This window comes from Labeo rohita, chromosome 9 (genome assembly GCF_022985175.1).
Source record: "Labeo rohita strain BAU-BD-2019 chromosome 9, IGBB_LRoh.1.0, whole genome shotgun sequence".
NCBI classification, from domain to species: domain Eukaryota; kingdom Metazoa; phylum Chordata; class Actinopteri; order Cypriniformes; family Cyprinidae; genus Labeo; species Labeo rohita.
This window is the reverse complement of record NC_066877.1, coordinates 31,150,431-31,276,619: the sequence shown is the minus strand read 5'-3', so window position 1 is coordinate 31,276,619 and position 126,189 is coordinate 31,150,431. Positions and strand designations below refer to the sequence as shown.

General features: G+C 34.4%; 1 protein-coding gene across 5 annotated transcripts; it reads right to left on the bottom strand.

The window, feature by feature from the left end:
- Positions 1 to 19,261: 19,261 nt before the first annotated feature.
- slc4a3 (solute carrier family 4 member 3) lies at positions 19,262 to 117,236 on the bottom strand. Of its 5 annotated transcripts, none has more exons than XR_007828405.1 (23): positions 117,119 to 117,236; positions 96,371 to 96,524; positions 75,910 to 76,066; positions 72,132 to 72,379; positions 71,348 to 71,523; positions 69,438 to 69,658; positions 52,472 to 52,614; positions 49,617 to 49,797; positions 46,721 to 46,856; positions 42,831 to 42,996; positions 40,852 to 40,954; positions 40,481 to 40,665; positions 37,101 to 37,623; positions 35,573 to 35,721; positions 35,229 to 35,423; positions 32,843 to 33,055; positions 31,538 to 31,627; positions 31,174 to 31,340; positions 30,816 to 31,069; positions 27,494 to 27,663; positions 26,821 to 26,994; positions 24,212 to 26,702; positions 19,262 to 20,805 (listed from the first exon to the last, which is right to left on the bottom strand). XR_007828405.1 is itself a non-coding variant. In XM_051119032.1 (23 exons), the coding sequence occupies exons 2-23, from the start codon at positions 96,422 to 96,424 to the stop codon at positions 26,625 to 26,627; spliced, it is 3,702 nt and encodes a 1,233-aa protein (XP_050974989.1). In that variant the 5' UTR covers positions 96,425 to 96,524; positions 117,119 to 117,236; the 3' UTR covers positions 19,262 to 26,624. The 5 variants fall into 5 exon arrangements, 4 of the variants coding, with proteins under 4 accessions (XP_050974989.1, XP_050974988.1, XP_050974991.1 ...); XM_051119032.1 differs by having other exon boundaries at positions 19,262 to 26,702; positions 37,101 to 37,319; positions 37,401 to 37,623; XM_051119033.1 differs by lacking the exons at positions 19,262 to 20,805; positions 24,212 to 26,702 and adding an exon at positions 27,327 to 27,391 and having other exon boundaries at positions 26,884 to 26,994; positions 37,101 to 37,319; positions 37,401 to 37,623.
- Positions 117,237 to 126,189: the final 8,953 nt, after the last annotated feature.

The window sequence follows — 126,189 nt, the reverse complement described above, 5'->3', positions numbered from 1 at the left end:
ACGACTTTAAATTTTGGTCTGTTTCTCAAACAAAACTACTGTATAACTTCAGAACGCTCAGAATGTAGTGCACATTTTTTTATTTGAAGTTTGTATGGGAAAAAGCTATTCAAAAATTCTCCTTGGAAAATAAAATGGTTTTGAAAGGACGTGAAAGTAAATAAATAATGAGTTAATTTTCATTTCTGGCACAAGTATTTCTCTAGGAGAAGATGGAGAGATTGAAATGGAGGGAGGGAAGGGTCTCTTATTTTGGAAAAACAAATAAATGGCATGAACCTGAGCAGCTGCCGTATTACACAATGTCTTTCCAAGGTCATCAGCCGGAATATTGTAGAATTCCCACTGCACAGCCAAATAGCCTAGTCTATGTATAAACATCTTCAGAGTTGGTGTTTTTGTGCCACACTAAATATGACATTTATTCTCACTAAAAATAAATCAGTGTGTGTGGGAAACAGTCTCTTTTTCGTCTTAAGTGAAGTTTTCCGTAATTAGCAATTTCATCATCCAAACATCAGGCAAAGAGATTCTGGAAGACAGCTAAGGGTTGAGAAAACTGGCATCCAGGTGAAGGTACACCTGCTTCATGTTACCAATACACGAGGCAAGAGAGCATCAGGAAAAAATGCCTTTTACACTTTTCCACTGTTAACAAGCTTCCTGCATTTGACCCATGGGTAAATTCTGGGATTTCCAGGCGGAGGTTGTACAACTTAGCAAAGGATGAAGTTTGAGCCACCTTGGATTGGTCTGTGAGGTAACGTCTGACAAGTTGGTACCTCAACACCATCTCTGAACTTCCTTTCTCTTAACACACGAGAATCTGGCAGGGCTTTTTCCACAAGGAAGTGTATATACGGAATCTATGGTGAATAAGCATTACGGATTTTATTTCTCACCACCATTAGCGCCAGCTCTTCAAGTCATGTTTTACTACAGCTCGGGTTAGTTATTATTAGGCCCAGACGACTTCTATTCGGATTTTCGGTGTTGATTTTGAAGGAACATCAACGTAATTCCCAAAAATGGTTTTAACAACACGAAATGTGTTAAGCGGATCTTAAAGTAGCACTCGCTTATTGAATTTCTTCAGGCGTGCTGTAGATTCAGTAGTCGTCCGACTATATACAGCATATTCCATGAGTCAAACAATAAATAATAGTGTCTGTGTCCTCATTTTTATTCTATTTTGGGAGATCTCTACAACCAACTTGCAGATTTAATTTTACACTTCATTTGTCCTCTGAAACGTTCCTCCCAGATCATGATATGTGGACATCATTCTCTCTCCGCATTCTCCATGTTTCATTAATTATCCGGCCCCCACCACACAGTAATTTGTTTGGCACTTGTGAACTGCGGCCAGTCAACTGAAAGGGTTGAACCCTGGGCTTTGCCAAGATACACAGTCTCCTCTTTGTGTCCAGATATAAATAATTGCATTGAGTGTGGAGAACTGCCTGGACATCTTCCCTTTGGGGTTCTAGGAAGAGTGGCAGCAAAAACCAGAGAGATTTATCAGGCTCACCAAAACACTGGAGTCTGAGTGCCACCTGGAGGTTTAAGCACAGAAAGGTCTGATCCAGGTCTTGAAGGTTTTGGGTTTAAGGTCATCTTATGTAGCCTTCTGTAGACTTTTGACTTTAAGTATAAAGTCTGATCCGCAGCTTACACTGGCCAAAAATTGCCCACTTAGATGGAAATGTACAAAAGTGTGAACTTTATATTTGCACATTTGCCCATCCAAAGTACAGTGTACTTCTCAGTCGCAACTAATACAAACCAAACTTAGTGTCTTTCTGATTATCTTTTAACGATTTGGTGTCACTGACCTGACGAAATTTGGCAAATTGCTCTTCAGAGCCACTCACTATATCAACCAAGATTTATTTGATACAGAAATCCTTTATATAAATGTCTTTACTGTCACTTTTGGTCAATTTAATGCGTCCTTGCTGAATAAAAGTATTAATTTTTTTCAAAATCTCCCTGACCCCAAACATTTCAACAGTAATATTGCGCTCACCAGGATCTCTAAAGCAAAATTTCTCTTGCTTCTGACAGCTATAATGTTTAATAAATCTACAAAATCTCTGGGTTAGTATTCATCCCAGTCTGGAATAGCTGTAGCTTCCTGTTGTGTCGCCTACTCTTCTGACTTGGGGAATTTAGATTCACAATTTTATCAGATTTGGACCTGTTCACTTTAAACCATGAAACCGTCATCTGCTGTTTTCTTATCTTTGTACTTTGCACGCATGACTACAGTACGATCAGTTTTAGTTGAGTTTAGTTGGTTCTTTTTGAGTAGAAGTCAATAGGATGCATTCCCACAATCCTTGTCTCTGGAGGCCGTTCATGTCAAGCCGTCATTAAAACTCAGGCAACTGGTTCTTGTTTTCACTTGAGTCAGATTGATAGCTGGTCTATGACTCCTATTATTATGTACGAGTATTTCCTCTCTTAAGGTTTCCTGTACAGTAGATGTGTTTTCAATCGGAGACATATGGCGCTTAATGATCTGGGCTGGGTTCAAAATCCGGAAGGGAGGAATGACTCTTGAACTGGGCAGCCTTTTTAGCTTCTTATCACCACTGTACATTTGAGAAAGGAAAAAGGCTGTCTGTCTAGTTGTCAAAAAGAGAAGACAGCCAGTTGGCGTCTTGTTTCTGTCAAATGCAACATTCAAGCACTATCTTTTGTTTTCTGCTGTCCTTTTTTCTTTGCTTTATTGGTTTAGTTATTTATTGATTTGAGTACTCTGGTCTACCATACTGTACGATTCAGATGCGACTTCTGTGGTGCTTTTGTAAATAATAAATTCTTTTAATTTTTGTAGATGATAAACTACCATGAATACGTTTGGGGTTGAGTTTTAAATGTCTCCTATGTTCACAAAGGCTGCACGTATTTGGTAAAAATACAGTAAAAACAGTAATATTGTGAAATATTATCATTTCAAATAATGAATTTAAATTGTAATATATGTATATATATATATATATGTAATGTAATATGTGATCCTGGACCACAAAACCTTAAGTCTTAAGTCTTAAGTAGCACAGGTAAATTTAGACAACTTTAAAGGCAATTTTCTCAATATTTAGATTTTTTTTGCACCCTCAGATTTCAGATTTTCAAATGGTTGTATCTCGGCCAAATATTGTCCTATCCTAACTAACCAAATTCCAAAAAGCTTACACTTATGACTGGTTTTGTGGTCCAGGGTCACATATATTTTTGTGTTGTCAAAGCTGAATTTTCAACGTCATTACTCCAGTCTTCAATGTCACATGATCCTTCTAATATGCTGATTTGCTGGTTAAGAAACATTTCTTATTATTATCAATCCTAAAAACAGTTTTGCGGCTTAACATTTTTGTGTAAACCATGATGCATTTTTTTCAGGTTTCTTTGATAAACAGGATCTCAAAAGTGCATTTTTGGTCAATTTAAAGCAAACTTGCTGAATAAAAGTTTTTTTTTTTTTTTATTGCTTGTGTATCTTCTTGAAAAGTTGAAAAATATTGTCTTAAAGAAATATTGAAATAACATAATTTGTATTTCTTCATTTTGCTTCTGTGATGCTGCTCATATTGGCCAGGACTCCCAAGAAGAGATATTGTATCTCAACTGGACCTTTCTGATTAAATAAAGGAATTCAAAGTGGTTATATGAAGTGTGAAGCACTTAACACTAAGTTGTCACTTGATTGCACTTTAAACTTTAAGGCAGCAATTAAACTTGAAGAGGGTTGACATGTTTTACAATGTGTTTAATATAAAATAATCTTTGCTTCTGAGTCTTCATAGCAAAATGTTTAATTTTTGCCCTAGGGCCAGTAAAAATGGAAACTACTTGCCTGACTGAGTCAGCAGAAAAAAATAAATGCTTATTGTTGAGACCTGCAAACAAGGTCCTAATGCGGATCCAGTCTGTGTGTTTGTTCAAAGGCTAACGGGATTATGTCTGCATCTCACTAAAATGGAAATGTTTTCACATAACCACTCCTGGAAATTTTTCCCATCGCAAATGCCTTGTGATTGTAACATGTGTATGTTGCCTAGCAACTCCAAATGGATGTGCATTAGGTAAATCATTTTACGCTGTGTCAAAATCTAGAATGCCGCTGAAAGGTATTTTCACAGCATTTATAGGTGTCCATCTCTCAAGCGGTTGTCTCATCGAAACAAATTTAACAGTGGAGCAGGAGAATGTTTCCATTGCTCAAGCTGGACTGTAATTGAAAGGAACAGAGAAAAGGATCATCTGGACTTGCTAACACCCAGGACGAGAACTTGGATTGATGAGATGAAAGAGGTGAGCAATGTTTTCCAGTTCCACTTTAATTGCTGTTTGAAATTAAAAGAAACAATAAGGCCCCACTCTGTTCTGCGCTCCAAGGAAAGCACCGAACGTGGGGTAAATATGGTCACTTCGGAGCAGAAATGGACCGGGTTTCACCACAGCTGGTTGCACATCACAACAGCAGTTTGGCAGAAATGACAAGGCTGGTGTCAGTCTTCAACCCTGGAGAATCCAGAATATGTTCCAGTGCCTCAGCAACCCAAGTGAGTCAATTCTGGATTAAGCAAAGACGAATGTTTACAATGTTTTTACTGAGTTGTTAAGCTACTAGAATATAGTCTTTCAGTGAGATCATTACTTCTTCGAAAACCTTTAACTTCAAGGAGGGATAATTAAACAAACTAACAAGGAAATGACTTAAAGTGTTACGCAAAACACTTTCCTAAAAATCTCCTAAATCATTATGAACCTTTCATGTTTAGCTCTCATTAGTTTGTCTCCGAAATCTGGAGACAAAGTCTGAGACCAGTCTCCAAAAACATGCTGGAAAGCAAGAAAATGATGAGCTCCAGTTAGATTCCTCGACAGCAACAACCTTTGGAAGTTTCTTTCCACACACACACAAAATTGCATTAAAAAGGTATAAGGCTGATACAAGGAATGCTTGTAAAGAAAAAAACAATCACTAGATTGGAAGTTTTGTGCAAAATAATTAATACTTCTTACCTTTGGGGTGCACTGCAGTGAAAACATATTTTTGTAGGGGAACCCATAACAAAAACCCCATTGGATTTTGGATTATTGCAGAAGAGAAACTCTAACAAAAGATTGTGATTCTTACACACTTTGTTCATCATAAATATCTTCACAAATGAACAACTTCTATGAATTTTGAAGCCTAAATACAATCAGAAGAAGCAAATATACCTGCAAGCAGCAATTACTGGGGTTCAAGCACTTTAAGGCATTTATGCAAATATGAAAAAAGGTGTCCTTGTGTACATGTACTTACTATTATAATTACAATTAATTATGCATAATTACATGCAAGTAACCTTAAACCAAAACCTAATCCTAGCCCTAACTATATAGCAAGTAGATGTAGTTAATTAATATTACTCAATACTTAAATGGACAAGGACACCTTAAAATAAAGTGTAACCAAAAAAACAATGTAGCAAGCCTGTAACCACCTAAATCAATGACTTAAAAAGCATTTTTGGCAATTCCAGGTAATTTACCACAAAAATATTATGTTTTTTTTAACGTTTATGACTGTTATAGCACCAGCTGTGGTCCGATCTCCTTTAGACTTTGTAGGATTTGGGGTAAATTTGGACAGGCCCCTTTTATAAACGACCCCAGAGGCATTCCCAAAGGGTAAGTTTCAACATTTATTTATTTATTTATTGATAATTATTGCCCTAGAGAGTCCAGAGAATTGTACTGCAGTGTTTTTAAAGGCATTTTACGAAAAGTGGCCCTACCCTTTTTGAACGTTTTAGTGTCCATTTGTGACAGTGAAAGTTCAGCTTTTTTTTTAATAATTATGGATATTCACTCTCCAGAGAATCTTTCTGCAGTGGTTTGGTTCCGATTGGGCAAAAAAACCTAAGACTAGTTCTCAAAAGGATTTTTCTTTTCAAAACATCCAAAATCCTGATAAAATCCTGGTTTAGGAGTTAAGAGATTTGGTACTTTTGTTCGCTGTAGCGCCCCCGTCAGGCCGGTTGGGTTGAGCCTTGGTGGCATTGTCGGTGGAGTGAGTACTACCATCCCTCCAAGTTTCAAGTCTCAAGACTTAGAGTTTGGTCTACACGATCAGTTTTATGTGGAGATTGCTGATTTTTGGACAGTCTAACAATTACAACAGGATTTCAGCATTACGCGCTTGAGCCCCTAATAAGTTAAACATACATAGGCTGTAAATGAATTACACCACAGTCACATGACTTGTTTAATGTCACCATCTTTCAGCTTCCAACAACTCTTTCAGCCTTTATTTTAAAAGCATGTCTCTGAAAGTTTCAGTTAGAAGAGTTTGTAAAAGCTTGAGTATAAATACAACTAGGATAAAAAAAAGTGGATACAACCACCCTACAATGATAAAAATCCACCCACTCCTTATTTTTTAATCCCCATTAAACTAAATCCATCTCAGTAGGCATGCCATTTTGATTCTCTGAGCAATGTGACATCACATTGTTTAGGCCCCGCCCAATGCCGCTGAATGACAGTCCTGCATTGCCATAGTTTCCACCCTCAGCGAGTTGTCTTCGGTTGTACACTATCTCTTATTTTCTCCATGCTCGAGCAGCTGTAATGTCAATAATGTTTCGTAAGCAGTCTCGGTGTTCTGTGTCTGGATATAAGAGTCTTTCCATTTCCGTTTCTCCCAACATCTGAGCCACTGAGAATGCAGTGAATTATTTATTTATTTATTTATTTTTTCAGGATAATGCACCTTAAAAACTACCTAAATACTTTTATGTCTGCACAAATCATTTCACTTCAGACTGCTTTGTGAATATCATGTAAAAGCTGCTTTGACACAATCTGTATTGTTAAAAGTGCTATATAAATAAAGGTGACTTTACTTGACACCATTATATATGCTTAGCTAATGTTTTAACTGTATTTGTGTGTGTACATTATTAAAGTGTTTTAGCACCATGCTGGTGAGATCAATTCATGCTGGCGCTAGCAAACATGTCCTTTCTCCGCTGTCAAGTCGGTTGGACCAAAATGCTGCACATTTCTTTGTGAAACTGAAATGTATCTATTAACAAAACTAAATGAAAAAAATCTGAATCAAATAAATAAATATTACAAATTAAAGAAATCTGTTTATGTGTGCTGTCTATCGTAACGAAATAAAAACAGCAGATGGGCTGAATGAAAATGCTAATTCACTGTCTGACAGCAGATGGCGCTTATGGAACAGCGGCAGTATAGCATTTCCTTGCTTACTGCTGTAAACAAAGCAGCAATAAGTTACATCCTTATTAGCAACCATTTTTCAAGACAAGTAAAAGAGATTGTGTTAACCACAGAACTTATTTCAGGCATTTATTCAAAAGGACGACGGGACCGGAAGTGTTTTAATCCTTTTCTGGGTTTTGGCCTACACAAATGCATCTTCCTTGCATATCTTCATTCTGTACACATATGCAGTCATTTATTTTGTTTTCTGTACTAACATATGCAGAGATCGCTGAGCCTGTGATAAAGGTATAAGCTATTGCAGATTCTCCCACCCATAAACGACATGTAAAAACAAAACAAATCACATGTTTCACAATCACAATAATATGCAAAGTAGATCAGACTTGCCACAAGTCAAAACTCTGGCTACATGACAGTGGCGTGCCCTAAATGAGGTCATATCAAATATGAAATAAAGTCATATCATGACATATTTCCAACTCCAGCAGTCTTGTTGTTTCAATTGTGCATGTAAGTCATGGCTATGGCACTTCTGCACAATGGGAGGCCTTGAATAGTTTCCAATGTTGACATAGCAGTATGTGGGAAATCTGCTGATGGTGTTAACATTGATCAGGTGTTCCTGGGAGCCATACATATGCATACAGTGTGGTCCAAAAGTCTGAGACCTCTACTGAAATTCTTCAGGTTTGCATTTACATCATTTTTCATTGCAAATTATAGTATGAGCATAACAAGTTGAAAAGTCTACACTAGTTTGCACTAGACAAAACCTGATGATCATATTCTCCAGCATGATCTGAGATGATCCAAAAAGCATCTTAAACTTCAATGGAAGTAACAACATCTTCTGTACAATTTAAATTAATTTTATTTTATTTTATTCTATTTAATTTCCCCCCTGGAATGCTTTAATAGTAGGTGCTACCAAAATACCAAAACTACTTTAATAATCATTTAATTTAATTTAATTTAATTTTCCCTCTGGAATGCTTTAATATAGGTGCTAAAGTATAGCATGCAGAAATGCAGTTTGATATTGGCTAAAGTGATTTATTCACAGAGTTTGAGAGTTTTTATTCTTAAAATAAATATATAAATAAATAAATAAATAATAAATAAAAAATATTTATAACATTATTTAAACGGTTTAAAAAATACCACAACTAATTTAATAATTATTTAATTTAATTTAATTATTTAATTTAATTTAATTAATTTCATTTCATTTTTCCCCTGCAATGCTTTAACAGTAGGTGCTAGGGTATATCATACAAAAATGCAGTTTGATATCAGCTAAAGAGCTTTATCCAGTTTGAGAGTTTTTTATTCTTAAAAAAAATAAAAAATAAATAAGTAATAAGTAAAAATAATTTCTAACATTATTTAAACTGTTTAAACAAATACCAAAAACTAATTTAATAATTATTTAATTTCATTTCATTTCATTTATGCCTTTTGATATTGGCTTTATAGTAATTTATCCATAGAGTTTATTATTTTATTATTTCTTTTTTTTTTCAATAATAAATGTTTATTTATTTATTTATTTTTTAACTTTCATAACGTCTTTGTTTAAAATTGTTTAAATCCAAAAACTTTCAACTGGGCTCAGACATTTGGACCCCCTGCATAGTATGTATTTCTTGGAACAACAGTGGTGTGAAACTGTTGTCACTGGCCAAGATAAATGTATGCATCAAAATATTGCACTGAATATAAAATGTCCATTTTAGCCAGTGAGCATTGTAGTTCTTAACGGAACAATGAAAGATAAATTTTTGTAACCAAGCATGTAAAATAAGCTCTTTGAATGATTAAATTCTGCTCTCTTTGAAAATATGTGCAATTTATTTTGTTTATTAAATGCGACGGGGTGCCAAAGTCGACTCACGTTCTGTTGTACAAACTTAAACCTCGACTTTGGAGAAGCATTAAAACTCAAACAAAACACAGGAGTTATTAATGCTTTTTGGCTGGGCTTCAGACAGCCGTCATGTTTTATGGTTAGAATTCGGGGAAATGATTTAATGGAAAAGGTTCAAGGCACTAGTTCGGCTGATTCAGCTTTCCTTTTTCCTCTGCAGTTTCACTTGCATACCTAATTCATGTTTACAAATGTTTCCCCTCCGCAAGCGCACACACGCAAATAGATTCCCACTTTCCTTGCAGAGGTCACGGAAAGGTCTGCCCTGCAGGAACTGATTTATGAAATGCTAATATGCTATGAAATGGCATGGATGGGAAATGTGCTGTTATGATCTTTTTTTGTGCCTGGCACCATTTTATCTTCATCTCTAGGATTATGAAGACTAACATTCACCAGACAGCACTCATAAATTTGAGTTAAACATCTGCACAATTATTCATAAAGATCTTACATCATGGCATGGACATGTGGTCAGGAGGAATAGAAATTACATGTGCATGACACAGCATGGAGTTTTTTTATTTTCCAAATTACTTTCCTGGTCTATTTTGAACGATATAACGCATGTTTTAAAAAAGGCTTCGTAATAATAATTTTGTCCCAGACCCTGAATTTTAGCAGATAAAATCAAGTCTCATGCTATAAATATCCTGTTTCACTTGGGATAACATCACATAGTGGAAGAAAAATGGGTTGCAAACATGTTTCAAGTTTAGGTTAAAGTGGTTTATCCATTAAAGGAGGAGGTTCACTTCCAGAATAAAAATATACAGATAATGTACTCACCCCCTTGTCATCCAAGAAAGATGTTCATTATATTTCTTAGGGAAAACATTTCAGGAATGTTCTCCATATAGTGGACTTCAATGGTGCCCCCAAGTTTGAACTTCCAAAATGCAGTTTAAATGCAGCTTCAAAGGGCTCTAAACGATCCCAGCCAAGGAAAAATGGTCTTATCTAGCGAAACGTTATTTTCAAAACAAATTGACAATTTCTATACTTTTTAACCTCAAATGCTTGTCTTGTCTTGTCCCTGCAAAGTGCATGTGTAGTCCGTGTAATCTGGGTCAATACAGTTAGGGTATGTCATATTATTTTATTTTATTTTATTTTATTTTATTTTATTTTATTTTATTTTATTTTATTTTATTTTATACCAATGCACTACTTTAGCAATATGTACTAAAGTGTCATGCCAAAATGCCATTTCATATTTTATTTTATTTTATTTTATTTTATTAAATAAAATAAAATAAAAAAATAAAATAAAATACAATTTTATACCCCTGCAATGCTTTAGCAATATGTATTAGTTTGTCATGCCAAAAAATGCTATTTTGCATTTTATTTTATTTTATTTTATTATTTTTATACCCCTGCGATGCTTTAGCAATATGTACTGAAGTGTCACGCCAAAAATGCCATTTTTATTTTATTTTATACCCCTGCAATACTTCAGCAATATGTACTAAAGTGTCACGCCAAAAATGCCATTTTTATTTTATTTTATTTTTTATACCAATGCAATACTTTAGCAATACGTACTAAAGTGTCGTGCCAAAAATGCCATTTCATATTTTATTTTATTTTATTTTATTTTATTTTATTTTATTTTATTTTATTTTATTTTATTTTATTATTTTTATACCCCTGCAATACTTCAGCATATGTACTAAAGTGTCATGCCAAAAATGCCTTTTTTTATTTTAAAAATGCCATCTCGTATTTTATTTTCATTTATTTTAATACCCGTGCAATACTTTAGTAACATGAATTTGAAACAAATAGCCAAACTTATTGTGAATGTTTATTTTGATCAGGCAATGAGTTTGCCCTTGTCCCCTGTGACAAATTGGAACATGGATCACATGCCTGAGAACAAAAGGGAAGGACACACAGCAGCCTGGGAAAGGAAACAGACGTCCAGAGGCTCAGTGGCTGTCATTGCGAAAGCAAATTCCCACTCTAATTAACAACAAGGCTTTCGGTGACTGTGTGCATCTCTCTCTCTCACAACACAGGCTCTCAAGACAGCTGAATTGATCCTCCAGCATAAGCAGGTGATGTAACCTAAGGGGCCGCTCCAAAGGCAAGGTAAGCACAGATTATAATTTAGATCATAAAGTGGGGTTTTATTGAAAAACAAATGTACTCAAAATAACTGGTGGCGCTAAAGGTCATAGTAAATGTTGATCTATCAGTGAAGAGGGGATGACAAATGGCTGGACAACATTTTGAATTTATCTCAACCATTTAGCGGTGAGATTACATAGAATTACACAGATGTTTCTCAAAAAAAAAAAAAAAAAAAAAAAAAAAAAGTCTCCAAAAGGGACTCTCATACCAAATTCTCATACCAAATTATTTGAATTGCACTATCCCATATTTTATAGCTCTTTACTATTTGTTTCTCAAGAATTTTCTCCTTTTTGTAGGAGAAACATCTAAGACAAAATTGATACTTGAAACAACTGAGAGCTCCATTAACTTTCTGTTTTCTCCCAAAATTTTCCTCTTTGAAACCTGTTAAGTCTCATGAGAAGGTGAAATCTCTGAGCAATATTTTCCTTTGGGTCGGGACTGACTTTCCAAGAGCCATTTGATAAATCTGACTGTAATCTGAACCGTTGTTTTTGTAAATAAAAAGTCTTTCGCACATGTTTCATAATGAAAGATGGTTGGTGTAAAAAAAAAAAAAAAAACATACGAAAGCTTACAAGTGCTTGCGGGAATAATGAGCCTTTTTGGAATATTTTGACACTGTTTGAGCCCAGCTGAGACACATGCTGGTGGAAAGATTGTTCCATTAAATCAGAGCCAAGAGAAAATGTGCATCTTGCCCATGTCAGTAAAAGTCAAGCGTACTTAGAAGATATAAATCACCAAATGTGGGAGACTCATCAGAGGGGAACTCTAAACAAGAGCTCTGGAAACATGATAAAGTGAGCAAATGGACCGCAGCCATAAGCATGTCAGCCGAACAAAGAGACCACTTAAATATTGTGCTTTATGAGACCACCTCCTCCACCTCCTCAGCCCACCGTGGCTTATATTTCTCATCAAGATAAAGAATATCCTTCGGCCTGCTTTCCCCAATCTGTTTGAAAGGCATTGCGCCATTAATACAGGCATTGTTTGGACTCCTTAACCAAAACTCACAGGTTCTCTGCTTTTCTCAGAACTCTGCAGGGATGGAGAGAAGCGAGCCCTCTGTGATTTTAGCCCGTGTCATTGTGTGTTTAACGTTCGCAGGTAATCACAACCTCAATGTATGTCTGTGTGAGAGATGCAACAGACTCTCCGTCTTCTGTGTGTAGCAAACTAATGCAATTAGTTTAGAGGAAATGGCCATTTACAGACGTGAAATCATCCGTTTTGTAAATTATACATCTTTTAGTGGCTGTCGAAATGGCTAATGCCCCTTTTCTAATGCTTCTTCTGTTACTTCGTCCCAGGCATGGTGGAAGCGGGAAAGGTTTGTGACAAAGTCACCTATGATGCCGCCGTTTATGAATATTGTGTTGAGCCGTTCTCTCAGGCCATGGCAAACACTGACTACCAACACAACTGTCCCTGGCCAAGTACTAGAAGGTGAGATACTAGACTGTTATATCCACCTTTTTTTTTGATGTAAGAGTTCGGGTGGTCATTTGTACATTTTATGGGTCTGGCTTCCAGTCTCATCCGCGTCCAGCTATTTTTAGCTGTACAAAACAGCTTGTTTAGCTGCTTGATATTGCAAACTGTTGTGTCTTAACATGTTTTAATGTATTATCTTAATTGTGAACACACTTGTTTGTAGTGCAAACAGTTTTACCGTTTACTGCACGTTGTTATTCTTATCGTTATTTCCCTATAGCGGCTAATAAACAGGAAGTCTCACCCGTAAGCTTCCGCGTTAAAGAAAAATGTGGATTGGCTTGACAAAGCCAAAATATTGTTATTATATGAAACTGAGGTGCTGCAAAATCCCCAAATCCTTTCTTTCCTGGTGCCTTCAAATGGGATTATCGTTAACTAAAACTAAAGTTATTGTTAAATTAAATATAGTGTTGAAATAAAACAAAATATAAATATTGAACTGAAATAAGACAGAAGCACTATAAAAAATAAAAATATAAACCTAAATGGCAATATTAAAACATAAATGAATGAATAAATAAAAATGATTACAGCACATTAAAATGTTCTTAAAAATTAAAATGAAAATAAACATAAAAAGCTAATTCAAAATATTATTAAAAGTATAACAGTATATAAACAATATGAAAATAACACTGCTTTTATACAGTTCACCAAATGCAGCACTGACCTTCAGACTGTTTAACGAAAGCCGATTTTTTAAAATCTTATTTAAGATGTTTATTTTTATTAGTTTATTGTATTTTTGTATTTTACAGCAACTGTATTATATCATCACATTTTATTTATTAATTTCATCATATTTAAAGTTTATTATAATGTTATATTTTATTATAATTTATTATTAAATGCTATTTCATTACTTTATATTTAGATTCAAGAATTGTTTTTGTCACATACACTTATATGCTATGGAAGCCCATTTCCGCCACAGAATAAAAACGTAATAAAGGTAATTTTATTTTAAAGGATTTTTAATCGCACAATTTTGACTTTTTTCTCAAAGTTGCGTGATACAAACTCGCAGTTCTGACTTTTTCTCAGAATTGTGAGATATAGACTCACAACTGTGAGTTATAAAGTCAGAATTGCGTGATATAAATTTGAAATTTTAAGTTATAACATCAGAATTCCGAGATATAAACTTACAATTCTGACTTTTTTTTTCTTAGAATTAAGAGTTTATGTTTCAGGCTTATCAGTTTCTGAAAGGGTGGAGAAAACATTTCTCATATCTTTTGCTGTAGACATTATAATAATTTACATTGTTGAGTCCATGTACTTTTAATACATTGAACTATTAATACATTTGTTAAATTAACATTAAATAATAGTTTTGGGGGCATTTTTTATGGAAGAAAACGGAGTGGAATTGCAAGTTTATATCTCGCAATTCTGACTTGATACACAATTGCAAGTTATGTCAGAAGTGTGAGATATACAGTAAACTTGCAATGCTGATAACACATTAGTTTTTTCGCCTCAAAATTGAATCAAGAGTTTATTAAGCGACTGCAGAGGACACGACAAAAATACCACTTTTCCCCCAGTCAAGATCTGAATGGCTTCTCTCCACACAGAGAGTCTGTAGTCTTTAGTCATGGGAAAATCAAGTTGTTCTGCTTCCCCAGGGTCTTTGTAACATCAGATTTTTATGAACAGTCACGCCAAACCCAGAGCATGACTCTACACTCTTCAATCTTCACGACAGCTCATCCATGTGGGTTGTCTTAAACCAAAATATTTAGTCCAAGTAATTGCGTATCCCGATGAGCCAACAAATTACAGCCTACCTTCAACTTTACTTCTCTGTAGTGCCAGGACCGTCGCTACAATTCAGGGGGCCCAGGACAACATTTTTCATGGTTTGGCCCCTACTTTCTACTAATGAGTAGGTTATACAAGTGGTTCTCAAATGGTGGGTCATGACCCAAAAAATGGGTCACAGTGCTATACTGAGAAAGCAGGCGAAAACAATACTAAAAGCGAGCAATAAAATGCAACTAGCTATATAATGATGTATCGACTGTACTATCTGTACGTTATCGTTGGGTTAATTGCATTTTAAAGGGGTGCTATTATGCTTTTTCACTTTTTGAATTTTAGTCAGCGTGTGGTATGTATTTTTGGGCATAAAAAAGATCTACAAAGTTACAAATCTTAAAGTCCACTCCAAAGGGAGATATTTCGTTTAAAAAATAGATATATTTTCAAGAACTACAACGAACGGCTCCTTTGGACTACAGTGTTTGTTTTCCGCATGCAATGATGTCACAATGCGGTCTATTAGAATATCATTAAATTAAATCCCTCCTACGGAAATTCGAATTGTTGGGGTGGTGCCATGACGAGGTGGGGAATTAGCCTAACTTCAGCGATGCAGCGCGGAGAGCCGCTTCAACGAGCCACAGCGCGGCAGGTATAAACACAAGTATTGACTAGAGTGGTCGCTTCAGAGCAGTAACGCGCCGCAGATGCGTGCAGTACAGGGAGTCAAAACACATGCCGAATCTGCAATCTACTCCGGTTGCTGCATCGGAGCCGTAACGCACCACAGACATTTGGAGTGTGTGGTAAGAGATTTATTCATCATACAGTGTAGATAGCTTCACTTATAACGCGAGTGTTTTTCAAAATGCATAAACTTGCACTAGACTAGGCTAGGCTGATCAGTGATGATGTTCTTTGATAATGTTAGGCTGCTTTTAGCCTTATGCCGGAGCTGGTTTCGGGCAATTAAACTAAGTATGTAAATAATTAAATAAATTAGCACTGGCGATCTCGCAGGCTGACGATAGGACCCAACACTACTGTAGCATACTATTTACTCACCCTCCATGCATCCTAGGTATATATGACTTCCTTCTTTCAGATTAATGCAATCGGAGTTATATTGAAATTTATCCTGACACTCCAAGCTTTAGAACGGCATAGATGGGTGTTTCTCCTCATCAGTCCAAAACAAGTCCAATAATGTGCATCCATCCATAATAAAAAGTGCGAATCTATGCGTTTTTGTAAGAAAAATATCCATATTTAAAACGTAAAAATCACTTTAATCTAGCTTGCGCTAACAGTTGCACAATGAACTTCTTTGGCAAGGGGCGTGGCAGTACTGAAACACCGTCTAAGCTGTTCACCAATCGCAATGCTGTGGGACAGCTAACCAATCACAACACATTTCTTTTTTCGGAAGGTGGGCCTTCATTAAACCCGAAACTAATCGAGACATTTGTGCCAGGCTGGGAGAAATGTATTGTAATAATGTAAATTATGTTAAAAATAATGCGTTTTTCGAACCAACAAGCATAAAAGCATGTTCTAGTACACCCCCAAAACAAAATCAAGACTTTGTAAAAGAGCATAATAGGACCCCTTTAATTATAAACAGGCTTAGCAGTTTGTGAGTAGGGTGGAGAAAACATTTCCCATATCTTTTGCTGTAGGCATTAAATTAATTAACATTTTTGAGTACATGCACTTCATGGAACTATTAATACATTTGTTAAATAAACATTAAATAATGTATTTATGTAAGCAAATGGAGTGTGTGTGTGTGGGGGTTTGTAATGAAGTTTAAAGGGATAATTCATCCAAAAATGACAGTTTGCTTAAAATGTATTCTCCCTCAGGGCGTCCAAAATGTAGAGGAGTTTGGAGAAATTTTGAATTGCATCACTTGTTCACTAATGGATCCTCTGCAGTGAATGTGTGCCGTCAGAGTCCAAACAGCTGATAAAAACATTAAAACAATCAACAATAATCCACACGACTCCAGTCCATCAATTAATGTCTTTTGAAGTGAAAAGCTGCATGTTTGTAAAAAACAAATCCATCATTAAGATGTTTTAACTTTCACTTCTAGCCAAAATATGACTCCATAATTCATAATAATGCTTCCTTCAGTAAAAAAAAAAAGTCCATCTCCTGCTGTCCTCGCACATCAAAACATTCACCAAAATATTTCTTTTTTTGCTTGTAAACTGAGCTTGATCTATGCATATTTCTCTCCTGATTCAGACAAGAAAAATTTTTCACTATAGAAATCAGTATTATTGATAGAGGACTTGTGTTTACCCAGAAGCAGCAGTTAGAAGTTAAAAAGACTTTAATTGATGGACTGGGGTGGTATCAATTACTTGTGGATTATTGTGATGCTTTTACCAGCTGTTTGGACGGCACCCATTCACTGCAGAGGATCTATTGGTGAGCAAGTGATGTAATGCTAAATTTCTCCAAATCTGTTCTGATTAAAACAAACTCATTTACATCTTGGGTGGCCTAAGGGCGAGTACATTTGTACACATTTTCTACTCCTTTAAAAAAAATAAATTCACCTGCTCTTTCCTTTGGTCTCTCAGGCAATACGACAACCTGATGCTGTGCCTGGAGAATGTGGCTAACTTCACATGCTGTACACACACTTCCTACAGACACCACACAATGCTGGACATCCATAAGGTTTATTTCTCCATGTGCTCATATATAAAGGACCCAGGATTTCCCATCCTGTTGCTACTCATCATGCCCTGCGTCATCGTCCCATTAATGATACCGTTCCTCTGGGAGCACTTCAACCTGCATGAGTACAGATTGCCAAACAACGATTAATGATTGACACTGTGTTGCATTTCAGAATAGACAATGATAGACCTCACAATTTATCTGCAATGATTTTAAAGGGGCAGTTCACCCAAAAATGAAAATTCTGTCATTAATTACTCACCCGTAAGACCTTCGTTCATCTTCAGAATACAAATTAAGATATTTCTGATGAAATCCGAGAGCTTTGTGGTGCTCTCAAAAATGGCGGCAGATTGGAGACGCAGAGGAGGAGAATTGTTGAGTAAAGCCATTATATTTTTCTTTGTGCACAAAAAGTATTCTCGTAGCTTCATTGCATGTTGAACCACTGATGATACATGGACTATTTTATCTATGTCCTTGCTACCTTTCTGGGCCATGAACATGTCAGTTGCATTGCTGTCTATGCAGCGTCAGAAAGCTCTAAGATTTTAGCAAAAATAATTTGTGTTATGAAAATCAGTTTTACAGTTTGGAACGACATGAGGGTTAGTAATTCATGACAGAATTTTTTTTTTATTTATTGGGTGAACTATCCGTTTTAATGCACTATTTAATTTTTAAAGTGTCCTAAAGACTATATTATTAGATTACATTTACATTAATGCAATTAATGCATTTGAGAGACACTTTGCATTCAAGGCACCAAATATTGTGTAAGTGCTCAATGTAAATTCATTTTGTGTATATCTTATTTTGTGTCATCCTAATATGCTGATCAAGAAATACTTCTTATAGTAAATTGTTGTGCTGTTTAATATTCTTGTGAAAAAAAAAATTGTGTAAGATTCTTTGAATTGCAAATGAACATTAATTTTATGAAATGTATTTTACTTTGTAAATGTCTTAACTGTAACTTTTTTTTAAAAAAAAAACAATTTTACTGTGTCCTTGCTAAATTAAAACAGCTGACTGAACCCAGACTTTTGAGCAATAGTGTATATATAAGCTGGATGGTAGCCAGTAGACAGTAGTACAAATTACATTTGTTTTCCCACCTACATGTGAAAATACTAAATATTATATTAAATTATAATGTCATATATAGGCTATAAAATCAGTAGTACATATGTACATACAATGAATAAATACCTGACATTTGTTTAATTTAGTTAACTGATAAACAAGGGGGGGGAAAACACTTAACGTAGCATACATTTGCCGAGTTTCAGTTCAATTTTGTGACAGAAAGGAAACTCAAATGGCAGAAAGCGACATCCTGTTTGTTTTTTGTTTAAGTTGATTTTGCTGGTATGAGGAAAGTTAATCACGTTAATCACGACTAATCACGTGGATTGAGGGTGAATTGCCTGTATTCGTTGTAAGGCCTCATGCACCGAACTAAGATGCCCATACCGTGACGGTTTGGTACGAATACATGTATCGTTACACCCCTAATATATATACTGCTACTGACCGGCCCTACATATTCACTAATTCATAGCGGTGACTAGACAGTAATTTACACAGTCAATGCACAGACATTTGAAACACATAATAAATATTTATTTTGAGACAAAAAAATAACAATTTGTTTTACAGTGCTCTGAAAACAGTTTTTTTTTTTTCTTTTTACAGAATAGCAATCGGTACTGCTATTAAATATCCACATAACATCATAGTATTTTCAGTATTGCTAATGCTAAAGTAATACATCATTTTTACCATATGAACTTAAAATGTTTGTCTTATTTTCTGACAGACAAACTACACGTCTTTATGACCAGGCAACACTTTTTGAGATCTACTAGAGGTCTTTCTGACACAGTCTAAAATGATGCAAACTCAAAAACACTACATGAAATAAAGGACCTGTTTTCTGTTTGTTTTTTTAAGGTGTTAACTAGGGGTCATTTTATGTGGATCTAAAATACAAAGTAAATTAGTATTATTTGTAATAGCATGTAACAGAGGTAAGTGTTTTTTCTTTGTACAATGAGTCTCAGTAGTCTGAACTGATGCACTGTTTACAACTGAGTAAAATGCTTTGTTAGAACCAAAACACTGGCTTTAGGGTTGTTTGTGTCTGTGTGCACTTCTGAATGGAAAATATGTTGGGTGTGAATGAGATTAATATAATCTGACTGCAAATATTTCTGATTGTCATCCACTTCATCACAACGGGAAGAAGAATGGCGTACATTTAACACTCACGACATGAAAGCAAGTGTAAGTTCAGACATGAAGTTAAACACTAACACATCTTTCACAGCATCGGGTGGGTGGTCTGGACGATCAGGGTGGCACCATCCACCAAAACCCGACTCATTCAGACGCTCATTTTGCTGTTGCTCCATTCATACTACTTCCTTTTCATCCTAAAAACCACACGCAGGAAACAGCAGTCTAGAAGTGCTTTTTATTCTCTCACATAACCAAGTTCACACAGAGTGTTTTCTTTTTCTCATACGACCCTAAAATAAGAGAGGTACCTACGGCCTTCGACTATAGAGAGCTCTTGGACTTTCACCGCAGGTGAAAGTCTACCAGATGGTTGGACGAGTAACCCGTCTGTAACCATGAAAATTGTCACTGTGGTTGCAGACACAATGAACAAGAAATCTACATCACTCCATGTACATTCACTGTGTCACATGTCTGTGGCTCATGTAGGGATTCAATATTAAAACGTTTTTTTGTGCTTAAAGGACCTAAGCTGCAGGGAAATTCAATGGCAAACATGTTGGTTGCTAATAAACAAAAGCAGACAAAACTGGTTCAAATAATAACAATAAATAATAAATAACAATGCTGAAAGCAGCAATTACGAGGTCAAGCGCTGAAGGAATTTGATTTACATTTGCAAAACTGGGCTAGTAAATAAATTTAGGACTGGACCAACCACCTTCCGATCTCTTAATCAACAGACAGTCACAGAAAAAAGGTTTTGAACACAAAACTTTCATGGAATAGCTTTTATCCAACATGTTCTGAAATAATCAGAGACAAATATGGAGGGAATTTTAATAAATTCATAGGAACAGAAGCAAACTTAGTAGATTTTGGCCCAGAACTACTCAAGTAGCTTAAAGACATGGTATCAGTAATTATTACCATAGTTTGGTGTTTTCATTCTTTCATTTTTGAGCTTAAGGTAACAAGTTTTCTTTTGGTACCCCATAGTGTTGAAAAATTTACATGAAAATTAAGAATGGTAGAATGACTCAAGGTATCAAGAGGCCAAATACTTTAACTTCTGGCCAAATTGTTTAAAAGTTATAAGCAAATACTCTTGGCCAGTAGGTTGTACTGTCACCAAATCATTCAGTCAGTTTTTCTTGAATGCAATGCATGGTCCACCCAAAAAAAAAAAAAAAAAAAAAAACAATAAAAATAAATAAATGATAAAATGATTTACTCACCCTCGCGTGGTTCCAAATCTGTCTGTTTTTCTGTGGATCACAAAAGAAGATATTCTGAAGAACGTTGGGAACCAAACAACATCGGAACCCACTGACTGTCTCAAAATGTCCCACAAAAGAAAGTCAAATTGGTTTGGAATGACATGAGGGTGAGTAAATGATCACAATATTAGTTTTTAGGTGAACTATCCCTTTACCTGATCTAAAGATTTGTAAGCGGCATGATTATTCATCACAAATCCAAGATGGCGATCAATCTACTATTTGCTAAAGTGTCCAAAAAAATTGGTTTAAGGCTTCCATAGACAGAAAAATAAAAGTATGAAAACCAACAAATACAAAAAGGTGCATCCAAAAGTTCACTTTTCGGGCTCTCAAATGTGACAACACAACACAGTTGGGCCAGTATGGTCACAATCCATGGATTAAACCAATTATGTAAATAGTGCAATAGACCAGTGGTTCCCAGCCATGTTCTTGGAGTTCCCCCAACACTGCACATTTTGCATGTCTCCTTTGTCTGACACACCCGTTTCAGGTCTTGCAGTCTCTAATGAGCTGGTGATCTGAATCAGGTGTGTTTGATTAAGGAGACACGGAAAACATGCAGTGTTGGTGGGGCTCCAGGGATGTGGTTGAGAACCCCTGCAATAGACAGATCTGTGCAACTTAGCATTTACTGCTAATTCACAGTGGAAGATGAAGATTGACACATTCAAAACCCAAAAGCCCCTGAAAACAAGTCTCTCTGTTTCCTCTCTCACGTTCCTTTCTGTTGCATGGATTGTATTTATTGAGCAAAACCAAAGCAAGCCTGCAGAGATTGAGTGTGACGGCAGTGTGAGCAGCAGTGGCAGTGCAATAAACTTCACACCATTCAGAATCTTCAAGATAAACAAGAAACTAATAACCCCAGGCAGACAACAGCTATGAGAGTCAACGAGGAGCTTCATTTCAACGCAGTTGGAAAGAAAAATCAAAGAGAATATCTCTTGAATATTTCCATATTATTATTTCCCAAGCATGACTGACAAGATTAAATGCATTGAAAATGGAGCAAATGCTCTAAAAATGCTCCACGTTATATAGTTGCTTTTCAAGGTCAAAAATCTGAGCTGCTATCCACATTCATTTTATACCAACAACTTTATATTGCAACAACTGTCTTGTTTGTGTTTTTTCTTTCTACAACTGACCTTTCGCAAACAGCTTGATTGACAGGCGATCTGACCAATCACAGAATCCACCATTTTGTCTGACAAACAAATCAGACAGGAGAGTGTATTAACATTGGTGGATCTAAACTTGAAAAGTTGTATTGACATCGTTCCACAGTTTTTGTGGTTGCCAGAATTTTACCGTAAAAAATATGGTAGCAACATTTTAGATTTTACAGATTTATTTAAATTTACATTTAAATACCGGAATTGTATTTATTGATATAATGTTAAAGGGGTCACATGATGCGATTTTGTGTTTTCCTTTGTCTTTGGAGTATTACAAAGTCTCAAACCAAAAGAGATATTCTTTATAAAAGTTAAGACTCAGCCCCACCTTCCTAAAATGGCTCATTCAAACACACCCCCACATGTCCACGTCATGGTGTGGGAAGATTTGCATAATACCACCCAAATGTATACGTAAACAAAGAAGGCGTAACTTTTATTCTTACTGCAGTATTGTTGCAGCTATGAATTCTAAATGTGTTTCGTTGCAAAAGTGAAAGTACTTTGTTTGGCCTTCCAAATGAGTACACAACTAGAAGTCAGTGGTTAAGTTATATTTACAACATGAACAGAACAATACAACGCATGTGCAGTGCATTTTACGGAGGACTGTCTCCTGAACCTGGGAGAGAAGCGTACAATATGCCAGCTGTACACACTATAAAGTAGGGAAATTCTAACTTTGCAAGGACAGTCTGGCGCTTCTGACTCACAGCCTGTAAGTACATTTTCATATTTAAAGAATTTGCTAGTGGCTATTCAAACGTGAGTTTTGAGCAGTGTAGAGCAGTGCTTGTTTGTTGTTTCTACAATCACAGATGCAAACATGGTGTTTTGTTTATGCGGCACGATGCAATGCAACGCATAAAAAGACAGTATGAGTCATTATAATCAGTAATTATGTCCTCACTGGGTGCAACAAATACCTAATTAATAATGGATTTTATTGTTTTTGTCTTGTCATGCCCGGACATGGCATCACAACAAGGTTAAGCGGCGTAACATTTCTGTCACACGGTTGAGGTATTCGGCCAGTCACAACACACTGAATAGATGGCTAATCCGAGTACACTGTGCTTTTCAGAATGATGAGCTTTGTAAAAATCAACGTGTTTTTGAACCTCACACTGCGTAAACACATTTCATTACACCAAATATATAAAATAATGTTCTTTTTAGCAACATCATACGACCCCTTTAATATACCAACCTATGGAAGTACGGAAATCTGTTTTGCGACTTTGTAATGTACTGATACACACTAAGAGCAGGTGGCGATGAAAATAAATATATAAATAAAAAAAAGTCACATGATGAACTAAAGCCCATCACAAGCAACTTTTAAATACTAACATATATAGAAGGTGCACAGTATCATTCACACAAACACTACACACCATTGTGGTAACACTAGAAAAACTAAGAAGAGACATAGTTGTTTCAACGAAAAAACATCAAATGTGAAATAATGCAGGGAATTCTGGGAACGTCAAGTTATGGTTATTCACTGTAAATTATGCATTCTTTTTCCACTTCTAAAAACGGTATACTACAGCAAAATTACATGTAGTGTCCAATACAGTTTTTCCACCGTATATAGTAGGGGAACTTACCATTAACTATTTGATAGGTTTTTACTGTAGCATTTTACAGTGTTTTACCAGTAAAATCATGGTCATTTTTTTACAGTGCACCATTTTTCAAGTTCAAGGAAACCAATGTCAATCTACTCCAGTCTGGTTTGTTTACCAGACAAAAATACCAGTTTGAGTGTTATGATTGGTCAGATCGCCTGTCAGTCAAACTCCCTGTCTAGGGTCAATTTCATGAAGTCAAAATTTATCCTATTACTTCATTAATGCATAGTCCTGGCCTCTGTGCACATTTTACTCCAACAAAACAAAACATAAAAAAGTGTAACAACCAACTCTGCCTCTGAAACAGCTTTCCATTTGGCTGACATCACTATCACTCATATATATTAGCCCCGCCCCTTTCCCAGCTGTCACCAATTTGCCATTTAACGCTCACTTTTCCCAATCCTGTTTAATCAGTCAAATCCAAAGGACATTTTTTTCCATTTACATTATGTGAAACCTTACTGAGAACTCCAACAAATATCCTGAGTTGTGAAAGTAGCCACATCTGAGCAATAACATTTGCCTTTGGAAAGCTAAGATTTGTTGCTAAAGCTAAGATCTGTTGCTTACCGTTCGATGAGCCTGCCAAAGGCTTCACACAGTGGGAATCCGATTCTACAGCTTACAGCCAGCTTGTCCTCATCCAATTTCATCTCTCAGCTACATCCCTATTGATAAATGCTGAGGGAAAAAAAAAAAAAAACCAACGTTCTACCCTTTTGGCGTTCGTACAGAGCTATCCGATGGCTCAACTAAGGTTACGTGGTAAAACACGTCTTGATGTGTGGCTTCACATTAAGTGCTTCAAAGACCTGCCATTCACAACCACAGATCTCCACTTACTGCTCTCAGGCTTGAGAGCAGCACTTAGGCTTGTGCTTTCCAAGAAACTAAACATCTATTCAGAGTAGCACAGCACTGCATGACAGATATTTCTTTATTGCACAATTTCCTCTTGTTTTCACACTAAAAACTGGGGAAACGACGAGCAAAAAGAAACACATGTTGAATATGTGTTTGTGATGAAATGAGCTAGTCTAGCGTGACTAGGCCTAGAAGTCTGTATTACGCACAAACAAATTCAATACACGCATGGAGGCACGATATTTACAGTCCAAAGGGCAGCTTTCTCTAAAGGCAATTGTCCGAACTCAAAACATGAGTGTAATGGAACAATTCTGCCTGTTTTCAGGTTTGTATGAGGCTTTTCTGTTCAGAGGAAATTTCACGAAGGGATAAAGATGAAGATGTTGAAGGTGAAGTGTGTTATTTCTTTTTTTTTCACCAAATGGAATTGCAAACAGGTTACTTGAAAATTCCTCCCCAAACTAGTCCCGCCCCAAACTCAGCTCATTGGCTGATCGTGTCGGGGTTGATTATGGTGCTCAAACAAATAGAGCAATGTTTTAATGTTGTTGCATATGGAAAAAAGTATTTTAACAGAGAAAATACACACATCACCTTTAAAGTCTTTAAAGGCAAGGGAAATGTGGATCTGTTGGCTTAGTGAATGTGCTTCCTTTCAAAATATTTAAAGTTTGTCGCTACCCTCCATGAACCTGGCTAACAATTTGGCAGCATGTTTCATCGAAGCCAAAAACTGTCTAAACTGTAGCGATAAATGCATCCATACACACTGGCAGTCTGACAGCCTTTGGAATAGCATTGATTCAAAAAAGTTAGCATTTACTGTATGCAATCAACGAAATTCAATTTTTTATGGCTTTAACCTATTCCAGTGAAACTGTTCCCGAATACACTGCAGTATAACAGCATAAGGAATGGAATTAGTGCTTTGAAAAGGGTAATATTGAAAACGCGCACACAAACGCACTAATATTTATAACAACAACATGGGCAATAAATCCTATGTTAATACTAAATGCTAAATTTATATGTAGCAAGAACAACTGAGCTGCTCAAAGAAAATAAAAAGGATTTTTTTTGGGAACCTTCAAGACAAACCAAAACAATAGATGAAAATTAATGAATACAAATTACTTGATTTAAAAAATCGAAATAAAATATGAACCCGTTTGGAAAGAAAATCATGTTTCTGAGAGCTAAATAACTTCTGATGAAAATAAAATAAAATAAAATAAAATAAAATAAAATAAAATAAAATAAAATAAAATTAAAATTAAATTAAATTAAATTAAATTAAATTAAATTAAATTAAATTTTAGCAGTGAATCTGTTTGGAAGGGAAATCATATTCGGAGAGCTAAATAACTTTTTTCTCCATTAAAGGTGCTGTAAGCAATGTTAGCCGTTTTGCTAACTCCCACAAGTCACTGAATTCAAAATGACTGACAGGCTGAGAGTGATATCTGTCAGGAAGTGTCATTTTCTCCATGCTATTCCATTAAAAAAATTACTTAAAGCACCCTTAAATGTATTGTAACTACTGCATAACATCGATCAAAGTAATCACTACTGCATAAAGTACGTCTAAAGGGACTGCACTACAGTTTTCAAGCAACAGGACTGCACAGCAAAGGAACTGACCACTCTAAGGGCACTGAGAGGTCGTGCTACTATAATATTCAAACCCTGTGGTCAACGCCTACAGTACAGTACAAGGCAACTAAGATCTACAGGCAGTAGGTCTGGTCCGCATGGGTGCAGTGCATTCGGATGGGGTGAACTGGGATTGGGGTGTAAGAACCAATCTATTGGATTAGTCTCACCATCATTGCACTTTGGGAGGTCTAAGGTGCACGGGTCATATCTAATCATATATTCAAAGGTCACTGGGCAGCAGCAGACAAACATGTAGGCCACTTTTTCGGAGGAAAAAAAAGGAAAAATAATAATAATATCCAAAACATGATCTGTGATTCTTTTTATAATTCAAAGTACACGTGAAATAATTCTGAAAGAGGGCAGTGCATCAGAGTTCATCCGATTCCGTACATCTTTCCCGTTATCCAGAGACCTGTATTGGATTGGTCAGTGAAGAGATGAGCCATGTGACCTGCGTCTAGACAAGCATGTGGATCTCGTTGTATTCATCCCGTCCGTCTTCATCAAAATTGGGCGAATCCTCATCAGCATCCAACTGCAAGAACAAAAACTATGTTTTAAAATGAAATCAACACCAGGTGGATTTTCTCAGCTGACTGCTTGTGTTTGGATCAATGAATATGAATACAAACATGAAGACCACATGAACTCACCGCTGCAAGCTCTCTCTCCTCAAAGATCCTGGTCAGGATGAGTCTACGCAGAGGTACGGTCATAATTAGGATGAAGGGAAAGGCCAGCGAGGCTACGGTCGACTTGACCACCCACAGCAGGGCAATACACAACAACTGAATGATGGTGAACATGTTCATACGCCATGTCTTCACCTGTGAAACAAATGACAAAAATACATCTATTTTGCAGATCTTTAATTTAATACATATTATTTTTCATAGTCAGGCACAACTTATTTCATAGGTCACCTAGAAATAATGTCAATAGTTTTTATTTATTTTACCTTCTAAGATTTCCTTGTTTGAAATTTTTCAAAACCGTTGTTTACTTCTAAATTCTAAATTAGATTTTCAATCCAAGATTTTCAATGTAGTCTCAGGCTTTTAAACAATACACAGTGTTCAAATTTGTCAAATATGGTTTGTAGTTTTCATTTTAGGGTTGTGTTAAAACGTGCGAAATGAAATGGTGATTTGTGCGCCACCTTGTGGGTGCTTCGAAAGCCTTCAAACAGAATCCAGATGTCAATTAAGTGTAAACTTGTAGCATCTACCATGTGCAAATCAAACACAAACATGGATAATAAGCTGTCATCATTGCATTTGTAAATAAGATCTCTACTGCTTCAGACTTTTGGGAAGACGTGGTTACCTTGGTAACGTAGATGTGGTCAGGGTGATGTTTAGCAGGTGTGACCATGAGTGTGATTCGCTCATAAAGCTGGATACCAGTAAGAGACGTGATGCCCATGTACAGAAATATTCCAAACAGCACAGCCAGAGGAATATGACGCAGAACATCTGTCATCACTATAGACAACCCTGCACAGAGGTGATGGGATTGACAGAATAAGGAAAGATTTTTTTTTAACCCCTAAGTTAATCGAATAGTATTCTCTGAAAAAATTTAATGTCAACTAGGAAACTTGAGTGGTCTGAAATATAAAACAGATGTTGTTAATACAGCAATAAGCCACGTGAAACCATCCATTACAGTAAGTTTACCATGGTTTTACTATCACGCTCTTACGCACAACCTGAGTCTGAGTACTGAACCCTGTCCCCTTTAAAGGGATAGTTCACCCAAAAGTCTTTTACTCACCCTCAAGTTGTTCCAAACCTGTCTAAGTTTCATTCTTCTGTTGAACAGAAGAATTTTATTCTATTAGTATTAGTCTAATAGTATGGAAAATAAATACTGTTGTTTGGTTAACCACATTGTTAAAAATATCTTTCTTTGGGTTGAGCAGAAGAAAAAATGTGTAAATGATTACTGAATATTCATTTTTAGGTTGACTGTCCATTTAACCATGGTAAAATCATTGTACGGCAATAGTAATATGATAAAGAACACCAATGTTTGATGATTATATGCTGAATGATTATATACTGATTAAACCCTTCTTCCACCTATTAACAGTTAAAGGGATAGTTGACCCAAAAATTAAAAAAAAATTGTCATGAATTACTCACCCTTGTGTCCTTCTAAACCCATAAAACCTTCGTTCATCTTTGGAACACAAATTAAGATATTTTTGATGAAATCTGAGAGCTTTCTGACCCTGCATAGACAGCAATGCAACTACCACGTTCAAGGCCCAGAAAGGTAGTAAGGACATTGTTAAAATAGTCCATGTGACCCCTAGTAAAAAAGTAATATATATAAAATACATTTATTTCATACTAACTATAGTTCAAATCTATTAACATATTTAGCTACATATTGCTCAAGACTTGCTGACATAAAAAGACTTGCTGACAAAAAAATCTGGAGTACTATTTGTGCACAATGCATATTTTTTATTTTAAAAGGAGAAGTCCACTTCCAGAACTGAAAATTTACGGATATTTTACTCACCCCCTTGTCATCCAAGACGTTCGTGTCTTTCTTTCTTCAGTCGTAAAGAAATTATGCTTTTTGAGGAAAACATTTCAGGATTTTTCTCCATATAATGGACTGCTATGATGCCCCGAGTTTGAACTTCCAAAATGCAGTTTAAATGGGGCTTTAAACGATTCCAAATGCAGTTGTAAACAATCCCAGCCGTGGAAGAATTGGTTATTTTCATTATAAAAAAAATACAATTTAAATACTTTTTAATCTAAAACATTCGTCTTGTCTTGTGCTGCCTGAACTCTGTGTATTCTGGTTCAAGACAGCTAGGGTATGTCTTCAATCGTATTTTCTCCCTCAACTTCAAAAACCATTTCAAAAATCATCCTACATCCCTGCAGAAGTCTTTGCAAAATGAACATGCAAAGATCATCAAACACCCTTAACAAAAAAGGTAAAACAGTGATTTCTTTACGACTGAAGAAAGGAGGACATAAACATCTTGAATGACAGGGGGTGAGTACATTATCTGTAAATTTTTGTTCTGGAAGTGGACTTCTCCTTTAAGCCTAAATTGTGTTTTAATGTCACTATTGATGAGGATTGTATGATCTTTGAATAATATCAGTCTTTAAAGGCAAGATATTTAAAGTATACCTAAGTGTACTTGCAGTAGTTCTATTTGAGCACAATCAAATAAGAAAGCTCTCATATTTTTTTTTAAAATATCTTAATTTATGCTCCAAAGATGAATGAAGGTCTTACGAGTTTGGAACGACATGAGGGTGAGAAATTAATGTCAGAATTTTCATTTTTGGGTGAACTATCCCTTTAAGTACATTATTTAAAATGTAGGATGTTCACGATTACCCAGCAACGCAGCAAATTTCTGGTGTGTTCATTGTAATTGCAGGTTTTGGAGTAGTAAAAACTTCTGCCAAATTTATAATTGCAACTACAAGCTCTGAGATCTCCATTTTTACAGTTTTGACATCATATAAATACAAATAAAATATCAGCAGCCTTAACAGCTAAAGGTAGTTAATTACTTCTAAATGATTGCCATTTGATGTTATTTTATGACAGCTGATGCTACCAAGTTAATGTGATTTAAATTAAAGGAATAGTTCTAAATGTGATTACAGCACTAGTACACTAGTTTTGGCTTAGTAAGATTTTTTAAATTAAATTAATACTTTTATTCAGCATTAAATTAATTAAAAGAGACAGTAAAAAGTTACAAAAAATGCTGTTATTTTGAATTTTTTTTTAAATCAAACTATCCTAAAAAAATCTATTTTTTCCCACAAAAATATTTAGCAGAACAACTGTTTTCAGCATTGACAAAAAATGTTTCTTGGGCAGCAAATCAGCATATTAGATTGATTTCTGAAAAAAAAAAAAAGTGATGCTAAAGACTTAAGTAATGATGCTGAAAATGTTTTTGCATCACAGGAATAAATTACATTTTAAAATATATTACAATAGAAAGTAGCTATTTCAAACTGCAAAAAATTCACAATATTATTGTTTTTACTGTGTTTTTACTTTTTTTAAGTAACTAGTAAAGTAATGCATTACTTTTTAATTTACTTTTTCAAATAAGTAACGCCAGTTACTTTTTTCCCCCCCCATTTATGGATTGAAAGCTCTCCTGTCTCCATGTTGAGTGAATCAGGAGTAAGATGTCACTTTAGTTTTTAGATGTAGTATTCCTCAAAATGAATAAAAACAGTTAAATTTAACTCAGAATATGATGCAAACCTGCAATAAATAAGTATAACACAAATAGCCTTTATGTATTTAATCTCATTTGATTAACCAATGTCTTACGATGATCCAATTCAACCATACTAATAGGCAAAAATTACTCAAGACAAACTAGTTCTTTTTTTTTACTTTCTTCTTCTGCTTTTTACTGTACGCCTGTAAGCCTGAGGTTACTTTTTTTAGAGAGTAACGCCATATTGTAATGCATTACTTTTAAAAGTACCTTTTTTACAAAACTGTCGGTGAGCATAAGAGGCTTCTTTCAAAACCATTTAAAAAATCTTTCAGACAAACTTTTGAACATGGTGCATCCAGTTAGTTTTCAATATCTGCGTTATAAATGTTTTGTGTGTGTATGCGTGTTTCTTACCCACTAGGATAGCCACACACATCCCTGTGACCCTCTGCTCTTTAACTTCTTGGATCATGGGCTTCTCTCCAGGGGCAGTGGCTTTGCTCATGACTGTCAGTGCATTCACGTGAGTCACCGATCGCACAGTGGCGGCAGTCAGCCAGGGCAGACCGAAGAGCGGGCAGATAGCTCCTAAAATCACTATCAGAAGCAGGTCGAGATGAAAGCCAGAACCCTTGACCAAACGCCGCTCCTTCTTGCTCACTATCAAGCTGCAGACGGGACAAAATGATGCAATGAGCCAATACAGAAGCATTTGAATTGTATTGCATTTCCATCTGAGCTTACACAGAACAAGATCTGTTAGCTTACTCACGTGGTGATTTGAGTCTCCATGAATATGAGGATAAAAACCAGCAGGGCCGGGACCACTGAGGCTCCCATCATCCAAATAGGGAAAGGCTGTTTATCTCCAAAGGGGCTGATAAACCAGTTCCGTTTGTCTGGAGATGTGACTGAGAAACCAGAGGGGACGTTCAGCTTCTGCAACCACAAAAAACACAAGCGCTCATAACACAAGGATTCACTGGCTACAGCGCTCTGCCAAACCAACCACACTGTAATACAGATTCGGAAGAAACCTGGCTTTAATTACAGGCAAGTATTAATAAGAAGAGTATGCTGGGAGAGGATTTTTTTTGTGGTAATATACATAGTCCACATGAGAGTTTAACAGTTACCTGTGTGTATGTATCAGGGATGGTGCAGTCCACCAGCACTGAGATGAGTATAGAGATAGGAATCCCAAAATCACCAATGATTCGTCTGGCCTTTGATGGTAACAGATGATACACACACGAACAGAGAAAGCCAAACTTTTTAGTCTGCTCAAAGTTTGTTCACAAGGAATCCTAACTACAAAAATCATGTTTGTAATCAGTAATTTTGTTAATTTCCAATAAAAATACCATTAAAATGAAACAAATTACAAATTTATTTAAGAAACAAAATTGGTTCTCAAAAAAAATAATAAAATAAAATAAAAAAAAACCATAAAATAAGGAGAAATTTTGATTAATAATAAATAAAAAATAAATACATTTTTATTACTAATTTGGGCTTTTAAGTTTTTTATAACAATCATATGGCACTGAAAATATTTACAAATTTTAATATTAGGTGCAATTAATTGTGATTATTTACTAAAAAATATGTATGATGAAATAATTGTTTTTTCAATCATTTGACTGTAGTAACATATTTACCATTGTAATGGACCAATATAATATGAAATGAAAAAAGCAATTACTCCATTGCACATTATTCAGTAAATAATCAATTAATCCCACATAACATAAAAATTTGCAAAAATATCTTTACATTAAATCTCTAAATTATTGTACACACAACATAAAGATGGTATATTTTACTTGTGTTTAATGACAACTTTTTTAGTATGTTAAGTAAGTTAAAAAGTATGTTAAGTAATGTTTAGTACAGTCTTTTAGTACAACTTTTTTTAGTAAGTCAAAAAAGTTAAGTACTTACAAAAAGTACACTTTAAAAGGCAAGTATTATAGATACCAATACTGATACTGATGCTTTTATTAAATGGCTTTTTGTAATCAGTGCTCTAAATAAAAATAAACCATTTAACTTTACAGTAAAATGTGTGTCTTTGTTTTTAACATGTAATAGGCTTAAACTGTTACAGAGCAATAAAAATATTTTTAAGCAGACTTAAAGCAGTCTTTAAAGCCAGCTTTGTGAAAGAAACAGACTCAAATTTAAGATGTAATTCACAGAAAATCTGGTCACATTTTACAAGTGTATTAACAAACCATTAACTATGACTTTTGCCTCAATAAACTCCTAATTTGCTGCTTATTAATAATTAGTAAGGTAATTGTTAAGTTTAGGTGTTGGGTAGGATTAGGGATGTCATGCAGAATATGTGCATTATATTTGACTGGAAATCAAGGCAAAAATGCTGATTAAGCAAAGGATATTTCAGTGTGCTGACAAAATAACACCACACCACATACCTTTCCACCAAGGAATCTGCTGTTACGAAATTTTCGCAGAAAGAAGGCCACAAAGAAGGTTCCCATCATGAGCACTAAGGACAATAGGGCTGTGTTGGGCTGGTTGAGTATTGGTTCCCCAATCACACTATGCCCTGGAGGGTCTATGGGTTGGAAGGCAGGCAGTACAGGAGCTGTAGGGTAGCTCTTCATCAGAGGGTGCTCTTGAAACACCTGAGAAAAAAATACTACAATTATTTTTTTAACCCTCAATCGGATTCAGGCATGAATACAGCCAAGAGGGAAAGGCCATGTGTGACAAAGTTAGTCACCCTTTGAGTCAATTGCCTGTAGATCCACTTTTAGCAGCAATAACATGCAGCATTCATTTTCTGTGTGACTTTATCAGTCTCTCACATCGTTCTGGAGGAATCTGGACCACTCTTCTTTTCAACGTTGCTCCAGTTTATCGAGGTTTGTGGGCATTTGCTTATGCACAGCTCTCACCATAGCATTTGAGTCAGGATGAGCTCTGGACTTGGACTGGACTATTGCAACACCTTGATTCTTTTCTTTTCAGCCATTCTGTTGTAGATTTGCTGGTGTGCTTGGGATCATTGTCCTGTTGCATGACCCAATTTTGGCCTAACATTAGATGTCAGACAGATGCTTTCGTATTTGACTCTAGAATACTAGATATACAGAGGAGTTCATGGCCAACTCAATGACAGTGAGGTGCCCAGGTCCTGTGGCTACAAAACAAGCCCAAAAGTATCAGCCCTCCTCCAGCATGCTTGTCTTTTGGTATGAGGTGTTTGTGCTGATATGCTCTTTGGGTTTTCACCAAACTTGGCGCTGTGCATTATGGCCAAACATCTCCACTTCGGTCTCATCTGTTCAAAGGACATTATTCTACTGGGGGGCAGTCGTGACCTAATGGTTAGGGAACCCGCAACCGAAAGGTTGCGGGTTCGAGTCCCAAGTCCGGCAGGGATTGAAGGTGGGGGGAGTGAATAACCAGCGCTCTCTCCACAACTGAGGGGAGTCCCTTGAGCAAGGCACCGAACCCCCAACTGCTCCCTGGGCGCCGCAGCGATAGCAATATGCCCACTGCACTGGGTGTGTGTTCACTTCTGTGTGTGTGCACTTGGATGGGTTAAATGCAGAGCACAAATTCCGAGTATTAGTCACCATACTTGGCTTCACGTCATGTCCTTTCATTTCCTAGAAGACTTGTGTTTTGTTCAGATGCAACTTGTAGACCTAAACTGCTGCAATGTTTTTTTTGTTTTTTTTTTTAGATAGAAGAGGCTTTCTTCTGCCAAGCCTTCCAAACATGCCATTTTTTCCCCATATTTTTGTAATGGTATTGTCATGAACATTATCATTTAACATGTTAACTGAGGCCTGTAGAGTCTGAGGTGTAGTTCTTGGGTTGTCTGCCATTTCTCTGAGCTTTACACGGTCTGATCTTGGGGTGAATTTTCTGGGATGTCCACTACTGGAAGAAGAGATGTCTGTTTTAAACGTCTTCCACTTGTGAATGAACTTCAAATTGTTTGGACATGGCTGTATTACTCTTCTCAGATTGATGGCAGCAATAATTGCTTCTCTAAGACGATTGCTGATGTCTTACCTCCTTGGCATTGTGTTAACACACACCTGAAGTCTCCAGACCAGCAAACTGCCAAATCTTATACTTTTATAGACATGCTCAGATGTGCTGATGATCAGTTAATCAAAGGTATCTGATTAGCAGTGCTTGACTGTTATTTACTCTCTTAATTCCAATGTTAAAAGTAAGGGTGTCCTAACTTTGTCACACATGCCTTTTCCATTTTGGCTTTGTTTTTGCTCATGTGTTGTTGTTGTTAATCTGAGGTTTTATTTGCGAAATTTTAAGACCAGCCAAGGACCTTTTTTTAATGATGTCCTGATACAGAAAACCATGGAATTTAATAGGGTGTCCTAACTTTTTCACGTGACTGTATGTACATTTTTAAAAAAAAATATTTGTATGTATATATATTTATATTTGTATATAATGTATATTATATATAAATATAAATATTATATATATTTTAATGGTGATTAAGCGCTTTGTAGCCCTAATTTAACTATTTTTTAACCATTAACTATTTTTGTCAAAATACATTAATATTTTTATTGCCATTTTTCAGAAGCAACACATTCTCTCATTTTAGAAGTAGTTTTGTCACAGTGCATTATAGGATTGCCTTCTCAGAATATGCAATGCTGCCTTTAAATTTGGCAAAAAGAAGATTTTGTCTTTATCCTTCATTTCAAAACAGCCTATGCATCTGAACCACACTTTAAAATGCTGTCTAGGTAGGCAGCTCACTAGGTTTTAGAGCAGAACTTGCACCTGCTGGTATTGGTGACATACCTTAATTAGCTTAGAGAAGGTCTCACAGATGAAGATGAGAGAGATGAGAAATGCAAAGATTTCCTGCGTAAATGGGGAGATGTAGCGCACAAGGAAGCTTCCCTCAGCTGCCACTATCACTAGGACAATGAAGATGAGCCAGAACCCGATCCACACTCGGCCTGTGAGATATTCGAAGCCCTGCGCCTGGCAGAACTAATAATGAGGAAGAACAAAGAAGGAGCGGCAGGGAAGATAGCAGATGAAAAGGAGAGGAACAGGAAGATAGAAAGGTAGACAAATGTTAATGTAATGAGACTACCTCCTTTTCTTCGTAATGGTTGAAACATAAAGACAAAAAATACCTTATAAAAAGCCTCCTCAAAGACCAAAAGTGGTCCAGAGAAGCCAATTATGAGCAAAGGCTGTCCTGCTAGCAGGGAGAACAGCACTCCCACTGTCGCTGTGGAGATGATGAGCTCAGAGACTCCCATCATGCCTTGTGTCTTCTCGCCTAAAAAAATGGACACAAAGTATGAAAATATTTTATGGAAGCCCATTTCCGTCGCCTAAGAAAAAAGAAATCATGCTTTGGTAAATCATAATTATGACATAAATAGTAGAGATAGTCATAATTAGGAGAACTAAAATCAATTATGACATACTAAGTCATAATTATGAGAATAAAAAGTCATTATTATGACTTATGTCATGAAAAAACGATTAAAAAAACAAAATTATAATAAATTAAAATTCAAAATAATTCTGTAAATTATAACAAAGTTCTAAATGTTGACTTACAAGCTCATCAAGACTTTTTATCTCATAATTATGACATAAAATACCATTTGAAGTTGTTTAGCTTTCAAAATGATAAAACAAAAATCATAATTCTGAAATAAAAGGTAACAACTGATACGCCAACTCATATTTATAACATAAAAAGTCAAAATTATGACATACTATGTTATAATGGTAACACTTTACAATAAGGTTCATTAGTTGACTGCTTTAGTTAACATGAGCTAACAATGAACAGTACTTCAACAGCATTTATTAATCTTAGTTAATGTTAATTTCAGCATTTACTAATGCATTATTAAAATCAAAAGTTGTTTGTTAACATTAGTTAATGCACTGTGAATTAACATGAACTAACAATGAATAATGTATTTTCATAATTAACATTAACAAAGATTAATAAATACTGTGATGTATTATTCATTGTTTGTTCATGTTAGTTAATACATTAACAAACATTAACTAATAGAACCTTATTTTTCAGTGTTACTGTTAGAATTATGACTCTTTATCTCAAAATTTCTTTTAATATCAATTTCGACTTTTCATTTCATAAATAATACTTAGTAAGTTATAATTTCAACTGTTTATGTCATAATTCTGACTTTATAATTGTGACCATGGACCACAAAACAATCAATTTTTTTGAAAATGAGATTTATACATCATCTGAAAGCTGAATAAATAGGTTTTCCATTAATGTATGGTTTGTTAGGATGGGATAATATTTGGCCGATACACAACTATTTGAAAATCAAAATATTGAGAAAATCGCCTTTAAAGTCATCCAAATTAATTCTTAGCAATGCATATCAAAAATTAAGTTTTGTTATATTTAAAATAGGAAATTTACAAAATATCTTCATGGGACATGATCTTTACTTAATATCCTAATGATTTTTGGCATAAAACAAAAATCGACAATTTTGACCCATACAATGTATTTTTGGCTATTGCTACAAATATACCCGTGCTACTTAAGAGTGGTTTTGTGGTCCAGGGTCACAATTATGATTTATCAAAGCATGTCGTGGAATGGGCTTCTATATCAAAAAGACTCCACTATCAAAAATAACTCATTGTCTCACTTGCCTAATAAACCTCCAAAGGTGATAGTGGGCGAAAGAGCAGCAAAATAAATGAAAATGACAGCAGCAATACATTGTGTGTCCATGGCGTCCTTCAGGTCGCTTATATAGCGTGGATAACGGCGACGAATATCGTGGATCAGACCTCCAAAGGGAATGCCAGAGCGTTTGAGAGGATCGACATCAAACTGATCCTCCTCCTCCTGTTCATCCGTACTCACATCTACAACACAAACAAAACAGGTCAGCATGAACAGAACGGACAAACTTGAAAATGTCATTACAAATGCAGCAAGTATTCCACCTTTGGTCTCCTGCTCAGCTCCCGTCACAATACTGCCACATTTTTTGAGCTCCCTCTCCTTGCGCTTGCGTAGCATCTGTTTCTGGAAGGAGGCTACGGTCTTCAGCAGGTCTTTTCCCTCAACGTCTGATGGTGGGATTACAATACTGCAGTCTAAGAACTCATTGATGCCGTTAAGCAGGTCCTGTCGATCATCAGCAAAGTACGCTACCTCATGGAAGTTCTGTGAAAGGTAGATTGATTAAAAATCACAAATTGATTAATCGTGGGTTGCATTCCTGAAACTGCTCATCAGGCCATGGTCTGAATGCAAAGTTTTATTTCAATATTTAAAAGCAGGGATGTAACGACATTATCAATATCGTGGTATCGCGACAGCAAAGCGGTCTCGATATTATCATGGTCACATGGCGATATGAAACAATAAGTCTTCCGGGCAAAAATTATAGTTTTTAAAATATATTTAAACTTCTTATTTCAACATAAAAGGTCTTTAAAGTTGTGTTTTTTTTTGGCCATTATGCTTTGGCACAGTATCAGTCAAACAAACTAAAACCAAAAGCACAATATTGCTTAATCCACTCATCAAGTCTGTTTTCGCTGCGCGTTTCAAAGCGAAACGTGAATTCAAGCGATCAGCTCGTGGTCCGGTGTTTTCCATGACTCAGAATGGCTCAGTTCACAGTAAATGTAGTGAACTCGTTTGGGAACACAACTTATGCTTTATTTTCGAGGCAGATGATTACAGGATTACACTAGATTTGTAGTGAGATGCAATTTTCTAAGACTGTTTTCACTTAAGCTGGAGTTTTCCATCAAAAACTCATTTCCGTCAAAATAAAAGTTTAAAAGTGCAGTATGAATTGCAGACAGTTCACGGTTTAAATGGTTAACGTTACTGCAGTCCAAATTCAAAGTATCTCTTTCAAGTGTAGAAATTAGGAAAGAAGACTGTAACTTCCCTACTGTAGTGTAAAGCAAAAACAATATACCTATCAGGGCTCAACAATAAGGAGTGCATGATGGCCCGGGGCCAGCGTGACAGACGCTTGGGACAGTTGACGAATATGTCACTGACCCGATCGGGCCACTGCCGCAATGTCACAAAAGTTTTTCAATTGCACGTGTTTTTTAACCTTGATCATTTAACATTTTAAGCGATCACAGAGAGAAGCGTCTCTGACGGACAAATAGCCTACAAAAGTATTAGGCTATTAGGTTTAGGTGTGGTATCGAAATTGGAATCGAGAACTGTACAATTTTATTTTCATATAAGCTTATTTACTAATTTGGTGTCATATAAGCTTATTTATTAAAATAAAAGATAACATGAGTCAAAAACAATAATAACAGCAGCTATTTAATTTTTTTTGTGGTAGGGCCAGTGAAAATTTTGAAGTAGAAAGTAGAAAAAATCCTTAGCATTGAGCCCTGCCTATGAAATATTCATTTTCATTTATTTTACACTGCAATTGTTTTACAATATATCACTATTACTGTCATAGGAAGAACAATAATATACAGTTGTTGTTATTATTATTATATTCTAATTTGTTTGGCTTCCTAAAACGCCAGTGTGAATGTAATTTAGACCAAGAGAGTGTACTATAAATAAAAAGAGGGCTGAGTCACCTCTAAAGTTCAGGACAAAAGTCAATTCACTGACTTTTTTTTTTTTTTAATTGTTGAATGGGGTTGAAAATCATACATATCTTTGGTCATTTTTGTGGGGTTTGGTTCAAAGACCATTTAATAATTTTGTCCAATCTTCTCAAAAATATACAGCCAAAAAAAAAAAAAAAAAAAAAAAAGGTTTTCAGTAAAAGTCTATATGATGGACAGATCGTAAGTTAAAACTAGACAAACAGGTTCTCATTTAACAGAATGGAGGAATATGAGTAAATAATTTTGGACCAAGGCATTTTGAAGTTACAATTACATTTTTTTATCATAAAACTGATTAAAATCACTTTTCGGATATAATGCCACTATAAGTTTTGTTTCAGTTTGTCAAAGCATTGGTGAAATACATGTACATTTTTCTTTGCAGCTTTGCTGTAAAATTCATTACAGATTTATTGGAGAATGGAAATGAAGATCAAAAAATCCATTCAGTGACCTGTGTGGTTTAGTCTTAATATCATCTGACCCAGCTTTACAGAAGATTAGCCAAAATTTTCATTAAACTTCAAAATGGCAGACAGGTAATAAGGCAAAATTTGCCTTGAGGACTGACTGACTTAAGGAATCTGAGTAAACCAGAAGTGCAATTTTAGGCCAAGGCATTTGGATTTAATGTTTATGTCATGAAACATGAACTAAGCACTTTTAGGTCACGATGACAATGAAATTCTAGTTTTTCCCCCAATTTGCCTAAGCCCAGGATGCTCATTTCTGTTCCTGGAGAACTTAATTGGCTAGTTTAGGTGTGTTTGATAAACTTCACAGTAAAGTAGATCTACGGCAACAGGAATGAGCAACTCTGGCCTAAGCACTGCAGAGATATATCCTCCATTCATGTTTGCCAGTCTCACCACAAAATTCATTACATGCATACAGAACAATGAGGGGAAAGAAATCCAGTCTGAGATTGTGGGGCTTGGTGTCAAGTTCATCTGACACTATTCTGGAGAAGATTGGATAAAATTTATAGGTGGTAGTGTAAAAAAAAAAAAAAATGGCAAAAGATCTAGCTATGAATTTATCTGAACTGAACACCATGACCCAATGAATCAAGAAAAAGCAAAAACAAAAATACAACTTTGAGACATTTTTGGCACTATAACAGTGGTTCGCAACCAGGGGGCCAAGATATTTTTCATATGACAAAGCAAGCATAAAACTAAAAAAACTAAAAATCAAGATATTTCTTATTCACATTCATCGCCTCGACAACTTCTGCATTTACTATATCAAATAAATAATGAATAAATAGAAAAGTCAAGGGGTTTTGAATATTGTGGTAAGATTTTAGATACTGACACCGAAATTTCCAGAAAAAGACTAAACAGCAGAAAATGATCAGATACAGTGGTGTTTGGCTCTAGCAGCTTGCAATATTGCATGTAATGAAGATGAACCTTATCAGACATGAGGGTGGAGAAGGAGCGTCCAATCTCATGATAGTCCATGTTGGTCTGCGTGGGGCCCAGCAGCACAAAGATGAATCGAACCGGGACGGGGACTTCCAGAACGGACTCCAGCAGCACAGCCTCGTTCAGGCGGACAAAGGCCATCGCGGGCTTCTCTAGGAACTCCACGCACCCTATAAACACATTTATTGCGGTAAAAAAATCAAACCACACAAACAGGGATCCAGTGACAGAAATCAAACACAACCAAAAGCATTAATCTTCGCTTAGGCATTATTGGAAAACTCTGGTGCGATGACTCAACATCATCTCTGGACCTGAAAACAACAAACGTTGGAACGAAATGCTGCTTTGCTTACCCACTAAGACCACAGTGGCCTCGGCATCCTTGGGAATCTTTGCCAGGAGTTTCATAGATCTGGCGGCAGCGTGTCCCTCAGCTGGGACAGGGTGGAGGTTTTTCTTTTGTTGACAGAAGAAAATAGTTAGTGCCATTTGAACGTCACACATCAGCCTCAAGCTGTGGCAGAAAAGCTTTGGCAGATAGTGCATGCATAGCTGCCCTCGCTCCGATTGTTTATTGTTCCATACGACCATTTCGTTCATGTGTTGGGGTGACGGGGTGCAATTTTGTGAATTTTAACGAACCATTGTGCCTGTTTTGTATCACCGAGTGCAAATCTAAACCTACGGATCCAGGTGACAAAGTGGAAAGGCAAATGGTAAATCACTTTAAATCAATTTAACACAATACGTCTTCACTTTTTATACAGGCTGTTTCGAATGTGCCAACATTTTTAACCATAGGGAACATTCATAGTTTCACAGCTAATGTATCAAAAGTTTAACTAGAAGCACCTGTAACCTCACTTTGACACTTAATCCTGCACATGTGGAAGAGCAGCTTACATGATCCAAGCATTAGCGGTGCTGCTAAACAGGCCCAGACCGAATGTGCGGATGTATTTTCAAAGCAAAAAATTATCTCGCTTAGTATTCTGTCTTGTTTTCCAGTACAAACATCTAAATCAACACACATTTGAGCTTAATGATTGATGTTTTTTTGTAAGATATATCTTGACAAGTCTTGTTTTCTAAAAGAAATACCAAAATTGAGTTTAAAACAGGAAAAAATATCTGCCAATGCGGTAAGAAAAATAAACTTAATTCAAAAAGAAATATGTGTTTATTTTTCTTACCCAACTGGCCACTTTTTTCATGTTGTAAGCAAAACCACTCTTCTTTGATATTTATTTATTTTTTCAAGAAAACAAGACTTAATACCCTATGTCACTTTGATTCGCAAATAAATGTATTTTCAATATTTAAAACAGAAAAGACAAAATACTGAGTAAGAAAATCATTTCGCTGATTTTACCTGACAACCTATGGGTTTCTGTAGAATGTGAAAAATAAATACTAAACTGTTATATTTAAAGTACTTAATGAACTTCATTGTACATAAGTAGTGCAGAAGTTCAACTAAAGATACACTTAAGTATATCTAATTGTGCTAAAGTGGAACTATTGCACATACACCTTAGGTACACTTTAAATATTTTGTATTTAAAGACAGATATTATTTAAAGATCAATAGTGACATTAAAACATATTTTAAGCTTAATATTAAGAAATGTGCATTGTGCACAAGTGGCACTCCAAATGAAGTTTAATTACAATTTTTATTTCAGTAATTCTCAAGTGAGTAGTAAATATGTTAATAGACTTGAACTATACTTAGTATAAAATAAATGCATTTTAAATCTATTACTTTTTTACTAGGGGTATGTGTTGCAGTGGTACACTCCTATTAAAGCATAATGAAATTCAACAAAATAAAAAAAAAAAACACAATCTAACAGAATTTTGAGAATGACGAACGTTCCTTTATTAGTCAGAGTTCTAATTCTGTGTGGGCCTGAAAGTGGTTGAATCTTAGGTTGGTTAAAACTGGTTAAGCTGGTTTTCCAAGCTGATTGAGCTTGGTTTCAGTTGGTTTTGTCAGTCAACCCAGCTGACAAGTATCCAAACCCCTCTAAAACGATCAAAACAAACCAGCCTGACCAGATTTGTGGTCAACTAAGACCAGCAAACCACCCTAGGCTAGTCTAAGCTAGTCTAAGTTTTTTTCTTCCCCAGTAGGGCTGGTTGTAACCCACCAAACACTTCTAGGGTGCAGGCCTCCAGAGCAATGCACCCTGAAGGGACCGTACCACAAAGGTCAAAGATGGTGTCCACCTCTGGCCCAATAAACTCGGCGGCAATTATCTAGAAGACTGCGTCCTTTCTACAGCGTGCACACAAGAAGCAAGCAACTCGCAAATAATGTCACAAACACCTCTTTGTCATGTTCTGCCACTTTGCTGTCGTGCATCTCCTCGTGGTCCTGGGACACCAGGGGCAGGCTGGTGTCGTGAACATGATTGTGGTTGTGACGGAAGCCACCCAGACTGGTGACAGAGTGGTTCCGATGGAAAAGGCCTTCTTTCTCATCATTGGGGTGACTGGACAAAAGAAAGTATTTATAAATTTAGTGAGCAATCATGTAAGAATGCATGAAAACAAAAATTGATCAGTACTTTTTTTCCGAAAATAAGATGTTTTCTGAAAATACGATGTTTGAAAATACTTGTATTTTTTAATTATAATGGGTATACACATTGCCGTTCAAAAGTTTGGGATCAGTACGTTTTCAAGAAGTCCTTTCTTCTCATCAAGGCTGCATTTGATTAAAAATACAGAAAAAACAGTAATATTTTTAAATATATTTTCAATTTAAAATAGTGGTTTTCTATTTGAATATACTTTCAAATAGAATTTATTCCTGTGATGCAAAGCTGAATTTTCAGCTTCATTACTCCAGTTATCAGTGTCACATGATCCTTCAGAAATCATTCTAATACTGTATGCTGATTTATTATTAATGTTTGAAACAGTTGTCAGCAAGGATGTGTTAAACTGATAAAAAGTGATAGTAAAGACTTACATTAATAGAAAAGAATTGAATAAATGCTGTTCTTTTTAACTTTTTTTTTTCCCATCAAAGAATCCTGAAGTATCACAGGCTCCAAAAAAAATTTAAGCAACACAACTGTTTCCAACATAATAAATCAGCACATCAGAATGATTTCTGAAGGTTCGTGTGACACTGAAGGCTTGAGTAATGGCTGATGAAAATTAAAGCAAAGCATCCAACAAAATATTGTGAGGTTTATGCATGAAAGACAAATAATATTTGCCAATGGGTATTGGGCTAAGAAAATTCGGGGGCAAAATTGTGTGTGCAGTAAATGCAGAGCACAAATTCCCAGTATGGGTCACCATACTTGGCCACACGTCATGTCCTTTCCTTTCCTTTAGAAAAAATTCACAATTTTTTTTAGCCCTCTATTCTATAAACATTAAAGGGATAGTTTAGGCAAAAAAATAAATTCTCATTCTTCTTATTTGTTCATCCTAACACTTTTATGGTTTATTTGTCACAATGTTGTCATTCACCTTTATTAAACTAACAGTAGTCAGGACATTCTTTAAGATCATTTACTTTTTATTTTCATCAGAAGAATGTAAGATAATATGGGTCATATGACAAGAGGGTAAATAAATGATGGCATTTTCATTTTCTTTTTGAGTGAACTATGCCTTTAATAGTGAAAATGTTATGACTACTTTAATCTGTCAAGCTATTCGAGTCCATTTGTTCTCCTCCGTGAGACAAATATCCCTGCTCTTGTGTTTATTTAGCTCCACGGGTACAGCAATTTCCTTGCTTATCAATGTCCAAAAAGGCAATTTTCCATCTTTGCTTGCAATATTTGCAAAGCAAACACAAAATCCAACATGTCAGGATATCAGAATCCAACTGCAAAACCAAACCGCACTCCCTGTTCACTCGAAGGAACACGTGCCAAAGCAATCAGTAAAAAATGCTAAAGACAACACAAAAGCAACATGTGGCTAGATAACATCAGGGAATATTTAAACAGAATACGAACTCTCAAAATCAACCGCAGAGGCAGTCCAATAAATTAATAAATGCCTTTATTGTTTTTCACAAAAGACTAATCTTGGTTTGCTTTGGGTGCTTCTATGCGTCCTGAAAAAAGTGAAGAATAATGAGTGGCTGCCCAGCTTTGTTACACACGTCACCGCAATCGTGTCCAGCGGTCGACATCGGCACACTCATTAGGCCTTGTTTGAGATGTCGTTACGCTCCAGCCAAAGTGGTTACTGAAAGGTTTGCAAACGCACAAAGAAAACAAAGAGACAAGGTGTGACATTGAATTGTGTTTCCATTGAAAAGCATTTCCAAAAACTTGAGTAACTAATGATCTAACCTATACCTTGAAGTTTTTTTTTTTCCACATTACAAAGAAGTCTTTGCGACTTATTTGACAGGTTTCCCATTCAAAACTCCATCTGAGATGATGGGAAATTCTGTAGAGCGATTTAATCTAGTTTTTGACTTCATCACGTTTAACTGTGTATGTTTTATAGCCTGGCACAGTGAATCCCTCTTGCTAACCACAAATACGCATCTCTAAGCAGTTCCAACGTCCTTTAAATTATATAAAGCACAACTGTTTTTTTTTATCTTTTGTACTCAGTGAAGAAAAGAGATGCCTAAATAAATTGTGCTTAATATTTAGGTGTTTGTTAGTTTTAACCTATGAACAAGACTGAATGATTAATCACAAAAACATATTAATTTTGAATCAAACATATACAGCGGCCCCAAGAATTACTTGAACATTCAAGCCAGACCTAAAAAAAACGAAATGAGAAATCTTTCGAATATGCTGATTTGCTGCTCAAGAAACAATTGTTGAACACAGATGTGGTGCTTAATATGCTTATGGAATATTTGATGCATTTTTTTTAGGAAAATTTCAAAAGAACAGTATTTTTATTTATATAAATTTTCGCAACATTATAAACATCTTTACTGTCACTTTTGATCAATTTAATGCATCCTTAAGGAATAAATTTTTCTTATTAAAAAAACAAAACAACTTACTGACCCCAAACTTTTGAATGGTAGCATATGACAAAAAACTAACCTAAATAGCACGCACTTTAAAAAATATAGCGTAAGCATCAAGCTAAATATTTCACAAAATAAGTTTCAACCACTACAAATCACTAGCAAATCAGTTAATTAAAAGCAGCTCTGAAAACTAAAACATAGTTTGGAGAAAAGCATTATTTGATTGTTGATTCCACTTACTTTGATAGTATGTATCTTATGCAATCACACATTTTTAAGTGTGGCTTTTTAGAGCCACCGTATAAATATCTTTTGTGATATTAATAGAAAAGTGGTTATAAAAGGTACAGCTTCAAACCATTAATGCAGTCCACATTTCTGTAGTGGAGGTCATGCGATATTATTTCTGTTAGCATTCGGTTACAGTACCGTTCTGACCTCAGAGCGTGATCCAGCGGCTGAGCTGAGCTTAACAAAGAAAACACATGGTACTTCACAATCCTGGCCTGGTATGAACTTAAAATAAGAGAACAATTTACCTAAATTTGAAAACTTGTCATTCTGGCCCAGCATTGTATTATTTTTTTACGCGATAAATAAAATCAAATGTTTAATGCATGGTGAAATGGCCAATCCAAAGAAAAAAGCAATTTAACAGCATCACAAAAATAGTCTATGTCACTTGCAAGCTATCCTCCAAGTCTGAAATAATATAATAGCTCTGTATGAGGTACAAACCATAATAACACTGTTTTTCACTCATAATACTCCTGTCAAATCTCTTTCGCATTCATCTTTGATGCCAAATGCTACTGGTTCTTGTGTGCCATGTGAGCAGTCAGTGTGCAGCAAGTCTGAAAAACTGTCAATTACATCTGAGAGCTATGGAAATTCTGCCTAACATCTCCTTTTGTGTTTAATTAAAGAAAGAAAATATTTCAAGGTTGAAACAACACTGGAATGAGTAAACAAAGCTCTGGTGAGCTATTGCTTTAAACACCCTTTGATGTAAGCAGTATCTGATGTCTCTGCAGCTGCAATAGCAACATGTCATTAAAAACTCCAGCGGACATCGGCCTGGCGAGCTGTCATATGAAGTCTATTTGTTATGTAATCACACCACTTCATTTAGCAGGAAACCAATACAGGCAGCTGTGACAAATGACATTGGCGTCAAGGCCCGCAGCAGAGAAGATCAATATGAGCTTTGTTTGGAGTATTGATTTCTGACCTCCACTAACCTGTGTTTGAGCAGCAGGGCTCGCAGCACGTTGGCTCGGTCTTCGGCTCTGATCTGGTCCGAGATTATCATGGTTTCCACCAGCAAGTGGGCGATGCCAGGCAGTGTGGTTTGATCCAGATCTAGCATTATGGCACCTGGGTAACAGAAATATATAGTAATATATAGTAACATTGCATCCATGTCAGTTTACATACCAAAATAATGTAAAAGAAGCCAAACTCTAGGATTATATTCTCACTTCTAATGCCACAATTCAAATAATCTCTAATGTGGCAAAATGTTGGTCTGACAGAATACCACTATTTTTTAATAAAATAGCAATAATAGCATGCTTTTTACTATGGTATTATAAATCAATGTATATATATATATATATATATATATATATATATACAGTATACAGTATATACACAGTACACACACACACACACACATGCGTGTGCGTATGTATGTGCGTATGAAGAGTTAATTTGCAAAAACATAACTCAGTTTTTAACAGTTTTTATTTTTTAAAATCATGTTGTTGTTTTTTTTTCATTGTGCATTCCAATCTCAATCAAACTGCAGTTGGGTTATTTTGATTAAGTAAAAATAACAACAACAAAAAAAAAAATACAGCTAATTAACACAATAAAACCATGATAACATGATAAAAAACATGATTTTTTTGAAAATCTAAAAGAGTTACCTGTTTTTGCAAATAAACTCTTCATATATATATATATATATATATATATGTGTGTGTGTGTGTGTGTGTGTGTACTTGTTTTTGCTACATTGTGGGGACCAAATGTCCCCACAAGGATAGTAAAACCTGAAATTTTTGACATTGTGGGGACTGGCCTGCAGTCAATTATTAAAAATAGTAAATGATGTTTATCTGAAAATGTAACGATGCAAACATGTTTTCTGTAAGGGGTAGGTTTAGGGTTGGGTTAGGGGATAGACAATATCATTTGGTCAGTATAAAAACTATAGAAGTCTATGGAAAGTCCCCACAATTCACAAAAACAAACATGCCTGTGTGTGTATGAAATACATAATATGAAAGTTTTAATATAAATACATATCTGTGTGTGTGATACACACACACACACACACACACAGATATGTATTTATATTAAAACTTTCATATTTCAAATAATCATTTTAATTGAAATAAATAAATGAAAAAAATAAATCAAACTTAAATAACTACTAAAATTTAGGGGAGAGAGAGAGAGAGAGAGAGAGAGAGAGAGAGATACCATGGATCACAAAACCAGTCAAAAACAATCACTGATGTATGGTTGGTTAGGATTGGACAATATTTGGTCGAGATATAACTATTCGAAAATCTGGAATCTGAGGGTGCAAAACAATATTGAGTAAATTGCCTTTAAAGTTGTCCAAATGAAGTTCTTAGCAATGCATATTACTAATCAAAAAATAAGCTTTGATATATTTACGATAGGAAATTTACAAAAAAAATCTTCATGGAACATGATCTTTACCTAACATCCTAATGATTTTTGGCATATTAGAAAAATTAAGAATTTTGACCCATCCAATGTATTTTTGGCTATATACCCATGCTACTTACCACTGGTTTTGTGGTCCAGGGTCACAAATAGATCAAATAGAATTAGAACAGAGAGTGCTAGAGTTAGAGGGTATATACAGAACAATATATATGGTCACACTTTATATTAGGTGACCTTATGACTTATGACTACTATGTACTTACATCAAAAAATAAGTACAATGTACTTATTGTGGTCATATTGTATTGCAAAACACTTTTACTGCTATTGAGGTGAGATATGGGTAAGGTTAGGGACAGGTTTGGTGGTATGGGTAGGTTAAAGGGTAGGTTAAGGTGTAAGGGATGGGTCAACAGTGTAACTATAACTGTAAGGTATTTTTAAAAATATAAGCACAATGTAAAGACATGTATGCACACAATAAGTGCATTGTACCAAATGATTCATTTAAATGTAAGTATATAGTAGTTAAGGCCACCTAATATAAAGTGGGACTCATAGGAAATACTGTATTCTTTATCTGGAGGTACTACTGTAATATCAAGGTTGCTATATGTTACTCAAAGTACTATAGTATTATGATGTAGTATTATGTCGCATCTGTAGAATTATGATGGTACAACAGAACATAATTTAGCGCCAGAAGCATCTATTATACAATATTAGCTTTACTGTTTTGATTCTTTTGTTTTTAACTCAAGTGTTACATAATGTGAAGCTGTTTTTGCACTGATGCCAGATTTATGTGTTCATTTGTTATGAATAATCTTCTGGTTATATAAATAAATGTTTGGTCCTTTGCGAATAAAAGGAGAAAATAATCAATGTAGCTTGCATTGTAAAGCATTTAATTCACTGGATTATTAGATAAGCATTACACCACATGGTTGTATAATAGCATATTCAAACAAATGACGTATACTGTTCCCATCATATCAAAATATTCATATTCTGATGATAACGCCTGCATCTACATGACCACAGTACTTTTTTCTTGTTTCTGCAAAACCTCATCTCAGTCTGTCACTGTCGTTCATGAAATATGCTTTTTGTCAGGGTTGTCAAGTTAGTTCCACAACCACAGGAACTGAAACTTACCAAAACCTTCTCACTGATGTGTTTTGACTGAATATTTCTGTCATGCTTTTTCAAAACTAATGCACTGTTTACCTTGTCATCCTCGCACTGAAAATCCTCCATTTTTCATGGTCAAAAAGTGGATATGCCCAAGAGGGTGTAATCTATTTGTCTAATTTAAGTGTCCAGTTGAATTCCGTCAGTCATACGGCACTGGTTTGTCAAGCGTGTGGATGTTAGGATTGGACCGGGATTGCAGGATCTGAGTGGGCTGGCAGGGCAGCCGATTTTTACCATGTGTGATGGTCCTGCGGAGCTCCAGCAGGCTACGGAAGGACAGCGAGGCCACATGCGGTTTACCCCAGCGATCCGTCTCCTCCTCCACATCTTCCTCAAACTTGATCCAACGTGCCGTCTCTTTCCAGCGCATCTCCTGGTTTTTATCCACTATCAGCTCATTGAGCTCCACAAACACCTACGGAGAGCACAGTGTCAAACGCACATCATAAAGCACTTTAAATGAATCATAACCAAAGTTGCTTCAAGGCAATTTAGTTCACTTGGCCGCCATCTTGGAAATGCTCCCCAGGCGGCTAATTTCTAAGAAACAGGCAAACAGGTCCAGCTCTGGTTGGAAGGGGAGCAAGACTGAAATATGTTACAGACAAAGTATGAAAGCAATATGATAGATATTCTTTGGCTTTAGTATTATTCATTCTTAAGTAAAAACACAGGTGATGTATCTATCGAAATGACTGAAAACCTTTCAAGACAGACCTACCGTGAGCTCTGAGGTTGTTATGTGATGATTTACGCTTCTATCGAAGCCAGTGAGATTTCAACCAACATCAGTTTCATAAAACAAAAGTTTTATGAAAGTCTCATTACCGAATTCTCAGTACTAAGAGCTACGCTATTTACAATCCTAAAAAGATGACAACCAATCAGAGAAGTTATTGTTACCGTGGAATCGAATCAGACTCCCTTTACTCTTCAGCTACTTATATCTCTGTATATGCTTAGACATTTAGCGATAAACGTTATATATTCAGAAATATTTGGTATTTTCCACTTATGACTAAGTGAATCAGTCTTGTTATTGCACATCTAGTTTTACTATTTTAGAAATCTTTTTCATTAATTGAAATATATAAGCTGAAACCAAAATACAAATGTTAGATTAAAAACTAAAACTTTACAACAAAATTAGAAATGTTACCTTAGCAACTAACAAAAAAGAAAATAAAAATGAAATAAATGAAACAAAAAAAATTAAATAATATAAGTTTAAGACATAGTATAATTAATAAACTATATATTTAAAAACACAAAATTAAATTCAACTACTAAAACAAGTAACAAGTAAAAATTAAAACTGAAAATAAAAAATCAATAGGGCCCTATGAAAACCATTTAATTTTTTTTTCCTTCCAAATTTCAGTTTTATATTCCGCTTATATTTTTTAAGACTCTCTTTTAATGGTTTAATTAAAAATATTAATCAAAAAACATTACTGAAATCATGAAACTTGCAGCAATTTATTAAAAGTTTACATTTACAACACAAATTACATTTTAAGGCTCTATGAAATACGTTTTAGTTTTTTTTTCCCTCAAATTCAGTTTTATTTTTACTAAATTCTGTGCTTTTTTTTTTCATAAATTTTCTGCAATCCACTTTAATGGTTTAATTAAATTTGAATAAGCAAAACATCTCTAATTAATTGATTTTATTAAATATACATATATATATATATATATATATATATATATTATTATTATTATTATTTTTTTTTTATTTTTTTTTTTTTTCAGAAATACTATGTTATGTATTTACATTTTTCTGGTAAATAAATTCTGCTAAATATTTTTTCTGGTAAATACTCCTTTAAAAAAATAATGTTTTAATAATAATTTTAGCAGTAGTACTATTATCACATTAAGTAATATATTTCTGTCACAGATTCTTTAAGTTAAACCGAACTTTTATTTTGATGGTTGCAAGACCTTTAAGTTTCTGTTTGTATATAATATGACGATAGTTTTTCCCAAAAGAAAGTGTAAAATGCTCTTTAAGTGGCTCTCAGAGCGGTTCTAGAGATTATGTTTATGTGTTCATGTACTTATATATTGAGGAGGCAGAGGCTGAAATCACCATGAGCATCACGTGCACTTCAAAGCGAAACTGTGCCATTCACACACTAGTCCATATCACATTTTGATTTAAGTGTACTGACCTACTTTTGATTTATTCACTCCAAATTTGGCAAATTCCGTGACATTCCACGTTATACAGTAAATTCCATTTTTATAACTGGATTCTGCGATTCCGTCCGCATTTTCATCATAGGGCCCTAAATTAAAAGCTAATTCAAAATAAAAAGAGAAACTATAATACTATATACTGAAGTAGTCCCAAATCGCATGTTGATTCATCTCTGCTGATCTTTAGTTGAAGAATAATTTACTGAAGAAACCAAAGTGCTTAAAACTGTGCTTTTACTGTTGTGCTCTATGGAGGAACTCTTTTGAGATGTGTTTTATGCATCTAGATGAGCTTGAACTTCAATGAGACAACTGATTCTTAGATTAGCAGATAAAGCCACATCAATAGCAAAGACTCCAGCGTTGACTGACTAAGAGCCTTATGTAATTAATCCAGCTGATTTAGGCACACGGCTTTCACCCGTTTACTAAAGCCCATCGGATGAAACGGATCAATAGATATCAGTGGAGGAAAGATCTGAATCAAGGGTCTCTCCTGCTCCTCCACAATGATTATCTCTATTAACACCACCTCATTATCAGTATCAATGTCAGTCTGGGGAAACGGAGGCTTTGCTTTGAGCTTCCTCTTGAGGAAATCTCAAAATCAATTCACATTTTTTATTGTTTACTATGTAATTGTGAGAGTCTGCCATGCTATTACGTGAATCATTTTTCAACGCTTTTCTATTATTGTTATATCTGCTCATAAATGACACGTAAAACAAAACAAACTGTGTTTGGTCAGTTCACATTTCAGTCAGACAGTCTCATGTCGAAGCGAGCGAGAATAAGTTATAATGTGGAGCAAACTGTACGTCCGGCTCTGTGAAACTAGGTCTCATTTTTCTTTTCTCTGTGTGGTTAGGAAGCTCAGCTTTCACCTCATGAGTTTTCTTGTCTGTCCTCTTCCTCCTCTTCAGGCTGGACAGAGGAGGTGAGCTATTGCTGGTTCGTGGTACTTGACAGCGTGATGATTTTTTGACCAGGTGACGTCTAACCCCAGGATTGTCCTCAAAACGATGACCTTACAGTGAAAGTAAAGAGAAAAACATTAGGTAGATACAATAAACCCTTGAATTTGTCATGGATTTGTGCAAAAACTGGTTTACAAACAGTCAGCTTTCAAAAATAACACACAAAAATACATTTTATGCCTTTATTGAACACAGCAGGGTTATTACCATTAACCAGAACTTGATCTAAAACACTTTAGTATAGGGAGCAGTTCTCACTAATAACTAGTTGCTTATTAGCATGCCTATTTTTAACATATTGGCTATTTATTAGTACTTATAAAGCACATATTCTACATGACCTAAACTTAACAACTTACTAACTATAAATAAGCAGCAAATTAGAAGTTTACTAAAGCAAAAGTCATAGTTAATAGTTAAAGTCGAGAATTAGACCTTAAAATAAAGTGTGACCACAACTACTGTGAACTTTAAAATGATTATTAAAATGCTAATTAGAAGTAAATAAAAATAATATAAAATACAAAATCAGATAAAATTACTATAAGTTAAACTAAAATTTAAATGAAAACTGAAAATCATATGCATTTAATTAAATTAATTAGATACTATATATAATTTGTAGGGCTGTCAGTCGATTCAAATTTTTAATCAAATTAATTACATGATGTTTCGATTAATTTATCGAATTAATCGCAAATTAATCGCACATTAAATCTGGCTGAGAAATTATTTTACAAAAGATAATTTAAAGTCATTGTTGTGTAAAGCATCAAACAGATGTTACAAAAAGAAGCTTCAGCAAGAAATTATTTGTTTAATAAAATGTATTTTATTCAAAATAGAATTTTTTACACATAAACATTTAGGCTGCAATTGCCTAACGTAAAACTATGGAAAAGAAGATAATTTGAGAAACATCTCAGTAAAAACATCATCTTCACCAAAACATCTTTTTTGGTGAACTTTCCCTTTAATGTTTATACTTTTCTTCTTCTTGTTATTATTACTTATTATATTTATTTTTTTTATTTTATTATATTAAAAAGAAAAAAAAAAGATACTCTAAATAAGAAATAAATTCTTCTTATTTACTAAACTGTTGTATAAAATCACATTTAAGCTTGTGATAGATCAGGACAAAATCAGCACTAGTGTCATATTGCTCTTGCTGCCCGTGTGATATCCTGTGATATGTGATATATATTAATATGAGACAAAACACATATAGGGGCATTTTTGGAACCAATATCTTGAATTTTAGGGCATAACTGCATTTTTGAAATTGTTGCCCTACATGATATGTTAACAGTCAAACATATAAAATATAGTGCAATAATAAGATGACGTACAGGTCTGGGGACGGGGCCAGTGCGTTAACTGCGTTAAAATATCGTAATCACCTTACTTTTCATAACTAATTAATTAAGTTAACGCGTTAAACTGACAGCCCTAATAATTTGGTAACAAATGCAAAGTGTTGCACATTTTATTGGTGCAGAGATGACTATTGATTGAGTTTATTCAGTAAAACGTTGACAGCTGCTTTTTTAATCATTTAATTAGAAGCATCAGATGCATCATTGCTAAATTGTGCTGTCTGTTTAATAAGTACTAAGAACAGACATTTAAAAATGTAGACATAGTTCACCCAAAAATGACCTAAACAAACAAACAATACAATACAATTTCAATTTCCATACTATGGAAGTCAGTGGCATCAACTGTTTGGTTACCAACATTGGTCAGAGCTGTACTGAAATATGTCAAACTCATGAATTTGGATATGATTCTATTCGCAAAAAGCATTGCCTGATCCATGCCTGGAAAAAGTGATTTTAGAAGACATAATATTAAGAATTGTTAAACATTACAGAACATTAAGAACTTGCATAAAGATGAAGTGAGTTCATAAACAAGCCCACAAGCCTTGATGTTCATCAGTCGACAGAGAAACAAATGGTCTACATGACCAATTTATACAGAAGTACATGGTAAATCCAAGGGTTCACATAGCTTTTACTCAACTGTAGCAATGAAATTGCATACATTTGTGTGACTGAGAATAAAAGCGGGCCTAGAAAAACAAGAGAATCAGAGGCCTTCTCAGCTGAGCGCAACTAAGAGGCGTATTTTGGATGCTGGGCCTTTCCAAAAAAATTGCTGTGATTTAATATTGTATCATTTTAGCCCACAAACCGAGGTTTTTATTGAATTTGGGATAATTGAAGGGGTGTATTGTGAGAAACCCTCTCTCTCCAGCTGTTCCGAGTGCCAAGTAAAAGGCAGGGGCTCTCCAAGGGTTGAGGCCTGCCAGGACGCCCAAGGCCTCAGCTGGTTTGTGTTGTCCCAGTAGCCCGGGGTTGTTCGGCAAACAAACTTAATTTTGTACTCTTTCTCTCCTAGCGTCGCCCATGCCTCTAACCCCCCCTCATAAAAAAACCAAGGCTCTGCATAATTTTGACATCCACGCGCTGGTGCTGGGCCTTTTCCCAAGGGTAGAGCGCTAACAATATGGTGGCCATGCCTTTTGGCTGTACTCTGGTTGTGCTTTTCATGGCAAGAGAGCAAAAATCCTAGAGGAGACGGAAACAGCCAAGCTTTCATCAAAACACCGCAGGATGAAACCAGCTCAAGCCGCAAACGTGTTTGACGCACAAAAGTGCTGATTTTAAATCTCAGTTCAAGCATTCGATCGGTCCCCCCTTATTTTGTTAGCCTTACCTTTTGAACATTAGGACACCTCCAAACATACACTCAAAATGGTTCAATGACAGGGAATACAGCAAACAATTGTTTAAAATTAATAAAATTATATTTGTATTCATTTTAATATTATTATACAAAATATATATGTATATAATTAAAAAATACAGAAGCACTACAAATACTATATTACTTAATCAGATTTTATGAGAATAAACATGCATTTAAAACATGCATTTCTCATTTGCCACTGACCCAATACAAAGAAATACCAGTTTAAATAAAAGTTTGGCACAATGTGTGTGTGTAGCTGAAAAGAAACTGCGAGACTGAGAGATAAGATGGAAATTGATCTCTGCTAGACTGTCTGTCTGCTCTTCACACAGACCATTCCTCGAGGGACTGCAGAGAGAATCACAGACAGACAAAGACCTCAAGGGAAACTCACTAGTAAACAGTCTACACAAAGCATCAGGCCCGAGGGTTTTACTGTTTATCAAAATACAAGTATGCTTTTTAGTGAAAAGCAGTGTTTAAACAACGCTAACTGGAATAGCTCAGGCCCATCATGTTTTATATAAGCAACAGTTTCTTCAAAAAAAGCAACATTTGGTTGTTATTTTCTCTAGTAAAAAACTGTATGACTTTCATTCTTCTGTAAAACACAGAAAGAGAATGGATAATGGACTGGTTGCTTTTTCATGCAATTACAAAGGATGGTGCGCATTCAAGCTTGAAAAAACAAACATGAAACCATGATCTTAATTTTAATTCTTTTGAAACTATTTTATCTAGTCATACTGCTTCTAAAATATGTGACCCTGGACCACAAAAGCAGTCTTAAGTAGCAGAGGTATATTTGAAGAGTTATATAAATCCATTTTGATTCATTTGAGTAAAAATGTGCTTTCTTTACCAAAAAAGTGGCAAGATGAAAACCACTATTTTCTGTTTCAAACTTTCACCTAGCATCTTTAGGTTATAATAACATTAAAAATTCAAATCCAGATTTTAATTTTCAAACATTTGGTATAAAAACTGATTATTTTTTCCCCCAAAATGCAATAAATCTGACGCTCTTTTTTTTTTTTTTTTTTTCAAAATGCAATAAATCATGCATATGCAATAAAGTGCCTCATCTTCTTAATCTCCCCACGTAAATGATTAGATTTCAGTGGCTTACGTTTCATCACGTTATGTTTTTGTTTGTTTGTTGATCACAAAGTACAAAGTAGATGAGGAAAACTAGGATGTCGGGCGTATTCAAAGTGGCACCTTTACTGTCTACAATGCGTGGAATGGTGCGCTGTGATTGGTTCAGCAGATGTATCGCATTCTGCAGAGAATTTTGCGTAAAATTAAACATGGACTTTTTAATACCGACCGATACAATACTGATTTTGGCAGGAACTCAGTTGTTTTAAAACCATTTATTACAATTTGGAACCAAACTCATTTGTAGCAATAGCCAAAAATACATTGTATGGGTCAAAATTATTGATTCTTTTATGCCTAAAATCTCATTAGGATATTAAGTAAAGATCATGTTGCATGAAGATATTTTGTAAATTTCCTACCAAAAATATATCAAAACTTTATTTTTAATTAGTATTAGTAATATGCATTGCTACAAACTTCATTTAAACAACTTTCAAGGTGATTTTCTATTTTTTTTTTTTTTTACCCTCAGATTCCAGATATTCAAATAGTTGCATCTCAGCCAATTATTGTCCTATCCTAACAAACCATACATCAATGGAAAGCTTACTTATTCAGCTTATGAGTGCTTTTGTGGTTCACATATGGAAGTTAGTCAATATTACGTTTTTTGATGATTGATTCTGTCTGCAAATATTACAATGACATTATCTTCTTATGGCAGCACATTACATTCAACAAATCGAGGCGTGAGAACCAGAAGGCCGTAAGTGACATTTTGGGTGAAATGGAGATATATATCAACTGAAAGCACTTGAGCTCTTTCTACTGACAAAAGTATATTGTCAATAATGAGTGTACAAATGTTTATTATAAACGATTGAAATCAGTACACAAAGTCAGATCAAACTTTGGTAAATTTGTTGTTTTGGCCCTCCTGTAAAGTTGGTGAAATTTCTGGTTCTCACCCCTCAAATTACTGTGCATTGCAATGACAAGCCTATTTATAATTCAGTATGCAAATAGATGTAAGAAAGAAGACCTTTCAACATGAAGTATGCTAATATTGCAGTGATGCCACAGTTGTCTATCAGTGTGCATTACCATTCAAAAGTTTGCACCCAGTGAGATTTTGTAATATTTCTGAAAGAAGTCTGTTCTGCTCACCAAGGTTGAATTTATTTCAATACATCTGAATTTTCAGCATCATTATTCCAGTGTTCAGTGTCACATGTTGCTTCAGATATCATTCTAATACCCTTACGAAAAAGAAGTGTATTCAAGTGTCCTATTAGTATACTTCTTTTAAACTAAAAATAGGAAAGTATACTTTCAGTCTGCTTTTCAAGTACTTCTCAGCAATGTGCTTATTGTACCTCTCAGAGATATACTTAAAATGCCATTTAAGTATACTTGACTTGTACTTAGAAAAAGTCTAAATATATTTATTTATAAGTCTAAATATGTCTTCTGCACAGAATTTCCAAAACACAAGGGAAGAAGAAGAAACCGAAAACAACAGATGCTTCCACATGTAATCTAACACGATCATCAGACATTAAAAAAATCATCAAAACTGTGCAGCGTTATAAAATGTCGAACCATGAAGAGGTAATACTGACTGTCAAGCTTTGGGGTGTTGATCGATTCCATCTATGTTTTGATTATCATTCTAAATCCAGTTCAGTCACTTTTCTGCGTTTTTTTTTATTTATTTTTTTTTTATAATGTATGCATGAGACTAGAATAAAAATATTTTTTTGTTTACAAGCAGATACCCTGTTCTTTCTTTTGATGTTTTGTAAGTTCAGATATTTATATAACAAAATATATGAAGAGTTCAGATGCAAAACCAGCTAAAATCCATCTTGGTCAAAAATGAGATGATGCTGAGTGAATGCTCTCGACACATATTATACATCCATCAAATACTTTTTCTTCAAACTTGCTAAAATAGCAGCCTCAGCCCAATCAGAAGTACCAGTACTTACATAGAAACCTATACATCTGAGCCTGATGAAAATGCATTTTTTAAAGAAAGACGTCAGATGAATTTAGCTGGTTTTGCATCTGAACTCTTCATATATGAAAATAATACCTAAACAAGGACATAATAGTATACTTAAAAGTATGATGTAACGTTCACTTAAAGAAAACTTAAGAGTATACTTGCAGTATGAAACTACTAAACTAGTAGTTTACTAAGACTATACTTCAAAGTGTACTAAAAATGTACTTACTTGGTAAACTATCAGTATACCTATAAGTTTACTTTTAGTATAGCTGCAGTACAAACTAAAAACTTAGATGTAAACTAGTTGTGTACTTTTATATAGTAGAAAGTGGGCCAATTTAGTCTCAAGGAGTATTAAAATAATACACTTACAAGCATACTACTAGTGCACTGATAATTGTATACTTACTACATAAAGTATACTTAAAAATATACTTGAACTTTACTTAAGTATACTTAATAAAATGAACTTGAAGTATACTACTTTTTGGTAAGGGATATGATGATTTGCCGCTCAAGAAACATTATCAATGTTGAAAACAGTTGTGCTGGTTTATATTTTTGTAAAAACCTACACATTATTTTCAGAATTCTTTGATGAACAGAAAGTTCAAAAGAACATTTTTTTTTTTAAGTAGAAGAAAAGCTGCATTTTAAATCTGACCCCAACGGTAGTATAAGTCAAAGGAAGTTTTCAAACATTCAAAATAAAAAAATCGCTTTGCCACAAGTGTTTGAGGTTCAATTAATTGCAGATTTAAAAAAAAAACCTAACCATAATAGAAATCGTTGTATTTTACGTCTGAATCAAGTTACTGCATAATATGACTCTGGCCTGAGATGCATGAGTGCGTGTGGAGGTTTGGCAGCACACGTATGTGTCAACAGGAGGGGAAGTGGAACTTCATAATCCATTCCCTCAGACATGCCACATCACTGGAGGCCATGATATGTTTCATATCAGCAATCTGTTTGCAAGGGCTCGGCTTGACATTAATTAGCTTGTATTTCCCAACAGGATCAATAAAACAAATTCCCAGCAATCAATTTCCAATGCGAGCAAGATCTATAGAGGGTGGAGTGCATTTTTACAATGTCACAACCGCAGTCATGTGAACGGAAAATCCTATTGGATTTCATCAAAAGTCGCCTGTTAGACATTTCAGCACAGAGCTGAACCTAAACTATTGTCAAAGACAGACAATGGCAAAATCCGTCGAAAAATGATGTAAGTGTGAGGCCGCTGTGACATTTGCTAAAAACTAAGGTGGCTGGAAAGTATTACGCTTCATTACTCTGCCAGCTTTTTAACAGTAAGCACACTTACGGATCGGTTCGACTGGGGAGCCAAGGTGCGAGTGGATAGACTCCAGAAGGTCATAATCATCAAAATCCAGCACAAACTCCTCAAAGTCCTCGAAGCCGTCCACTGCGAAGCTCCCCAGAGGGTTTTCCTGATCCCCATAATGCCCTTTTTCAGCGTCGCCGCTCATGTCCTTCTCCTTCCCCACGTCTGTCATCTCCACACCTGGTACCTCCGGATCATCCAGGATGCAACCCTCTTTCGCGCCGCTATTTTGTACCTTCTCCTGTCAATAACATAGAACTGATGCGAAATTAGTTTTTACGGCATCCCAGTCCAATCTTCAGGGTTTTGGTAATGGATCCTGGAAGCAAGAACTATGGAATGACCATGAATCAAATTTTGTCCAAGAATAGGATGTTAAAAGATAATCTCTCAGCTGAGGCCCTCAATCCGTAGTGTTTGTAAGATCCACCTGGCTGCCTAATGAGAAAATGGTTTCTGGCCTCAGGCTTCCCAAGCAGATGAGCAGCAGATCTGTGAGACGCGTCCGTTTGTACACAAGCAAACAGCAGGGAACACTGGAATTGGCTGACGGTCCAGAGGAAATGTTGATACAACTGAACTACTTTTGAGGTCTCGCACTAATCTATTGGCTGCCTCTGTCATTTCCATGACGTTGTCGATTGATCCCGCGGCTGCGTGATGGACAGCAGTCGAGTCTTCCCTCATCTGAAACTGGTTGCACCACCCTATCAGACAGCACAGGTGAAAACCTCCATCCGAAACAACAGCAGTGCCGACGAAGTGCACAACATGGTGCCACACATTACACAGCGCTGTCTCCACATGACTGATCTCCATGGAAACCACGGCTGCTCCTAGAACTCGACCCTGTCTTGTTTTCAAGCGGTTACCTGCCCGGTGATGAGCCAATCGCCGGCCAGATGCGTCCAATAGCCTACATAGCCAGACATTTACATGGTTTATTTACATATCATGCATATTAGAAGAACATTGTTTGCTCAGAGGTTGCTCTTTATAAGATAAAGAGCACCTGTTTAATTTAGATATGAACTTTATCTTAGATGTTTCTCTTAAAATTCATTAGCAGAAGCAAATATAGACTCAAATGGGCTTATTATGTAGATAGGATAAAAAAGAAGAGCTCATATAATTTAATTTTGGGAGAATTTAATAGGAAACATTGAGCTTATATTTAAATCTCTCACTTTTGATTACAAATTTTGGTAAAAGATGGGACCTTTTTCAGGAGTATAAAAGAGAAAAAATGGAAATAACGCCAAACTTATTTACAAAATACTTCATATTATTGAGTTTCAGCCACTGTAACTGCATTGTAGTCACATTCCTGTCTAGACAAACAAATGAGACTGAAAAAGACCTTATTTTTGGTAAAAAAAAAAAAAAAAAAAAAGTTTGCAAAAGATTCTATTTTATCTGCCCATTAATGGCACTGTAATCACATTCCTGCCTAGACAAACAACTGAGGCTTTTTTAACAATAAAAAACTCATAAATTATTTTAAAAAATATTTATAATAATAATAAAATAATTAAAAAAAATGCAAACAAATGTTTTTCAATATGCATCTATGTTCAATAAACATCAAAATATTTTATTATTTTATTTTATTTTTTGTTTTGTTTTATTTTTTGTTATTGTTTTATCTGCCCATTAATGGCACTGTGATCACAATCCTGCGTAGTCACACAACTGAGGCTCAAAAAGACCTTGTTTGTGGTTTTTAACAATAAAAAAAAACTTATTTAAAATTAATAATTTATTTTAATTATTTAGAAAATAATAATAATTAAAATAAAAAAATGCAAACAAATGTATTTTTTATTGAATGTACATCTATGTTCAATAAACATCAAAATATTTATTTTATTTTATTTTATTTTATTTATTTTATGCACATTAATGGTACTGTAATCACATTGCTGTATTGTGATTTTGAGAGTTAACTCAAACATCTTAAAATTCATACATTTTTGTATATTTGGAAAAAGACATGGCCTTTCTCAGAAGAATAAAAGAGAAAAAATGAGAAAAGGCCTCCATTTTCTCTCCATTTAAATGTGGCAATAACACCAAACTTATTTACAAAATACATCATATTTTTGAGTTTCATCCACTGTAACAAATAACAAACTGATACATTATTTTAAAAAGAAAGATGCAAACAAATGTATTTTTTAATGAATACATCTATGTTAAATAAACATAACAATATTTATTGTTGTTATTTTTATTTTTTTTATTTGCCCTGTAATGGTACTATAATCACATTGCTGTCTATGAGAAACTATTGTGATTTTGAGATTCATACATTTTGGTATCTTTGAAAAAAACATTTTGGTATCTTTGAAAAAAGACGAGGCCTTTCTCAGGAGAATGCTTTCTTTTATTCTCCTGAGAAAGACCTTGTCTTTTTCCAAAGATACCAAAATGTTTTTTTTTTTCCCCCCCATTTAAATATAGAAATAATACTGGACTTATTTACAAAATACATCATATTATTGCGTTTCATTCACTGTAATTGAATGGTAATCACATTTCTGCCTAGATAAACAAATGAAACTGTAAAATACCTTATTTTGGGTTATTTACCAATTAACAAAAAAAGTGCAAACAAATGTATTTTTATAGAATATACATCTATGTTCAATAAACATATTTTATTTTTTATTTTTTTATTTATTATTCGTTGCATATCATCAGCCCTGTAAAGGCATTATAATCACATTGCTGTATAGGAGAAACTAATGTGATTTTGAGATAATCAGTTAACTCATACATTTTAAAATTCATATATTTTGGTATCTTTGGAAAATGTATTTGTTTATTTAATATACATCTATGTTCAGTAAACATCACATTATTTTATTTTATTTATTTTATTTTAAAGTTATGTCATACATCTTACAATTCATACATTTTGGTATACATTTTGGTATCTTGACTAAAGGAATCACATTCCTTTAGTTATTTAACAAAAAACAAACTTTAAAAAAAAAAAAAAAAAAAAAAATGCTAACAAATGCATTTATATTTAATATAAATATCTGTTTAATAAATATCAACATATTTTATTTTATTTTATTTTATATATTATTTAATGCATTTTATCTTCCTATAATAGCACTGTAATCACGTTGCTGTCTAGGAGAAACTATTGTGATTTTGAGATAATCAGTTATCTCATACATTTTAAAATTAGATACATTTATTGAATACATATTCCATAAAAATGAATAAAATAAAATAAAATAAAATAAAATAAAATACCCCTGTAATCGCATTGGAATCACATTACTGTCTAGGAGAAACAACTGAGATTGGACTGAAAAAGACCTCACTTGTAGTTATTCACCAATCAATGAACAAACTCGTTCTAAAAAAAGATGCAAACAAAGAGGTTGTTTAAAAAATAAGTGAGAAAATCAATTATGTGGATTACACATGTGAGTATTCTAGCTGTATGTCATCCAAGTGCTCTATAAAGGTGTCACACATATGAATCACTGGCATGGAGCAGGGCAGACTCAGATATGAGAGGTTTATAGCAAGCTAGTGTGATGCAGGGCTTAAATTCAATGGCCTGTTCCACTGTGGCGGCCTCATTTGTAATTTGCTGCGGTACAGCAGTCAATGCTTCCTCTTTTCTAAAAGCAGGAAGGGCTGCGGGCGGGTCTTTGGGAAGGATAATCAATTGCAACAGTGAAGTTAATTATAGCCAGAGGGATCTCATCCACAGAGCCGCTGCAGCCCTCACCTAAAAACACTCTGCTGGACTCTGCTAGCCTTCATTCATAGCCAGAGTATGGACTATTTAGCCATATTAGCTGCGCTGTACGTCATGTAGAGTAAACATCAGGATCATTCATGAAATTAGCCTGTATCGGTGTGCCAGATGGAAATATCTATGCTGCTTCCAAACTCCAACCAGATGGAGGCATGTTAGTATTACTAAGATTAAATATACAGTATACTATAATGACATTAAAGACCAAAATCACAAAAATATTTAATTCTTCATGCAACATAAAGCAAACATATAAGGAAAAATAGATTTTGAATGTCTAGATGTCATCTAATAGTTAAAAAGAACATTGCACTAAACTTAAACTCTGTGAGGATCATCTGGCTCAATAAATGAGAGTGTGTCCAGCCATTCCCATGGCTTGAAAAATCACCACGACCCACAGAGGAACATCTGGGAGGGCAACTGGAGCATGGGAGCACATTTCAACCAAACCACTCACGTCAGGAAGAGCTTTACAATCTGTGCATAGTCATGTGCAGCACATCTTTAGGGATCCACTTTTTGGATGAGTGGGGGGAAACAGTTATGATAACAGTTATTTTTTTTAAAAGATCCATTTAAAAATGTCATTTGTCTTTTAGCAAAGGTCAACGATACGAAGTGACAACCATGCGTATTTCAACATGTCTAAATACAGTATAAATTCTCAGATTTGAGAAATTTAATATTCATTAAATTAATTGTTTTGTTTGTATACACTACCATTCAAAAGTTTTTGAACAGTAAGAGTTTAATGTTTTTTAAAGAAGTCTCTTCTGCTCACCAAGCCTGCATTTATTTGTTGCTAAGTACGGCAGAAACTGTAAAATTTCTAAATATTTTTACTATTTAAAACAACTTTTATATTTTAATATATTTTAAAATCTAATTTATTCCTGCAATTTCAATGCTGAATTTTTAGCACCATTATTTCAGTCACATGATCCTTCAGAAATCATTCTAATGTTCTGATTTGCTCAAAAACATTTATTATCGGGAATGCACATACGTTTTTTTAGCCTGGTTCTCATTAGAGTACCTGGAAATTTGGTTTGGTCCTCACACTGCACATAGGTTGACCCATTAAATGTAACTTTTAAAATGAATTACTAATAATGATAATAATATCTTCGGACTTTATTTATTTAGGGATTTTTTTTACATAAAATAAAAATAATAATATTATATTTTAAAATAAAAAGGCAGTATTAAATAAAAATACAATAATTGTATAGTAAACCTAAAAATACAATGATAATATTTGCTTTTAATATGATTTTTCATCATTTTCAAACCTAAAATTAGCAAGCTTTTATTTTGGCGGGTTGCCGACAAGTAAGTATATGCGGTTTTAGTGCTTTCAATGAAGCGTGTCACTGAATGAATTGTCATATTTTTGCATTGTTCTTCGAAAACAGCAGTGAATATAGACCAATTTAACGTTTTCAGTTTAAATAGAAATCGTATACAGTATTACATTTTGTCTAAAATCTAATATGGTAATTGTGCATTAACAACTGTCAACCATGTCAGTACGCAAATTAATTATAATTATATATGTTTCTTGCACAACAAAGCATGTTAGAATGATTCCGAAGGTTCACGTGACACTCAGTGTTTTAGTTAAAGTTTTAGTAATTTTTTTGTGTAGGTTTGTCCATTTTTTTTTAATATCTATACAGTTTTTATCATAAATGATGGAAATAAAAATGTTGTTTCAGTTTTAGACCACATTTACACTGCAATTCTTGATACTCAATTCCAATTTGTGGACTATATCTGATTGTTTGTGATGAGCAGCTTACATCTTTTTAAAGTGACCTATATCAGATATCTGCATTTCTATCATGACAACAATTTGGTATTGTATTTGGTCTTGGCAGAATAGATCTGCTACGCTGCTGCTGTTATAGATTATTTCTGCTGGTGCTGCTGCAAAGCAAGTACAGGAACTTACTACTCCCAATACATACTCCGATATGATGCTGTTAAGACATACTGCTGCTGCACAAGTAGTATATATATTGACCTGTAACAGATCTATGCAGGTGGAGCTGGGGAGGTGGAGGGTTTCAGAAGAACTCTGAAAGCGTGTTGTGAACTGCTGTAGTGAATGCTAACCAGCCATTTAAATGAAACGCAGCAAGCTCATTGGCTGTGTATGCAAGATGAACCAATCAGCTTGTGCCAAGTAGTTTCATAACAGAACTTGGCATTTACACTATACACTTGGTGAAACAACCCAGGGCAGCCCTCTGTCGAAATAGCAGGGGGAGAGAGATCGCTTTAAACCGCGGACTAAAAAACAACTTGGCAACAGCATACAGGTAGCCCAATTCCAATGGAAAACTGTGGACTTGGCAACGCTTCCTGGAAAAGCGTCCACCTTAATCAACGTCAATCGCCACCATTGCTTTTTCAATGATGTATGACAGGAGAATATCCAATCCATCCGCTTACATGGCAGATACAAATGCACATATCCGATTCATATCAGATTTATTTCCACACATGAATGAGGTCTGTAACTGATCTGACAATATCAGAATCCATGTGCTTTTTTCCTGCTTGCATGTTCATGGGTCATATCCGATCTGGAAAAAATCAGAATTGGGTCACTTGAACCATGTAATGTAAATGCAGCCTTAGTTGGGTCATTCTATAATTAGGGGTACAATTAGAATTTGACAATGTGAAGAAAACAGTTTTCCTGTTTCCCTAAATCCCAAACATGACCTTACATAACTGCTTTGAAACAATCTATATTGTATAAAGTGCTATATAAATAAAGGTGATCTGTAGGAATATGTGCATAAAATACCATCTATGCTTGCTACTGTCCACCATGTTACCATTACTGGGTAGCACAGTTGACAGGTAACTTAGTTGACATTTTCAGTGTTTTGGGCTTATACTCAACATGGAAGCCTAGAACTACTGGGCATGTGGTATGTTTAGAAATATATTTCTATAAACAAAACATACAGTTAAGTTAAATTGTCTTGTTAAAATTTGCAGCAATAATACTTGTGTAACACTGTTAACAGTCAATTAATCCACTCTTGACAGGTTTGCTAGTTTAACCAATATTACGGGAAAGAGAGAGAACATAACTTCTAGTGTTTCATCCATGTGCATCTAGAGGAAATATCATCATACTGTGCAAATTATGTGAGAATGGGAGAAACCATTCCTTTTTGAGGGGGGTGTTAGTTGATAATGGTTTTTCGGACACAATTAGAACAAGTTATATCACAATAAACGCTTATTATTTCTGAATTTTTTATCTAACTGAAGGCAAAACTCTGAAATTAATTTATATTTGAGGTAATTTTCAAGCTTTAATGCAGATTAGAATGAGCAACTTCACAAAATCTGACAGCTGAATACCAGGGTTGTAGGTGATATGAACATCATTTTTTAACAAAAGATATGGCTTTTTCAACATATAGCAGTGTGATTGGGAAAAATATAATTGTGTACTAGAAAATTAAGCATCGGGGCTTTATATTGATGAAAATATATTAAAAATATACTTCACAGACATGAGATGTTCCCACAATTATAGAATGACCCAGTAATCTATAACAAGGGTGTCCAATCCTGTTCCTGGAGGACCAGCGTCCTGCAGAGTTTAGCTCCAACCAGTTCCAACACACTTGAAGCTTCTAGTGAGTCTTAAAAACCTTGATTTTAAGACAGGACACAGAGTTTGGGCACCCCTGTCCTAAAGTAAGGAATGATCAGTATTTTTTTATTACAACTTTTTGTAAATGGGTTGAAAAGTTAAGCTTAACAATTGCGGTTACCACTTCTGTCAACAGACGTTTGATATTGCCTACCTATTTTTCATGTTCTGTTAATTTTATCTTAAATAACAGTTTATTTAACATTCCTCTCAACCAAAAAAACATGAGATTTGCGTTTATAATACTTAAAAACAAAGTAATGGGACACTGGAGTGTACTCTATTCATGGAAAGGTCCAATTACACTCTTGCAAGGGTTTTTAATGGCGTACTAGTATTCTTGGGCTGTCATACCCTGTAATCAGTTGAACTTACTTTATTAAGGATAATCATTAATGTAAAAACAACGGGAAGCACGCTGGTGCATGGCTTAGATCCAGTGATCCTGACCACATCTGAACTTCTTGAAGACTTGTTTACAACCGCAGAAAAGGGAGGAGAGGGCAGGCCAAGTGCTGACCACGGCCAGCCAATGATCCTCCTGCTCCTCTTTCCACCAAAGCACATTTATGAGTAAGGACACGAATACCTCAGCGCCCCCAAAACTTACTAGTGAGCTTGCCAATGCAGACCTCTAAGTCCACTAAACAAACACTCCCTGTCATCACTTCCCTCCTCCGGAGCGAGAGTTTAATGAGCTTTTGGAGGGGCCGTGAGCTTTGGCTTGTCAAGATCAAGTTAAACCATCAGCCTGAGACTCGGCCGTTGGTGTGGCTCCAATGATACATGAAATCAAGCACGCCTATCTAATTTTGTTTGAGTTACTACACTGATTTCAATTAAGATCGAATGGCCGCAACAACATGCAAGTTGTCTGCTTTAATCCTTGTTTTGATCATCATGGCTACACACACTGAAAACTCAAATCAGTAAGTGATTCTTTAGATGTAGGACAAAGGCCACAGGGCCGGGAAAAAAAGAAAGTTTACCAGAATCCAAAAAAGAAAATAAAAATAGATAGAATGTTAAATAAGAACATAAAAGTGATGTGCTTTCTTAATTAAGTACTGGCCTAAAGGAGATGCATGATTATCATAAAAAAAAACGGTCAGGAACCTGAAACAAAGCTTTCTTGCTTTCACTAGCCATTGTTGAAAGGTTTATGCTCACCACACTACGCAAAAAACAAAACAAAAAATATGACTGTGTATAGTTTACCAGTAAAAATATCTAAAAATCCTAAAAACGTAATACATTTACTTGAGAAACAGAACTGAACAAGATATTAAGACCTGTTTTCAATGACTAGATAGATGTTGTTTGTCTTACTAAGATACTTTTTTCCCATTTGTTTTAAATATATCACTTATTAGGAATTTTAGATATTTTTGCTGTTTAAAAAAAAAAGTAAAAAAGACTAAATACATAAGATAAACAACATGCAATTTTGATGAATCCTATTTTATGATTTCAAGAATTAATAGCATTCTTCAAATTCAAATTTTTTTTTTTTTAGTATTGAGACTGAGGACTATGGAAGCCCGTTTCTGCCACTGACTAAAAAATAAAAAAGGTAATTGCAACTTTTTATCTCACAATTCTCACTTTTTTTCTTGCAATTTCGAGTGTACATCTCGCAATTCTTATTTTTTTCTCCAAACTGTGAGATATGAACTCACAATTGTGAGTTATAAAGTCATATTTGCAGGATATAAACTCACAATTTTGACTTTTTTCTCGCAAATGCAACTTTGTATCTCGCAATTCAGACTTTTTTTCTCACAATTGCGACTTTGTATCTCGCAATTCTTACCTTTTTTTAAGAATTGTGGAGATATAAACTTGCAATTGTGAGTTATAAAGTCCAGTTCTGAGGAGAAAAAAAAAGACTGATATGTTCACAGAATTGCGAGTTTATATCACAGTATTTAAAAAAAGTCATAATTGTAAGATAACAAGTCGCAATAACCTTTTTATTTTTTATTCAGTGGTGGAAATGGCTTTCAATAGAGGACAGATACCTTTAAAAGAAAAATTTAATTGTGCATAGGAATATTCCAGTGATCATATCTGATAACTGTAAGAATGTCAAAACCAGTGGCAGGTAAAACAAATGTGCAAATATCAGTGTCTTGTTATTTTCACGTCTCTTCCAAAATTTACTTTGCTTACTTTTCATGTCATCCAGGTCAGCACTGGCGAGCATCTGAGCCTCCGCCTCATCTGTAGGTACTTTCTGGTACACCGCTGTCTCTATGGCTGTCATGCTGCCTATACAGATGCGTTCTCGTAGGTCATAGCTGGTCCGCTGGGCTCCAGCCAGCCGGTGGACGGGCTTCCTGCGAAACCAGCCTCGTGTTGTCAAACTGGCAGGTTCTGGAGATAGGCTAAACCTACAAAAAGAGACCTACAATTGAGCATTGCAAACTATGTTTTTAACCCATTTTATGTTTATTGTTATTATAGAATTAATGTAACTGCATTGCTAATAAAGTGAAAAATGCGCATGATTCTAGGTGGCTGGGTTGACCACTTCTCAGAAATGCTGAAAAAAAACTACAGAAATGTTGTGTTTGTGTTTGTCATTCCATAAAACTAATTTATGACTTGGAAAAAATACACTGAAAACAACTTGGTGATAAAACAATTTTCAATCAGAAATTGCTATTAAATTCCACAAATAATTCCAAAGATATGGAAGTAACACATTTAATTAAACATTTAAATATTATTTTAAGTAAAAGGACTGAAAAAGTGTTTTCTTGTAAAACATACTCCAATAATCTTTATTTACAACTTTGAAAAATCATTTCTTACAGAGTACACTCATTACAAAGTTTAAAAAGAGCAAATTAATAAACTAGTTGCATTATCTCAAAGTTGAGAACTGAGAAAAAAATGCAACACAATTAGCATGCAAATTTAACAAATAACACACCACTGGATAATACATTAAGCCTAATGTGCACCATAGACCCAATTACTATGTTTTTATTTTATTTAATAGTGTATTTACAACTATTTATAGCTAAATTTCATCTGTAGCCCCTGGGCAAGAAACAAATATTTGTTATTCATCTCATATAAAGTTAAGAGAAATGATAAAAAAATTGTTTTTTTAAAAAAATGAAGTTAGATTAAACTTACTAAACCACTGCATATCATGTTGGTGTATTTGCATTCATTTAATTTATGTCAGAAGCCCAGACAAATATACACACAGGGGGCCCATAATTCAAAGCAACGGCCCTGCAAAAAATAATCAACAGTTAAATAAGGCAGGCCATGCTATAAATACACATTTGAAGATAATTTATTTGTATATTTACTTTAACCAAATGTGCATATATATGTTGCAAGAAACCGGTTAGCCAGCAGAGGGCAATAAAATACAACTTTTCCAGTTCAATCTCAAGCAAAGTCTTTTTTCACAGTATCACATTGCATTTTAAAAAATAGGAAGTTGCATGTACTTCCCATTAAAAGCACTTTTTTTCAATGTCACGGATGAATATTTACATATAGTAGTGCACATTTGTAGAGGGGGGTCAAACTGACAATTTTTTACCTGACTTGGAGCCAAGTTACAGGAGAAGGAATTGGTAGATCAATTAGTAAAATTAGTACTTTAGCTATGTTTGTTGCATTAAATGCCAATGGTGACAGTTTACAAATGGGAAAAAAATGCACTCTTTATGTTTTTGTTGTTGTTTGCATGCCTGATTTCTTCTTTATTTCTGCATTTATTCTTTCATGTGTTTCTTTCATGTGTATTCATCAAGTTGCTACTGAATGACCAAATGAAACTAAATCAAAAATCAATCAACATTCTGCTAACAAATACTGGAAGCTCTGTGTATGATCTAAAAAACAAACAAACAAACAAACAAAAAAACATTAGCTTTCTTATATTATTTTATCTTTTACGAAATAAATCTTCACAAAATATCATTGTTTGGAATGACATGATGGTGAGTAAATGACACTGGAATTATAATTTCTTCTTTAATCAATCTATTTAACATGTGTAAGTGTTTTTAGGTCTTTAAGGAGTAGATCTATCTCACTTATTAGTCAAATACCTGTTAGAAACCTCTTTCTCCTCTTCTCCATGTGGTCGTTCTTGTGTTTCCTCCTGCTCCTCCATTCCGACTGGGCTGGGTGGGGTCTCTTCACTGCTCGGGGGTCTCTCACTCTCCATATGGAAGCTGGTGAGAGGGAGATCGGCCGCCAGATCCTCCTCACTTCCCAAACTGAGCTGTGAGATCACAACACCTGTCAGCATCTCCCCATTTTTCCATCCCATCTCTCACACAGTTATCCAAACATATCAAGTAGTGCAGAAAGAAACTGTACTGTATACAGCATGCATACTGTTCTTAACAGCATGTGAATTCAAATGCAGTGACAAATATTTCAAGCAATAGTACTTTACACTGTTGTCACATTACCTCATTATGCTTAATTTGGTACATGCTGTTCAAATGGTTATTTTTGCATTCTATTGCACCTAACGCAGTGGAATGGTTTCGAAGTTTTCGAAAACGCCACCGTTATCGTTTCCATGTAAACACCCAATACGGGAATCTTTGAAAATGGTGACGTCATGCGCATGCACAGTACATGTTAGGTATGTAGACATGCGCAGTATGTGTCGATTTTAAAGGCAACCACGAACAAACAGCGCTGGCCTGGCATATGTAATGCAGTTTTCATGGATATGTGTGAACACAAATTATTTTTAAAACATTGTGTATACGTAAAACTTTTAAAAAATGCAAGGAAAAAACTTTTCCATTTTTGACTACATCGTTGTCATGTAAACGTAGCCTAAGTGGTATGGTAATTTAATACATTTCAATTTACCTGTGGCAGCTCTTCTGATGGCTCAGTAGGTGTGGCTGCTTGGCACTGTCCCTCCGTCTCAGACTCCGCCTCCTCCTCATCCACTTCATGAATAGTGGGCGTGACATCTGACGGGGGCATGGAGGTCTTCTTTTTCTTCCTCTTTTTCTTTCGCCGGCGGTCCATACTGAGCACCCTCTTGCGGAAACGCTGCGGGGGAAGGTGGGTGGACAGAGGGTGGTGGGTGTGGTGGAACGTATGCCGGTGATCTATGCATAAAGAGAGAGACACAGAGATTAAAAGCCTGTTCATTTAACAAACATTATACAACAGTTCTTTGTGGTCCTCGAATCTGATTGTCTTAGAGGAGTGCGATATACTGGCAATATCGGAACTCCAACCACTTCACAGTTTGTATCACTCCACTTGCAGTATTTCTCGGCTTACGGCTGAATCAAAGCCGTGCCGATATACAGCCATATTGCACACCTACTTGCGATACTTGTGATACTGCTTACATAACTATAGCAACTATAAAATTTAAATAATCATTTTAATTCTATGAGAATAGGGAGGTCCACTTTAACAACTACAAAGATTACAACACAGATGAACGATATTCTTGGAATCAGTCTCAGAATTTTTTTTTTTCAAGCCAACGAATGATAAAAACACTGATAGCCAATCAGAATCCACTTGAATTTAAAGAACTCGACCATTTAAGGCAACAGACAAAACGAACATCCTTCTAATAAACAGAATGTTACTGTCCTATGAAATCTGTTTTATTTTTTCAAATTTTTCTGGATTCCATTTTTTTTTTTTTTTCATTTTCCCCCAACCATTTTAATTCGTAATAGTTTTAATAGTTAAAGAAATAATTATCAAAAAAAGCATGTCTAATTAATTGAAATGAAACACAACTTTAACAACTATACTTTAACAACTTCCAAAATGTATTTTAAATGCAGCTTCAAAGGGCTCTAAACGATCCCAGCCGAGGAAGAAGGGTCTTATCTAGCGATCAGTCATTGTTTTTGAAAATTAAAAATTTGTATACTTTTTAAGCACAAAAGCTTGTGTAGCACAGCCTCTGGGATGCTCGTCCATGGGTCTTCTTGAACGATTTGTTCATTTTGAACAAATCTTTAATGTGACTCCAGAAGAACGAGTCATCTCGGGGAGTGATTCGTTCAGTCGTGCATGCACAACATCCTATTAGATTCTGTACTGGAATTAGTTCACAAATATAGTATACAAATTTTTCTTTTCTGAAAAAAAAAAGACAGATCGTTTCACTAGATAAGACCCTTCTTCCTCGGCTGAGATATGAATCCTGCACAGAACATGCAGGATTCATATTTAAATAGTCTTTTTGCTGCTTAATATTCACAGACACTAGTTCATATCACTTTTTAATTTAAGTGTACTGACCTACTTTTGATTTATTCATCCAAAATTTGGCAAATTCTGTGACATTCCACATTATACAGTAAATGACATGTTTATGAGTGGATTCGTTTTCGATTTGTGATGTCAACCAAAAAGGAAAGTCGCATTAGAAGTGGAGCACGATTATTCAATTTTTGGAATAACACTGATGACTTTTGCACAATAAGATCAGTAACATTAAGTAAAACAGTTTGTGTAAGTCTGCGAATTTCATGCTGACTGTCTGAGTAGTTTTAGCAACACAGAGACGTTAATGTGTGATTTGTCCTGCAGCAGCTCTGTGTTCAGGGTGCCTCTCGGCTCCGCTGTGAATGAATCACAGGCTAGTTTACACCTCCTACTACTGTCGGCGCATGTAGATGGAAATGTGGGCCTTGATTTATCAGGGTCCGGAAAGCGACTGGCACAGACGCAGCCCCACAGGAGGCCTGGGAATGTGAGAGAGCCATTAAAAGTCTTGTCTGTACTTCTGAGGCTCCTTCCGAGAATTACATATCTGGACATGGGTTCTTCTAGCAACTTGACAGTTCAAAAACATTTTGAAGTTTAATAGCTTTTAATAAAGTATGTGTTGAACGACCGTATCTTTGACCTCATTTATACCTCATTCGTCTCTGGGAATCCGGTCACAAGCGGTCAGCACCAAATACAGCTCTAAACACTGATGTGCAGAAACGTAAAATGCATTTTGCCAAAACTGATCGAGTCTCTTGGGATCTGCAATGTGACAAATGGGTTTGGCTCAACTATGCTCAGATTCAAAGAAAATGGAGCATGAAAATGGATATCAGATCAATAAAAATTCAATCAAAAAGGCCATTTTCCTTCAATTTCAACATTGGTGGTTTTACAGATCTGATCAAAACAAAGTCAGAAATGCACTAATTGCATTTAAAGCATGCTAATGTGTCCTATACCTTATACTGTACTGTGAATAATTAATAATTGTAAAACAGGAGTTTTAAAACTCATGGGTGAATAATCACCATTAAAAGGACCAGTGAAATACCCAAAATGTTGGTGGCATTTTTATTAAAAAAAAAAAAATATATATATATATATATATATATATATATATATATAATCCATCTATCTATCTATCTATCTATATATATATATATATATAGCTTAAATTTTAGTACTTTAGCCTAAATTATTTCAGTTATTTGCCTTTTTTGAGCATTTTCTATGTTTTTACATTTAAGTTTTTCATTAAATATTTATATTTTATTCTATTTAGGATTTATTACCATTTATTATCAACTAACAAAAAATCATTTTTAATCTTAATTTAATAATTATTAATTTTAGTTAACAATAACTAATTATAAATAAATACTTGTAATTTTTTTGTCTTTTTTTGTCTTTTATCAGTAAGCAGCAATAACACAACAAAATTATTATTATTATTATTATTATTATTATTATTAAAATAATAAAATATGCTTAATAATAATCTACGTTACTAACTGATATTATTACTATTATTAATAATAATATTAATATTATAAGTATATTATCATTAATTATTAATAATAATAATGTTAATAATTTCAATAAAATTACTACTAATAATAATAACTGATTAATTTTGATTACTATTATTATTATTAATAATACTAATGTCAATTTAAACAAATTAACAAAATACTAAAACCAATAATATTAACAATAATAACTGATTAATTATTATTATTATTATTATTATTATTATTATTGTTACTACTACTATTAATACATTAAAAAAGACTACATTATTTAAATAATAATAAGTACACAATAATAATAAAATGTAGTAATAATAATAATAATAAAATTTGAATAAATATCAATAGAATACTAATATCAATATAACTAATAATTACAAAAATAATAATATTTGATTAATTTTGATTATTATTACTACTACTACTATTACTGCTGCTGCTGCTGCTACTACTACTACTAAATAATGTTAATATTAACAAAAAAAATGTATATTATTAATAACAATAACAACAATTACTAATTTAACAATAATAATAATAATTTGCATAAATATTTAAATTATTTGTATTAAATATGATTAATATTATTATTTTAAATTGATTACTTATTGAAAATACTCATATCAATATAAATAATAATTGCAATAATAATAAAAAGAATAATAATAATTATTATTATTATTATTATTATTATTATTACTACTACTACTGCTACTAATAATAATAGTAATAATTAAAGTCTGTCTCAGATTATCACTAAATCTGTAATCAGATCATCCTACATTATCCAGATTATCCACCCAGGAATTATTTGAAATGGAGAGCACATATAACTGTGTTACACTTCAGACAGTACTTACACTCAAAGTCTTTCTCATTGTAGCTGCGGCCCATTTTGTCTGCGCCATTGATGGCAGACTCAGTAATGATGTCCCCAAACCTCTCCACAGACAAGGCCTTCTCCCATTCCTCATCATCTTGTCCTGCTGTGGAGCCCTTTTCTTCTTCCGACAAAACCTGCAGACGAGATCATGTGAAACCACACAGTAAGTGCCAGACAGATGTTCCACATGCTAAAAGACATTTGAGGAAGTAAGGGAAATAAACTTGAGGCCAAATGATTCCTTCTGGCATGCTCTGGAGAGTTTGAGCAGTTACGGCCAGATGTTTTATGTTCTCTCAGCTTGAACCACAACCACACGTCCATTAGCGCTTACCCAGTGCACCGCAGCTCTGGATGGGTTGTCAACCATGTGTCATCATTTGTAGCCCACCGAAGAATAGGGCATTATGAAGACTGAGAAGCATCAGTGGAGATTCTAGATGTGTGTGTGTGTGTTTTAATCTAAAACATGTCATACTAACTTTGCCCCTTCCTAAAGCTTTTGACCCTTGTCAGATTTTAGTGACCCTGTTGTTGGCCAGCAAATGTTCCCATTAAAGCAATATGCTTTCTAGAATACAAAACAGTTCAGACATCAACACAGAGGATTTAAGATAAAAGCCATTCAGTGTTTAATAGAGAGGGGTAACAGATTTCGGTAACCTCTTATACTGCCTTGTCATATTTTGTGACCCTGCTATATATCTGGAGCTTTTCACAACAAAAATACAATACAATAATTATAATAATATTATTACTATTAATAATAATAATAATAATAATACATTTATTACTAAATTACATTCATTATTATTTTTTTATTTATTATTATTAATATTATTATTAAGGATAAGGATAATAGAAACATTTGTATTAATATTATTATTATTATTATTATTATTATTATCATCACAGCTGCTGCTTCCTATACTACAGCTAATTATAATAAATTTATAATAATAATAATAATAATAATATTTTACATTACAAAGTTTCATGTTATATTATTATTATTATTATTATTATTACTAAAAATAATGCTAATATTAATATAAATACATTTACATATTAATCATTTACAATACTAATTTACATGATCATTAATAATATTATTAAAATGTTGATTCTAATAAAAATAATAAAACAGTATATTAATATTGATAATAAAATTGTATATTATTATTATTACCTACTACTACAATTAATAATAATAATAATAATAATAACAATTTGCATTACTAAATTACATGTATTATTATTATTACAGATAAGGATAATAATAACATTATTATTATTATTATTATTATTATTATTATTATTATTATCATTATCATTATCATCACAGTAGCTGCTGCAAATACAACAAATTATAATAAAATAATAATAATAATAATAATAATAATAATAATAATTTATTTTGCTAAATTGCATTATTTAATAACAATAATGATAAAATAGTAATATCAATATTGATAATAATGTTTTTATTATTATATAATCATGATTATTATTATTATTATTATTATTATTAATAGTATTATTATCTGTTGCTGTTGTTACTGCGACAATTAATAATAATAATAATAATAATAATAATTTGCAAGACTAAATTACATGTATTATTATTAAGGATAAGGATAATAATAACATGATTATTATTAATATTATTATCATTATCACAGTAGCTTCTGCTAATGCTACAACAAATTATTACAAAATAATAATAATAACAATAATAATAATAATAACAACAACATTGTTAAGCATTACTAATAATAAAATACAATACTAATTATTACACATTATAATATTATATTATTAAAAAAATATGACTACTACTAAACTATTACTGCTGCTACTACTACTACTACTACTAATAATAATAATAATAAATGTTCGTTAACTATTAGTAGCATCTGGACGGACTGGATTTTGGTATTAAATGGTAAAATACAAACATGATTTAAAAAAAAAAAAAAACGCATTTAATGAACAGTGAACTCTAGTCACAGATTTCACTGTGTCAAAGCTTTTGGCAAGCACAGCTAAAGCAGATCAATGGCTAACATCTGCTGTTTCTAAAAACACAGATAGAGCATTGCCAATATCCAATATCCATTGCCGTATCAATACTACATTTTCATTAAAATAATCTAATTTTGACTTATTTTGACCATAATCAAAATGAAACAAAACCAAATGCATGTTGGATGAGGCACTGGACGGACCAATCATATTTGAGCTCTCCATGTGGCCCTGCCCACAGCTCCACCTATGGGAGGCATCTAACATTTGGCTGGTGAGTAGAAGGCTTTGAAGAGCAAGGGTGGGATAAAGCAAGCTGACAGGCTACAAGGCTCGCAGATCAGTCAGAGTAAATGCCAGTATGTCAGCAGGAAGCCGACAGCAGCCCTGCAGCACCCCCATCAACAACCACAACTGCATTCAACCGCACCTCTGTCATGTCGGACGAGCAACAAGACGTAGAGCGGCCAACTGAACACGGCAAGCATAAAAGCCAACAAATCATTTACCCTGAAGCATTAAAACAAACATTCATTTTTTAAAAAGCCACATTTGCTTTGATTCTTCAGCAAAATAATCTCACGCCACACAGGCAATCGGCAGGCGCCTGCATAATTAACCAGAGCAGATGGGGCAAATTCGGCAAAACTGAAATGAGATGGACGAACGAGGCACTAATTAAAGGAAACAAAGTCTTTTTTGTTGATTGTGTCCCTCGGCTTTGCGTAAATTAATGAGGACAACATTTCATTAAGCTCTCGGCGTCTGCACGCTGTGTGCCGCTCTTTTATCACCGCTGAAGTGCTGACTTTAATGAAGACACTGACCTGTGAAGTCAAATGATAAACGGCTTGCTCTCACAATAACGGGAGACTTGGAAATGAGCCAGTGTGGAAAGCAGACAGAGAGGATGCTGGGAAAGGCCACTCTGCTGTATCATGCCATTTCTGTGCTTTCATGTCCACTTTTCCAACCTCTTAAATGTCTCTCGAACAGAGCTTTCTGACTGTGAATCATGTGTGTGTATGTCACAAAACCTGTCAAAACATTTTATGGTAATATTATATCACACCAAAATCAATTGGAAGAAATACAAAGAAGAAGGGTCTTATCTAGCAAAACGATCAGTTATTTTCATTTAAAAAATACAATTTGAATACTTTTTAATCTCAAATGCTCATCTTGTCTTGCTTTGCCTGTATTCTGACTCAAGACAGTTAGGGTATGTCGAAAAACTCCAATCCTATTTTCTCTCTTAACTTCAAAAATGATTTCAAAATCATCCTACATCGCTGCAGACCCAGTCTATGCAACATGAACATGCAAACGAGATCAAACACCCTTAACAAAGAAGGTAAAACAGCGATATAAGACTATTTTGAAGTTGAGGGAGAATATGAGATGGGAGTTTTTTGACATACCCTAACTGTCATGAACTGGGAAACAAAACAGAGTTCAGGTAAAAGTATATAAAATGTATTATTTTTATGAAAACAACCGACCGTTTTACTAGATAAAACCCTTCTTCCTGGATGGGATCGTTTACAACCACATTTTGGATCGTTTGAAGGCGCATTTAAACTGCATTTTGGAAGTTTAAAATTTGGGGCACCATAGAAGTCCACTACATGGAGAAAAATGCTGAAATGTTTTCCTCAAAAAAGGCTGAAGAAAGAAAGACATGAACATCTTGGATGACAAGTGGGTGAGTACATTATCTGTAAATCTTTGTTCTGGAAGTGGACTTCTCCTTATATTTACAATACTGTTCCAGAACAGTACAACGCAAATATTTGAGTGGGTGCTGCGCATTTTACAGAGGACTGTTTCCTGAAACTGGGAGAGTAGCTTACAGTGCCAGCTGTATACAAAGGGTTAAGGCTATAAAGTTCTAACGTTGAAAGGACAGTCTGGTGCTTCTGATTCACAGCCTGTAAGTACGTTTTCATATTTAAAGAATTTGCTACTGACTATTCAAACGCAAGTTTTGAGCAATGTAGAATATTGCTTGTTGTTTGTCATTTCTACGATCACAAATGCAGACATGGTGTTATGCAAAGAAATGCAACGCAACATGTAACAAAGACAGTAGGAGTCATTATAATCACTAGTTATGTCCCCACTGGATGCAACAAATGCCTAGTTTCTAATTGGGTTTTATTGTTTCTGTGTTGTCGTGCCGGAAAACGGCATCACAACATAGTAAAGGGCGTAACATTTCCATCACACGCTTGAGGTATTCGGCCAATCACAATGCACCGGATAGCTGGCCAATCAGAGAACACCTCGCTTTTCAGAATGATAAGCTTTGTAATAGCATTTCAGAAAGGCGTTTCAGAAAGGCGGGGCAGGGAGGAGCAACAATAAAGTAGAGTATGTGGAAAAGAATGTGTTTTTTAGACCTCAAACCGCATAAACACATTTCATTACATTAAATACACAAAACAATGTTTTTTTTTTTGAGCAACGTTATATGACCCCTTCAAAATGTAAATTGTATTTATTATTCCTTTAATATATGCTGTTCAAAAAAATAATAAAAGTATTTTAATATTTTTACTGTACTTTTTTTTTTTTTTTTTTACACAGAACTATGCTGTTGCTGACAAATAAAACAGTTGCGATGCCAGCTTGCTACTATAAACAAAAGCTTGCCATGCTGGCCCCACCTCTGGTCTTCTGATTGGTCCACTGTTTTTGGAACTGACATTGGTTGTTATTGCACTGCATGTAAAAGTTTAAATTGTTTTAACTTGAAACAATGTCTTAAAGGGAACCTGTGGTATTAAGACTTGTATGGCCTAAAGTAAACTATGTCTCTTACTGAAGTAAGTAGTAGAAAACCCACAAAAGGCTTGTTGTTTTATTACTTATTTAAAAATCCACATCGTTTTATACATAATTTGGACTATGGGGGGGCTCCAATATTTCGAAGATCTGAAATGGTTGCACTCGTTGAGCTACAGGCGCTACCTGTTGCTATTTTTACCACAACACAACTCGGAAAACAAAATACTGATACGATGACCACAGCTACTGAAAGAGCTCACTAGTGGCGATGATTATAAGCATAGCCTTAAACCAAATGCCGTACCATCGATTTTCCCCACAAGGAGTCTAAACGCCCCTGGATATCAAATGAAATCCGTGCTGAGAAACTCCTTCGGTGGCTGCAGCATCATGACAAGTGTCAGCATGTTTACATCCTGCCAGGATGGTATCTAGCGTTTCTTGTCTCTGCCGTTTGTAAGCTCTTTCAGTAGCTGTGGTCTACTAAAAGCCTCAAAGGCATCAGGGCTAAAATACAGAGAACAAAGACATAGGTCTTTAGGAAGTTTCGTTCGTCCACAAGCATCTTCCCATTCTTTTCGTATCACTAGAAAAGCAGTACAGACTCACATTGCTTCTCTTGTTGCCCTTTGACTGAAAATTACAACCAAAAGGTGCACAATGTGCCATTGTATCAGTATTTTATTTTCTAAATAGTGTATTCTGAGTTGTGTTGTGGTAAAAATAGCAACAGGTAGCACCAGTAGCTCACCGAGTGCAACCATTTCAAGTCATTAAAATAATGGCGCCCCCCATAGTCCAAAATATGTATAAAATGATGTGATTTTTAAATAACGTAAATCTTTCATGGGTTTTCTACTACATATTCAGTAGGAGACATTATTTACGTTATATTAAATCATACAAGTCTTGTGAGAGAGATGCTGCAAAAATCTTGAGACTTAAGCGCTGTGTTCATAGATGTCCGATTACCAAGTGTTTACACAGAAAAACAATGGAATGGAAAAACTCATTCTGTGTGAACAGTCCAGCGCAGTAATAACAGTGTCCTTCAAGAATAACAGCACTGACCAAAAAATAAAAAAAATATTTAATGTATTATTCAATGACTTTCTGGGCAGCTCACATTTTAAAATAATTATCTGCCAATTCATGCGTTGAAATTCATCTCTCACCCTATTTGTTTTGACTCCCGTTTAGGGGCTTTACACCAAACCTCACATAACTCACACCCTTATTGTACTACAGTAATGTTTTAATATTAAGAATATACTGAATTGTTTTATGATGTTAATCTAATAGATTTCTACTTGAAGAAATACATATTCTTTACATAAACTCAAAGACATCTGGATGCATCACAGTAATGAGAATTTGGAAGGGAAATGTGTCATAAAATTAATGTCCCAATGCAATGTAACATTATCCCCTTTCTCTTCCTCTCTATTTGGTCACTCATTCTTTCTCTTGTATAATTGCCCCTTCTTAATTACCATAATGTAACAAAAGAACAAAACAAACAAACAACAAGGGGCTTTTTAGAATATTAGTTTTTGAACAGCATTTCCCACCGTTTCTGTACTCAATGAAAATGAGGGACCCAAACAGCATTTGCTCTTCCAGTTCTCTAATTGTGCAAATGTTAATGGCTGGAGCGAGAGAGTCTGAGTGCAAGCGCTCCCAATAAAGGTTACGGATTGCAGCTCTCTTTATTTCAACTGTGAGGTGAACAGAATGACAATGGGAATTCAGTGAGGGCTGACAAATGTGTTTGCCTGCTGCTAGCAAAGCGTTCTGGGTAAACGGTAGATAGAGTAACATACGTCACAGGTGGCTGCCTGCTCCGATGAGAAGGGCGTCATCATGTCAAAGTTTCAGAAGTCGATAGCATTCTGTGTCCATTATATATAAAAATTAAATAAAAGGTAAATAAATTCTGTGTGCTCCAAAGTTCCGATCTGAATCAAATTATTTGCGAACCTGCTCCGAAGTTCTAATCTAAATCAAATGATTCGTGAACCTGCTCCGAAGTTCTGATCTGAATCAAATGATCTGCGAACCTGCTCCGAAGTTCTGATGTAAATCAAATGATTCGCACACTCGCTCAGAAGTTCCAATCTGAATCAAATGATTTGCAAACCTGCTCCGAAGTTCCAATTTAAATCAAATGATTTGTGAACCCGCTCTGAATTTCCGATCTGAATCAAATAATTTGCGAACCTGCTCCGAAGTTCCCATCTGAATCAAATGATTTGCGAACCTGCTCCGAAGTTCTGATCTGAATCAAATGATTCACACACTCGCTGAGAAGTTCTGATCTAAATCAAATGATTTGCGAACCTGCTCCGAAGTTCCAATCTAAATCAAATGATTCGTGAACCCACTCTGAATTTCCGATCTGTATCAAATGATTTGCGAACCTGCTCCGAAGTTCTGATCTGAATCAAATGATTCACACACTCGCTCAGAAGTTCCGAACTGAATCAAATGATTTGCAAACCTGCTCCGAAGTTCCAATCTAAATCAAATGATTCGTGAACCCGCTCTGAATTTCCGATCTGAATCAAATGATTTGCGAACCTGCTCCGAAGTTCTGATCTGAATCAAATGATTCACACACTCGCTCAGAAGTTCCGATCTAAATCAAATGATTTGCGAACCTGCTCCGAAGTACCAGTCTAAATCAAATGATTTGTGAACCCGCTCTGAATTTCCGCTCTGAATCAAATGATTTGCGAACCTGCTCCGAAGTTCTGATCTGAATCAAATGATTCACACACTCGCTCAGAAGTTCCGATCTAAATCAAATGATTTGCGAACCTGCTCCGAAGTACCAGTCTAAATCAAATGATTTGTGAACCCGCTCTGAATTTCCGATCTGAATCAAATGATTTGCGAACCTGCTCCGAAGTTCTGATCTGAATCAAATGATTCACCCACTCGCTCAGAAGTTCCGATCTGAATCAAATGATTTGCGAACCTGCTCCGAAGTTCCAATCTAAATCAAATTATTTGTGAACCTGCTCTGAATTTCCGATCTGAATCAAATGATTTGCGAACCTGCTCCAAAGTTCTGATCTGAATCAAATGATTTGCACACTCGTTCCGAAGTTCTGATCTGAATCAAATGATTTGCGCACCTGCTCCAAAGTTCCCATCTAAATCAAATGATTTGTGCACCTACTCTGAAGTTCTGATCTAAATCAAATGATTCACAATACATAGTACTGATCTGAATTAAATGATTTGCGACAGGGGCTTTGAGGTTCTGATCTGAATCAAATGATTTACAAACCCGCTCCAAAGTCAAGATCTAAACCAAATGATTCTCAATACTGGATCTGATTCGAGCACTTTGAAAAAGACGCAATGGTTTAACTGATTCAGGGTTTTGAAAAGTTCCGTTTTACCCATCACAGCATTCATGACCCACTCAGTTGAATCGATTTGTCCGTTCAGTCACTTTCCTCGCCTTCAGCCACGTTCAAATGACATCAGTACTACTGCTGGCTTAGCTCACTAGTTTTCAGAAATCAAGGAATAGTGGCATATAGAGTGAAGAAAGGACAATTCTCCCAATGATAGAGGAGTGAGGCTTTTCGAAACTTCAAATCATGTAAACCAACTGTATTGTGAAATGATTGACTGTTTCGAAGCGATCCAGACTCCCTATGCTGAGGGCATCTGCTGGTTGAAGTCACGGAAATGCAAAAACACCGCAAAAAAATGTGTAACCATGTGAGATTTGTGAAGGTTTCAAGGTTTTGTGAAAGCATTAGCAGCAGGCTAAACAGAATATAGTGGGAAACAGTGACACATAGCCTCCATTAAGCCGTTGCTTTTCAGGTAATTATTCAAGTAAACATTAAGTAATAAAGACCACATCTTGTGGTTTTCTCTTCTTCCTTAAGGCCCAATCGCTTGTTACAGAGCATGCATGCAAATATGCATGTGGGTGTTCGGAAAGCAGTTGCTTTTTAGTCAGACAGCCCTCAGGTATCGCATCCAGTCTTCAGATACTGCAGAAAACTGCTTTTATAATATTAACTTGAAATAAAGGTATCAGTACTACTGACATTACATTGTGCATCTCATCCATGAAAAATGTTCCTCAATTGTGAGAGAGTGTAGTGCATCTGCTTGTATTCTTTGTCTGAACTCCATCCTGAGGAGGCTGCTTGACAAAGAGTGTTCAAAGGGCTATTCTGGTGCTCAAAGTGCCATCTGAAAGTGCAAGTATGCCTGCTAAGACTAGTCTGGATATCAAGTGACTGTGGAGGCCCACCAGAGCTCTTTGTGCAAGTACAGAATACTCATTCATTCTCACAGTCACTATTAGGTACTGACCTTTCCAGGAAGCCAAGGACAGAGAGAGTCAATTCCTGACTGACACTTATATCAACGTTGGGAATTTAAATAACAAAAATATATATTTTTAATGTAAAGAAGTAGAATAAAAAAATGGAATGAAATTCAAAGAAATCCTGTTTAGAAACATGTAATATGCATTTAATATTTTTAGATTAAATATCAATTATATTAGTTAATATTTAATATTTCTAATTTAAATAAATTATTTTATAACAAATTATATATATATATATATATATATATATATATATATATATATATATATATATATATATATATTTACTACTGAATAACCTCTGAAAAAAAAATATATAATATAATTTATTGACTGATTGATTCATTTTTTTTTATATTACCTGTAGTATCATTTATACAAACAGAAAAATACCACAACACATACAAATTTTCTGGAAAATGTGACATTTTCAGTTAGAAATTGTGATGAAAGACGAGGTTGAGGGAATAAAGAAGAATCCCATGATGTACTGTGAATGGCATAATGGAATCGAAAATGTAATACAAGCTCTTTGAATTATTATTGTGTAAGAAGCATGCTGTATAAATAAACTATCCTTGCCTCACAGCTCAAATACCTCGGCAGAGAGAACAGGCGAGCTGCTGTACACATGTGTCTCTTGCACGAGACTGTTAAAAGCAATGAAGCTCAAAGATGCTGCCAAGGACTGATAGAAGATGAGAATGATGTAAATGAGATGTTTTGTTTATGCTTGTTATTGTGAGTCATTGGCTTATAAACAACTCCATTAGTGTCATTAAAGAGCTGCAGGCAGAGACACCTTCTTCTCCTTAAAAACACCAGATCACCCAGCTCACTGCTGGCATTTCACTAGCACACTACGGCGAGTTTCACAGCATCTGCCCTTTCCCACAGTACCAGCCATGACTCACCGTCACTATGGAAAAATATTTCATTACACGTTTTTGAAAAGAGAGGAGACTTCAGGCAGAAAAGGTCTGCTTCCTTTTGTCCAGGATTTCACATATATGACAAAAGCGGGTCAAATGTGTATTTCTGAAGCATTAAAGATGGAGTTGGGAACTGAGACCCTTTAAATGTTTTTTAAAGAAAAAAAACTGTAATTCATACTGACAATCCACAATGACTCAGCAAAATATGTAAACAACTTAATTATATAAACAATTATATGTTTTATATAAATCTATTTAGTTGTGAACTTCATTATTCAGTCTAAAATAAATGTGCCGCCCAATAATGAATATAAAGTCAATAAATAGACAACAAATTACTTAACACAACCAGTACAGTACATGTTCAGTATAAAATCCAGTATTTTTAGCCTGAAAGACTCACAAATAAGCAGTGTTGATAATATTGTTAATTAAAATGAAAACAATTAACGATTTTACTAGTAAAACTATAAATGTTAAAAATAATTAAAATACTGCTGAAATGAAATCTAAATAACAAGTATTACATTTAAAATTGACAAAAAAAAGTTTAAGTTGAAATACTAAAATGACTAAAACTGAAATAAAAAAGCATTTAAAATATAAGTATTTAAAAATTACAAAAAGATGTAAGAAATTTATTGACACTTAAATTGAAACGTAAATATAAAATTAAAAGCTAATTCAGTTATTAATATTATAATACTATATAAATAAAAAAACAGTTAACACTTTACAGTAACTTTACATTAGTGAACATGAACTATGAATGAGCAATATTTCTACAACGTTTATTAATCCTAGTTAATGTTAATTTCAGCATTTACTAATGCATTATTAAAATTAAAAAAGTTGTTAACATTAGCTAATGCACTGTGAATAAACATGAACAAACATGTATTTTTATTAACTAACATTAACAAAGATTCATAAATAGTGTAATAAATGCATTGTTCATTGTTCATGTTATTTACTACATTAACTAATGTTAACAAATGACACCTTATTGCAAAGTATTACCAAAATATTTTTTAATATATAAAATACTGCTGAAATAAAATAAATATAAATATAAAATATAAAATTTGAAATTGACTGACATAAGTTTGTTTAATACTAAAATAACTAAAACTGAAATAAAATAAAGCTAAATATAAGTATTTAAAAATGACAAAAGCATGTAAGAAACACTAAAATTAAAAGCTAATTAAAATATTAATATTATAATACTACATAAATAATATAAACAATACTGCAAACTCTTATCATTTTACGTCATCTTTATGAGTTAAATATGCAGCTCATATTTAAATATGAACTATATATTTATATAAAAATATATTACCAAAAATAAACACATTAAGTAAAATTAAAAAAAACTGAATATCATTAGGATTAGTTGCTACATAAACAATAAAAACAACACTGCAAATCATTTTATGTCTAATTAAAGGGGTCATCAGATGCAAACTTCACTTTTACATGTTGTTTGAACATTAATGTGTGCTGGCAGTGTATGTACAAATCTACCCTATAATGATAAAAATCCATGCAGTGGTTTTTAATTAATCTGTAAAAATAATATCCCCTTTTTCAAATCGAGCAATTCTCAGATGCCTGTCGCTGTTACATTTGTTTGTGAAGGGAATGCGCCTCCCAATCTCCCGAAATGCATCTATGTTCACGCGAAACAATCGTGATCCAGCTTCACCTACAGCAGAAGTGAGTATAAGGTTTTTTTTATGAATCTCTTCAATCACGTTTCCTAATAACGTGCTAATTAGCAAGCTTCGCGGCTAAACGCGCAATTCCTCAGAGCAGCAGAGAGAAGAGAGGGGTGGGGTGAGCAGAGCTCATTTGCATTTAAAGAAACAATCCCTCAGAATGGGATGATTTTTGCAGAGCTCATTTTGACAAGGTAAAAAGGGTGTTGTTTTACACTACCATTGAGAATTTTTAATCAAAGTATATTATAGACTTTTCATTAAGACCCTAAAGAATCATATCAACTTGTGGAAAATGGGCATCCGATGACCCCTTTAAGATTCATGCAACTCATATTTATATAAATATGAACTGTACATTTATATATAAATACATTGCCAAAAAAACACAATAAATGCAATTTATATATATATATATATATATATATATTAGGATCTGCAAGAATCATTAAGGAATTATTAAGAGGTTTCACGATTAGAATGATCATATTCCCTGTGATTTCCATCTCATGATTAGAAAAATTCATTATCAGCCTCTGCAACCTGATTCTGGGATTTTAATAATCAAGAATTATAAAAGAATCTTGTATGCATCAGTCCATTCAAGCATGCAAGTCTGTTTACAAGTCATCTAACTGTGCAACAAATTACCTGCGGTGAATAATATCCTCCTCTTTCTGTACAGTAAAGCAGACGCTGCAACTTTTTTAAGCATAAGATCAACATTGCCCCTCCCAACCTGAACAGGTGGCATCAGGATTGAGGGGAGGCGGTTACCCCAGCTGTACACAGCACTATGAGATCATCATCGCCATGACAACATGAGCTCAGACCACTGAGAATAGAGAGATCCTCGACCCCGTACAGTGTAAACACTGATAACACTAGCGGGGACCTCAGGGGACCGATTAGGACCAGACATCTATTCCAAGGTCCATCCTTTGCTACAATCTCATCTCTTATTTCAGCCATAAACACACAAAGGCTTGGGAAAATGTGCATGTATGTACATGAGACTTAAGCTAACAACATATGATTTATCTGCAATGACAAAAACATTAATTACCCATCAGTTGGAGAATTTTACATGCACATTTTTCACTGTAGTTTCTTTCACTGCTGCATGAATCATTACGCTCCTACAATGTTCACTGTGCTGCTCCTGAATCTACAAAAGAAATGCTATCTGACCAGTTTGGCATCTGAATTGAATGTGATTAGATAGAAAAATTGGGCTTATAATAGAAAGACAATAAACAGACAACACAGAGAGAGTGTATTATAATTCATGAACAAATGACTCTTATGAGTCAATTCTTTGAGTGAATCAGTCACTATCTTTTTGGATGTTTTTGACAACATGTTGTTGAAATATGATTAAAAAACTGTATTGTGTCTATAGGGCCAATTCATGTGTGCGTGGAAACGCTGTGCAGCCATAATACTCTATTTATAAAATGTTCTGCCTGTTTCAAGTGAGTTCAACAGTTTGGTGCAAGGAACTCGCTGGCTCTCACTCCTCCATTCACAGCAAAGCTTCACACATCCGTCTGTATAGGGTGAAGGAGCGTTTCTGAGTCACCCTTTTGGACCGCAATGCAGACGTGTAAATTCAGCTTGACTGGTTTTTAACAGCTTTATTCCACATTGCACTTCCTGCATTTATTGTGCATTTGGGAAGCATAGAATCTGTGTTGAAGGTGAGAGAAGAGCATTGTTGTATAAATCTACCTCTGTCTAATGCATATGTAGCATATTCTTTTGTTTTCATTTCTTAAAGTTAACAGGAAATGCTACTTGCTACTTTTTGGAATAACATGCATTGATGAATCCTTAAAAATAACACTTAGAGGCACTGAAAATAGCATCAATTTCAGCTTTGCCATCACAGGAATAAATTACATAAAAAAATAAATATATGCATATGCAACATATTATTTTGTTTTGATTTCTGAAGTCGAAATTAAATGCTACTTGCTATTTTTTTCTTTCTTTTTGGAATAACTTACAGGCACTGAAAATAGCATAAATTTCATCTTGACTTTTAAGTATACATTTTAATAATAAAACTGTGATTAATTGTACTTTTATTTTTATTTTTCTTATTTATATAAATGAGCATACTAATAGTAAAATAAAAATAATAATAATAATAATAACTGAGCAATAAGAATTGGACAATATTAGAATGATTTCTGAAAGATCATGTGATACTGAAGACTGGAGTAATGATGCTGAAAGTTTAACTTTGCCATCACATGAATAAATTATATAAAATATAAATATAAATATATGGTAGTGACCAATTTTGAGTTTAATTGATTTAAAAATCACAGAGAGAGAGAGAGAGGATGATTATTTTCTATATATTTTAATATATTAATATAATTTTAATTATAATTATTTAATTTATTTTGTCTTTGGAAATGTAAAAATATCTATCTACTTTTATTTACAAATATATCTGTCTTTACTTGTGTAGGGGATTTTTTTAGGTTTTGGTGCTAGGTATTATTAACACAAAGGATAAAATGGATTAAAAAAAAGGAGAAGAAAAAAAATTTGATTAAATACTGGGGGACAAATATGTCCTTATAAAACAATTAATTAATAAAAATTAATTGAATGGAAAAGACATAACAAAAACATGTACATTTTGTCTGTTCACACTGAAGTATATTATAATTAATTTCTACTTATGAAAATGGAATTGTGAAGGAACACCATCATTTCAAGAACAACTCTTTCTTAAAAAAAAAACAAACAAAAAAAAACAGCACGTGTCCTGCTGCCACTGGGTTTTATAGGCAGTATAAATAACATTTGATCAAATATTTGCGTGTGGGAAATCAGCAAGCAGTTCTGGGTTGGACTGAAACATCAGTGCATCAATCACGGAACACTTTCTGTTTACTCCGTCTGGCCAAATCCTCCCGCTTACTGCTATTGATTTCTTCATTCTGTGTTGATTTTTGCCAATTCAAAGAGGAGGTGCTGCTTGCGGGGGAGTCTGCATCAACATACGGAATGCTGATTATTGCTTTAGAAAACAATAAAGTTACAAATGTCATGTTGATTTTGTCTGGGTTGTAATACTATGTCTCCTGCACATTATTTTATCAGTAAACACTCAATTCTCTCTGCTGAAACATGATATAACGATCTCTACAGCACAGACACAACATGCCAAATGGCCATCCACATGCAGGTCGACACCAGGCAATTAATCTGCTATCTGATGCCATGGTGAGCAGATTGCTGCCTAAAACCATGCAGCCACACTTACTCACAATATGTCAGCTGAGTTCATGAAAACAGGCCCTAAATGCTTCATGTATGGGTACCAATAAGGGTATGTTCCTTTATGCCAACTTATAATGATACTTTTAAAAAGATCATAATAGAAATCAATTTTCCAGTGCAGTATGAAAACATACTGTAACTCAAAACATCCAACCCAGTCCAAAAAAAAAAAATCAAGAAAGATGAATATGTTTAAACAGCAACATTTATTGAGAGTTCTGAAACTTGGCCTGTCCAATGGAAGCTTATCTCTGCCATGGAATAAAAATATAAAAAAGCTAAATGCAACTTTTTAAAAAGTAAAAAGGTTATACAAGTTTTCTTGCAACTAAGTTACATCTCACAATTCAGACTTTCTTCCTCAGAACTGAGAGTTTATATGTTGCAATTGTGAATTTTACATGTATGTGGTCAGGTGTATGAAAGGAATTGCAAGATGGAAACTTAGAATTCTGAGGAAAAAAATCAGAACTGTGAGATGTAAACTCTGAATTCTGAGAACAGAATTCCAAAATATAAACACTCTGATTTCTGAGAAAGAAGGTATAAACAGAGAATTGCATTTTCTGTAAGTAGGAATCACGAGATGTAAACTCAGATTTCTGAAAGAAAAAAAAAAACATCTGATTTGCAAAATGCAAATTCAGAATTCTGAGGAAAAAAATTGAATTGTAAAATTTAAGCTCAGAATTCTGAGAAATATAATCAGAATTGCAAGATGCAAACTCAATTCCTAAGGGGGAGGGGGGGTGGCAAACAGAATTGTGAGAAGTAAACATAGAATTCTGAAAAGTAAGAATTGCATGATGTAAACTCTGAGTTCTGAGGGAAAAAATCTGAATTGCAGAATTTAAGATCAGAATTCTGAGGAAACAAAAAATGAGAACTGTGAGATGAATTATAAAGGGGAAAAAAAATTAGAATTGTGAGATTTAACCTCAGAATTCCAAGAGAAAAAAAAAAAAAATCTATAAAGTTAAAACTCTTTCTGAGAGAGAGTCAGAATTGTCAGATGTAACCTTAGAATTCAAAAAAAAAAAAAAAAAAAAAAAAAAAAAATTAAGAATTAAGAATTCCTAAGCAATCTGAATTGTAACTCCGAAGTCTGAGGGAAAAAAAACTTAATTGTAAGATTTAAGCTCAGAATTCTGAAACAAAAAGTCATAATTGCAAGATGTTAACTCAGAACCCTGAGGGTAAAAAAGTAAGAATTACGAGATGTAAACATAGAATTCTAAGAAAAAATCTGAATTAACAGATTTAAATGGAGAATTCTGAAATATGTCACAATTGCAAGATGCAACCTTAGAATTCTGAGAAAAAAACTGAACTGTCAAAAACTGAAATGGGTCATTATTATAAGGGTTAAAGGAGAGGGTGGGAAATGGTCATTAAAAGCTGAAGTAATATTTATTAATGCAATTCATATAATACACTAATTACTTTTATATTTAATCAATAATAAAAATAAAAGAATCATGTCTTTCTGTAATATCAGAGAGCTTTAAGTCAGACATTGTCACATGCCTCACCCTCTGAAAGCCAAGCTGCCCTTTAAAAGCCTGACATCAATAAGAGAGGATCCACCGGCGTCTGTGCTGACAGCACCACAGGACGACACCGAACATCAACCAATTAGCACATCTCAAAACGCCTCTGACGAGGCAGATCTTTTAAAACACCAGCCCTAATTGTTTATGCTTACATCTGAGGACATGTAAACTATCGGTAATGGCTCTAGTTTTACTGCAGGCGGTCTCAAGCTCCAAAAAGGTCTTATTTGCTCTGCTGTTTATATGTTTATATGAATGTCATCACTTGGATTAAAGGGAGGAGAATCAAAAAATGAACGTAATGTGGCAGTATAAACCACACCAGTCCGTTAGTTCTAGGAAGTGTTCTGGAACCTGTTATATTACTGTATACACATTACATATTTAAAATAAAATGCATATTTGATGTAACGGGTCACAATATTGGTATAATAGATAACGTAAATAGAGTAAGCAGAAACTGAACATAAGCAGAACATTTTATCATTGAGTCCTGAGTGTGATACAAATATGAATTTCTTTTACACTTCTGTCAACATAGCAGGTTTCCTCAGTTACAGTCGGCCTTCAGCTTTTATTTGGGTTACTTAATTGTAAGCAACAGAAATGCGATAAAGGCTGACAGCTGAATGCACAGAAGTATGTGATTTTGATATAAACAGCCCTTTTCTGCTCTGTATGAAAGCCTGAAAGCCACTGAATAAAAAATTGTTACCTGCAACTTGTTTTCTCACAATTCTGACTTTTTTTAAATCTTGCAATTCTAACTTTTTTCTCAGAATTGTGTGATAAACTCGCAATGTGAGTTCTAAAGTCAGAATTGCAAGATATAAACTCGCAATTGTGAGTAAAAAAAGTCAGAATTGTGAGAAAAAAGTTGCAGTTAACATTATTTATTTTTTATTCAGTGGCTTTCATACAGAGCAGAAAAAGACTGTTTATATCAAAACCACATACTTCTATGCATTCAGCTGACTTTTTCCCTCTCAATTGCAAGTTTATATCTCACAATTCTGACTTTTTCTTGTAATTGAGAGTTTATATCTCACAATTCTGACGTTTTCTCACAATTCTGACTTCTTTACTCAGAACTGTGAGATGTAAACTCACAATTGCAAGTTATAAAGTCCAATTTTGTTGGACTGTTTTTTGACAACTGTGAGTACATATCTTGCAATTGTGACTTTACAACTTGCAATTGTGAGTTTATATCTTGCAATTCTGAGAAAAAAATTGCGAATTGCGAAATGCAAACTCACAATTGTGAGAAAAAAGTCAGAATTGTCAGATAAAATTTACACTGATTTTATTTAAGATTTACACTGAAGGTCTCTGCATGAAGGAAAAATCTGAGTTTTTACTTTCATAACTTTCCAATTTGAGAGTCAATTCTGATCAGCTTTTGCCAGTCTGGGAAAAAAAATTCTCTGTCGCAAATGCAATGGAGGCATCCACAAAAAGGGCCATTCAGATCTACACACACTGGCTGAGATCCGTGCATCCCAAGTGTCAAACGAAACGGAGGTCAGGCTGACGCTATTGTCCTGTGTACGGCCCCGTGTGCCCAGCCATCACATGTAACCCAACACTTGTGCCGCTCTGCCTGGCACTGCACCACCAGACCCCAACCTGCCGTCGCTCAGCAACCTTTTCTAATTTAAGTCTTTACATATATTTTCAACCAAAATATTAAGCAACGGTTTTCAGCATTGATAATATGAAATGTTTCTTAAGAAGCAAATCATCGTATTAGAATGATTTCTGAAGGATCACGTGACACTGATCCTGAAAATTCAGCTTTACATCACAAATTAAAATCAGAATTTAAAATGTTAAAATTAGAAAATCATAATGTGTATAAATATGTAATTATAATAGTAATAAATGTTTTTATAGTAATAGTAATATCCTTGTTTATACAGAGAGAGAGAGAGAGAGAGAGAGAGAGAGAAAGATAAAAAATTCTATCAAAAGATTTCTGGGTCACCACGCTGAGTATTTTATGGAATTGTATGGTATTGTTTCTAACATGCGAAAAAAGTGACTTTTTATCTCACAATTCTGGCTTTTTTTCCTCAATTACAATTTTATATTTTGGAAGTCTGAAAAAAAAAAAAAAAAAAAAAAAAAAAAAAAAAAAGCCAGACTTATATAAACTTCACAATTACACTCTTAAAAATAAAGGTGTTTTAAAAGGTTCTTCATAGCAATGCCATTGGAAGAACCACTTTTGGTTCCACAAAGAACCATCTCTTTCTTACTATTTTATATTCTGAAGAACCTTCTTACGCCAAAAAGAACCTTTTGTGAAACAGAAAGGTTCTTCAGATGTTTAAGGTTCTATATGGAACCATTTAGACAAAAAATGTTCTTCTATGGCATCATGAAGCACCTTTATTTTTAAGAGTGTACCTTTTTTATTTCTTATTCTGTGGCAAAAACAACATTAAAAAACGTAAACAAAGAATTCTGAGCAAAACAAATCAGATTTTTTAGAAATATCTGAAATTGCAAGAAAAAAGTATCACGCAGAATAATGAGATAAAAAAAAATCACAGTACATTACTTGCAAGAACTCTTCTGAGGGGAAAAAAAGTCAGAATTTTGAGATAAAAATTGTAATTGCGATTTTTTATTTTTTTATTCTGTGGAAGAAATTAGCTTCAATATTATTTCCTTTAATAAAAAAGCCTTACCAGGAAAAAAAAAAGTCCTGATAATTTACTCATCCCTACAGTATGTGATCCAAGATGTTCATGTCTTTCTGTCTTCAGTTACTGGATATTAAGGTTTTTGAGAAAAACATTCCAGGATTTTTCTCCATATAGTGGACTTCAATGGGTGCCAACAGGTTGAAGGTCCAAACTGCAGTTTCAATGCAGCTTCAAAGGGCTCTACACAATCCCTGTAGCCAAGGAATAAGGACCTTACCTCTGTCATTCTCTAAAAAAAAATTAAAATGTATATGTTTTAACTACAAATGCTCACATTGCACTAGCTCTGCAATGTGTGTCCACGCCCTCACACATTATGTAATTAGGTCATGCATGGTTAGTCCTTCGTCTGCGTACTCCAGTTCAAAAAGGGTAGACCAGGGAGAAAAAAACTCCAAAATCGTTCAACATCGTTGTTTTAACTTTTTTTGTAAAGGGCGTTTGACTTTCTTTGCATGTTCGTTTTTTAAACACTTTTAACCACATTTGTGGTTAAAAAAGACATTTTTTTTTTTTTTTTTTAATAAAAGGATATATTGTTTTACTAAATAAGACCCTTATTCCTTGGCTGGGATTGTGCAGAGCCCTTTGAAGCTGCCCTGAAACTGCACTTTGGACCTTCAACCCATTGGCTCCCACTGAAGTCCACTATATGGAGAAAAATCCTGGAATGTTTTCCTCAAAAACCTTAATTTCTTTGTGACTGAAGACAGAAAGACATGTACATCTTGGACCACATGGGAGTGAGTAAATTATCAGACAATTTGTATTCTGGAAGTGAACTTCTCATGTACTGGAAAACACTGTAGATGAATAATAATTTACAGGGCATTTTCACAGTTTTTCTGCTGAGCGTGCAATGCAAAAATAGATTTAGCACTGAATCTCCACCTGCAGCTGCGCTTCTGCTACACAGCACCACAAAACCAACACGGCTGCAGATGTGAGGTTTGTGTAACAGGCCTGAAGCAGTATGACTAAAAGCCACAGAGCCTGACAATAGCAGGCAGGGTCTCGACATCTCTCACCTGATGCAGGTTGATCAACACATCTGTCTCGGGGGCATGGCCTCCTGTCGCCATGGGGACAGGGAGGGGCGCAGCTGCGGGAACACGGGGGGGTCCGGGATCAGCCCTTCTCTTTCACGGCTGGATTTCCAGTCAGCCTGTGGGGTGGCATAACCTGTAAGAGCGAGACCACGTTAGGTTGTAAGAGAGACGCTGAGACACTAAAACAAGATAGGAGCAAGGGAGCAAGGGAAGAATGTTACAGAAGGTTTTCAGGATAGACAGAGAAGGCATACATAAATCTGTTTCCAGTTCTTATGTTACAACACAGGGGCTCATCAATAACCACTGCACTCGTCAAGAGACATTATATTGATCGCATTAAGTTGTTAATCAATGAAACAAGCATGTTGACAGTGAGAAAAGTGTTACAGTGTTTGTCTTCACCTGGCTGGTAAGTTAAGATCATTTTCATGAGTCAGTTCAAAGTCAACGTATCTTTTTAATTTTGCTCAAAGAGCATTTTTATATATCAAAATGTTTTAGGAAAAACATATGAATGTACTATGACTATTTATTACTATCCGTTGTTGTATTTTAGTGTTGAAATGAAAATAATAATTTATTTTGTCTCTTATGTTTACCAAGTCTGCATTTATTTGATAAATAATAATAACAATAATAATACTGTCAAATATTATTACAATTTAAAATAACTATTTTTAGTTTTAATATATTTTAAATGTAATTTATTCCTATGACCGACATTCCTATAAATCATTCTAATATGTGACTCTGGACCACAAAACCAGTCATAAGTAGCATGGGTATATTTGTACCAATAGCCAACAATACACTGCATGGGTCAAAATTATTGATTTTTTTTTAAATGCCAAAAATAATTAGGATATTAAGTAAAGATATTCTGTAAATTTCCTACTGTAAATACATCAAAACTTAATTTTTGATTAGTAATATGCATTGCTAAGAACTTCATTTAGACAACTTCAAAGGCAATTTTATCAATATTTTGATTTTTTTGCACTCTCAGATTCCACATTCAACAGCTGTATCTCGGCCAAATACTGCCCTATCCTAACAAACAATGCTTCAATAAAAAGCTTACTTATTCAGTTTTCAGATAATATACAAATATCAGTTTAAATAAATTGACCCTTATGACTGGTTTTGTGGTCCAGGTTCACATTTGCTGATTTGCTATCATTCTAATATGCTGAAAAAAAAACTCGTAAAAAATGAAAATGCCAATATTACAAAATATAACATTAAAGAGTGTATAAATCACTTGTTTTTTCTGAAGAAACATTGTCCAACAGTGACACCAGCAGGTAAACTTACAGCGGGAATCTGCGTCTCTTTTCCCGCCCCTGAGCCCACTGAGTTTTAACAGACTAAAGCATGTGGTGAGTTTGGTGGGGGGGTAACTGAGAATGAATAGGGGAAAGTCATGAGAGGAGACAATGCCTCCATCGTGATATGAGTGGATATGACTAGTTATGATCGGCTGTGATTAGTTCACGTGAAAAATCCCACCTCTTGTGTTTGTGCGTGTTCATGAACAATATAATAGCATTAATGGGAAGACTCATTTTTAAAAAGTAAGTAAACAACTCACACACTTAGATATAACCACTTTGTTGGGTCATAATAAGACTTAAAATGGTATGAAGACATGATCTGTTTTTAGTGAGTAATCAGTTTGGTGAAATTTAAAGTAAATATTTGTTTACAAAAATTTGTTGATTACATTGTTAATGTAAAAATATAAAATAGAATTTTTTTCTGATAGTGTAAGTAATGTTTATTTAACCAAGAAAATGTGACGAGGACATGAGTTTACATTTGATTTAAAAGAAAATAAATAAATAAAATAAATCATCTAATAAAATCACCCAGCCCTAACTATGACAGGAAAGGCACAGATGGGATACTCATGAAAAGGTCAAGCCTTGACAAAAAACAAAGCCTGTTGAGCATCTGCTCTTGTGTGTGTGTGATTCTCTCTAACCCAGAACCCTTGTGCTCAACCAGTAATCACACACACTGATATATCAGACAGGCAGATTAATTGGACAATAACTGGCAATTTTGAGTTTATCAGCATTGGCAAAAACTTATGACCAAGTAACAGTAATGTTAGCCTCTCCTTTGTGTCAGTTCAAGAATCTACCATCTGTTCTGATACTTTTTAGTCAAATACTTTTTTGCCAGTGACTATTTGCACTAATTGTAAATAGTGATGGATGCTACTTACACTAAGCGCAAATAGAGATGGATGCTATTTACACTAAGTGCAAATAGCAATAGATTCTATTTACACTACATGAAAATAGCAGTATTTTTTTTTTGCGATATGCTATTTACACTAAATGCAAATAGCTATAGATTCTATTTACACTATGTTAAAATTTCTGCTATTTATACTACTTATTGCAAATAGTGGCATTTATATGCACCTCAATATTGTAGTACATTATAAAACAATAATAACAATGCAATAATAACATATTGAGTGTAAATTATAATTTGAATTCAAATTATTAAAAGGATGTTACCTTACTGGGAAAATATAAGCCCTCCCTACACCTACCCTAACCCTACCCGATACATTATTTTCAACTTTCAGATTATTATTATTTTTTATTTATTTATTTATTTTAAATAAATTGCCTTTCCAATGTGATATGAGATTTGAAAAGAGAGGGGAAAAAAGTTCAGCAACAGGCAGATTCGAACCCAGGTCGCTCGCGTCAAAAATAACTACAGCACGTGTTTAACCATCTGCACCATCGGAGCTGTTGTTAGACGATTGTCTTCTGTATTGTTAACTGGCCCAATCACACATTGGTGGGCAGAGCTAGTGTAAATAGCCTCTGCCAACAAGGCGTGCTATTTGCACTTAGTGTAAACAGACACTCTACTTTTATATAATGACCACTGAACTGTATTTATCATATCACTCTGAAATCCCTCTCTTATTGTACTAATGCAAGTTAGAAGAGCTAACTGGTGTCATTTTTCATCTAAGAAAGATTACTGACTTCAGAAAAAGTGGCCTTTGATAAGATGGCGAGAAGTTCACAAGTCTCAGTTACAACAAGAAAAATAAAGCATCAACTGAAAGAACAACAAACTAGTAAGAGATGAAGAGTTGATGAAAAACAAATAATTAAAAAGTAATTAAATCATAAAACTTAAAATAAATTAAAAAAAACAATCAATAGGCCTATAAAACACTTAATTACCTGCGTGTCATTTGACCATTAATCAATACCAAAGAACTGTAAACATGCAAATGTGTGGTTAAATTATTGAAATATCAAAGGAGAACAAAAAAATCCAGAACAAAAATATACAGATAATGTATTCACCCCGTTGTCATCCAAGATGTTCATGTCTGTCTTTCTTCAGTCGTAAAGAAATTATGCTTTTTGAGGAAAACATTTCAGGATTTTTTTCCATATAATGGACTGATATGGTGCCCTGAGTTTGAACTTCCAAAATGCAGTTTAAATGCAGCTTCAAACGATCCCAAATGCGGTTGTAAATGATCCCAGGTGAGGAAGAAGGGTCTTATCTAGTGAAATGATTGGTTATTTTCATAAAAATAATACAATTTATATACTTTTTAATGTCAAGCGCTCGTCTTGTCTTTCTCTGCCTGAACTCTTTGTATTCTGACTCAAGACAGTTAGGGTATGTCGAAAAACTCCAATCGTATTTTCTCCCTCAACTTAAAAAAAAGATTTCAAAATCATCCTACATCTCTGCAGAAGTACCGACACAGTCTATGCAAAGTGAACATGCAAAGAAGATCAAACACCCTTAACAAAAAAGGTAAAACAGCGATATAGGACGATTTTGAAGTTTTTTGACATACCCTAACTGTCATAAACTGGAAAAAAAAAACAGAGTTCAGGGAGAGTAAGACAAGACGACTGTTTGAGATTAAAAGTATATAAATTGCAGATTGTTTCACTAGATACGATCCTTCTTTCTTGGCTGAGATCATCTGAAGCCGCATCTGAACTACATTTTGAAAGTTCAAAATCGGGGCACCATACCAGTCCACTATATGGAAAAAAATGTTGAAATGACAAGGGGGTGAGTACAATATCCGTAAATCTTTGTTCTGGAAGTGGACTTCTCCTTTAAATGTAATATCAGAGGGTACTTGAAGTAGATATTTTAGGTCAGATGGATTCAGCTGATAGACTAGAGTGGTGTGGATTATTGTGATGCTTTTATTAGCTATATGGACTCTCATTCTGATGGCACCCATTCACTGCAGAGGTTCTGTTGGTGAGCAAGAGATGTAATGCTTTCTGATGAAGAAACAATCTCCTCTACATCTTGGTTGGCCTGAGAGTGAGTATGTTTTCAGCAATTTTTCATTTTTGGGGTTGAACTACTCCCAAGATGAAAGTTTATGCTCATATTAAACAGTGAGGTAAAATGTGTTCTCATATTGTCTTTTTTATCAAATTCATTGTTACAAAAAGGATTGATGCAATCGGTATCGCATTATACAGCATTTGTGAGTGTATGGTGCAAGTGTGCTGTGTGATTGTGCAATCGTGACAGTGTGCACTCTGCATCTGTAAGTCCAGTGTCTGCTGTATGATAAACAGCTCTTATGGGAAGCTGGCACTGATGACTCATGTCTTGAGTTTGCGTCACTGCAGGCAGCCCTAGCATACAACTCATTTATGCCAAACCGCACCCAGCTGGATGTCATTTCAGCATCATCCTGCTGGAATGCAGCTTCATGATGGACTGCTAAACGTCAGTGGCATCTCCATGTGCCAGCATCACGCATCAAAACACGTTATCTCTAGACTGAAACGTCACACTTCTGCTGCCTTGGAAACATTATCATGAATCCACCCAAATCTAAGAACAGCGATGCCAATCGGACCGAAATTAAAAGAATTGGTTAATCTTCTCATCACTGAGCTGGCATCATTTCTCATGGGAACATTTTACTGCTCAGACGTTGCTCTTTAATAGCTCAGAAGTTGTCACACTGCAATGAACAAATTTTATGCACTTTCATGTTAAGCATAAACATAATGTTTATATTTAGAAGATTTGACCTTTAAAATTTTGTTAGATTTTTGCTTAAAATGAGAAAAATCTACGCTGAAATTCTACAAACTCTAAAAAAAATTAAAGCTTACTTATTAGCATCTATATTTCCATTAAAATCCTTTAGAATCTATGGAACCTTTCCATTCTACAAAAAGTTCTTTAAAGATTCTTTTAATATATTCAAACATGTTTAGAATGGTTCTTTTAAGAGCTGTTGCCTGAAAGGTTCTTTGGGGAACCTAAAATGGTTCTATGACATCACTTTTAGAACCTCTATTTTAAAATTTTATATATTTTCAAAAAGCCTTATCTTATACATTTTTAATGTTCCATTTTTAAGCATGTTTTTTATGGTTTTACTGGAAAATATAAACAAAGGCACATTATCACTTTATCTTATGCCCTCAGATCATGTGGTCTTGGAAGAATCTGATGAGAAATGACTGAACTCATAATTAGATCTCTGTCCTTTGCAGACTGTAATGATTTGGCAAATTTGAGCACTGTTTGGACAAAGTCTCCCTTCGCCAACACCAAAGAAACTGGGAGTGTCAATAATTCAGATGATTTTGGCAGCTAAAGCACAGTTAGAGGTCTTCATCATTAAAGTGTACATGGACAAAGAATAGCCTGTAAAAATAAAATAAAATAAAATAAAATAAAATAAAATCCTCTCCTGACAGATATAATGGGCATTAAAGAAAAAAAGTAGCCTACAATAAGGATCACTATACGATGCTTGTCTTTTTTGATGTTGTATTTAAAAGCATAAACAGCTGGGAATATACTTGGCAATTTTTTGGTTTATGCTCGATTGGAAGAAATAAAATGCAGGACCACATTAATGAGCCCTAATTGAAGCAGGACCATGTGGGAACACATTCGCTGTAAACAGGGAGCAAGTGTATCTACTCAAAGTAAAATTCGTAGGGAGTGGGCGGGTGTGGAATGAAATTTGCAGTAGTGGGATGGAAAAATCAGTTCATGCAGACCTTGGCGCTGCAGCGAAAAAGTGTCCGGGAGAGAGCTCAGCGCTGCACAGATATGATGCTGTAGGCCTAGATCTTAAGAAACTGTAGTATTTTAAATAAAATAATTTTAAAATATCTTATTCTGTTAAATTCCAAGTCATTGTGTGGCTAGAGGAAACATGAGACTTAAGAGTTTTTTTTTTTTTTTCCAGGAGAAAATTCAGGACCAAATGTTCATTTGCTCATTTGCCCCACTTAAGCTATGAGTGCTGTCTAGAGGAAACAGCTGAGACACTAAAAAGATCTTTTATGTTATTTCTTATTTTTCAATCCTACACCACTAAAATTGAAACAATAAAAATATATAAATAAATAAATAAATCTGATACTTGAAATAAAATGAATGTTTATATATACACACAATTACACAACAAAATTACTAAAACTTTCAAATTTAACTAAAATAAACTAAAAAGAATAAAAATATATTTACATTATTAAAAAAAACTATAGAAGTATCTCAATTATAATAAAATAACACTGACATACACTGCAAAAATGATTTTCTTAATTTTTTCCTTGTCTTGCATGTACGAATATCTAAACATTCTTAAAACAAATTTCATTGAGAAACAAAATGACAAGATACTGTAAATAGTCTTGTATCCTGAAAAATGTATAAAAATTATGAGCATTTTTGCTTAAATCAGGGAACAATATCTGCTGATGGGGTCAGAGGAATGATCTTGTTTTCCTTTTGAATTAAGATTTTTCTGACCCCACTGGCAGATATTTTTCTTCTTACATTTTTCAGAAAACAAGACTTATTATCTCATGTCATTTCGCTTATGGAGTACACTGTAAAAAAAACAATTCCACAAAATTTAGGGTAAAAAACGGCAGCTGCGGTAGGTACGTTTTAGATTTTACTTTTTTTAGATATAATGTTAATATATCAACCTACTGAAGTACTCAAATCTGTTTTGTACCTTTGTAATACACTGATAACCACCAAAAGCAAGTGGTCACAAGAAAGTCACATGACAAACCAAAGCCCATCATAAGCAGCTTTTAAATACTAACATTAATAGAAGATGCAAAGTGTCATTCACACAAACACCAAACACCATCATGGTAACACACATGAAACTGAAATCATGCGATAAACATTAATTTAACAACATTAGATGTAACATACAACCCTAATGTACAAAACTGATAAGAAAAAAACTAAGAAGAAACATAGTTATTTCAACAACAACAACAAAAACACACACACACACACACACAATTTAAAAATGTAACACAGGGAATTCTGGGAATGTCAATTTACTGTTATTCACTGTAAATTGTATGTTCTTTTTCACTTACGAAAACAGTAGAATACCGTAAAATGTCCAATACAGTTTTTTTACCGCATATATAGCAGGGGAACTTACCGTTAACCATTTAACAGGTTTTTACAGTAGCATTTTTACAGTCTTTTACCGTTAAATTCATGGTAATTTTTTACAGTGTAAATTTATCTTCATTTAACAATGTTTAGATATTTGTACTGGAAAGTAAAGGTCCTTGCGTACTGAGTCCAAAATTCTCATCTGAAAATTTAGCATGTTAAAAAATAAATATGGTCCAGCGTTGTGTCAATCACGTTTACACACTGCCTTCCGTCCATAATTTAAAAAAATATATAAAATTCTGGGTTTTTTTGCATACAAAAGAACTGCATACATTCTACACGGGAAGACAAAAGTCATTATTTGCAAGTGTAAATATGTCAAGACCCAGTTGATTGATGGAAATTGTTTAAAAAAAAAATGCTTAAAAACAACTTATTTCTTGTTTATAGGATGCCTTATTTAATCTTGCTGGGTTGCAACTCTAAATCAGGAGCATAACTATGTTTTGGGGTCTTCACCCCTCTTTGCCATCAACGTACAGTACACACAGCAGGAAATGGCCTATCTGACATATTTATAGAGCAGCAGCAGACTATTTCATCAAATGATTCACTTGCCGTCTGCAAATAACCGAAGTGGAAAACTGCTATTAATATACAAGAGCACGCTCAGGGCATCATGGGAAAAATTAATAGTCCTGCATGTCGGCAGAATAGATGATTCGCGCTCACCTGGGAAAGCAGCAGGTTCCCCTCATGCTTGTAAACACCTTTAGAATTGCTGATCCAAAATAAACCCGGGCATCTTCCCTATCTGTTGTCCCGCGGTCGTTCTCAAGTCACAATAATGTTCAAGCTCATGTGAAGATGAAACTAACAGACACATGCATCATTTTGATAAGTGACCCTGTCTGCTTCCTGTGTGTCTGACCAGCACTCATCACGCACTTCCTCTTCACCGAGCCATCAAAGGACCACAAATGATTTATGAGCTGTACTGGCACACAGAGTTGCTTTTGTAAACGGAGATCAGCAAAAGAAATGGTCACTTGATGTTCCCTGCAGCTAGGACGGTCTATTATATGATTGCATAATGATATTCTTTCTAAATAAGAAGGAGAAAAAGAAAATAATGATGATCACTTTTGATATTGCATTATTGCATATAACATTCATTCCGCACTATAATAAAATGAAATGAATGTGAAGTGGTAATTTTCTGACAGGACATCAAGGCCTAATTTTACGGACATTTGTGTTAACCCTAAAACACATACAATGAAGCATAAAATGTAAAAAAAATGAGTTAAACACCTGTAAAAAAAAAAAAAAAAATAAATAAATATTTATATTAATTACAATACATTGTGCTCTACTTTTACAGATTGATTTATAGTGTGGGTAAAATAAAATAATAAAATAAAATAAACTAATAAGGTTTCATTAGTTAACGTTGTTTAACTACTTTAGTTAACATGAACTAAGAATGAGCAACAAATTTATTAATCTTAGTTAATATTAGTAATGTTAGTATATTAGTCATATAATATATTAATAATACTAATTTCAACAATTACTAATGCACTATTAAAATCAAAATGTGTGTTTGTTAACATTAGTTAATGCACTGTAAACTAACATGAACTAACAATGAACTACTGCATTTTTATTAACTAACGTTAACAATAATGTTAAATAGTGTAATAAATTTTTCATTGTTTGTTTATGTTTATTTATTTTTTTATTTATTTATTTTTTTAAGTGAGAAATCTTGTGGCACCCATCGGGCTCAAGCAGGATTAAAGTCAGTTTGAACTAGTGTTCAAATCCGAATTCTCATCTTTAAGGCCCCATCCCGGTTGACACACGACCCATTAATGGATTCACAAACATCCACATGCCTCTTCTACACCAGAGAAACGTGTGGGTCACATTAAGGTCTGCACAAATGAGTGTACGTGAGGGCCAGATGTTTGTTTCTGACGGAGCTCTAGGTGAATTATTAACGCTAATAGCCTCCTATCTTGAACAATTAAGCACGCAAAGCACAGAAGATTTAGCTAATGGCCCCCGGGGCCTTGGACTCTATAGAAACGAACCGCTTCCAGCTTTGTAACCCCGAATACCTCCACCTTTAGATGCCCTTAAGCGCCAGTCTGACTTTGGACGCGAAGCAGTCGGCTTACATCCTGAGTAGGGGCTTAGTTACAGCTGCACACATTCAGCTCAATGTAGGAAAGTGCGCCGAGTTCAGTCGCACTCAATGCAAAGGCGATTCCGCTTGTTACCCTGTCTTCCAGCTGTCTCCGGGTCCTGGATTTTACTACAGAGTGGTTCCACAGAGAGCTTTGGCTGTCTAAATAGAGCTCATCCAAAGGCTAATCACAGGCATGCCTGATTCCCCAGCCTCAACATGCTCTAAATAAAGAAATCCCCAATGCACTCGGCTCATAGGCTCTTTGGAGCCCTACCTTTACTATTTTGGAAGTTAAAAACCATAAGATACAGAAACTATGCACTATATCTTTTTGCTCGTTGCACTTCTGTCTGCTTTTAAGATGCATTGGGGAACAAATCTGAATCGGCTCTTTAAATGCTCATTTACGCTTCTCATCTGGATTTATGCCCATTTATAATGCTATTCTCCATCATTCCATCATCATTTGATGAATAACTGCTGGCACAATGAATAGAAAGTCCACACAAACAATGACATTAAACAAAACAATCAAATGAAATTACATTCACGCCTGCTTTCCATGGAAACTAACAGAGCAGCATTATAATGAGTTTGATGAATCTATCTATATATCTATCTATCTAGATATCAATCTATCTATAAGGTCTTTAACTCAGAAAAAGTTTACTGAAAACTGACAAGATTGAACATCAAAGCATTGCATCAGTCACTGATGCATTTGTCTCAGCAGCAGCAGACTAGTCGTGTTTCATTTATAAAGGAATCAGTGGTTTTGGATGAATCTTTAGAGTCAGCAGTTCTTGCAAATGAAGAAAAATTTTTGAAGAGAAATTCATTGTCATTCAATAAAGAAATAACACACTTGAACAATCTTCGATAGTCTTGTAGTATATTTATAGTATATTTAAAGGAGAACTCCACTTCCAGAACAATTTACAAATATATTACTCACCCCCTTGTCATCCAAGATGTTCATGTCTTTCTGTCTATAGTCGTAAAGAAATTATGGTTTCGAGGAAAACATTTCAGGTTTTTTCTGCATGTAATGGACTTGATTGGTGGCCCGATTTTGAACTTCCAAAATGTAGTTTAAATGCAGCTTCAAAGGGCTCTAAATGATCCCAGCTGAGGAAGAAGGGTCTTATCTAGTGAAACGATCTGTCATTTTTTTCGAAAAATAAAAAATTGTATACTTTTTAAGCACAAAAGCTTGTGTAGCACAGGGTCTGGGATGCGCGTTTTTACGATGCTATGATTTAGTGATGGGTCATTCTTGAACGATTCGTTCATTTTGAACCTTTAATGTGACTCGGGAAGAACGAGTCGTCTTGGGGAGTGATTCGTTCAGTCGTGCATGCGCAACATCCTATTAGGTTCTGTACTGGAATTAGTTCACCTGTTTTGAGTCTTCTGGTTTTTTGAGTCGTTCGTTCATCTTATGGGGCTGTCACGTGATGAACGAAGGACTCAAACCCGAAAACTTGTCAGATAAGAGGTGAGGTGAGCTAATCATACACTAAAGACCCAGGTAAATAATGAATGAATCTTTTCTGTTTCTTATAGCATTATAGTTTTGTCTGGTTTGTAGTGTGATCAATGTTTGTCTGAGCAGTAGATGTGTTAGGGAATTAACACATAACATTTTAATTATATTTTGCTAAAATGAACAAAATGACTCGTAAAAAGATTCGTTCATTTTGCTGAACGAGACTCAAAGGTCCGAGTCAAATGATGCGAACTTCCCATCACTACTACGAATCACGTGTAAGTTTATCGTCTGTCTACTCTGGCTAAAAAAGGTAGAGTATGGCGAAAAACTCCATCTTATTTTCTCCTACAACTTCAGAATCGTCCGACATCGTTGTACCTTTTTGTTTGTAGACAGCGTTTGACTTACTTGCACTTTTTTAGTCTTTGCACATTCACTTTGTAAACACTGGGTCTGTAGTTCCACCTACGTTTGGCGTGACCTTTCGACATGATTTAATAGTACGTGAACGCGCACCGCAGAACCTGTGCTACACAAACTTTTGTGCTTAAAAAGTACACAAATTTTTATTTTTAAAAAAAAAATGACAGATCGTTTCACTAGATAAGACCCTTCTTCCTCGGCTGGGATCATTTAGAGCCCTTTGAAGCTGCATTTAAACTACATTTTGGAAGTTCAAAATCAGGGCACCAATCAAGTCCATTATATGAAGAAAAATCCTGAAATGCTTTCCTCAAAAACCATATTCTCTTCACGGCTGAAGACAGAAAGACATGAACATCTTGGATGACAAGAGGGTGAGTAAATTATTTGTGAATTGTTGTTCTGGAAGTGGACTTCTCCTTTAAATAATTTAATTAGGCATAAAAAGAATCGTTTCATCGTTTCAAGAATCGTATCTTACTCAATTCAAAGACTTGATTCAGAATTCCCACCATTAAAACACTGCATCACAGATGCATTAGTCACAACACATAGTAGAACATGATCTTTACTTAATATCCTAATGATTTTTGGCATAAAGAAATATCGGTAATATTGACCCATGCAATGTATTTTTGACTATTGCTACAAATGTACCTGTGCTACTTAAGACTGGTTTTGTGGTCCAGGGTCACATATGTGACTCCATACTTTATTTGATAAGTCACAACCAGTGAATATTATTACTTATTTTGCAAGGAGGTCATAACATAACTAAAATGTTTCTGCCACCTTTTTAAATGTAATGATCTTCAAACTACAAATGTAGTCTGGTAAAACTGAATTACTATTATTAGTTGCCACCAATCATAACGCAAAGATATAAAAAGATATTTATCTCATTCCAAACAAAGTTTCAGCACATCAACTCCACAGTTATTTTAATATAACTAGGTTTACATGTAGATATTGAGTCGATTTGCATGCTTAAGCCAATGTACGCAGACAGCAATCAAACCTCAGTAATTTAATAAGCCTAAATAGACTCACAAAATGAAATTACAACACGGCCTCGATGTGTGAAGTGACACATAGGTGAGCTAAACCCAACGCATCCCTCGTGAGAGGCTCAATCAGTTAAAGAGGCCGTTTTATTGAAGTGTCTTGTTCTCAGCCTGTCTGAGCCTCTGCTATTGTACTAACAGGTGTGATCGCAGCACAGCACCCTCACATCACAGATTACTGCGGTCCATCTCTGCCTGTCAGCCATCACATTAACAACATCTTCACTGAACCCAGCTGAGATGGAGGGATCTTGACAACGTGATCTGCTGTGACTCTGGATGGGAATAATGAGGAATTTAACGATTCTTGTTTTGCATTAAATTCCACTTCATGATTGTGGTTCAATAGTGTTGCACGATATACCAGTACTTACGATACCCTGCTTTTAAAAAAAGGAAGATTCCGCATTTTATTAGTACCAGACCGGTACTTGTAGAACGCCTTTTAATAAGAGCCGTATTTCTGCGTGTCTGTGTTTATGAATGGCGCAGACGCAAAGTTCCGTTTACTACACATACCCATGACGCTCGCGGTGTTTTCAGCCTCTTCCGCCTCAATATATGAGTACATGAACACATGAACATAATCTCTAGAACTACTCTGAGAGTCACTTCATGATCATTTTACCGTTTCTTTTGCAGAAAACTATCGTCATATAATACACAAACAGAAACCTAAAGGTCTTTACAGCAACTGTGAAAATAAAAATAAAAGTTCGGTTTTTGACAGTCAGAAATATATTACTTAATGTAAAGATAGTACTACTACTAATAATAAAAAATATTATTAAAACAATGCTTAAGGAATATTTATCAGAAAAAAAAATATGTACCAGAATTTATTTACCAGAAAATTCAGTTCAGTAGTAGTATTGTGATATTTTAGTCAGGTATTGTATCAAAGTCAGAATTTTGGTATTGTGACAACACTAGTATTGAGATACTATTTTATATTAGTATTACTAGTTACACTGATTAAAGGCATAATTTACTCAAAAAATAAAAATAAAAATTTCTTGTTTTTTCTTTATTTCTCACAATTCTGTTTTTTTTTCTTAGAATTGCAAGATATAAACTCAGAATTGAAAGATATAAACTCACAATTCTGAGAAGAATAGTCAGAATTGCGCAGAAAAAAAAGAGAATTCTAAAAAACAGTTGCAATTACCTTATCTTTTATTCCGTGGTGAAAACAAAAAAAAAAATAGAATTGCGAAATGTAAACTCAGAATTCTGAGAAGAAAAGTCAGAATTTTGAGATATAAACTCAGAATTGCAAGAATAAAAAGCGGAATTGTGAGATAAAAAGTCACAATTACAGTTTTTATTTACTTTTTTTTTTTTTTATCCAAGGTCGTAAACAATCTTTTACACAAACCTGTATGAATTACTTTATTCTGGGGAACATTGGGGGGGGTATATTTTATATAATTTTTCTGTGCATACAAATCAATTGTGTCAAAAACAACATTAGATGTTGAATTGGACTTCATTTTGACTTTCAAAAAAGGAAAAAACTAAATTAAAAATAAGACCTAATAAAAAATAATAATAATAATAAACTGTGAAAAACAAAAGGTTTTGGAATGACAATGATATGTCAATAATGCCAGAATTTTCATTTTTGAGTGAACCATTCCTTTAAGTCTCATGCCTGCAGTCTTGGCCTCTGCTGATAACAATACAAACAATCATTCCAGTACAATTATTCCCATTTGTGTTTGCATGATTTTTGTTTGTTTGACATAATTTATAGGGCAATTAAAGGTTAAGAAATTACTTTGACATTGTTAATTGAAAAACCATTGCATGTTGATTCAGAAAGAGCTCTCCAGCAGACACACTTCAGTTTGTTGTCTCAATATAACAATTAACTCATTAAGCATTAGGATGAACAAACAAATAACAAGTAACAAATAACAAGCCGAGGGAACACTGTTTACATCCTCGTCTTTACAGATATAAACACATTCTTGACAGATGAAGAATGAGAAGCATTAGGCCGAACAGCAACTCAAAGCTTAAAGAATGCTAGATAAGCGTTTTGAGTAATGTGATTCAGCTAAAACAGACACGATGTACTGTTAATGTCTCCGTAAGTACTGTCAATACAATTGACCCAATGTTAACAGCTCAGTATACACAAATACTCATGTTCGGCTATGAATCGGCCTGTTTTTATATTGAGAAGTACATAATTAATGTTTTTTTTAAATATTGAATATCTTTTTTTTTTTTATTTGGATGATGGATTCAAAGTAAAAGATCAGATTGAGTGTTATTTTAGTATTATTTGTATACCACTATATTATTTATTAATATTTTAAATTAGTTTTTGTTTTTAGGTTAAATTTTCATTTTGCATTACGTTTCAGTCATTTTAAGTGCATTAATATTTCAATAATTTTATTTATTTTTATTTCAGTTTTAGCAATTTCAGTATTTCAACCAAGGCAACATTTCCGTTTTCATTTTCAAGTTTTTTTGTCCAATATTTATTTCAATTATCAAAACTTTATTTCAATTACAAGTCCAGCTGATAGCGACAGAATTGATAATAGCTTTTCTGCATCGTATTTCAGTTTTTCAAACTTTTACTTTTTCATTACTGCATTCATTTGTGCTTGTTCAAAAGCAAATACATCTGCAGGTATTCCTGGCCTACTTTAAGCTGAGGGACATTTATCTGGATAACAGATGAGACCTAATTACAACTGGAGCTTTGATCATTAAAAGGACTCCAGCAGAAGATGCTGAAGATGTTTCAGTGCAATCCAGACAGTACAAATTTACGTGCTGGAAGTAGACAGCTGGCTCTATGATGCATCGATGACTCAAAACTCAACACCAGTCGACTTTTCAGATCATACGGATTTGAAAAACAATGCATTCTCAGTTTCTTCTTTATGATTACTGTGCGACTGAGTCACATTTATCAATTATAGTGGCCGTTAAATCTATCAACTATAAGGTTCAAAAGCGGTGGTTCTCAACTGGTTTTGCTTCAAGACCTAGATTTTACATTGCACATCAAGTAGAGACCCAACACGACAGTTTATTGTACAAAAGTAAATGAATATGAGTTTTAAAATCATTAACAGTGTCATGAACTGTACTACATTAACATGACATTGGCTGTATAGGAAAATGGACAACTTTGCAAATGTGTAAACTACAGAAAAAGTGATACACATGTGCCAAATATTGTCCTCAACAACAAAGACCAAGGTGTTTTCTCCTTTCATTCATAAGTTTATAATTCTATTTATTAGGCCTTGTTTCTTTCCTGCTGGTAAAGAAATAGCTCACCTAAAAATGAAAATTTTCTGAAAATGTACTTACTCTCAGGTCATCCAAGATATAAATGAGTTTGGAACAGAATGCTTGTGCTACTTTTGGAACAGCTCACCAATGAAAGTGAATGGGTGCCGTCAGTCCTCTATGTGTAATATTACTTTATACAGTAAAAAATCAGGAGAGAAGCGAAAACAGTCCAAAACAGTTCTAAGCAAATATGTTGGTAGGGTTTAATGTGAGAGGTCAACAGGGGATGGACTTTTTCACAGGAGACGTTATTATGAATTATGAACTCGTACTTTAGCCAGAAGCAATGCTTTAAAATGCTTTAATAATGGATTTGTTTTCTTAGAAACACACAGCTTTTCTCTTCACAAGATGTTAATTGATAAACTGGGATCATGAGGATTGCATGTGGATTATTGTGATGCTTTTATCAGCTGTTTGGACTTTCATTTTGACGGCACCCATTCTCTACAGAGGATCCATTGGTGAGCAAGTGATGTGGTACTAAATTTCTCCAAATCTGCTTTCATGAAGAAACTCCTCTAAATCTTGTATGGCTAGAGACTGAGTACATTTTCACCACTTTTCTTGTTGTGGGTGAACTATTTCTTTAACTACCATATCAGAAAAGATCTGTGACCTATTTTCTGTGTCGCAACCCACCACTTGAGAATCACTGGTATACATACTGCAGCTTATGAATCTATAATGCCAGAGCAGCACAGATGTAGACATTTACAAGCCTCTGCCAGGCTCCACCTTCTTCTGGAAGTAACTATAATTTTCAGCCTACTTAACATGATCCACAAAGTCCTATCCGTTGATGTATGGATCTATATTTGGATATGTGCGTGGGCATAAGAAACAATGTAGAGGGCACATCTGCAAAGATCTAATACTTACATGAACTTAACTCGCCAGCATGCTTCAGCTACACTGCTAATCTTAGTGCAGTTTGAGGGAAGTATAGTCCAAAACATGCAGAAGATGAGGACAGGTGTCATTTGGTTAACTCAGCAGATTTGAATTGTAAAATATCAGGGTTGTGGCATTAAAGGAGAAGTCCACTTCCAGAACAAAAATTTACAGATAATGTGCTCACCCCCTTGTTATCCAAGATGTTTATGTCTTTCTTTCTTCAGCTGTAAAGAAATTATGTTTTTTGAAGGAAACATTTCAGTATTTTTCTCCATATAATGGACTGATATGGTGCCCCGATTTTGAACTTTCAAAATGCAGTTTAATCGCAGCTCTAAACAATCCCAAATGTGGTTGTAAACGATTCCAGCCGAGGAAGCAGGGTCTTATCTAGCTTAGCAATTGGTTATTGTAATTTAACCTCAACTTCAAAAATAATTTCAAAATCATCCTACACTGCTGCAGAAGTACCGACCCAGTCTTTGCAAAGTGAACATGCAAAGAAGACCAAACACCCTAAACAAAAAAGGTAAAACAGTGATATAAGACAATTTTGAAGTTGAGGGAAAACATGAGATGGGAGTTTTTCGACATACTCTAACGTCATGAACCGGAAAAAAACAGTTCAGGCAGAGCGATACAAGACGAGCAAGCATTGTACATTAAAAAGTATACAAATTGTATTATTATTGCTATGAAAATAACCGATAGTTTCACTAGATTAGACCCTTCTTCCTCGTCTGGGATCGTTTACAACCACATTTGGGATCATTTGATGCCGTATTTAAACTGCATTTTGGAAGTTCAAAATGGGCACCATACCAGTCCGTTATATGGAGAAAAATGCTGAAATGTTTTCCTCAAAAAACATAATTTCTTTACGACTGAAGAATGAAACACATGAACATCTTGGATGACAAGGGGGTGAGTACATTATATGTGAATCTTTGTTTTGGAAGTGGACTTCTCCTTTAAGTGTCTAAGGACATAAAACTCATAAAAATGCATTTTCAAGCCAGTTCTTGCTCTGCTACCAAACCAACTCTGAAATGTTGTCATTCCTTTTTTTTCTCATCATCATCAGAGAATCACATTTCAACCTAAAAAATCACCATCAACCTAAAAAAAAAATTTATGTAGATCTACATATGGAAGGGGATATGTCTCATATCTCTAACTTGAATTATCTCTAACTTTAAGGGTAGATTTTAACCAAAAGTTTGAACTGTGTTTCTATAAGGCTACTCTCCACTGTAAATCCGTAATATGTTATTTTATGCCATTTACGGTGACAACATGCACTGATATCAGTCAACATGTGATGAAAGAACTGGATCTTTTTATATGTGCCAATGCAAATATGTGACCCTGGACCACAAAACCAGTCATTAGGGTCAATTTTTTTGAAATTTGAGATTTATACATCATCTTGAAGCTGAGTAAATACATTTTCCATTGACGTATGGTTTGTTAGGATAGGACAATATTTGGCCGAAAATCTGGAATCTGAGGGTGCAAAAAAAATCCAAATATTGCGAAAATCACCTTTAAAGTTGTCAAAAATGTAGTTCTTAGCAATGCATATTACCAAACAAAAATTAAGTTTTGACATATTTATGGTAGGAAATTTACAAAACATCTTCATGGAACATGATCTTTATTTAATATCCTAATGATTTTTGGCATAAAAGAAAAATTGATGATTTTGACCCATTGCAATGTGTTGTTGGCTACTGCTACAAATATACTCGTGCTACTTAAGACTGGTTCTATTTTGGAATGGATGTCTCCTTTAAGTGTCTAAGGACATAAAACTCATAAAAATGCATTTTCAAGCCAGTTCTTGCTCTGCTACCAAACCAACTCTGGAATGTTGTCATTCCTTTTTTTCTCATCATCATCAGAGAATCACATTTGATCACCATCAAGCTAAAAAAAAAATCATGTAGATCTACATATGGAAGGGGATATGTCTCATATCTCTAACTTGAATGAAACTGCACAAATGCTTGTTTTGTACATTCATATTTGCATCAACACATGCTTTTATCCAAAGCAACTTACAAAAGAGGAGCATAAACAATTCATCATAGCCAATATACTGCCATATACAATGACACATTTATTAAAAAGCAAGATTAGGAGAAATTCAAAGATATATTCATTTTATAGCATTTTGTATGTTTTGTTTGCAAGTGCATTGGTTTAGTGGTAGATTTTAACCAAAAGTTTGAACTGTGTTTCTACAAGGCTATTCTCCACTGTAAATCTGTAATATGTTATTTTATGACATTTACGGTAACAACATGCACTGATATCAGTCAACATGTGATGAAAGAACTGTATCTTTTTATATGTGCCAATGCAAATATGTGACCCTCGACCACAAAACCAGTCATAAGGGTCTTTTTTTTTTTAAATTGAGATTTATACATCATCTGAACGCTGCTGAATAAATAGGTTTTCCATTGATGTATGGTTTGTTAGGATAGGACAATTTTTGGCCGAAATACAACTGTTTGATATTCTGGAATCTGAGGGTGCAAAAAAATCTAAATATTGAGAAAATCACCTTTAACATTGTTCAAATTGAGTTCTTAGCAATGCATATTACCAAACAAAAATTAAGTTTTGACATATTTACAGAAGGAAATTTACAAAACATCTTCATGAAACATCTTTATTTAATATCCTAATGATTTTTGGCATAAAAGAAAAATTGATGATTTTGACCCATACAATGTATTTTTGGCTATTGCTACAAATATACTCGTGCTACTTAAGACTGGTTTTGTGGTCCAGGGTCACATATTCATTAGCAAATAATTTGTGACAACTTGTGACAACTAGCCCCGGTCTTCCTATACAACTAAACAGGTAACCAACATCCTAAACCCTACTACGTGACTTCAACAAAGACTTAAGGAAACAATTACAATTGCACAAAATCCACCACAAAGATGAATATATGCCTTTGTTGGTATATGGGTCAATGGAAAATAGGTATGATTAAAAAAATAAATAAATATGTGGAAAATAATCACAAATGGTCTAAATATGCCATAAAAGTTATTTTTAAAATATAAAATGTTAATATTTTGAATCTAAATTTGATTCATTGTGTGCATTTTTAGTAAACAATTGAAAAAAAAATCTGAAAAATTGTTTTGAAATGCTAAATAGACTTGATCCAGAAATCTGATATCTGTTCACCTTGAAACAGGTGTATTCAAGTCACTGTAGGAATTGCATTAACTCAGTCTATCTTTTAACCCATATATCTTCATTTCAACAGTTTCTGTCATAAAGCTTTCATTCTATTTAGAAGCCAATAATAGGGTTGCGCTAATAACTTCATGCATGTTCAGGATGACTAGCTCAAATAACCTACTTCAGCATCTTTCAAGCATTAACCCTTTCAGGTGCGCACCAAACGCTCTCCCCCTTTGTTACAGGTTTCTCGACACTCTGAATCTGAATGTCGTTTCACTATTATGTTTTGCATAAATGACAATCTCAAAAACATATATGCACACACAGAGGCTCAACGTCGCCTTTGATTCATTGTATCCAACCTGTAAAATGTGACTGCAAACGCTTCACCTTCTTATACGACTCCACGCGAATTTTCCCATCCACCTGAATGACCCGTCCACACATTTTACGCATCCTAATTTAGTGTTTTGTCGGCTTTGTTGTTGAGCACACACCCCTGCCTTCATGATATCCACGGGAAGACTCATTTCTGCCATAGGCTCTGGAGGAAGGAGCGCCTCCACGTACCAGTATCCATGCTAGCCAAGATGATCTGCGCGATTCCTCATTGTGCCATCATGAACATGTGTGATGCTGCTACGCATCTGCACCCGGACAGTGTAGTGCTCGCCTACCTGTGTGTTTGGAGAGTTGTCCAAGCAAAATGAGAGTGAAGACGATCGGTCAGAGAGCGCAGCGGCCGTGCTGGTCCATAGTGAAGCGCTCCAGCTGCTCTATCTCTCCCTTTCTGTCTCTCCCTCATCCGAGAGTGATGCTCGCATCAGCCACTAGATGCTGCTGTACATCAGGGCTTTTCGATGCCACGGAGCCTCAAATATAAAAATAAATTAATATTATAGATAGTGTCTAAAATAATATTTGATAATAATATGTTTTTTTTTTTTTTTTTTTTTTTTTTTTTTAACATTAGTTACATTAAGTTTTTTTTTTCTACTCTCTATACTGTTATATGTAGCCTATTTATTTCAATTACATTTTAGTTTATGTATTATTTATTTTAATCGTATTTCTTTCTTATTTTAATGTGCATTTGTGTTAACCATTTTAATCCACTTCGAATTATTATTATTTTATTTTCTAATTTGTATTTATTTTAATTTGTTCCATTATTTAGTAGACTAAATTGTTCAAATCATTAAGACTCAATTCACTTAGTAGTAAGGTTGGGATCCGAGAAAAGGTTCAATTTTACGAAATATAAGAATCTAATTATTTTCATGATTCGGTTCCGTTGATTTCGTTTGGTTGATTCGGTTCTCAAACGTTAATTGTTACATTTACGCGGGCAGAACAAAGCGGTAAACTACTGTTACAGTGTTTCCTGAGTGACTATTCACCACAAGACAAATCCTGACATTTGTTTTGACACATGTGCAATCTGATTCTCGAACAGATGAATCTTATGAGTCAAGTCTTTTTAGTGAATCCTAAACATGCTGCACCACCGGTGTGGTTAGTGAATCAAAAGTATAATGCATGCAATGCAACCAGTGTAGTCCAATTCCCGAAAAACAATTTCCCAAACGACTACTCTTATGAAATTACTCTTTTTGGTGATTTTAAAAACATATAGCAAGAATGTTGTCTAATTCCTTAAAGGGGTCATCGGATGCCCATTTTCCACAAGTTGATATGATTTTAGGGTCTTAATGAAAAGTCTATAATATACTTTCGTTAAAAATTCTCACTGGTTGTGTAAAACAACACCCTTTTTACCTTGTCAAAATGAGCTCTGCAAAAATCATCCCATTCTGAGGGATTGTTCCTTTAAATGCAAATGAGCTCTGCTCGCCCCGCCCCTCTCTTCTCCCTATGGAGTGAGGAGCCTGTTTACTGCCGCATTTAGCCACGTTTAGCCGCTGAACTTGCTAACTAGCACGTTATTAGGAAAGGTGATTGCAAAGATTTATAAAAAAAAACCTTATACTCACTTCTGCTGTAGGTGAAGCTGGATCACGAATGATTTGCGCAAACATAGACGCATTTATGTAGATCGGGAGGCACATTCTCTTCGCTGCATCTTTAGGGGCTCAGATGTCGGGAGTAAATGACAACCACTATGTTCATTATTACATCCAGCAACACAACACCTCAATCGCTCAATCTGAAATATTCTTGTCTAGCTTACATCCCTGCTCCGGCATCGAAACAATGGAGGTCGGACTGTTACAGCTGAGCTGAGGTACCAAAAACTTCTATTAAAATTTCTTTGTGATTCGTAATTTCTGACTCTTAAGATTCGGTCCTCAACAGTGAATTACCAAAAGAATTAATCTTACAAGTCGGATTTTTGAGTGCACAAAAAGATCTTAATAGGCTATGACTCACTTACTTAACCACGGGTTATTGCTTTCATAATCTCCTGCTCGAAATAAACTATGAACATTTCCTGGTGATAAACAGGACTTGATGTAAATGAATAAACAGCAAGTAGATTAGTAGACTAGCTGAAATAATTTGCTTTTATATAACCAGTTAGAAGTAATATCGTCTTGCTCAATTTGAAGTTTGCACACCTTACTTTTCAAATGTGCATGCTTGTTTGAAATTTAGAAATTGTTACCTGTCATAGCCTACAACACTCATTTGCCATTCAGTGTCTTGCAGCAAAATTAAACCAACATACTTCAGAGAGCCTCAATTGAATGCAGTGTTGGACTGATGAATTCATGACTTGGACTGTTTCCAAACACCCAAATTGCTTATTTTCTTGTCCCTAATCGCTTGTTTTGTTGTCATTGATTTCTCTCATCCTGTCACTGAGTGATGAGCTCAAAGGCAGGATGTTCTTCTCATGCTGTAACACAACAGCTGGCTTATGAAATAATTGGAAAGAGCTAAATTAAACACATGAAAATAGAGTGTTTTCCTTGGTTAAACTTGATGTAGTGCTTTTGCTGATAAGGAACAGCCTTGTTTTGAGAGCGAAGGTGATTATTTATATAGGTTTTATTCAATAATTTAAAAGTCATGAGAGGTTACCCACGTGTCTTGTGAAAATATTTTAGATAGAGATGCTGACACTGATTTATTTTAGGAAGATGATCCTCTGTTGTTCTTTACTGATGGCTAATTTCACTAAACCAACAAACCTTTCACACTTTTAACCCTGGGTTAAGCTAATCCTATTTATTCATATCCAAACACAAACTTAATTTAAATTAATGTTTTTGCATATTGACCAATGTACGTAAATTACTATAGAATAATAATTACTAAGTAGCCTACAGTATGTGAAGGACACAGAAATATCTTCAGTAGAGTAAGATTTAGTACACTTTCAGATTATGCTGCCTCCTTGTGGCTAAAATGGGTAAGTTTGAAGTGTCTGAAATGATTTGATTGCAGTATGTGAATGTGTGTGATGACATAACTATCACTGTAACTATTACTCATACTTTGGTTACAAAATTTAACAAAACTAAACAAACATAAACTTAATTAATTAAGTAGCTAATTTATTCTAATTTATACAGCTTCCATTCAATATGCAAAAATGACACTAATGATAGGACAAGTGTGTTATTTTGCTAAGCACTTGCTTTTTCTTTGGAAAATAGAAAAAAAAAAAGTTGACATTTGCTCTCTGAAGATAAAAGGTCCTGTGTCAGCAAAATCTCTAAAATATTCATGAGCTTTTAACAGAAGAGCAAATTTTGTTGGAAGGGGGATGGAAATTTTCTTTCCCATCAGTGCAGGGAATATTTCAATGTGTAAGATCTCAGCTAAAAGGCCCTGCCTAATAGAACCAATACACTATGTCAACATCAAAAAAACATGAATATTTTAACACTATTATGATGTGGTTCTTAACAATGACCCATCTAAGAAGTGGAATGAACATAAATCAGCACAGTTTTATGTTATCAAAAGCCTGACCTTTCTAGTACACATTAATCAAGGTTTTACTCAGTAAGAGAGACCGGGGATGTCTGTGAACACACTATGAAAATCTTTACATCACAATAAACTGTGATGCTCAGATTATGCTCAGTAATGTGTCCTCTCTGCCTGCGAAATACAAGCCATAGTCATAATCACTGACACTGTTTTTTTAATACGTACACTGTCAAATATTTTAATGGCATTTAATTTGAACTGATATCTATTTAATCTCAAAGTCGTTGGTTAAACATCATCTGATTTATATTTTGGTAAAAAGGATTTAACCAATCTGAATAATTATAATCAAGGAACAACTCAGATTTTAAAACATCTTCTAAATCACAACCATATAATGAAAAGGTGAAAACAACAAAATATTCAGTTTTATTTAAAGTATTAAAGCAAAAGATTTAATTAATTTGCGCTATTTCTATTATCTCAGAGTGTTAAATAAATAAATAAGAATTATTATTATTATTATTATTATTATTGTGACATCATATCTCACATTTGTGACTATTTCTCATGTGCAACTTTGTATCTCATAATTGTGACTTTTTTTCCTCACAATCAAGACTAAAGTCTTTTTTTTTTATCAGATTTTGTAGTATTTTTTGTCTCTTATGCTCCACTATATGCATTTATTTGATCAATACAGTAAAATTCCAATATTCTTATATATTATTACAGTTTAAAATAACTCTTTTCTAATTGTATATATTTTAAAATGTAATTTATTTCTGTGATGCAAAGCTGAATTTTCAGCATAATTACTTACATGATCTTTCAGAAATCATACTAATATGCTGATTTGCTGCTAAATTGTTATCACTGTTGAAAATAGTGGTTTAATATTTTTTGTGCAAACTCTGTTGCATTTTTTGCAGGATTATTCGCTACATAGAAAGTTAAAAAGAAGAGCATTTATTTATAAATGTCCTTACTATCACATTTGACCTATTTAATGTGCCCTTGCTGAATAAAAGCATTACTTTATTTTTTTATATTTTTAAGATATAGTGACGAGTTGCAATCAGTTACATTTTTCAATGTAAATATTTTAATGGTACTATTACTTTTGGCACATATGCATGTTCTTATAGATTTATAGTATGCCAGTCTGTGAGTTTTATAACTAAATAAACTTTTTAAAAAAATTGCATTGGTAATCTCCCCTTAAATCTAAATTTTGTACAATTGTATTACAGTGAAGGAGCTGCAGTATCCAGACCCATTACTCCAAAGCTCTTCCTTAAATTGCTTTCCTTATCTGCTCTCATTTTTTTGGCTTCCTTTAATTTTAAAAGCCATCTGTCTTATATCTGGATCTTGTTAGTGACACAGCACTGTTCTCAGAGCTCATTGCCCAGACTGGCTGCTTGCCTGTCAGTGGTGGTGGGCCGGCTGCTTTTAAAGTGATCTCCTCTTCCCCTGACGTGAATCCCAGAAGGACACGGATCCAACATTCCATCAGAATGTATGCGTCAGCACAGACCTGGAGGAGTACAGACATTATTAGCAACACCTGTCATTACTCAGCCACAATAAGGAAGACAGTGTGTCAGTGTGTATGAGGTGCCGACTGTGGGTTGGTATTACTCCATCGTTCTGGCAAACGAAGATCCCAGCACTGAAATAGGAGGATTCAGCCTGTCAGTCAAAGCGATGCTTGCATATTTGTCAGTCAACATGATATTCTGCATGCTGCTGGTGTGGTTTACATTGGACTGTAAACCGTGCCAGTGCAATGCGGGTTTCAAACCGCTTCAGCACACATGATCAATGTGTTTGTGTTCATAAAGCCACTGTGTGTTTGAGTCAAAGAGATTTGCCAGACCCTCTACCGTGATTCACTGTCGGTCACAGTTGAGAAGAGGTGATATTACTAAGGAAACATGAGCAGAGAGCAAAAGCAGACATCTAGGCGATGAAATGTCTTGATGTCTGCATCTTGTTTTTATGGTAGGTGTCTCCAAACCACAAATGCTCCAGGTATTTTTGGCCTGTGCAAATATGTTCGAGCATTCATTAATAATGTTTTTTTTTTTTTTTTTTTTAATGTTTTTTTCATGTATTTATTTATTTATGGTAACAGTTTAGCATAGGGAACACATATTCACTGTTAACTATAAGTTTTCCCTGATCAACCTCCTTATTTGCTGCTTATTAATAGTTTGTATATTAGTTTAGGTCTGGGGTAGGATTAAGGGATCTAAAATATGATCATGCAGAGTAAGGCATTAATATATACTTTGTAAGTACTAATAAACAGCTAAAATGCTAGTAATATGCATGCAAATAAGCAACTACACTACCAGTCAAAAGTTTTTTTCTTCTGTTCACCAAGCCTGCATTTCTTCAATCCAAAAAAACAGCAAAAGCAGTAAAATTGTGAAATATTTTTACTATTTAAAATGACAGCTTTCTATTTGAATATATTTTAAATCTAACTTATTCTTGTGATCAAAGTTAATTTTTTAAAATTATTACTTCAGTGTCACATGATCCTTCTAAAAATCATTCTAATATGCCGATTTGCTGTTGAAGAAACATTATTATTAATATTATTAACAATATTTAAAAAGTTAAGTACATTTTTTCAGGATTCTTTGATGAATGGAAAGATGCAAAGATCAGTGTTTGTCTGAATTAAAAAGCTTTTGTAACAATATACACTATACCATTAAAAAACTTGGAGTCAGTATTTATTTATTTATTTATTTTTGCTTTTATTTAGCAAGGATGCTGTAAATTGATTGATTTTTGAACAGATTGAAAAGTGATGATAAAAACATTTATAATGTTACAAAAGATTTCTATTTCTATTTCAGACAAAATGCTATAAATGCTATAAATACTATAAATTCAAATAAATGCTATTCATCAAAGAAACCTGAAAACATTCTTCTCAGCTGTTTTTAACATTATCATAATAAGTGTTTTTTGAGCAGCCAATCAGAGTTTTACAATGATTTCTGAAGGATCATGTGACTGGAGTAAAGATGTTAAAAATTCAGCTTTGAAATCACAGGAAAAAAATGTAAATATATTTAAATGGAAAACTGTTATTTGAAATAGTACAAATATTTCAAAATGTCACTGTTTTTGCTGTAGTGTGTGTAAAGTATTGTTATTTAAATACTTTGAGTTAAACTAAAAGCATATAAAAAATTCTGCTTGAAATATGAAAATATATTTTTTTTATGGATTTATTGTTAGATTTATTTCATAATAATGACCCTGCTACTTGTGCCAACAACATCTGTTGTCAACAACATAAACCCTTTAACTCTCACTCCCTTATCTCACTCCCTTATCTATCTTATCTTAAACATAGACATAAAAATGCACAATCTAAAGTTACATTTGTATAATTCATGAACAAAAAACATTTTGTAATATGATTTTGATGTACAATTTCCATGGTAATGCAATGTCTGATTTTAAAATTGTTTTTTGAAGGATGAATTTAGAGTTTTTCAAGTTTTCAGTTGATATATAATTTCTTAAGAGTTATATTGTGTGATAGGTAAAAAGGCAACAAAGAAAGTCTTTTTCTGACAAAGGTCAGAACTCCTGTTATGATGTAGGTTTTTGAGGTGCACTCTTGCCATAAATTAATCTATCACTTTTCCTACATAATTTGTAACACAAAAGAGTGGTACAATATTTATTTAGGAGTCTTAGACCTTCCCAATGATATATAGTATGTCCGGATTTATTTGTAAAATGGTGAAGTAAACTTAGGCGTCCCACAGAGGGGACGGTGACAGTTAAAGGATTAAAACTATAACTGAAAATTAAAATAAAAACAAAAAATACAAAAAAACTAAATACAAAGAGTAATAGATTCATTAAATATTATGTCCTGCAGTAGATATGGGTAGTCAATGAACTCAGGTGTAAACTGGCTTTATTATTTTACAATTAAACACACACACACACAGTTCAAGAACAGAAAATATTACACATCATTTGAGGATGAGAAAACTGGTTCATACAATTCAAACTAAAACTGATATGAAAAATGCTTCATACAATTAACATCAATAAGGGATTTTTATTTATGATTATGTTAGTTAAATTATTTTGATAGATAGCATCTCAAAGACTAAATGAAAATAATTCTGTCATTTAGTTGTATGCATATTATTGTATTATTGTGCTATTTGTTATTAATATAAAACCCATTAACATAGAAAAAAAACAGAAATAACAAAAAAAAAAAAAAACCATAATATTCCTGAGATAAATCTTTAAGAAGATTCTTTAATTTTAGTGTGATGTTATTATTTTATTTATTATATAACTAGTAATTATTTTTTCAGACATGTTAATACTAAGTAATCTTTCATGGTAGTGAGAGAATTTATTTCATATTAACTTTAGATTCCTAATGACACTCATAGTAAGTTTTTTTTTTTTTTTTATGGAAATGACATGCTCCAATATAACTGTGACTTTTTTTTTTTTTTAAAGAAACTACTGTTTCTACTACTCTACAAATGTTGACTTCTGATTTGTTTCTCCAATATCCACTAGAGGGCAGATTTGGTCTCCGTTTACAATAAGGTTTTTTTTTTTTTTTTTTTTTTTTTTTTTTTTTTTATAAGTTTAAGTTTAGATTAGTTTAAATGTGACTAACTATGAGTCAACAGTGATATCATTCATAAATAAATTTCTAATCAAATCACGTTTTCCTGAAAGATAGGACCAGTGTTTTGTTGTTCTGGTTTCTAAAAACACAACTGTCTGTGCTCAGAAGCCAGACACACTGAGTAAATCGTTTTTTTATATAACACATCATTTGTTTTCTCTTGTTGTCAAGGATGCTCAACTTTCCAAAAGATTATTTATCAGATTAATTTGTAATTTTTGGGGAAGCTTGGTATTAAGATGGAAAATCACAGATGTTAAAAAGGTCATCACATGCTTAAGTATTACACTAAAACTAACACACTCATAAACAAAACCAAAACAAAATGATTAGTGACTTGTTTTTACTATTAAAAACTGTAAAAATGTACCCTGTCTGGGTACATCCCTATTATGTGATCTTGTTAAGGTACAACATAATCACACCTCCGATCTGAACCTGAGCTGCTGGTTGTGGTAAGAAAAAAAGATGCTGTAACCTGTTCAGACACGAACACACACGACTGCAAAATACCTCCATTCTTCAGTCAATTTCAGCTTGGTATTTCCAAAAAAGTACGCTCACCAAGTCTTAAACTGGGACATGGGAGTTTTTGTCCACCAACTCTTATCTGAAACAATACCAGGAATGACGTTAATCCTAAAAGACGCTGTTTATTTCATGAATGAAATTCTAAAAATATAATTAGTGCATATCATATTAGTGTAATTTCGTTTTAATCCTAACCAAGCTTAAAGTGGTTTGGTTGTCTTAGCTGGTTTACCATTGCACAAAAAAAGATTTCTTCCAAGCTGGTCTCCCAGTCCAACAAGCTGAAAAGTATGCAGAACCAGTTTAAAATCAGGCATCAGACCAGACTGACTAGGCTGGGAGACCAGCAAACAAGTCTAGGCTGGTTTGAGATGTTTTATTTAGCAGGGTAGTGTGTTCCAGCTCTTTTTCTGGGCGGTTCCCTAATGTTTTACACAAATATAGAACATGATCAAAGGAAAATACACACTTAAACATAAAGGTGCTTAAAGGAGAAGTCCACTTCCAAAACAAAGATTCACATATAATGTACTCACCCCCTTGTCATCCAAGATGTTCGTGTCTTTCTTTCTTCAGTCGTAAAAAGAAATTATGTTTTTTGACAAAACCATT

What these genes read in the sequence shown, in the direction of transcription:
- slc4a3 (XM_051119031.1), bottom strand. Translation starts at nt 96,424, where the DNA reads ATGGCGACAGGAGGCCATGCCCCCGAGACAGATGTGTTGATCAACCTG. An exon ending in GCCCTGCTGCTCAAACACAG is followed by an intron (nt 42,997 to 46,720) that starts GTTAGTGGAGGT and finishes TCTTTTGTCCAG; the next exon opens with TCACCCCAATGATGAGAAAG. An exon ending in GTGTGTGGCTATCCTAGTGG is followed by an intron (nt 27,664 to 30,815) that starts GTAAGAAACACG and finishes ACCTCTGTGCAG; the next exon opens with GGTTGTCTATAGTGATGACA.